Consider the following 144,179-nt stretch of genomic DNA (forward strand, 5'->3'; position numbering starts at 1 on the left):
GCATTTACTCTCGCTGCATTCTTTTGTAGCAAATCATCCCTTGTAGCTGTTTACATTTCAGAAAAGGGTCTAAGGCCCGTAATGCAGAGATGACAGAACCAGTTACCAGGCTGCCTGATGCCAGCAGTTGTTACCGAGTCCAAGCTCGCTCTGCTCGCCACGCGAAAAGCCGGCAGACTGAGAAGATGGCAGACTAATGTCTGAAATACCATCTTTTCAGGGCTTGGATGCCAGTTTCTTTTATTAGCACAGAGAGGGGAAGGAGATGAAGTAAAGTAAAAAGGCCATAAGTTTTGCAAATATCCCCTGGCATGGCCAGCCTCGGGGCGGGGATGTGTTAATTTCTTCTTTCTTGCAGCCGTCTAGTGGTGGGCGGGGTCATATTATCTCACTGTGAGCTGAACAGAGGCACTTTAGTTTAACATTCAGGCAGAGGGGCAGGGTTCCCTGAGGCAGGCCATTATGTATGATTAAAATAACAAAAGCAAGGAAAAGCAAAGGTTAAAGTCAAAGAAACAGATCGAACATGGAGTCCGATTTAGCTCTTCCTTGTTACAGCGTGACTGTTTTAAAACATTGCAAGAAGAAGCAGAATGCAAGACCTTCACCACTTTGATCCTTATCACTTACCCTGGACAGAGAGTTCCACCCATAAGACCCCCTGTAATTCCCCAGGACAGGGAGACACAGTTCTTGAGGTGCTAGCCTGCTGTGTCTTCCTTTTGCCTGGCAAAGAAAATTAAAAACCTATTTCTTATCTTCCAAATCTCTGTCTCCGTATTTTTATTCAGCATGGGTGCACAGGGAGCCAAGATTTGGCAACGGAGAGTTTAGAAGTCTCCAATGTCACCATCTTTAAAGACCACCTGTGGCACTTTACGCTTTTGGTGCCTATGGTTTCACTCATTGGGCTATTAGAACAGCTGAATCCGGGAATATTGACATCAGATGCTGGTGAGCATGTAAATCTGTATAAATCTTGATCTATGTGTATTTTATCTTTTTATGTAAAATGAGGTACAGGATCAAGTTCAGTTTCTCTAAATGGGTAACAACTGTGCCAACATCCTTCGTGAATGGACTGTGTTTTAACACACAATGTCAACTCTGTCTACATCAAGTTTCTGTTTAACCTTGGATATGTTTCCTGGCTCTCTGTTCTTTACTATCGGTCCACTTGGCTATCTCTGCGCCCAAAATGTTGGCTGGCTTAATCATCACAGTTCTGGGATATGTCTTGATATATATGAGACTAAGATTCCCAGTCTTGTTCTTACTCTGCTGTATCTTGTCAATTCCTGGCTATTTGCTCTACCACATAAAATTCACTTACAAAGTTCTAAGAAAACTCCACTGAGATTTTCAAAGAAATTATTTTGAACGTATAGATTAATTCTGGGAGAAATGATATCTTTAAATTACACATATTTTATCTGAAAGATTTTATGTCTCTCCTCTTATTTCAGTTTTCTTTAGTGTCTTTTAATAAAGTTTCATAATGTTCTTTAATAAGTTTGCAAATATTTTATTGGACTTATTCCTAATTTACACACTTTTGATATTGTACATGGCATGTTTGTTTTTCTACCTTTGCTGTTTCTTTGCTGTTGTATAGAAGTGCAGTTTATTTGGGTTATTAATCTTAAGTCACATGAATATGATGAATTCATCTGTAGATTCTTCTAGATTTTCTGTGTAGCGGCCATTCTATTTATTCCTTTCTAAAGTTATAACTTTTTCCCATTTTATCCCTTATTGAAATGACTAGTACTCCAGTATAGTTTTGGAGAGCTATATTTAAGGCAATCATCTTTATTATGTTCCTGATTATGTGTGGTATTTGCTGTGATGATATACAATTTGCATGATGTTTGCTAAGTTTTCTTTTTTTTCAACAGATTAAGGAGGTTCTCTTTTAATTCTAGATTCATAAGCAATTTTCTTCTATTTTGGATTCACTAAAATTTTAAATCATCAATGGATGTTGAAATTTGTTTTTCACATCTGTTAAAAAATTATAGTTTTACTCCTTTAATTCATTAAGATAATAATTACATTAACACGTATTCCAACATTGACCTAATCTTTCATTCCAGGAGAAGCTCAATTTGGTCATCATGCATTATGGTTTTTGTACCCTTTGGTTTGAGTTTGCAAAATTTCTGTACTACTTTTATAATTTTGTTTCTGAATAATGTTGATCAATACTTTTCCTTTTCCAAACTGCCCTTGTCTGTTTTTTTTTTTTTTTTCGGTACACGGGCCTCTCACTGTTGTGGCCTCTCCCGTTGCGGAGCACAGGCTCCGGACGCGCAGGCTCAGCGGCCATGGCTCACGGGCCTAGCCGCTCTGCGGCATGTGGGATCTTCCCGGACCGGGGCACGAACCCGTGTCCCCTGCATCGGCAGGCGGACTCTCAACCACTGCGCCACCAGGGAAGCCCTCTCTTTTATTGTTGATTGATGTTGCCAGATGCTTACCTATTTTAATAGTACTTTGAATCATCTAACTTTAGCTTTATTAATCTGTACTATTTGTCTTTTTATTTCTACAAATCCTTCTTTTTATAATTTCTATCCTTCTATTCTCTTCCAGTATATTATGATTTAAATATAAATGACAAACAGATAAATGTTCAACGTTTTCATTTCTAATAATAATATATAAGGATATAACTTTGACTCAAACCAAATTAGCTCCATTTCATACATTATGATATATTGTGATTTCAATACCATTCAATTCTAAAAACTTTATAAGTACTATTATAATTTTTTCTTGGAGTCCTCAGTTATTTGAGAAGTGTGTTTAAAATTTTTCAAATATATAAGAATTTTACACTATTTTTATTATTGTTATTTAACTTAATTATATTGTATTTAGATTAGAGAACATTGCCTGAATGACACCAAATATTTGAGATTTTCTGAAAACCATTTTATGTGCTTGTACATGGTGAAAGTTTGTGAATGGTCCATGTGTGCTCCAAAATAATGTTTTCTGAGGAATCAGTATTCTAAGAATGTCTACTTGATCAAACTTATTAATTTGTAGTTCAAATATTATATTCTCATTAATTTCGTCTACTTATTTAGTCAGGTTCGAAAAGCACAGTTTGTCAATTTTTCCTTGTATATGTATCAATATTTGCTTTGTGAATATTAAAGATATAAGGTACATATACATTCAATTTTTAAATATTTTCCTAGTGAATTAACTTTTTATATTGATGGAATAATTATCTCTAATAGTGCTTTTTTCTTAAAACCTCTTTTTATTTTATTATTTGACACTAACATTATGGTTCTCCTTTGGTTAATATTTGTCTGGCATATCTTTTACCACTTTTTGTCTTCAGTGAATAGTTCATATATTTTATGTTTTTCTCTTATAATTGCAACACTGGGATTTTTTTTTCCTTTTCCATTATCGTTTATTACAGGATGTTGAATATACAATAGGACGTTGTTGTTTATCCATTCTATATGTAATAGTTTGCATCTGCTAGTCCCAAACTTGCAATCCATCCCTCCCCTCCACCCCTCCCTCTTGTCAACCACACATCTGTTCTCAATGTCTGTGTAGACTCCATTTATTCTTTTTTTTTTTAACACCTTTATTGGAGTATAATTGCTTTACAATGGTGTGTTAGTTTCTGCTTTATAACAAAGTGAATCAGTTATACATATACATATGTTCCCATATCTCTTCCCTCTTGCATCTCCCTCCCTCCCACCCTCCCTATCCCACCCCTCTAGGTGGTCACAAACCACCTAGCTGATCTCCCTGTGCTATGCGGCTGCTTCCCACTAGCTATCTATTTTACGTTTGGTAGTGTATATATGTTTTACTCCTTTAATTCCATGCCATGGAATTATATATGTTTTACATATATATGTTTTACATTATATATGTTTTATATATGTTTTACATATATATGTTTTACATTATATATGTTTTACTCCTTTAATTTTTTTACTCCTTTAATTCCATGTCCATGCCACACTCTCACTTTGTCACAGCTTACCCTTCCCCTCCCCATACCCTCAAGTCCATGCTCTAGTAGGTCTGTGTCTTTATTCCCATCTTACCCCTAGGTTCTTCATGACCTTTTTTTGTTTTTTCCCTTAGATTCCATATATATGTGTTAGCATACGGTATTTGTTTTTCTCTCTCTGACTTACTTCACTCTAACACTGGGATTTTTTTTTTTTTTTTTTTTTTTTGCGGTACGCGGGCCTCACTGTTGTGGCCTCTCCCATTGCGGAGACTGTGAATATACTGAAATAAAGGTGTAGACAGTTTCCCCATAGCCACTGAAGGAATTGTAGCTCTGTAGAGTTGTTTACTGACTTTTGGCAGGAGGAGGTTACAACCAGACCTGCATCTTAGAGAGACTCCAAGGCAGCAGCATGGAAAAAGGATGATTGGAATCTCCCAGGTGTAGAATGGCAAACCAGGCAGCACTAAAGTCATACAAGTAGAAGAAGAGAACTAGAAAAGAAGAAGGCTGCAATAAGGGGATAGATAGTAGGGAAGTTGATTCAACAGAAATAACTGGAATCCTGAGTAGAATTTAGTCTGACCTCTACTCTTATGACTTGGGACACTAAGGTGAGCACTCTCTTCACAGGTGACCTCTATTTGATCATTTGTTTTTGCTCATCTCTCCTCACCAGACAGAAATTAGCCTCCATGTGCTGTTTTCTGACATTCCCTGGGGTTTTTATCAGTGCACAGACCCTAGTATATGTTTGTTAGTTGAATAGATGAAAAAAGAAATGATGGTGTAAGCACCAGAGAAAGGAGTCTGGATAGGATAGCATAGACTTATTTCCCCTTGAGCATCCATCTAAATAAAATTACAAACCCTGGAAATAGCATGAGGCAACCATAAGGAAACACTGAAAATTTGAAAGAAGAAGATGTACTGACTAGGGGCATAGGTCTGGAGGAACAACATAGCAGCCAAGCATCTTATGATTCACCCCCTTACTCAGCAAAGGAATGTGGCCCAAGTAGGCTCACTCCACACCCACATCACTGACAACATCAGGTGGGCAAAGTGGTACTAGCCAAAGGATTGAGCAGGAACCTCCACTGACAAGAGGCCAGGGGAATCATTCTTTTTCTCTATGGGCCAGGGACTCCCCTCCATCACCTAGAGATACCAGGAAGTCTGACTTAGGGAAGCATCTCTATTTGCACAGGAAGCACTAGAAGGGATGTGTAAGAATCTCCAACATCACCAAGTAAAACAAGCAGACCAAAACAGCACAGTGAAGTCTTTGAAAATTAAATAGTTCTTGAAACCACTACTGTAAAAAGTGGATGAGGACCTGAGTGCTAAACCCAAACAGTGTGACTGCCTAATAAAACAGAAGCATCTTTGACTAGGATCTGGGATTTACTAATGTAGTATTAAAAATATTCAATTTTCAATTTAAGAATAGGCAATTGACTGATGCCAACACCGGATTGAATCAGATGTTCGAAATGAGAAGGAAATGAAGACATTCTCAGATGAAAAAAAACTAAGAATATGTTTCTAGTTGACTTAAAGAATGGCTAAAGAAAATTGTTAAAACAGGAAGAAAATGATAAAAGGAATCTTACAACATCAAGAATGAAGGAAAAAAATAGATCGATCACAAGTAAAGACAATAGATTGCCCTTCTCATAAGTTTTTGAAATTATCTTTCGTGATTTAAACAAAAGTTATAATTCTATCTCATTTGATGCTCAGTATAGGTAGAAGAAATACTTAAGGAAATTTTATTTAAAATATGGAGAAGTTAAAGAGAACTAAATGGAAGTAAGTATTCCACATTTTACTCAAAGTGATAAAATGTCAGTACTAGTAGGTTGTGGTACATATATTTATATCTAATACCCAGATGAAATGCTAAGACGACTATACAAAGTGATGTACTCAAAAATAGTGGAAATAGGGGTTTCCCTGGTGGCGCAGTGGTTGAGAGTCCGCCTGCCGATGCAGGGGATGCAGGTTCGTGCCCCGGTCCGGGAAGATCCCACATGCCGCGGAGCGGCTGGGCCCCTGAGCCATGGCCGCTGAGCCTGCGCGTCCGGAGCCTGTGCTCCGCAATGGGAGGGGCTGCAGCAGTGAGAGGACCGCGTAACGCGCAAAAAAAAAAAAAAAAAAAAAATAGTGGAAATAAATCTAGATGGAATTCTAAAAATATTCTAGTAATCCCTAGGAAGTCAAGAAAAGAGAAACAGAGGAAGGATAACAGGAAACAAACATAAAACAAATAATAAAATGCCAGAGTTAAGCTCTAAATACCAATAACTACCTTAAATTTAAATGCTATAAATACGCTAATGAAGAAATTGGCCGTGGGAATTCCCTGATTATTCCATTGGCACTGGGAATTCCAGTGGTTAGGACTCCGTGCTTTCACTGCTGAGAGCTGGGGTTCAATCCCTGGTCAGGGAACATAGATCCCACAAGCTGCATGGCACGGCTAAATAAATAAATAGGCAGAATAGATTTAAAAAAACCACAACCCAGTTATGTGCTGTCTATAGGAAACTCATATCAAATACAATGTCATTGGTAGAGTGAGTGGAAAGGATAGAAAAAGATATACGGCAGTGGTCGCCCTTCAGAGGGAGAATGGATCCTCCTCCTGCCTCTCAAAATTTGGTTCAGTTGTTGACTGATGATGTCATACATGCATCAAAAAGATATGAGGAAGTTTGTTAGTCACATAATGAGGCTTTCTGGGAAAAGCAAGGCAGACTCCTAAGCAGGTGTGAAAAATGGCAAAAGAAAGCAAAGAAAGGAAACTGACTTGGCTTTCACTGCAGTTAGGGGAAGCGGATGGGGTGAAAATTCCTTCACGCATGAGGCAGCGTTTCCATGGTTTGAACTTCTCTCTGATGCCAAAAGAGGGAGTGTTCAGGCTCTGTTCTCAGCTTGCCTAGCTGCGAGGTAAAAGGAAGAGGGGTGGTGGTAGTATAGACTGGAAGCTATCAGCAGTTAAACTTTAAAAGTGAAGGCATGGGACTTTTCTGGTGGCCCAGTGGTTAAGACTCTGCGCTCCAAAGCAGGGGGCCCAGGTTTGATCACTGGTCAGGGAACTAGATCCCGCATGCCACAACTAAAAGATCCAGCATGACGAAATGAAAATCTCACATACAGCAGTGAAGATCCCACATGCCGTAACTAAGACTCACCGCAGCCAAATAAATAAATATTTTTAAAAAAAAATAAAAATGAAGTCAGGGTAGTGTAGTAAAAAATATGGTGGAACAGGAAGTTCCACTTCTCATTCCTTCAAAGAGACACTAATTTAACAACAATATATGGACCACAGTACATTTATAGGAACTCCAGAAACCAGCTAGGAAGTTGCAGTACCACAGGTGAGTGCAAAACTGAGCACAGCTGTTTTGAACTGGAGAAGACAAACGGTTGCATTTTAGCTACTACCCCCCATCCCCCTGCCAGCAAAGCACAGTTCAAATGGAAGCAAGCACCCAAACTGTGATTTCTCCTTTGGGAGGGAGGGGAAGAGGGAAACGTGTGTCCAATATTCTGGTTCTTTGTGGGATAGACTGAGGGACTGGCTTCTGTCTCTCCTGACGGTGGAGAACCAAAGGGAACCAGCAGAGTCTGGATGCCTAGGGGCTGCTGAGAACAAAGAACAGGGCATTTGGCAGCAGTGTCGTAAATTCTGAAGTGCTGCAGACAGACACCAGAGGGAGCAAGAGATTATAAGCTCCCGAAAAAACAAACAGAGAAACCTTCCCAGTGGAGAAATACACACACAAGCCCAGAGGAGAAATCACCAGAAAAGATTTGAGAAGCCCCAGACTCCATAGCAGAGGTGACTGGTGAAGGTCTTCCCCTGCAGGAAGCCAGTCTTCAATTGTCTCTGTTTGCAGATAACATGATCTTATATACAGAAAATCTTAAAGACTCCACCAAAAAAAAAAAAAAAAAAAAACCTGTTAAGATTAATAAGCAAATTTAGTAAAGTTGCGAGATAGAAAATCAATATACAAAAGTAACTTACATTTCTATACACTAATCAACTATCTACAAAAGAAATTAAGAAAACAATTGCATTTACAATAGCATCAAAAAATTAAAATATTTTTGTAAATTTAAGCAAGGAGGTGAAAGATGTGAAAACCATATGATATTGATGAAAGAAACTGAAGAAGACACAAGCAAATGGAAAGATATCCTGTGTTCCTGGAGTGGAAGAATTAATATTGTTAAAATGCCCATACTACTGAAGTGATCTACAGGTTCAATGCAACCCCTATAAAAATTTTAATGGTATTTTTCACAGAAATACAATAAACAATCCTAAAATTCATATAAAACCACAAAAGACCCTGAATAGCCAAAACAATCTTGAACAAGAACAAAGCTGGAGACATCATACTTCCTGATTTCAAAATACACTACAAAGCAACAGTAATCAAAATACAGAACATTAGGGGAATTGCCATGGCTAGACTACCTGGGAACATATAGAAACAAACAAACAAATGAACTAGGTAGTTAGTGGTCTGCTCACTCACATCTTGGTAATAGTTTCATGTCCTCTGTGAGTGGACATGCCGAAATGTGGCCCCGCCGAAATGTGGCCCCTGCCTAACCACAGAGTCCTTCTAGCTAGCCTTACCCAACCATGGAGCCAATCCCACTGACCCTGTCAGCAGCCCTGTCTGACTAGAAAGACATGCCAGCAGCCCTGCCCAACTGAAGAACCTATGGCTGGTCCTTCCCAACCATAGGGCACCAGTAATGGGCCCCACTTGACCATGGACCCCACAGACCCCACCATTAGACCCCAATTACCTAAGGATGCTACCAGCTGGCCCACCTAGATTCCCAGGTGAGGCTGACTGATGAAGGTCTTTCTCAGCTGAACCAGCCTGGAAAGACTGAAAGGGGTGATTACTTCCTCAAATGACAGACACCAATGCAAGGATACACAGATCATGAAGAATCAGGCAAACATCACATTACAAAGGAAACTAATAAAGCTTCAGTAGCAAAAAGTAATAAAAATGGAAACCTACAAACTACCTGACAAAGAATTCAGGGTAATTATTTTAAAGTAGCTCAGTGCACAACAAGAGAACACAGGTAGACAACTAAATGAAATCAGGAAAGCCATACATGAACAAAATGAGAAGTTATTACAAAGAAATAGATACCATTAAAAAGGCACAGAAATTCTATGGCAGAAGAATACAATTACTGAACTGAAAAATTCAGTAAAGAGCTTCAACAACACACTTGATCAAACAGAAGAAAAAATTAATGTCCTCTAAGTAAAGTCATTTAAAGTTATCCAGACAGAGGAGCAAAAAGAAAAAAGAATAAAAAATCATGAAGAAAATCTGAGACTTATGGGACACAATTAAATGAAACAATATATGCATTATTGGAATCCCAGAAGAAGAGAGTGAAAGGGGGCAGAAAGCCTATTTTTAAAAAGAATGACTGAAAACTACCCAAATTTGGGGATGGAAATGGACATCCAAATTCATGAAGTCCAAAAATCCCCATATAGGTTAATCCAGAAATCTACACTGAGACACATTATAATTAAGTTGTCAAAGCTCAAAGACAAAGAGAGATTTTGAAAGCAACAAGAGAAAGTGATTCACCATATGCAAGGGAACCCCCATGAGACTATCAGTGGATTTCTCAGGAGAAACCTTGCAGACTAGGGAGAGTGAAATGATATATTCAAACTAATGAAAGGAGAAAACTGCCAATCATGAATACTACACCCGGAAAACTGTCCTTCAAAAATAAAGGAGATACAGACTTTTATAGATAAACAATAACTTAGGGAGTTTGTCACCACTAGAAGTGCTAAAGAGAATTCTTCAAGTTGAAATGAATATACACTAAACAGCAACATGAAATTATATGAGAGTACAAATTTTCCTGGAAAAGGTAAATATATAGACAAACACAGAATATTATAACACTGTAATCGTGGCATGTAAACTACTTTTAACCCTAGTATAAAAATTAAAAGAAAAAAGTATTAAGAATAACTATAACCACAAAAAATGTTAATGGATACACAATATAAAAAGAAGTAAATTCTAACAGCAGTAACAGAGTGTAGGGGAAAGAGGAGTAAAAATGTAGAGTTTTCATGTGATTGAACTTAAGCTGTTATCAGCCTAAAATAGACAGTTATAACATTAAGTAGTTCTTTGAAAGCCTCATGGTAACCTCAAAGTAATAATCAAAGAGAAAAGAATAAGGCACATCACTACAAAAAATCATCAAACTACAAAAAGCAAGAAAGTAAGATAGGAACAAAAGAACTAAAAATCAGAAAACAAATAAAATGGCAATAGTAAAAAAAAATTTTTTAATTAAAAAAATGGCAATAGTAACTCCTTACATATCAATAATTACTTTAAATGTAAATGAATTAAACTCAGTAAACAAAAGACAGTAGTTAAGTGAGAAAAAAAACAAGATCTAACTATATCCTTTCTTCAAGAGACTTGCCTTAGATTTAAGAACACAACAGGCTGAAAGTGAAGGGATGGAAAAACATATTCCATGCAAATGGTAACCAAAAGAAAGCAGGGTGGCTATACTCATATCAAAAAAAAAAAGGCTTTTAGTCAAAAACTGTCATAAGAAACAAATAAGGTCATCACATAGTGATAATAAGGTCAATTCAACAGAGAGATATAACAATTATAAATACATGTACACCCAAGAAGAAAGCATCTATATGTAAAGCAAATATTGACAGGTGTGAAGGGAGAAATAGACAGAAATGCAGTTAAGAGTAGAAGATTCAATACCCCACTTTCAATAATGGATAGATCATCCAGACAGATGAAACAGCCAACTTTAACATTATAGACAAAATAGACCTCACAGATATACAGAACATTGCAGCCCAAAGGGACAGAATCCACATTCTTCTCAAGGGCACGCAGAACATTCTCCATGATAGATCATATGTGAGGCCACAAACAAGTCTTAACAAATTTAAGAATATTGAAGTCATTCCAAGTATCTTCCAAATACAATGGAATGAAGCTAGAAATCAATAACAAAAGGGAAATGAAAAAATTCTTGTGGAAATTAAATGACACACTCTTGAACAACAACTGGGTCAAAGAAAAAATCAGAGGGAAGTTAGAAAATATCTCAAGACAAATGAAGATGAACTCATAACACAGCAAAACTTATAAGACACAGCAAAAGTAGGACCAAAAGGAAAAATCATAGCAATAAAAGCCAACATTAAAAAAGAAGAGTTCTGGTTCAAGATGGTGACATAGGAGGCTCCTGAACTCACCTCCTCCTATGGACACACTGGCTCTACAGCTCCATAAGCAACAATTCCCTGAAAGACATCTAGAAACTAAATGAGCAATTCCTACACATTCAGGCACACAAGAAAATAACCAGATCAAAATGTGTAGGAGAGACCAAGACACAGTATCACCATAAAACCCACCCCAGGCATGGTGACATGCAACCAGGAGGGAACTCACAACTCACAGATTCTCCCTGAGGAGCAAAGGGTTTGGACACCACAGACCTTAAAAGTTGTCCCACCTTTCAAGTCTTTCACCTGAGAGGTGGGATCTTAACAAAACATTTAAAAATATAAGCAATATATAAAAAGAATTATCCACCATGATCAAAGGGGATTTGATCCAGGGATAAAAGGCTAGTTCAATATCTGAAAATCAATCAGTGTAATCTACCAAGTCAACATGCTAATGAAGAAAATTCACATGATCATACCGATTACTCAAGAAAAAGTATTTGACAAAATTAAACACCCACTCATAATTTTTTTAACTCTCAGAAAAAGTAGAAACAGGAAACTTTCTCAACTTGATGAAGAGTATCTAGCAAAACAAAAAAAATCTATAGCTAATAGGGTTCTTAATGATGGAAGGCTGATTTCTTTCCCCCAAGACTGGGAACAAGGCAAGCATCTTCACTCTCACCACTCTCATTCAACATGCTAATGAGGGACTTCCGTGGTGGCACAGTGGTTAAGAATCCGCCTGCCAATGCAGGGGACATAGGTTCGATTTCCTGGTCTGGGAAGATCCCACATGCCGCAGAGCAACTAAACCCATGCGCCACAACTACTGAGCTCACACGCCACGACTACTGAAGCCTGCGCATCTAGAGCCTGTGCTCTGCAACAAAAGAAGCCACCACAATGAGAAGACCATGCACCACAATGAAGAGTAGTCCCCACTCAATGCAACTAGAGAAAGTCTTCGCACAGCAATGAAGACCCAATGCGACCAAAAATAAATAAATAAATAAATAATTTAAAAAATAACTTAATAAGGAAAGTTCTAACCAGTGTAATAAGGCAAGAAAAGGAAATAAAAGACCTAGAGATTGGTAAAGAAAAACTAAAACTGTCCCTATTTGCAGATGACATGATTGTCTATGTAGAAAATCCCAAGAAATCCACTAAAAAAAATCTCCTAGAGGGCTTCCCTGGTGGCGCAGTGGTTGAGAGTCTGCCTGCTGATGCAGAGGACATGGGTTCGTGCCCTGGTCCGGGAAGATCCCACATGCCATGGAGTGGCTAGGCCCATGAGCCATGGCCACTGAGCCTGCGCGTCTGGAGCCGCAACAGGAGAGGGCACAACAGTGAGAGGCCCGCGTACCGCAAAAAAAAAACTCTTAGAAATAATAAGTGAGTTAATCTAGATCATTGGGTACAAGATAAACATACAAAAATTAATTGTGCAATGAACATGGGAGCACTGAAATTTAAAATACCATACCACTTATAATTGCTCAAAAAAGGAGAAATACTTTGACTTAAATCTCTTGAAACATGTACAGGACTTGCATGCTGAAAAATACAAAATACTGATAAAAGAAATCAATGAAGATTCAAATAAATGGAAAGACATACTGTTTTCATGGATTGAAAGAATCAACATAGTGAAGATACCAATTCTCTCCAATGTAATATATGAGTAAACCTGTGCATTGGTATCAAAATCCCAGAAAAATATCTTGTATACATAGACAAGATTATTCTAAAATTTATATGGAAAATCAAAGAATAGCTAAAATCATTTCAGAAAAGAAGAATGAAGTACAAGGAATCAGTCTACCCAATTTCAACACTTTGTACATAGCAACAGTAATCAAGACTGTGGGGTATTGGCTGAAGCATAAACACATAGGACAATAGAACACAATAAGGATCCCAGAAACAGATGCATACAAATATTCCCAACTGATTTTTGACTAATGTGCAAAAGCAGTTCAATGGAGGAAGGATAGCCTTTTCACAAATTGTGCTAGAATAATTGAATAGTCAAAACAAGAACCACAATTTAAACCTCACATCTTATATAAAAATGACCTCAAAATGGATCACAGACTTAAGGACAAAATATGAAACTATAAAATTTTAGAAAAAAAAAGAAGAAAATCTTCAGAACCTCGGACTAGGCAGAGTTCTTATACTGGATACCAAAATCATAACCCATAAAAGGAAAAATCAATAAACTGGACTTCATCAAAATTGAACAACATTTTCTTTGTGAAAGTCCCTGTTAAGAGGATGAAAATACAGGCTACGGACTAGGGGAAAAATGCTGTAAACCACATATCCAAAAAGGACTATTATTTACAGTCTGTAAAGAACTCTCATGATTCAACAGTAAAAAAACCAAACAATCCAAGTAGAAAATGGGCAAAAGACATGAAGAGACATTTCAGAAAGAAGATATATACATAACAAGTAAGCACATGAAAAGATGTTCAACATAGTAGTCACCAGAGAAATGCAAATCAAAACCACTATCACCTTATATCACTACACACCTATCAGAATAGCTAAAATAAAAAATAGTGACACACAGGGAACTCTGCTCAATACTCTGTAACAACCTAATTGGGAAAAGAATTTGAAAAAGAATAGATACATGTATAACTGAATCACTTTGTTGTACACCTGAAACTACCACAGCATTGTTAGTCAAATATACTCCAATATAAAATAAAAAGTTAAAAAAATTTTTTAATAGTGCCAACACTAAATGCTGGTAAGGATGCAGAGAAACTAGTTCACTCACACACTGCTGGTGGGAATGTAAAATGCTACTCTGGAAAATGGTTTGGCAGTATCTAAAAAACTAAACATGCAATTACCATACAACCCAGCAATTGCACTCCTGGGCACTCATTCCAGAGAAACGAAACATATTCACACAAAAACTTGTACACGAATGTTCATAGCAGCTTTTTTCTTTGTAATATCAAAAACTGGAAACAGGGCTTCCTTGGTGGTGCAGTGGTTGAGAGTCCGCCTGCCAATGCAGGGGACATGGGTTCAATCCCTGGTCCGGGAGGACCCCACATGCCGCGGAGCAGCTGGGCCCGTGTGCCACAGCTGCTGAGCCTGTGCTCTAGAGCCCAAGAGCCACGACTACTGAAGCCCGCGTACCTAGAGCCCGTGCTCTCCACAAGAAGAGAAGCCACCGCAATGAGAAGCCCGCACGCCACAACTAGAGAAAACCCACGCACAGCAGCAAAGAACCAATGCAGCCAAAAATAAACAAACAAAAAAAAATTAATTAATTAATTTAAAAAAACTGGAAACAACCTTGATATGATATTTAAATGAATTTTGATACATCACTACCATGGAAAACTACTCAGCAATAAAAAGGAATGAACTACTAATAAATGCAACAACTTGGATGGATCTAAAGAAATTATGCTGAGTAAGATAAAAAGCCAATCCCAAAAGGTCACATATTGTATATTCCTCTTATATAGCAGCCTTTTTGTAAAAATAATTCCCATGCTTAGCTATTTCTTTCTTTTTTTGTAGCAGCTTTATTGAGGTATAATTCACATACAATTCACCCATTTAAAGTATAAAATTCAACGTTTTTTACCATAGTTACTGATATGCACAACCATAACTGCAGTCAATTTTAGAACATTTTCATCACTCCCAAAAGAAACCTCATACTCTTTAGTTGCCACCTCTTGATCTCTTCATCTGCTCCTGCCATAGGCAAACACAATCTACTTTCTGTCTCTATAAATTTGCCTGTTCTGGACATGTGGTCTTTGTGACCGAGTTCTATCACTTAGCACAATTTTTCAAGTTTCATCCATGTTGTAGCATGTACCATTCCTTCTTTATAGCTGAATAATATTCCATTGTGTGGATATACCACATTTCCTGTGTCCAATTATCAAGTGATGAACATCTGGGTTGTTTCTAACTTTTGACTATTATGAATAGTGCTACTATGAACATTCATGTACAATTTTTCATGTGGACATATGTATTTATTTCTCTTGGATATATACCTAGGAGTAGAATTCCTGGGTCATATAGCAATTCTATGTTTAACCTTTTCAGGAACTTCCAGCCTGTTTTCCAAAGTGGCTACATGATTTTACTTTGCCACCAGCGACCTAAAAGCGCTCCAATTTCTACATATCCTCACTAAGACTTATTATTATCTGTCTTTTTTTTTTATAGCCTCCTAGTGTGTGTGAAGTGATATTTCATTGTGGTTTTGATTTGCATTTGTCTGATGACTAATGCTATGGAGGAGTTTTTCATGGGCTTATTGAACATGTGTATATCTTATTTGGGGAAATGTCTATTTAGATGTTCTGCCCATTTTTTATTTGGGTTATTTGTAAGAGTGATTTGTTAGAGTCCTATATATTTTCTAAATACAAATCTCTTATCAGTTATTATTTGCAAATTTTTTTCTCATTCAGTGGGTTGTCTTTTCACTTTCTTGATAGTATCCTTTAAGAAACAGAATTTTTCAATTTTAGTGACATCACATCTATCTGTTGTTTTCTTTAGTTGTTTGTGCTTCTGGTGTCATGGATGAGAAACCACTGCCACATCCAAGATTATGAAATTCACCCACTTTTTTCTCTAAAAGTTCTAGAGTTTTAATTCTTACAGTTAGGTATTTGATCTATTTTGAGTTCATTTTTTTATATGGTTGGAGGTAAGGATCCAGAGTCATTCTTTTGCTTGTGGATATCCAGTTGTTCCAGAACCATCTGTTGAAAAGACTCTTCTTTTCTCATTGAATTATTTTGGCATCTAAGTAGCATTCTTGAAATATTAAAATTATGGAGATGGAGAATAGACTAGCGGTTTCCAGTTGTCGGGGATGGGATAGGGGAAGGGAGGGAGTTGAATATAGCTATGAAAGGGCACAGGAGGAATCCTTGTGATGATAAAACTGTCCTGTGCCTTGCCTGTATGAATGTTACTAAAGTGTGCTATTTATAGCAGATACATATAGGTTGTGATATTACCATAGTTTTGCAAGATGTTACCACTGGGTTAACTGGGTAAAGTGTACATGAGCTACCGCTGTATTATATTTTTAGAACTACATGTGAACCTACAATTATCTCAAAATAAAAGATTATTTAATAAACATTTTAAACATGCACACATATAGACACAAATGTCCCCATCTTTTCACTAGACCATTGTCTTGAAGCCTTAAGGATGCCTGAGAATACCAGGAATGTGCTGTTTCGGCAACTGGTATCATTTTATGATGCAGCTTTGCACTTCACAGAAATGGAAGGGGAACCTCTTGACCTTGGCTCAGAGGAGTCTCTAGGTATACATGAGCCTGGAGAGTTACAGAACATAGTCTCTCTGTGTTTCCAAAGTTGAATCAGGGGCCCCTGGGATGATGGTTGCAGCGCCTCAGCTTAGCAGTTTGTTCTTTGTCTTCAAGGTTTTCCAAGGATCAGGCTGGAGTGAAGGATCAGGCTTCCTACTCTAACTTTGCAGTGACCTTTGTCCATGAGTGTGGGGCTGGGTTCTGTGTGCATATACAAATATTACCTTCAGAACATTTGCTCCCAGGATGCAGAGAACACCTACTGTGTGCCTGTTTTTTGTATGGACACTGGAGAAACAGTGGTGAACAACACAGGCAGGTTGACATTCTAGTGAGAGACAGAAAATAAGCACATGAACAAAGACAGAATATCAGAGACAAATACATGCTATAAAGGAAAAATAAGGGAGGCTGAAGGGACGGGGGCTCTATTAAGTAGGGTAGTTCTAGAGGTTTTTGAGCAAAGATCTCCAAAAAGTGAGAGAATAAACTGGCTTGCAAAAATTTTGGAAAGATAGCTTCCAGGGAGAGGGAACAATGAGTAAAAACACTCCCTGCCCCGCCAAGCATGCCTAGCACTTCTGGGGGAATGTGAGGGGAGGGGCAATGTGACTTGAGCTCAGTAAACAGGGCAGGAGGCTGTCGGGGGAACAGTAGGGGTGGGAAGTGAGATTGAGAGGTGGGCAAGGCCAGATCATACAGGGCCTTGGAGAAAATGATAAGAATCTTTTGTTTCATTTCAAGTGTCACAGGAAGCCAGTGAAGGGTGGAGAGCAGGACAGAAGCATAATCTTTTTTTTTTTTTTTTTTGCGGTTCGCGGGCCTCTCACTGCTGCGGCTTCTCCCGTTGTGGAGCACAGGCTCCGGACGCGCAGGCTCCGGACGCGCAGGCTCAGTAGCCATGGCTCACGGGCCCAGCCGCTGCGCGGCATGTGGAATCTTCCTGGACCGGGGCACGAACCCGCGTCCCTTGCATCGGCAGGCGGACTCTCAACCACTGCGCCACCAGGGAAGCCCGCATAATCTAATTTATATTTTTAAAGTATCCCTCTGGCCTTTGTGTGGAGGATGAGTGTTTTGGGGCTCTAGAAGGGAAGCAGGGATCCTTAAAAAACTGAAAGTAGAACTACCACATGGATCCAGCAATCCCACTCCTGGGCATATATCTGAAGAAAACCATAATTCGAAAAGATACATGCATCCCAATGTTCATTGAAACATTATTTACAATAGCGAAGACGTGGAAGCAACCTAAATGTCCATCAACAGAGGAATAAAAAGAATGAAATAATAAAAGAAAGATCTACTCAACAAATTTCAAGTATATACAGTATTATTAACTATAAAAAAAAAGAAGAGAGAGGAAACAGGGAGACCACTATGAAGGCTGTCACAGTTGTCCAGGTGAGCTGTGAAGACGGCTCTGAATAGTGTAATAACAGTGCAAAGGTGAGAAGTGATTGGGCCAGAATGGTTTTGCAGGTAGAGCTGATACCTTGTTTCTGTGGACTGGACTTTGGGTATGAGAGAAAGGGAGTCCAGGTTTGGGCCCTGAGCAACTGGTTCAACAGTAGCTCTGTTTACTGAAGACTGGGGGAAAGCTAATATAATGCTAGATAATGATACATGCTAAGGAGGAACTAGAGTAGGGTCAGAGTCTGGATCACAGTAGAGCTGGGCTGGGGAGGTGGGCAGGGGCAATTTTAGATAGGACGCCCATTGGGGCAAAGAAATATTAATAGGTGTTCCATGTAAAAGGGGGTTCCATGGGAAAAAAAACATTTTGCAAAACAGTAGGTTAAAACAAATTGAAATTACTGCAGAATTCTTCAGAAACATCGATAGCCTAATGACATCATGAATCCAAAGGAGGGCAGGGGGAGGGCAGAATGTAGCACATAAAGGCTATACTCCTGTGATCATGGGTGCCCTCTGGGAACAGGGTCCCAAGGAATGCTGGTGCAGATTGAAGAAGAATACTGTTGATACACCAAGGTCCCTGCACCAGGAGCATGGGGCTCTGCTCTGGGAGCCCCTGTGGCCCCTCAAGCCATTTATCATCTTGTGGTGTTTTCCTTCTTGCCTAGATGTGGTGCCCTCGCCCAGCTGGAGCCCAGAGAGCACCCCTGTGGTTTGGATTTGCAGGGGCTGTGAAAGCAGAGGCACAGAGGCCCACCCTGGAGAGTAAAGCTATGGAGCCTGTCTATGCACCCACTAAACGCCCTTACCTTCTTCCTCTCTCCAAAACATGATCAAAGCCTTTCTCACTTAACACACTCTCTGAGGCTCCTAAACGTAAGAAAGCTCTGTACCTACCCTCTGACCTTTATCGTTATCTGATTGAGAGTGACCTGAACTCTGCACCCTCCATTAGCTGACTGAGCCGCAATTGCTGTGACAAAGTGCAAGTGTATGCGCCTCTTCAAACTCTGCCTTCTCTCTGCCTTCCCTTTTTCAAACTTTCAATTTGGAAATGTTCAAACACATACGAAGTAAAATATAATAAACCCTGATGTAAAATATAATATTTTTAATTTTAAAATATTTTTATTTATGCTATTTTTAAAAATAACATATAATAAAATATATTACATATAATATTTTATTATATGTAAAATATAATAAACCCATCACTAGCTTCAAAAGTTACCAACTCCTGGTCATCTTCTGCCATCTAAATTCCCACCTACTTCCCCTCAATCCTCCACATAATTTTGAAACAAATCTCAGACATTTTATTATTTCATCCATAAAGACTTCAGTATAAATAATACCACAATACTGTTATCGTGTTTTAAAAAAATTAATAACATTTCATATCATCAAGTATCCAGTCATTGTTCTCATTTTCCCAATTGTTTCACACAACATATAGATATATTTACTTTCTGTGTTTTATCAATATCCAAATAAATTAGAAATATCATCATTAGTTGATACAGCTCTTAAGTATCTTTTAATATGACAGTTCTCTCTCTTATTTTTCCTTGCAAAGTTTTGTTGAAGAGACTGAGTCGTTTTTCTGGTAGTTTCCCACAGTTTGTATGTTGCTGGCTGACTCTCTTTTAACATGCTTCTCTGTTCCTATATTTCCTATAAATTGGTAACTGGATCCAGAGAATTGATCAGATTCAGGGTTTTTTATTTTGTTTGTTTGTTTGGTTGGTAAGTTGTTTTTTGTTGGATTATTTGGGTTTTTTGTTTGTTTATTTTTTGTTTTGCTTACATCCATTCTTCCATTGGGAGTGGCAATAACATCCTAACCCCATGGTTACCCACTGATTATCAGGAAAGCTTTTATAAAGGAGATTTCTCATCAAGTATTTGGTTATACTCATGTATGTACAGAATAAATGCTTGATTTTGCAACCCCTCCCCCCTCACACACTTTGCTAGTTTTCAATAAAGTGGTTCCCTAGCATGCTTTAGGGCTTTCCTGGTGGTGCAGTGGTTGAGGGTCCGCCTGCCGATGCAGGGGACGCGGGTTCGTGCCCCGGTCCGGGAGGGTCCCACATGCCACGGAGCGGCTGGGCCCGTGAGCCGTGGCCTCTGGGCCTGCGCATCCGGAGCCTGTGCTCCGCGGTGAGAGGGGCCACAACAGTGAGAGGCCCGTGTACCACCAAAAAAAAAAAAAAAAAGTTGCTTTAATAGGAAGGCTGTCAATCTGGGGAGAAGGCAGACTCTTGTCCCCAAAACCAACTCCAAAGATTCTGCTAAGCCATGACAATTTTTAAAGAGAAAAAGGGGAGAATCTCAGTGAATCATCAAGGAAGGTGGTCAAGCTCTGCATCATTTTCCATTGCATGCAGGCTGGCTGACTCCTTGTGATCTTTCTTTAGGATGTTATCTCATCTGCGTGATCTGCCTGCAGGATTGCTAAGGGGGCTGCTGGGGGTAGAGAGCTAGTCATACTTTATTTAATTCTTCATTCCTACTTCTTTTATTGTTTTTAAATTTAATTTTATTTATTTTTTATACAGCAGGTTCTTATTAGTTATCTATTTTATACATATTAGTGTATATATGTCAATCTCAATCTCCCAATTCATACCACCACCACCACCATCCACCCCCTCCCCGCTTTCCCCCCTTGGTGTCTATACATTTGTTCTCTACATATGTGTTTCTATTTCTGTCTTCCAAACCAGTTCATCTGTACCATTTTTCTAGATTCCACATATATGCGTTAACATACAATATTTGTTTTTCTCTTTCTGACTTACTTCACTCTGTATGACAGTCTCTAGGTTCATCCATGTCTCTACAAATGACCCAATTTCGTTCCTTTTTATGGCTGAGTAATATTCCCTTGTATATATGTACCACATCTTCTTTATCCATTCAACTGTTGATGGGCATTTAGGTTGCTTCTATGAGCTGGCTATTGTAAACAGTGCTGCAATGAACACCAGGGTGCATGTGTCTTTTTGAATTATTGTTTTCTCTGGGTATATGCCCAGTAGTGGGATTGCTCCTACTTCTTTTAATCTAGGGAAAGAGTCAACAGATTAGGCAAGTTATCGTCTGCATTTAGTAGAGCATAAGTCAGGAGTTAGGTTAAATGTTACCTAGTGGCCTCATTTCTATAAGGTTTAAGGGGAACAGAAATAGGCAAAAAGGGAAGGGGCAAAAGAGCTGCTTATAAATCTCCACTGTTCGACATCATTCCATTTCTATAGAATTAGGGGCGAAGGTCCATCTTCTGTAACTTCTTCATGCTAACATAGGGCGTCATACACTTAGAGTGGAAGATGTCGGCCTGGGTCTGTAGCATCTCTTTGCTGACAATTTTAGTTGTTCACTTATATATATGGGCAGAGTAAGCTGCAATTATTATTATTATTATTATTATTTTTTGGCAGTACGCGGGCCTCTCACTGTTTTGGCCTCTCCTGTTGCGGAGCACAGGCTCCGGACGCGCAGGCTCAGCGGCCATGGCTCACGGGCCCAGCCGCTCCGCGGCATGTGGGATCTTCCTGGACTGGGGCATGAACCCGTGTCCCCTGCATCGGCAGGCAGACTCTCAACCACTGCGCCACCAGGGAAGCCTGCTGCAATTATTTTGATGCCCACAAAGATATAGGTTATTATGAGCGATAATGTTAATCCCATTCTCTTGAGGCCAGTTCGTGGAATTGTGCTGGCCATAGACTCTGTACTGCTCAAGATGGAAAAGCTTACGTCATGGCTACAGTCTGGTCATCATGCAGTTAGCTTTTTCCCTCTGGTGGCAGTTATAGCATCTGTAAAACAACTCAGGAATGTGCATCAGACAGTGAAAGATTCTGTGACTCTATTGTCCTAATCATTAACTACTGGAGCCCGCTCTTTTGTGACTCAGGGAGGCCTGGGAGATTTCAGCTTTTCTACAAACAAGAAGCAGGGGACACGGAGGGGCCTTTGTACTTGGCAAAGTGGGGGAGGGTTTTGCTCAGTTTCAAGGTGTTGGATATTTTTTGATGCCATTATCAATCCGCGGATTTAAATTTATTAGATGTGTTTGGTCCACTGCAGTTATAATTCTCACTGAAGTGCAAATCAGTTTGCCCAAAGGGGGTAGCTTCAGGTTGGCCCCGGATTCCTCTTGCCTGGCCCAGGTGTTTCAGGTTCACTCCCTCCCCAGTCAGCCATTTCTCCAAGGACCCCTAGTTTCTCTGCTTCACTAATGGGATTTATATATTTACCAGCCTTTTTTGTTCCTGGCCACGACTGGGGAGCTCAGAAAATGCTTGTTTCATTCTGCAGGAATTTCAGTTCATTCCTAAAGGTGTACAGCCACCCCTGGTTTTAGGTTTAACTTTGAAACATGGTAAACTAGAGCTCCGAAAGAGAACTTAAATTCTGTGGGTCAGCAGGGCGGCGTCAGTGAGACGCGGTCCCCCCGGCCTCCTAGAGCGAAACCAGAACTTAACCAGAGGGCCTGTAGAGCGCAGCGCCCCGGCGGCTTCTCTGTCTTGGTTACCTTTGCTCAAAGGTTGGGGTCACGGCCGCAGTTGTTGGGGGTACAGGGCAGGGGCCAAGCAGCTGTAGACTCCGGGATGTCAGATAGGTGCGCAGAGGGAAGGGCTGGAAGAGAACGTGTTCCCCTGCCTCTGGCTGCTGCGGAGGGAAAGGGTGGGCAAGCGCCTGTTCGTCCTGCGCGGTCCACTGGCTGCGGGAGGGCGGAGCGAGCGAGCAGTAGCAGAACTCGCTTAACCCCAGGGAGAAGTGACAGGGAAGTGGTGGGAGCTTGGCCAAGAGGCTTGCTCTGCGCCCTCTCAACGTCTCCCCGGTTGGGATCTGGAAAGTCACACCTGCAGCGTGAGCAACACGGTGTCCTCTCCAGAATCGAAATTTCCGCGTGGCATGGTGGGTTTTTTTTTTTTTTTCCTGGAACAGTGAAGTTATTTAAGTGGGGGTAAAAGGTAGGAAAGATCATTGAATTAACCCTTCTTTGGGTGTCCCTTACTACCTCTGGCAGGGACCAGACTATGCCATCCCGAAATAGGCCCCTTCCGCATAAGGTTCGTTTTGAGCTAAAGGCAATTGAGAATCACCAGGTACAGAAAAGGGTTCTCTGCCCCTATCTGCCTAAAAACAAGGCATACATTTCCCCATGGGAAGGCGGTGCTCTGTTCATGGGTACCTGGAAGAGGAAAGCCACTCATCCCCAATGACAGAGTCTGCACCCCAGATAAGTCTGCAAAAATAAGCCTTACTAAAATAACCCTTATCTTCTGTTGGTTCCCACATATATTTCTTAGTCACCTATCCAGAAATTGTCCTTTGCTAGCCAAAACCTCTTAACTTTGTTAAGAAGGGTATATAAGCTCTTGAGTCTAATCTTTTCTTTCAGTTTTGAAACTGAGTGCCCCTAAACCGAATTTCTCTGCCTAGTTTATGGTTAACATCTCTGTCCAAAGCTTTTTTCTTTCTCTTATCCTGTACCTGTTCCCCTTTTGGAATGAGGAGTATCAAGGAAAAGAGGAGATTGAAACTGAGCAGGATGCTGCAGGGCCTTTCTTGTGCAAAAGCCCTGCCAGGCTGCATCCCCCACCTCTTGAGTTTGTAGGAAAAGGCTTTAGTCTCCTAGCCCTTTCCTGAGTTCCAAAGAACAGATTCAAGCAGTTACTAATTAGGAAAGTGAGGGAATGCAGAAACAAAGGAAAAGCAGTCCAGAAATAATAGTTCAGCATAAAAACAGCACTAATTCCTCCTCAAGTGATATATATACATCTATGTCAATCTATACGTATGTAATAATCTGATACGTATCTTTGAATATTCAACAGGAACTAAGGCCCCTACTCAGGGGGCCTTAATTTAACTTAACTACATGCTGAGACCCCAAACTGGTCCGAACCAGAAGGTTGATGATTGAGATTCCTGGAGTACCACCCTGTTACCTCACCATCAACCAGTCAGAAGAAAGTCATGCATCCTGCAGCCCTCACCCCAAATGTTGCCTTTAAAAAATCTTCCCTAAAAGCTGTTGGAGAGTTTGGGTCTTTTGAGCACAAGCTGCCCATTCTCCTTGCTTGGCCCTGCAATAAAACTTTCTCTGATCCAAACTTCCACATTTTGGTTTGTTTCGCTTCACTGTGGGTGAGGCATATGAACTTGGGTTCAACAGCAGTTTCTTGTCTCTTCTGTGGATTCCTGTGCATGTCAAATTTTAATAGAATTATATACCTTTTTTTTCCTGTTAATCTGTCTTCTGTTAGTTAAATTCATATGCCCTCAGTCACTGAATGTAAAAGGGTAGAGGGAAAGTTATTCCTTCCTTACACTTCTAAGTAAATACCAGTTCAAAGTGAGTCTTAATCCTTTTTAAGCTCATGGGATAACTCTCTCCCTTTACAATGCTACTGTTGTCCTAAATCAGAAATAAATCCCAGTAAAGGGTCATGGTTGTCTTAAAGCAAAAGGACAGCTTTATTGTTTGAAAGGTTTGCAAACTGGGGATATGAAGCCTTTGGCTGTGACTGAAAGTACATTTCCCGGGAGTGGAGGAGGCGATGGATTTTTAAAAGCAAAAACCACAGAAGCCACAGTTGGGAGGCTTGTAAGAGACTTGGATGGCTCTTGAAGCCTGACCGCAAGTCCTTAGAGCTTGACTGAAACTCCTCAATGATTTGTTGTTGTTGGAGCTTCTTGTTAGGGGCTTTCCAGGCAGGATCCTTAGCAGAATCAGAAGTCCTTATAGCTGTGTGATTGCGGTTTTTCTAAGAATACGGAATGTATGACTGAACCCCCAGCCTGTCATAACCGCCTGGCTCCATTTTATTTTGGGTCCCTGTTAGCCATGCTGGGTCCATTTTGTATGTTGCTTCCACAGGGGATTCCTCTTAGTTTTACTTTTCCTTAAGGGATTTTATTTTATCTTTACACTAAGGAGCCCCCCCTGTACCTGCAGAATCGCAGGCTGCATTTCCCCCCAGAACCTCTGTCCAGTCTCTAAACACTTTTTGTTTCTGTAGCTTTAACTTTTCCTAGGATATTTTATCTTTCTTTCCACCTGAATCTGCACCTATGTGTTGGTGTTCCTAATAGTTACACCTAGATCCATCCTCTCTGTTCCTCCTGGTTTTTGTGCCAACAGTATTTTCCTCACAGGATTGTTCTGGGGATTAAATGAGATGGTCTGTGAAGTGCTAAGCCCTGCACTTGGCACATAGTAGGTGCTTAAAATGTTGGCTGCAGTTAATGTGGGTGTTTGTGTGTAATTTTCTCTTTCTTGGTCCTGCCAGCCCTGCCAAAGGGCCCTGCCACAAGCCAGGGTCTAGATGACACAAACTCAGTTTTGTCTGTCTTATCTGATTCACATTATCCAGGCTCACAGTTGACAGAACAACACAAATGCTAACTTATTCATTTACAATGGGAAATCTTATGTGTCAGGGACTGAAATATGCACATGGACAGGCATCATGAGATGCCTTGGTAACCAGGAAACTGGATTCATAGTCAGAAGATCACCAGGATGGGCAAGGACGACTAAGAGAAGGATGTTCTTTTAAGTACATGTATGTTCTCTCCCACTAAAACTACTAAGGCCCCCACTAAAACTACTAAGGCAGGCTTTGATTACAGAAGTTTTGAAAAGCTAACAAACAAAAATGTCAAAATCCCACCACTAGAAATGAATTTCTTTCTAGCCTTTTTGCCCCACTGTAGAGAGTGTTCTTCTGCATGTCTCTTTAAATAGGTAAATCATTTACAGTATAATGCTTTTTATCCTGCTCTTTCTTTCAATAGGAGTATTTTCCACCTTACTATTGATATTATGCCTACTGCCTCCCTATGTTCTGCAGTTCAGTGTTTCTCAGAGCCTAATAGAATTCCTTGGAAGCTTGTGACAAATACAGTCTTAAGTACCACCCAGAGCTATTAAAACAATTTCTGGAGGGTGGGTCTTCCCAGGGTGATTATTTTGTACACTGGAGCTGAGAATGAAAGACAGTTCGTTTCCATTAACCAGGACTATTTAGGAATGCTTTTGCTGCAAGTAATGAAAGACTGACTACATGGCTTGAACAATGAGAACATTTCATTTTGTCGTGTGTCAAGAGCATGGTGATGCAGACCAACATCAGGACTGGTGCAGCAGACCCGTGGCATCGATGGAGACTCAGGCTTACCCCATGTATTATTCAGAGTACTCCAGAGAAACAGAAACGATAGGGGGAGAGAAAGAGAGATTGACTTATTATAAGGAATTGGCTCTCACAGTTATGGAGGCCAGCAAGTTCTAAGATCTTCAGGGTGTCAGCATGCTCGAGACCCAAGAGAGCCAATGTTTTAGTTCCAGTCCAAAGACAGGAAAAAAGCCAACGTCCTAGTCTGAAGGCCATCAGACAGGAAGAATTCTCTCTTACTTGGAGGAGGGTAAGACTTTTTGTTCTATTCAGGCCTTCAATTAATTGGATGAGGCCTACCCAAATAAGGGAGGGCAACCTGCTTTACTCAGTCTATCAAGTGTGAATCTCATTCAGAGGTAAAGAAAATGTGGCATATATATACAATGGAATACTACACAGCCATAAAAAAGAATGAAATATTGCCATTTGCAATGACATGGATGGACTTGGAGGGTATTATGCTAAGTGAAATAAGTTGACAGAGAAAAACAAATACTATATGATATCACTTATATGTGGACTCGAAAAAAAATTTTTTTTTAAATGAATGAATATAACAAAAAATGAAACAGACTCAAAGATACAGAGAACAAACTACTGTTTACCAGTGGGGAAGGAGAAGGGGGGAGGGACAATATAGGGATGGGGTGTTAAGAGGTATGAACTATTATATATAAAATAAGCTACAAGGATATATTGTACAACATGGGGCTTGTAGCTAATATTTTATAATAACTATAAATGGACTATAACCTTTAAAAATTGTGAATCACTATGTTGTATACCTGTAATGTATGTAATATTGTACATCAACTATATCTCAAGTTTTTTGAAGTTTTTAAAATGTGAATTTCCAGTATAGAAATATCTGGACACCAGTCAGTTGACACAAAATTAGCCATCACACCCTATCTTCTGCCCTGCACTCATCCGTTGTTTGCCTTTGGATTCTCCTGTGTGCTGCTTCATGGTTACAAGACGACTGCAGGTGCTCCAGGCATCATACGGACCTTTAAGCAGGAAGAAGAAGGAGGAACAGGCAGTATCAGCCAGCTCTCTTCTGTGCTGGTTTCCTTTTTTTAATTAAAAACAAAATCTTTCCTAAACCCACAGTAGACTTTCCCTGAACACCTCAATGGCCCAAATTGGTTACCTGGCCTCCTTTGGCTACAAGGGGGAAGGCTGGGAAATTGAGTATCTGAAAAAACAATAAGAATCATTACACCAATCCTGAAGAGTCTGGGCATATTGCTGTCCCTTATAATTTGGGGGCTCTTTTAGCCAAGAAGAAGGGAGGTAGAATAACTACTGGGGAAGCGTCCAACGGTATCATCCACAGTCCACAAGCTGAAATCCCATCCCCGAGTGCCTCTCTGAGACTGCACTCTTGGCATCATTGGGATTTGGGATGTTTATAAGCTCAAACACATTTGTATAGACAATTTCTTGGCTTATCTCCCCCAAACTGATTCTCTTTATTATACTGAAGTTTAGTATTTTAATTCCTAGATGGTAGCCTTCTTCCTCCTGTTTCTGTGTCTTTTGGGGTTGAGGGAGGGTGCCTTGCTGTGGACCCCATATGTGTCCAGATTGAAACTTCTCAGGATGGAGGATGGAGGTCCTGGCACTGACTATCAGTGTCGGTGGCCATGTGGTGCCCAGATCCCAGGGGCAAACAGCTCAGCTCCAGAGTATCCTCCCACCCCTTCTGCAATCAGAAGCCTCCCCCTCTCCCCTTCTCCTGCTGGTTTCTGACAGATGTCCTGGATGTGCTCACAGGTGATGCCTGTGCCACCTCCCTCCCCCCAACAGCCCATCTTATGACCCAGTGCCCCGTGCTGTGCCATCTTGGATTGGGTGGAGTGGTCGGGGGTGGGGGGAGTGTACATCTCTACAGGATGCAGATGAGATGTTTCTGCTTCCATGATTCAGTTCTTTCAGCAGATGGTACTCCACGCCTGCAGAATGAAGTCACAGGACCAGAGGTTTAGGAACACTGGTGCCCACCACGCAGGTAAAAATATGGACCTCAGCCTTTTCTGTAATTTTCCCTAGCCCAGCCAAGAACACGCCGTGATGTTTCACAAGACCTCACTATTGGGAGAAAAACCTACCACTGGCTACACTTGATACCCACAGATGCTAGGCAGTCTGGGTCCCTTACAGATACCCGCCCTGCTAGAGGCAGGCCTCTCCCCTAAGTGCTTCTCTGGGCTCCAATAGAGCCAGACCCAGCGGGAAGGAGTCAACATTTGACCCTGCATAAAGCTGCACTTCTAAGACCTCAAGTCCTATCTCAATATCTTTCTCTTCACTGGGGAATGAAGGAGGATGATCTACGCCCCTCAGGAGCCAACGCCTATAGGAATGTGACGCCAGTAACAATAGTAGTTAATACTGATATAGTGCTTATTATATGTCAGGCCCTGCTCTAAGTGCTTTATATATACTATTTTATTTTTCACAACAGTTCTGTGAAGTAGGTACTGTTATTACCTATTTTCCAGATGAGGATGCTGAGACCCAGGGCAGTTAAGTACCAGCCCAGGGTTACCCAATTACCTAGAAACCCAGAGCCCAACACTGATTCAAGATGGAGCAGGGTTCCATTTTCTAAGAACTGCCTCTCCAAATTAGGGAAATAGAGAGCTCCTTTGATTTTCAACTTCCCCAAAGTCTTATATAACTGTGGGTTGATCCATGTTTACAACAGGAAGTCTAATTCTCGCTCTCTCTTTTTTTTTTTTTTAAATGGGCTCCTACTTGGTCTTGGTGTCCTGTGGTCTGTGAGCGACAAGTGGAGAAAAATGCCATCTCCAAGAGGAGATCAGTCAGCTGGGCTTGGACCAGCTGGTGCCAAAGATGTTTTCAAGACAATGTTTCAAAGATGTCAAAGATCATAGCTTCTAAACTGCCCAGCTGTGTATCCTTGGGTGATTTGCTTACTCTCTTTGTTTCCTCATCTATAGGATGCAGGGTGGTATATACCGTGCCTTCATCATAGGATTGATGAGAAAATTCAATATATCAATATATGTAAAGCACTTAGAACAGTACCTAGTACAAAATACACACCATAAGGGTGCTCAATATTGTTGATTATCACTGCAGATACAAGTTTCAGCCAGGCCTTCTGAAAAAAAAAGACACATCTACTTTTGCCCCAAAAATGAGAACAGTAGGAGAACTACTGTCCCTTCCAGATCTTTTTCCAGGGATCGTGAGTTATCCCTTAAGAGTCCCTGATAAATGATGTTTCTGCAGGTTCCTCCCTGTCTCTCTTGCAGCTCAACAGTGCCACATAAGAATTTTACACACCCATTGTGTAAAAATCACTGACATTAAAAGGCAAACAGCAAAGAGAATAGCAACATTTATAGTAAATTCAAAAGGTAAATTTCTTTAATACATGATGCATTCCTACAATGTATAAAAACTCCACAAAAGATGTCAAGATGATACTTGATCTAAGAAGGGCCAGTGGTCGATGGAGGAGATCACTATAAGGGTAAGCAAATTAAACAAGATATGATTTTTTGCCTGGAAATTTAGAGAAAAAAACACACCTGTTAAAACTTAGTCCTGGAGAGGTGTGTGTGTAAAGGGCTCTGTATTTATGGCTGGGGACCTCGTAAATTGATATAATCCTCCTTGAGAGTAGTTTAGCAGTCTGATTCCATTTAAGTTTTATTAAGCTTAAATTAAATTTTTGAATAAATACTACACTCTCATGATTCAAAATGCAAGGAGTATAAGAAGGATATGCACTGAAAATACTCCTTCCCACCTATCTCCTCCAACAACCCAGCTACCTCCCCACAGACAGCCAATGTTAGTGGTTTCTGGTGTAAACTTACAGGGATATTTTTATGTACACAAATATGTACATATTTTTTCGTATACAAATATGTACATATTTTTTCATCCTTTCTTACACAAAGTATAGCATATGATAACTTGGAACATTGACTTCTTGCATCTTAGATATTTCCACACCATTTCATAAAGAGCTCCCTATTTCTTTTTTATGGGTGAATATTAGTCTGTTGCATGGTGTTAAGGGTTGTTTTGTATCCCCTTGAGAATTCTTCTGTTGAAGTCCTAACTCCTGACCCTGAGTAGCTCAGAATGTGATCTTATCTGGAAATAGGGTCACTGCAGACATAATTAATTAAGATGAGGTCACAGTGGAGTAGATGTTTCCAGCTCCAAGCTTGTACTACTCATTGCACGACAGGCCAATAAATTGAGAGATAAGTTGTTGGGGCAAGGAATAGTGACTTTATCTGAAAAGCTATCCGATCAAGAGGGGGTGGACTAGTGTCCCTAATAACCATCTTAATTTTCAGGCTTCTTTTATACCAAAAGGAGGGTGTGTGGCTGATTGTTGCAAACTTCTTGGCACTGGAATCCTTTGTTCATGCAACTGTCCAAGTAGGTCTGGTCACAATGTTCCTATAAACCTCCAACAAGACAAAACTTGTTCTCTGTTCTGCAACTTTTTAATGGAAAAATGTTATACCTTTAAAGGTCAGAGCCTTAAGAATGGGCTATCCTGTATATTTCAGGCTATAGGCAACATTTTTTTACAGAAGGTGCAGAGCCAGCATGACTAAGCACAGGCAACAGAGCACAAAGGTTAGAGCTAAAGGAATAGATCCAATGTGGAGTCAGATTTGTTCTCTGTTACATAGGTTGGGCCCTAATCCAGTATAAATGGTTTCCTTACATAAAGGGGAAATATGGACACAGACATGCACACAGGGAGAATGCTATGTGAAGATGAAGGCAGAGATGGAGTGATGTGTCTACAAGCCAAGGAACACCAAAGATTTCCAGCAAACCACCGGAAGCTAGGTGAGAAGCATGGAATAGATTCTCTTTCACAGCTCTCAGAAGGAACCAACCCTGCTGACACTGATCTTGGACTTCTATCCTCCAGAATTGTGGGACAATAGATTTCTGCTCTTTAGGCACCCCAGTTTATGGTACTTTGTTATGGCAGCCCGAGCAAACTAGTACATGTGGATGTACAAGAATTTTTTCAATTACTTTCCTACTTTGGACTTTTTAGGTTTTCTTCAATCGTTTACTTTTAAAAGTGCTGCAGTGAATGACTTTTGCACACACCATTTCATGAGTACACGACTACACCAGTATGGTGAATTTCTAGAGCAGAGTCGCCAAGGCAAAGGATGTATGCATAATACTGTATGATATTACTTATATGTGGAATCTAAAAAGCACAACAAACCAGTGAATATAACAAAAAAGAAACAGACTTACAGATATAGAGAACAAAATAGTGGTTACCAGTGGGAAGAGTGAAGGGGGAGGGGCAAGATAGGAGTAGGGGATTAAGAAGTACAAACTAGTATGTATAAAGTAAGCCACAGGACTTCCCTGGTGGCTCAGTGGTTGAGAATCTACCTGCCAATGCAGGGGACACAGGTTCGATCCCTGGTCCGGGAAGATCCCACATGGTGTGGAGCAACTAAGTCCGTGCACCACAACTACTGAGCCTGCATTCTAGAGGCTGTGAGCCACAACTACTGAGCCCACGTGCCACAACTACTGAAGCCCGTGTGCCCTACAGCCCGCGTGCTGCAACTACTTAGTCTGTGCTGTAGAGCTCGCGAGCCACACCTACTGAGCCCATGCACCACAACTACTGAAGCCCACTTGCTCTAGAGCCCGCGTGCCACAGCTACCGAGCCTGTGTGTTGCAACTACTGAAGCCCACGTGCTCTGCAACAAGAGCAGCCACTGCAATGAGAAGCTTGTGCACCGCAATGAAGAGTAGCCCCTGCTCGCCACAACTAGAGAAAGCCCGTGCACAGCAATGAAGACCTAACACAGCCAAAAATTTAAAAAAAATGTTTTTTAATTAAAAAGAAAAATAAGCTACAAGGATATACTGTACAGCACAGGGAATATAGTCAATATTTTGTGAAACTATAAATGCAGTATATCCTTTAAAAATTGTAAATCACTAATTATATATCTGTAACTTATATAATATTGTACATCAACTATACTTCAATTTTTTTGCAAGTATTGACATTTATTTTATAAATGAGACAATGGGTATCTATAATATCCAATGTTATGGTCAAGCCGTAGCTGACTTGAAGAACTAGTTTCTCTCTCTCTTTTTTTTTCTTTAATTTTTATTAGAGTGTAGTTGACTTAAAATGTTGTGTTAGTTTCAGGTGTACAGCAAAGTGAATCAGTCATACACAGACATATATCCATTCTTTTTCAGATTCTTTTCCTATATGTAGGTTATTATAGAATATTGAGTAGTTTCCTGTGCTACACAGTAGGTCCTTATTAGTTATCCATTTTACATATAGTAGTGTGTATATGTTAATCCCAATCTCCCAATTTATCCCTCCCTGCCTTGCCCCCTTGGTAACCGTAAGTCTGATTTCAAGATCTGTGAGTTGGTTTCTGTTTTGTAAACAAGTTCATCTGTATCATTTTTTATTAGCTTCTACAAGTAAGTGATATCACATGATATTTGTCTTTCTCTGTCTGACTTACTTCACTTAGTATGATAATCCTTATGTCCATCCATGTTGCTGCAAATGGCATTATTTTGTTCTTTTTTATGGCGGAGTAATATTTGATTGTATATATGTACCACATCTTCTCTATCCATTCCTCTGTCAATGGACATTTAGGTTGCTTTCATGTCTTGGCTATTGTAAATAGTGCTGCCATGAACATTGGGGTGCATGCATCTTCTCGAATTACAGTTTTCTCCAGTATATGCCCAAGAGTGGGATTACTGGATCTTATGGTAGTTCTATATTAGCTTTTTAAGGAACCTCCATAATGGTTGTACCAACTTACATTTCCACCAACAGTGTAGGAGGGTTCCCTTTTCTCCACACCCTCTCCAGCGTTTATTGTTTGTAGATTTTTTGATGATGGCCATTCTGACCAGTGTGACGTGCTACCTCACTGTAGTTTTGATTTGCATTTCTCTAATACTTAGTGACTTTGAGCATCTTTTCATGTGCCTCTTGGCCATCTGTATGTCATCTTTGGAGAAATGTCTATTTAGGTCTTCTGCCCATTTTTTGATTGGGTTGTTTGTTTTTTAATATTGAGCTGCATGAGCTGTTTGTATATTTTAGAGATTAATCCCTTGTTGGTCACATCATTTGCAAATATTTTCTCCCATTCTGTGTGTTGTCTTTTCATTTTGTTTATGGTTTCCTTTGCTGTGCAAAAGCTTTTAAGTTTAATTAGGTCACATTTATTTATTTTTGTTTTTATTGTCATTACTATAGGAGGTGAATCAAAAAAGATCTTGTGATTTATGTCAGAGAGTGTTCTGCCTATGTTTTTTGTCTAAGGGTTTTATAGCGTCTGTCCTTACATTTAGGTCTTTAATCCATTTTGAGTTTATTTTTGTGTATGGTGTTAGGGAGTGTTCTAATTTCATTCTTTTACATGTAGCTGTCCAGGTTTCTTAGCACCATTTATTGAAGAGGCTTTCTTTTCTCCATTGTATATTCTTGCCTCCTTGTCATAGATTAGTTGACCATATGTGTGTTGGTTTATCTCTGGACTTTCTATCCTGTTCCCTTGATCTATATTTCTGTGTTTTTTTTTTTAATTTTAGTTATTCTCCTTTTTTTTTAAATTTAATTTATTTTATTTATGGCTGTGTTGGGTCTTCGTTTCTGTGCGAGGGCTTTCTCTAGTTGTGGCAAGCAAGGGCCACTCTTCATCGCGGTGCGCAGGCCTCTCACTATCGTGGCCTCTCTTGTTGTGGAGCACAGGCTCCACACGTGCAGGCTCAGTAATTGTGGCTCACGGGCCCAGTTGCTCCGCAGCATGTGGGATCTTCCCAGACCAGGGCTCGAACCCGTGTCCCCTGCATTGGCAGGCAGATTCTCAACCACTGCGCCACCAGGGAAGCCCTATATTTCTGTTTTTGTGCCAGCACCATACTGTTTTGATGACTGTTGCTTTGTAGTATAGTCTGAAGTCAAGGAGCCTGATTCCTCCAGCTCTGTTTTTCTTTTTCGAGATTGCTTTGACTATTCGGGGCGGGGGTGGGTTCTTTGTGTTTCCATACAAATTTTAACTTTTTTTGTTCTAATTCTGTGAAAAATGCCATTGGTAGTTTGATAGGGATTGCATTCAATCTGTAGATTGCTTTGGGTAGTATAGTCATTTTGACAATATTGATTCTTCCACTCCAAGAACATGGTATATCCCTATATCTGTTTGTGTCATCTTTGATTTCTTTCATCAGTATCTTATAGTTTTCTGAGTACAGGTCTCTTACCTCCCGAGGTAGGTTTATTCCTAGGTATTTTATTCTTTTTGATGTGATGGTAAATGGGATTGTTTTCTGAATTTCTCTTTCTGATTTTTTTGTTGTTAGTGTACAGGAATGCAAGAGATTTCTGTGTATTATTTTGTATCCTGCAACTTTACCAAATTTGTTGATGAGCTCTAGTAGTTTTCTGGTAGCTCACTATACCTCAATTAAAAAAAAATTTTTTTTTTAAAAGGATGCATGCATGGTGATCCGTACTGCCCAGTGCCTTCCTGGGCGCTAGGAGAGTCTGCACTTCCTCCAGCACAGCAGGAGAGGGCTGTTTCCTCCCTTTTCCCATCACCACAGTGTGTTCTCAAGCTTTTGGATCTTTGCCATTCTCATAAGAGAAAAATGGCATCTCCGTGAAGTTTGGGTTTGCATTGTTATTATGAATCATTTGTACATACGTTTCTGTGAACCCACTTTTCTATCAGATTGTTGGTCTTTCTTTCAGTTTTGGAAGAGCTCTTTGTGTAGCAAGGAAATTTACCCTTTGTGATACAAAATGCAAATACTTTTTCCCAGCTAGCCATTTGATTTTTCACTTTTCTTATGGTGGTTTTAAAATAAAATTTATTTGTGTGTATTTGAATTGATTACTCTTCACTTTTATGGTTTCTGGATTTTGTGTTAGAGCAACAAAGGAAAAAAAAACCCTTCCTCATTCCAGTATGATCTAAAAAATGTCCTGTGTTTCTTTTTTCTAATATTTTTATGGAGGTGCTAGCAGCAGCAGTGATGGTTAGTGTGGGCAAGTTTTACACTTAATTCTTTGACACATCTGGAGTTTATAAGAACAGAGGTTTGAATCCCAACATGCTTTTCTAATGCTTGACAGTTTTCCCCACACCATGTTTTCCCCACTGATTTGAAGTGCAACATTTATCAGACTCTAAATACCCATGACTCTTTAGGTCTATTTTCAGACTTTATGTCTCATAATTACACCAACTTAATTGTTGATATTCTGTAACACTGCTCCCCCATCACATTTTCTTTTTCTCAGGCATTTTCTAGCTAGAAACAAACAAGCAAGAGCTTGTTCATTTTCCCACATGAACTTTAGAATAAATGTTATGTTGCTAAAGAAGATTCTATTGCTATTTTTTTTAACATCTTTATTGGAGTATAGTTGCTTTACAATGGTGTGTTAGTTTCTGCTTTATAACAAAGTGAATCAGTTATATGTATACATATGTTCCCATATCTCTTCCCTCTTGCGTCTCCCTCCCTCCCACCCTCTATTGCTATTTTTTATTGGGATCATTAGTTACAGATTAATTTATAAATGACATTGTTCTGATGCTGAATCCATGTCTGTGAATGGTGCATCTGAGAATCTTTCCATATGTTTAGCTAATCTTTTGTGACCCCGGGAGCAATGTAACTTTTCTTCACTTAGGTCTTGCACATATCTTATTAATTTCTGGGTATTTGGCCTTTTGTATATTTGTTTCTACTGTAAACATAAGCTTTCCTTCCATTATTCTAATTCTAGTTTGTACATAAGGAAATGATTGGTTTCTGTATGTTAATTTGGAACCACACCCCTTACAGAATTCTCTTCCTGTTTATTCTAGATTTTTTTTTTTTTGGCTGAATCTCTAGGGCTTTTCAAAAATGAAATCTTTTAATCTACAAATAGGATAATTATACCCCTGCTTTCCAGTGTTTATATTCTGCTTTCTTTTCCCTTATCCAGCTGCAGTGGGAAATAATCGTAGGAGGGGGTAACATCCTTGTCCGTTTCTCTGCTCTGATTGCTTCCAATGCTTCTAGACTCTTCTTACTATTCCAAGGAAAACATAGAAAAGGCTTTTGCACACTAATATGTATTACAGCACCGATTTATTTTTTTTTAAAAAAAGACTTAGTAAGAACTTAAGTTATTAAAAGCAGAGAAGTTGAAGAGATTATAGGTCAGTAGAATATCACAAAGAGTAACAACATGGAAAATGATAATGTATAATTTAATTTGTAAAAACACTATCTAAAAATTGGAGATATAGTACAATTATAACTATCTAAAACTGAAAATTGGCGATAAAAAGGGAAAGAAGTTTACCAAGATGTTAACAGTGGTTGCCACGGGGTAACAGGATTAAAAGTGATTAGTTTTCCTAATTTTTCTTTTTTTTCCAAATTTTACATAATGAGGTGATATTATGCCATAGTGGGAGAAGGACTTTTGACCAAATTCAAGGACTAAAAGTGGAGTTGTAAGCAAGCTCCTTTGGGCATAGCTCAACATTAATCTCTACTTGAACCACTCCAAAGGGGGCAGATGAACCCTAAAGGAAGGGCAAACTCTGGGCAGTCATTGCCGTGCCTTTTGGCCTTCTAGAGCAGCATCTAGAAACGTAATCTAGAAATGTTAATGCCAGCTATGTATGTGATGTCTGATTTTCTGGTAGACACATAAGTAAAAAGAAACAGGTGAAATTCATTTTAACAATATCTTTTATTTAACCCAATAAAACCAAAATATTATCATTTCATTATGTAATCAACATAAATAATAATATTTTACATTCTCTTTTCCTACCAAGTCCGAAATCCAGTATGGATTTTACATTTACAGCACATCACAATTCAGGCTAGCTGTTTAATATGCTTACCATATGTGGATAGTGGCTAACATAGTGGACAGGGGAGGTCTAGACCCTGCTCTGATTTGTAGATTTCCAGAAGAGACAGGTGTTGGAAAACGTGCGCACCCGCGCGTGTGTGTAGACACAAGGCCAAACAAGAGGTGCCTGGAGTATAGCAAAACTCATGGAGGAAAAAAATTACCTAAAATAAAAATCAAGATTATGCGGGCTTCTCAATGATCCCTGTCTCCCACTCCCCACCCCACCAAATACCTTTCACTGAGCAAAGCCACCCAGCCTGGACATAAATATTTTTCTACTTTGCTACATAAAGGATAAAAACAGTCTTCCTCTGCCATGTATGGTAGGCAAGCCCAACATAGCAACCTTCAGTCTAGAGTGTGAATCTTTCTGGAGGCATGTGAGGACTGCCCAAAGCAACATCTAGAGTCTTGCTGTCCAGTAAGGGGCTATTAGCCACATGTGACTATTTAAATTAACTGTAATTAAAAATTCAGATGCTCAGAGAACTAGCCACTTTTCAACTGCTCAATACCTACATGTGTTCTAGGCTATTTCTGGGGGTAGCTCAAAATCCCAGTCCTCAACATGTGCATGTGCTTTTGCCTAAAACCACGCAGCTGAAAAAGTCCTGGGACTCTCCTCCCAGGGTTTGAAGCTGCCTGGGTCTTTTCTATGACAGAGCACACCTCGTACTGGTATGGAGCCAGATGGATCAAAGACCCATTGCTACAAGGAATCCCCTTCTATTCCCACTATTTACCTGCATCTATAAAAAATGTAAAAGAAGTGTGGAAATGATGCTGAACATCTGCTCACTCAGAGCAGGCAGATAGCTAGATATGAGCAGAGAAAGGAGGGGCACAGGCCAAATGGCAGGAAACCATATATCTTCTGAACACCGGGGCTCCTTGGGCAAACAAAGAAAAGCAGGAACCTCCAGACTGACAGGAGACCACATATTTTGGGGTGATGTGTCCTGGAGGCAAAGAAAGGTGAGAAAAGGTGGGAATCTCCAGGGTCCAAATGTAACATTTTGCTCAATATGCCCTCATTACAATAAAATTAGCCTTGCAGATAAGAAGTTCCCATTATGCACCAATGCCATGACACTACCGATCAAGGCTAAATAAGGACAAAAATCACTGCTCCCCTCGGGAAGGTGGAGTTGGGATGAAAATCAGGAAATACGACCCTAAACCTCTCCCTCCTCAATGAATATTCCTTCCATTCATTTCTGCACCCCACATCACCGGCTTGCCAAAGAAACTCAGGGTAGCTACTCACCTGGGTCCGCCCCCTCTTCCGTTCAGAGCCTACTAGCTAGCGCTTAAACCCTCAGTTTCTTCCTTGACCTCCATGTCTCATCTCTGAATTTTTTCTGCCGTGAGACAAGAATCTACTCTCCTGTAACAACTACAGCGATAAGTAAAATCCATCCAAGTAACTTGCATATATTGAACTATTAAAAAATCCATCTTATTAAAAGTTGTGCTTCCAAAGCATTTCACTTTTTGTCTAAGGATTGATACTAATATTGTGCTATACACTTTTATTAATAATTCAGAAAATATTTAACACGAGAAAAAAATTGTAAACTAATTTTGTTATGGAAACGCATGCTAGGGTGGACGATAAGACTTAAAGCATAAAACTACATTAGAATCAAATTCAGTGATGCACATAGAACTAAAATATTTTAGATTAGGATAAAAACCCTGTGAGGTACATAAAGATACAGGTTCAAGGAAAATACCCAAAAAGATGTAAAATTCCTGACTATATAAAGTGGATAATAGTATCAAATCGTCACGTATAATAGTTGATAATAGTATCAAATCGTCACGTATTTAGAGTCCTTTGGATGCGTCTTAAAGAATGAGAAGCTGTTTGGTTGTTATATATATTTTTAATGTCAGTATTCACAATGTGCCCTCAAGATGTCTTCTGCAATTACTTAAACTTAAGATAAAAGATATTTAGATGTTACTTTAAAAAAAGGAGCGCTTTTCAGTCATTTCCAGCTGGGGTTTCAGAAGCCGACACCGGAGGTCACTGCCCCGCTGCCGTAGCTGCAGAGTTGGGGTCAGGTCTGGTCCCTGAGCGGCCCGTCCGGGAGCGCTTCGCTTCGCTCTGAGGGCAGGAGCTCTCCAGCCGCCGCGCCAGCCCCTGTTAAGACCCTCAGGGGCCCCAGTCCCCGCCCTCTCCTCTGCCCTCATTCCTCCCTCCCGGGGTCGCCCACGCAGCCTCACTTTGTAACAAGTTACATTCAAATACAAGAGGTTATCAGGTGTTTATTCTACCGAGCCACTTATTTGCTTTATTGTCTGCCCCACCCCAGAACGTAAAGTCCTTGAAAACTGGAACTTCGTCAGTTCGCCCCTGGCTCGCGCCACAACGGGCACTGAATTTATCTTAATAGTAAAGGAACAATACTCTCTCTGCGCCCACTCAGTCGCGGAGCGCCTCGGGTCACGTGCCCGAAACGGGAACTATCATCGAGTCAGTCCTCCAACCTCCCAGAGAGGACTCGGAAGTGCCCCAGAGCCGGCGTGAGTTATTCCGGCCGGGCCGTCAGCGCTTTTGTCCCGCCGGCGGCCGGGCTCCCGCGGTGCCCCCACAGCCAGTACGTGAGTCCGAGGCCGCCCGGGCTCCCGCCCCCGGCCCTAGCCTGCCACGCCCTTCCCTTCTTGGCAGGGTGCTAGCTACCCCTCGGGTCTCGGGCGGGATCCGGGAGGAAGCGCGCCCCTCCCCACACATACATCAGGAAGCGCGTTCGGGGAAGTGGAGGGGAGGGAAGATTTCGGGCCGGCCGAGGGGTTTAGGGCTCGCCCCTGGAATATAATGGGCTCCCTGCACGCCCCACCTCCGGGCGGGTCCGAGGGGGTCAGGGCCGGGTTGGGGCTACCCGGTGCGTGCAGAAGGGCTGGGGCCCCGCACCCGTGTGTTTCAACTCTTCGCTGCTGTTTCGGGCGGGAAGGGAACACTGAAAATTAGTGCTTTAAAATAAGCCCCCGTGGCAGTTCAGTTTGGCCTTGGGATTTGAGAGTGAATACAAGCGTTGGAGGGACCCCCCCCCCTTTATTTTTCTTTGATGGGGCAGTGATGTTGAGAGACTCTTACCGCAGGTGTGGATCGAGCCGCTGGGAGGCGCTTCTCGGCCTTCGCCCTAGGGGAGCTCACCTGTTTTACAGACAGGGGATCAGGCTGCCTGTAGCTGCCTCTCACAAGATGAGAAGGAATTGACTAGGTCCCAGGGAGAAGAAGGTCGAGGAGGCTCCTAGACCTGGGGACAGCCTGTGGGAGCCCAGGCGTGGGGATGTGAATTAGGAATGGGGAATGCCGGGGCTGGGTGTGCTGCTCTAAGACTTTTGGACTAGGAGGCCACCAGGAGTGTTTTCTTTTTGAAAACACGAGGATTTTTTCTTAAATAAGTTTTTGACTATGTAATGTATTCATATGGTTCAGATATTAAATATATGAAAAGATGTCAGTGAAAAGGTTTTCTTCTGCCCAGCCGTCTGCCTAGGCCCAACCCCAGTAGATAACCAACCACACTTGTTAGGTTATTTGAGTGTATCTTCCCAGAGTTTCTTTATGCAAACACTGGCAGATCTGAATGTAGTTAGTTCCTCCTTTTTTTACACAGGTGGTAAGGTACTGTTCAGAGTTCTGCCCCTTGCTTCTTTTGGTAAATCTATGTTAGAGGTCATCAGAACACAAAGAGCTTTTTTTTTTTTTTTAATACATTGCTGTGGTATTGGACTGGACATTGTTTGGATGTTTTGGATGTCCTGTAATTTTTTAGATCTATTCAGGCCATTTGCGTTGTTTCCAGTTTCTTTGTTACATCAAACAATGGCACACCCAGGGACATTGTACCAGGGCTTATCTGAGCAAGGGTTTTTAAAGAAGGGATTAACAATGATAAAAAACTTTTGTTTTACATTAACTTTGCCATTTATTGGTAGATTGTTAAATATGTCAATACATTATTATAATAAGTCATGTAGAGTGTTTAAGGAACAAATTAAACCAAGTAACTTTTCTCTCCAGAGACTTGTGTTTATGATCCTTAGCCTTACAGTAGCCTAATCAACCATCTATTAATGACTGTCTTCAAGCCAGTCTTTGCCCCTTTAGCTTCAGAAAATCTCCTTTGCTTACCTTATTCCTTAGGATGACTAGAAATCTCTTCTCCCCTACCAAGTTTGAGAGTGCTCTATTTCATTTTTTACTTTAAGGAAAAATCACCTTTAATCATAAGGATTAAGCAGTAGAACCAACTTATGTTAACCAATTACAATTCTGATACTTGTAAACTTAATGCAATAACTAAATCACAAATCGTACTCTCTCTCTGTCCGTCTGCGTATCACTTTTCTCACTCCTTAGTCTCATCTTTCATTTGTCCCATCCTCCCATTTCTGTCTTCTGAGTTGGTAAGCATTTTGCCCTCACATTCCCTCTTATTTTCTCTTTTTCTTTCTCTGGTCACCTCCAAGTCCAGTATAATATCCAAGAACTTAAGACACATAATTCAGATGGTAGATTGATTTATGGAATATGGTTGGTACTCTGAAAATCCACGGTAGCTGCAGGTGTTGCACCTGTTGCTTATTGAAGTGTGTTGTTAAGGGAGGAATTTTCAACCAGGGTGAGCCACAGTTCCTCTCTTGTGAGTCTACTCTTGAGAAGTGGCTCCTGACTCTCCTGGGCAGGGATAGTAAGAGTTACGGACAGATTCTTACTATCTGCATGTTCTTTTCTAGGCATTGGTGGTAGAATGTGAACAGCATGAAGCACACATTTGCCCGGAGGTGTGGGTCATGTGTAATTTGGAAGGAGTGGATGGCTTTCTGTGGCTGAAACTTTTAACTGATGTAACTAGGTTATTGGGATGTAACCAGCTCTCTCTCTGTTGAAAACTGATTAGAGAGGAGTTCCCCATCAGCTTCGAGAACTTTTAAGAAATTAAACCTGTCTGTCCCTCTCTCTATGCAGGAGTTGTGCTTTTGGAGCGATTCCTTTCTTGTGTCATAGGGGACACATGAGCTAGCCAGCACATCAGTCTTGATTGGATTATAATAACCTCCTTCTAGACTGCAGGACTCAGTTCTCCCCCCCCCACCCCCGCTCCCAATCCATTCTCCCATTGCAACTAGTATGAGTGATCTGTATTTCTTTTAATTTTATATTATGAAAAAATGTAAACATAACTGGAAAGTAGAATAGTACAGTGAACTCCATACATCCATCACTCAGATTCAACAGTTATTAGGATTTGGCTACATTTGTTTCCCTTTTCCCTTTTTCATTTTTCTTTGTTGAAGTATTTTAAAGGAAATTCCAGACATCATGCCATATTATCCTAGCATACTTTAGTCTTAAAAAAAAAATAATAATAATGGCCACAATGCCATTATCTCACACCATCCTAAATTAATTCTGATTCCTTGATTTTATCTAACAGGAATTGGTAGACTTCTGGGTCTGTGGTCTGTTTTTGTATGGCCTGCAAGCTGAGAATGGTTTTTACATTTTTAAAGGGATGTTAAAAAGCAAAGCAAAGAGAAAAAAAGGAAAAGAAAAACAAGTAATAGAGTTGTATGTGGCCCACAAAACCTAAAATGTTTTCTGTCTGGCCCTTTACTAACTCCTGATTTGATCGAATAAGTGATCTTTCAAAATGCATATCCGAGTTTGTCCCTCTTTGTCTAAAACCCCTCGGGATCAAGTCTGGACTCCTTAGTATGATGGGCAGAGCCTGGTGCAGCCCTTCTTTTTGCCCACTTATCCAGCTGTGCCTGCCATCTTCTGTTCCAGTTGTCCAGAGGGTGGTGGACACCAGCCCCTTTGCACCTGCTCTTCCCTCTGTTAGAACTATTCCTCTCTTCTTGAAGCTCTTCCTAGTTCTTTGAAGCAGAGTCTATCCCTACCCCTTCTTCCCTCATCCATGACTAGTGGCTGCCATTTTTATCGTGTTGGTTGTTTTCCTGCCAGACTCTCATACTAGTTTGCAAGTCCTTATTGGCCAGGACTTGTTTTATGCATCTCTGTGTCCCTAGGACTAGCCCAGTGGCTGCAGAGAAAAGTAGGATATGGATCATTATATAAGTTTGCTGGGCAACACTCAGTCGCAGAGATAACTGAGATACTAGAATGTATCTTCAGTAATGTTTGTAAGGATAACTTAATTATTTTGTTATTCTCTTGACTGTCTTTACAATTTAGCAGCTGTCTTAGTCCTTGTGGGCTGCTATAACAAAATACCGCAGACTAAGTGGCTTATAAACAACAAATTTATTTTAGATAGTTCTGGATGCTGGGAAGTCCAAGACCAAGGCCCCAAGGGGTCTCTGTGGTATCGCTTTTCTAAGAACACTAATCCCATTCATGAAGGCTCCACTCTTCGTAACCTAAGCATCTCCCACAGACTTCCCACTTCTAATACCATCATTATGTTTTAGTGCTTTTCTGCCTGTGTTTTTGACTGAACTTTTCTTAGTCTTAATATTGATTAATATGAATTTCATTGCAAACCATCTGTTTTCAATGGAGCTACACATTTATATTGCTCTGTTTTGATTTGTGGTTAAGGGGATTGGATGAACTACAATCAGATGATGGGAAACTCTGCTTCCACCCAAACAGAGGAGGTTAAGCAGGGCTAGAACAGGGAGACTCCTGGAGTCTGCCTAGGTTAGAGAGGTAAACAGTGAAGTATTTGTGATTTCATGTAGACCCGGCCAGTCAGCAGCCAATCAAACAAGGAATCCGAGAGGACATGAAGGGAACTGAGAATTAGCCTGTCCGAGAGAGGGGAAAGGGTCCATCTGGGTCAAGCATTAGTAAGTGTGGTGTCAGCAAGGGGTGTATTAGCATGGCCTGTTTGGTGTTTAGCAAGTCATTCCAGCTGGCCAGATGCAGAAGGCTTCAAGCACACTAGGTAGCCTGGGAACACCCACTGGGGAGTGTTCACATGTGCATTTTACAAAATTCTTGACAGTTATTGGAAGAGAATTGGAAAGGGATAAGAACGAAGGTAGGGAGACTATGGCAGGAGTTCAGAAGGGAATTTAGGAGGGCTTAAACTAAGGCCCTAGCAGTGGAAATGGAGTGGGGGGTGGCGGCATGAGAACTGTGTAGGCAGTGGAATCATCTGGTCTTAAGCGGTCTTTTGGATGTGGAGTGGTGAGGGAAAGAGAAGTGCCCGAGACAGGTGGATATGAGGCTCTATAATTGAAGGGAGGAGTGTGGGCCAGAGATGAGGTTCTACAAGACAGCTTGTAGGAGCCACGCATATGTATGGGACTGCCCAGGGAGAGCATGTAGAGTCACAAGAGGAGAGGTTCAAGATGGGACAGGGAGCCAGGAACATCCAAGGGCTAGCGGGGGGGGAGTCAGCACCTGGCCCTGAAGAAGCTAATGCAGCATGGTCTGAGTGGAAGAATTCAGATTAAATAGATGAGGCATGAGGGGAGACGGGACGTGAAGACCACTTTTCCAAGACACAACTGTGAACAGGAGACAGGATGGCGAAAGCAGTACCTGGAGGGGAAGGTATAGTTGAGAGAATTTTAAATTTACATTTTGACATTTTTAAAGTTTTTATTTGGAAATAATTTCAAATATGTAGAAAAATTTTAAGAGTAAGAATAGTGAAAAAAATACCCTTTACTCATTTACCTGTGGTTAACATTCTACTTCATTTTGTCTTCTCTCTCTTGCTCTTTCATGCATATCTATCCATCTATCTATCTATCTATTTTTTTCCTAAACCATTTGAGGGTAACTTACATACATCATGCATGGCCCTTTATCCCTAAACACTTCAGTGTATATTTATAGGGATATTCTCTTGCATAACTACAGTATAATTGTCAACTTGAATAAATTTAAATTTGATATTACTTTTGCCTAACTTATCATACATACTCCAGTTCCATCAGTTGGCACGATTATTTTTTATAAAGCTTGTCCCTTCACTACATATCCAGGTGAGGTCAGGTATTGAATTTGTGGTCAAATCTCTGCAGGCTTCTTTCATATGGAACATTTCTATAGCCTTTCTTTGTCTTTTATGAAAATGACATTTTTGAAGAATACAGATAGCTTTTAGTAGAATGTTCTTTATTTTGGATTTATCTGATCTACCTGATGTTTCCCTGTTTCATTTCAGGTAATGCATTCTTATAGGTGATGTGTCCTTCTCAGGGCATCACTTCTGGAAGCACATGATGTTTATCTGCCCCCACTGACAATATTAACTTAAGACCCCTAGCCAAGACTCTCCACTGTGTAATTACTATTTTACCCCTTGCGGTCTATGGGAGAATATTTTAAGACCATGCATATATCCTGCTCCTTGTCAGAATTTCTCCCTAGATTTAGAATCCATTGATAATTCTCCCCTGATCCAGTCTTTACCTTGATAGTTGCAGAATGCTGAGTTTTTTCTTGCAACTCTACTACTGCCTCCACATTTACCAACCGGCCCTGGCATTCTGCTGTCAGCAAGAGGCCTCCCTTTCTCCCCTGTTTGTGCCTGTATGTACTCCTGAAATCCTATTTTCAATGGCTTACAATTCTTTACATAATTATTATGGAGCCTAAATTCGATGTTGAAGCTGGGTCTTGTGCCCACATTTTTGTTTTGTTTTAAGCATCTCCTTATTTGCTGACCTAACAGGATGTCTCAGCTCCTTTTGTACCTATCCTGCCCCCAGCCTGGAATCCTCCTGCTTCCTTTTACTAGGTTATGGTAGTAGAGACACAGAACAAGGTGCTAGATGTGTGCTCGTTAACTCAGGTATTTTTGCTTCTTAGCTGTCAGCAGACAGAGCTAGAGAATATATATACATTTACACATGTATACATACAAATTTAAATACATGTGAATATACATTTATATGATGTGCACATTTATATATAATTTAGAAATCATGAGTTCACACCAGTACCTCCAATTTGTCCACAAAGGGTTCCTTCTTATCTTCCCCTGTTCCATATTTTTATATTCCTTCTTCCTCCAGGAGGGCCCTGGCTCTCAACTAAATCAACACATTTACTCAGTCTCATAATAGATCTAAAATTGTTTCTGAATTGTTTTCCCATTCCACTACAGAAAGCAAACCTGCTAAAAAGGATTGTTTGCAGCTCTTCCCCACTTCCCCCTCCAGCCTTCCCAAGACTGAGAGTATATAGTATAGTCACATACTATGTACCCAAGTGACATGGGTTAGTTCTTTGTTTCCTTTTTGTTTCCTTCTTGTTATGGTATTCATGTGAATCACAAATGAGTTAATTTGTTTCTGTTCACTTTCTGGTTTCACTTTCCCGTTGTCCAGTTTTGTCACTGATTTAATTTTATTCTTTGAGTCTGCAGAACATGATCATGCTTCCGTGGGTAAAGACTATACAAAAAGCTGTACTCGAGCATCTCTCTCCCCTCTCCTTTCTGTTCTGTTCCCCCACCCTACCCCTTAGAGGTAACAGGCTTCACTGTTCTGTGGATTCTCACATTACTGAAAAGATAAGCAGCTGTATGCTTGTTTTTTTTATTTTCTTACGTAGAATGTAGCATATATGCTTTTCTTCACTTTACAGCCTATCATGGAAATTGCTTCCTATCAATTTATAGAAATGTTCCTCATTCTTTTTTAGTTCTCCAGTGTGTATATGTGCTGTTGTAGTTTATTTAACCAGTCTTCTGTGCTTGGACGTGTAGGTAGTTTTCCAAATTTTGTAATTAAAAATAAGGCTACGATGAATAACTTTGTGCATATATACTTTTGTATTGTTGGAAGTGTATCTTTGGTTTGAATTCCTAGATGGGATTTCTCGATTAGAGAATAATGCATACATAGTTGTGTAGATATTGGCAAATTTCCTTCAACAGGGGTTATGCCAGTTTGCATTCCCAGTAATGGATGAGAATGCCTGTTTCCCCACAGCCTCACCCACAGAGCATATTGTTAAGTTTTTGAATATTTGCCAATCTGATAGATGAGAAAGGGGATCTTTATATAGTTCTTATTTGCATTTCTCTTATTACGAGTGAAATTGAAAACATGTTTAAGGGCCATTTTAGTTTTTCTTTTTGTGAATTGTCTTCATGTCTTTTGCCCATTTTTCTGTAGGATTTTTAGACTCTTTTTCTTAAACTTTTAAAAATTCTTAGTATATTAGAGATATTATCACTTATATAAGCACTTATATATGATGTATGTTGCAAATATTTTCTTCCACCTTGTCATTTATTTGTTGATTTTGCTTATGGTATTTTTGCCATGCAATTTTACTTTTATTTCTACATAGTCCAGTTTATTAATCTTTTCATTTATTGCATCTGGGTCATAGAAAACTTTCTCTATACTTAGGTTATGGAGGCATTCACCCATGTTTTCTTCTAGCATTTGTATAGTGTTTTTAATATTTAGAGATCTGCTACGTTTGGAGTTTATTCCTGTGAATGGTGTAAAGAATAGATCTAATTTTATTTTTTTCCAAATGGCTTTATACTTGTTCCAACACTATTAAAAAGACTGTTTTTGCGTCAATAATTTGATATACCATCTTTATCATATACTTGATTTCTTTGTGTAATTGGGATGATTCTGAATTTTTATTCTATTCTGTTTATTTATATACCAATACCACACTGTTTTAGTTGTAACAGCCTTTTGGCATATTTAGATATCTAGTATGGTTAGTTCTCCTCCCTTGTAGCTCTTCCTTTTCTTTTTTTCCCCCTGACAAATTTTGTGGGTTTCCCTGGCAGTTTTAGGGGATTAGTTTTATGGCTGTAGAAACTTGAACGTCTTTCTCTTTTCAGGGCTGAGGATGAGTAGAGGTGGAGGGGCCAAGGCCAAAGGGAATGGATGGAGCAGGGTCTCTGATGTGATGGGAGCAGGATTCAGATGAACGGTGTGTTGCTGTTGATGGTCTGGAATTCCACTGCCCACCCAGTAGCACTCACATTTTAAATGGCATGGACTGCTCTGCCCAAGGAAGTAAAGAAAGGGAGCAAGGAACTAGGTCATGCCAGCATTTCTCAGTGACTTCTAATGATCTCTTACCTAATATTACTTAATAGTCATTTTGTGAAGCTTTCTCAGATGAACCACCTTTTTAAAATGTCTACTGAGTGATTCTTTGTTTTATCTTCCTGGTGATATTCTGGGTTCCTAGCTCCTCCTGTTCTGTAAATTTTAATTCAGAGTCCATCATTCCAATCCCATAAGCATAAGTTCGATCATGAGTGTGATTCTTTATATGTGTCTACTCCAGAGTATATATCTTACTTTTAGTGCCCTTGTTTTCTCGTCACATGTTCACATATAGTTTCTAAGTAGAACTACAGAGTACCAACCAAGAGGGTCTGATACCCAGGGTAAGAGGGGAAGTCTGAATTTTAACTAAATCTAATCACAATGTCTAAATGTCTAAGGTTGGGGAACAACTAGTTTAGAACTGTTTCCTTTGTTCTCAAGAGTCAGTCTTTTAGCAGGTGGATGCTGATGGAGTGCCAGCTGTGTGTAGAGTGCCTTCAGGGGAACACAGAGTCACTGCCTGGGCCCTAAAATCTGCTTTGAGAAGGGGTTTACCTTTCCTGAGTCCTGTGGTTTATCCTCAGGTTGTAGCCCTGATCCAGTAACCTGACCTTGATTAAATAATAAAGTAGATGGTATAGCATATAGAACTACCCAAGTGACTGGCATTGTTCTCCATACCTTATATATGTTATTTAATGTAATACTCACAACAGTTCTGTTGCCCTCATTTTACAGATGAGGAAACTGTGGCATAAAGAGGTTAAATAACTTTCTTGAGGTCATACAGCTAGGTATTTGAACCTAGGCAGTATTATTATCCTTTGCTTGATGGTTTGTGTTTTAGCTTCTGATCTTTGATATGCTCTGACTGCAGTTAGCCGGTTCATAAAGTAGGAGTGAAAGCCTCTGCCTGGCAAGCCAGAGTGTGTTCTTCCATATAGAGTTCCTCCCTGACTAACCGCTCTCCAGGGTCAGTGCTTTCCTTGGAAGGGAAATCTAGGAGGGCCACACCAATGACAGGCAGCAGCAGCTTGTTTTCTTTCTCAAGTCTGATGTGACTGTCCTCATGATTTCATAACCAATTCCCCAATACCTCTACTCATGTACTGATTTCTCCTTTAGTTTTGCTTGCCTGCCCTCTGCTGATTATGTCTTCTTAGCTTTTGTTTTATTACTCTTTCAGTCTCCTATTTTTCAGAAATTACTTCTACCCACTGTTTGTTTTTCCAAGACTAGGTGGCATTTTTCAGAAATTGATCAATGTTGCCTTTGGTTCTGTGCGTCATTCCAACCCGTTTCAACTTGCCCTCATGCTAAGCTGTTATGCAAGAATAGAAAAGCTCTCTGTTCCATTGACAATCCAGGGCTCTAGCATTTTAGCATTAGCTCCACAGGGACAGAAATTTTGGCATGTCCACCACTGTATCCCCAGCAGTTAAAAATGGTACCTATCACACAGCATGTAGTCAATAAACATTTGTTGAGTGAATGAGTGAATTTGGATGTAATTCCTTCAGTTTCTTCTAAAGTGAAGGTATCATTTTCATTTTCTTGGTTTAGTGTCACATTTGAAGACGAGGGGCACTGAGGATGAGGAATCAACTGAAAAGTGTGAAAATATTGGAAATGCAGAATCTGTGTGGCCAAAAATGGAAGGTCTTCACAAGGATCATATGCAGGAATCTAAGGTTGGTGAAACTTGTGATTGGGATAGCAAGGTAGAGAATCAGATGGAAAAGCCTGAGGGAAAAAGAATGAAGGAAGACAAAAGTGGCATCAGGGAAAAGATTGGCAAAACCAAGAATACAGCAAATATAAAGACAGAACAGGAAGATGAGGCATCTGAGAAAAGCTTACATCTGAGCTCAAAACATGTTACACACCAACCTGTCTGTATAGAACAGAAAAGCAGTGAACAAGGCAAATGTGTGGAGAGCATTAATGGAAACTCTCATCCCATTCTACAGCAGAAAACCAGTGCTGTTAAGAAATCACATAAATGTGATGACTGTGGAAAATCCTTCAAATATAATTCCCGACTTGTTCAACATAAAATTATGCACACTGGTGAAAAACGCTATGAGTGTGATGACTGTGGGGGGACTTTCCGGAGCAGCTCGAGCCTTCGAGTCCACAAGCGGATCCATACTGGGGAGAAGCCGTACAAGTGTGAGGAATGTGGGAAAGCCTACATGTCCTACTCCAGCCTTATAAACCACAAAAGCACCCATTCTGGGGAAAAGAACTGTAAGTGTGATGAGTGTGGAAAATCCTTCAATTATAGCTCTGTTTTGGACCAGCATAAAAGGATCCACACTGGGGAGAAGCCCTATGAATGTGGTGAGTGTGGGAAGGCCTTCAGGAACAGCTCTGGTCTCAGAGTCCACAAAAGGATCCACACAGGTGAGAAGCCCTATGAATGTGACATCTGTGGGAAAACCTTCAGTAATAGCTCTGGCCTTAGAGTCCACAAAAGGATTCACACAGGGGAGAAGCCCTATGAATGTGATGAGTGTGGGAAGGCCTTCATTACTTGCAGAACACTTCTAAATCATAAAAGCATCCACTTTGGAGATAAACCTTATAAATGTGATGAGTGTGAGAAATCGTTTAATTATAGCTCTCTTCTCATTCAGCATAAAGTCATTCACACTGGAGAGAAACCTTATGAATGTGATGAATGTGGAAAGGCCTTCAGGAACAGCTCAGGCCTTATAGTGCATAAAAGGATCCACACAGGAGAGAAACCTTACAAATGTGATGTCTGTGGCAAAGCATTCAGCTATAGCTCAGGCCTTGCAGTCCATAAAAGCATTCATCCTGGGAAGAAAGCCCATGAATGTAAGGAGTGTGGAAAATCATTCAGTTATAACTCACTTCTTCTTCAGCATAAAACGATTCACACTGGAGAGAGACCTTATGTATGTGATGTGTGTGGAAAAACTTTCAGAAACAATTCAGGACTCAAAGTCCACAGGCGGCTTCATACTGGGGAAAAACCATATAAGTGTGATGTGTGTGGAAAAGCCTATATCTCACGCTCTAGCCTTAAAAACCACAAAGGAATCCATCTTGGGGAGAAGCCCTATAAATGTAGTTATTGTGAGAAATCCTTCAATTACAGCTCTGCCCTTGAACAGCATAAAAGGATTCATACAAGGGAGAAACCCTTTGGGTGTGATGAGTGTGGAAAAGCCTTCAGAAATAATTCAGGCCTTAAAGTACATAAACGAATCCACACTGGGGAGAGACCTTACAAATGTGAAGAATGTGGGAAAGCCTACATCTCACTCTCAAGCCTTATAAATCATAAAAGTGTACACCCTGGGGAAAAGCCCTATAAGTGTGATGAGTGTGAAAAAGCCTTCATCACATACCGAACCCTTATAAATCACAAAAAAATTCATCTTGGGGAGAAGCCCTACAAATGCGATGTGTGTGAGAAATCTTTTAATTACACCTCACTCCTTTCTCAACACAGAAGGGTCCACACTAGAGAGAAACCTTATGAATGTGACAGGTGTGAGAAGGTCTTCAGAAACAACTCAAGCCTTAAAGTGCATAAAAGAATCCATACTGGTGAGAAGCCCTATGAATGTGACGTGTGTGGAAAAGCGTACATCTCACACTCAAGCCTTATTAACCATAAAAGTACCCACCCTGGCAAGACACCCTACACGTGTGATGAATGTGGAAAAGCTTTTTTCTCAAGCAGAACTCTTATAAGCCATAAAAGGGTCCATCTTGGGGAGAAACCCTTCAAATGTGTTGAGTGTGGGAAATCTTTTAGTTACAGCTCTCTCCTTTCTCAACACAAAAGGATCCATACAGGGGAAAAACCCTATGTGTGCGATAGGTGTGGGAAGGCATTCAGGAACAGCTCAGGCCTCACAGTGCATAGAAGGATCCACACAGGTGAGAAACCCTATAGATGTGATGAGTGTGGGAAGGCATACATCTCACACTCAAGTCTTATCAACCATAAAGGTGTCCACAGTGGGCAGCAGCCGTATAATTGTGAGTGTGGGAAATCCTTCAATTACAGATCAGTCCTTGACCAACACAAAAGGATCCACACTGGAAAGAAGCCATACCAATGTAACGAGTGTGGGAAGGCTTTCAATATCAGATCGAATCTCACCAAGCATAAAAGAACCCATATTGGGGAGGAATCTTTAAATGTAACAAATATGGGAAGTCATAGTAGCACATCACAGAAGAGAACTCACGAGGGAGGGAATGCTCTGGATGGGACCAGGATGAGCATGTCTCTGTAGGAGGCAGAGCTTATCTAGTATTAGAGAACCCAAATGGAAGAAAAATCTTACAAGAGTGTCTGAGGTCCTTGTTCATGGCTTATAGTTTACATAGTATAAGTGAAACCATGAGTAATTTTTTTCTCTGTGATTTTCAATCATAGCCAGGAAGGAAGGTTCCAGTGTCAAAGTAGTTGAGCCCTTATGGAATATAAAATAGTTCGTACTGGGGATAAAACCTATCAAAGTTATGGAGTATGAGACAACCTTCAAAATAAGTAGATATTTCTGGACATAAAAAACACAAATGAGAAAAAGACTTCAATTAGAAGTCTCATAGTCACCATCAGAAAGTTCATATTTGGGTAAATTATGTGAATAGAAATGTAGGAAATTCAGGTATAGCTTTGAATTCCAATTATCCATTGGTCAGTGGAAAAGATCCAAGAAGGACCTCCAGTAGGCAAATTCAGGGAGGGGCAGGCTTCAGGGAATATAAATTAATATCATAGTGGTCATGAAGAATAACCTTGATTTAACTGATTTGCGGGGAGTGATGACAACTTCTGAAATAAAATTTGGATTTCATTGTAGGAAATGTAAAAAGTGTAGACGTATAAATCTAACAGGAGATAGAAGAGAGTCACTCATAAATAAATTCAAGTTGATTGGACTGTTGTAATGTTGTGCTATACATTATTGAATGGGTGAAACTTTAAAATTTTTCAAATGAACCCTCTCAATAAATGATGAATGTGTGATAAGTGAAAACCTCACACATTATGCTACAAATGAAGAGTTATACCATGGACAGAAATTCAGCACATTTAATAACTAATGGAACACATCTTCAACATGAATTTGTACCTTACACAAAAAGAATTGATTCAGGGATTCCTATGAATAGGAATGATGAGAAGGAGAGCATTTTATTGCAAGAGCTAAAAAGCTAAGTAGCTACCAGTAATGGAGGAATAGGAGGAAATTCATGCTTCTTAACAATCCTGTTAAATGTTTGATTGTGTTACTGTAAAGATTTCATGCACTGCGTGTGTGTATTGTCTGTTGTAAAATGTTGTGAATACTTTATTCAGGGCTCACTCTCGGCCATGAAGAGCCAGATAGTTGTGGCAAGGTAAGGTGAAACTCCAATAAAGGAATTCTTCAAAAGTAAACAGGCTGTTACATACTTTAGGTGGAGTATCATACAGAGAGAGCCATTTGTTTGTCTTATCTTTGGGGGATAAGTTATACCAGATCCAAACCAAGGAGTGCCCAAGGGACTCATCTCACAGGGCTAGTAGCTCACATTTCATGAGAAATTAGGTTGTGCCTCCACCAGGAGAAGTGCAAATTGGATTAATCCTCATACTGGGGCTGGATCATAACCCCTGGGAGTGGACAGGCTGTGTGAGTGAGGAGTCACAACAGAGAAACAGTTCTCTTGGGAACAGATAGAATTTAACAAAATATTGTTAACTATGTGTAAGACTGTTAACTAGGTAACCCGAAGAGTGAAAAGCAAGTCTTCTGAGAATTAAGTAACCTGTCTGAGAATACTCCAGGTGGGGCTTATCAGTAGAGATGGAGTTGTAAGTCAGGTCTCTCTGGCTCCAAAATCCACTCTTTACAAGAGAATAGTCTCTGGACAGATAGTTTTCTGATTCTCTCTAGGATTCCTGTTTCCAAACATACAGTTTCCATACCTCTCTTTAGAAGTATTTCTTTCACTTTGCCTCCAAACAAGGTAAGTTTTGATGGAGGAGGGTAGAGGTGGGGGAGGGATGGTTGTAGAAAAGGGAGAGGGAAAGAGCATTTCTGCCACTCAATTCCACTTTGAAATGTCATGACCACACTTGCTCTTTGTCCTTCTCTACATGCAGCACTGGCAAACCTGACCCTATCCACAGACATGGATTAGTGTATTCAGCAAATATTGTTGAGGATCTGCTAGGCACATCCATTGTCCTAGGTACTAGGAAGCAGGAGTAGATAGAGGAGAGAGACCCACAGCAAAGCCACCCTAATGGATGCTGAACTAAACTGTGGGCTTTCCAAGGAAAGTGACTTCCACCTACTGGGAAGGGAGCCACCGATGACATCTGAGCAGGATGTTGAGTTGGGTCCTTTTAAGAGAAGAATGGGAAAAATAGGATGGCCTGATCAAAGGGAGCATTGGAAATGCTCATGCATTGTCCAGAGTGGCCAGTCCCTGGCAGTTTTGGTGTACAGTGGGCAGAAAGGAAAGAGGCCATGGAGTATTGATTTCCAGTGGTCACTGAGTATCGACCAATCTTTTCATTGGCTGAATATAGGGCCAGCTCTAACTGTTTTAGATGATCAGGTTACTTAAGGTTTCCATGTGGCCAGGGCTGTTGGTGTGCCTGTGGCTTGAAGTCCCCAATCCCCTCACACACACACATCTACATGAGCTCCACCTGGACCTAATGTGTCACCTACTTTTGAAAGAGACACAGGTTAAATAACAAGGGAGAAGACAGCTACCACAGGAATGGGGATTCTGAGCACCCCAGCCCACTGAGCACCTCCTCGTGCTCATGTTCCTACTACAGCCTCCATTGACTTGGACACATGGAAAATGGGCCCACAGTCTACCTAGGGCCAGATATGTGCTTCTTGGACTGATCCCAGATGAGGAGGGGTCTTTAGGTCTCCAACCACTCCAGGCAGACTGTGAAGAACAGATCCAGTGAGCTGGTGCAGCTGCATCTGTTCAAGGCCACCTCAGGACTTGAGCTGGTTTAGGGACCATCAGCCACCACCACCTCCCAGAGGACGTCTGACATGCAAGAAAAATAAAATTGCCAAGGTGTAGGTAAATTGAAACACTGTGTTTTTTAAAATGCCATGTCTAGTTCTCAAGGCTAAAAGATAAATAGAATTGGAATATTGGACAATAGTAGGTAAATTGGAAGCTGGGACATCTGTGTGAAAGCAGGCTAAAGTGCTTGTATTATTTAGGAGGAGGGTGAAGATGCTGTTTAACTCTAGATTTTATTGAGTTAAATATGGTAAAATGTCATGGGCAAGCACTAGAAGGATAGAAATAAAGCATGTAAATCTAAAAATCTTGACTGGAAAATCTCAAAGTCTAGAAAAGAAAAAATGATGTTGAAAAGGTGAGACAGTACTTTGTTTCTGGTGAAGGTGGTCTAGGTTCTTTGGATCAGTTTCCCACCTGTTTTTTAAAATGCAGGTGGTGTGCCCTCCCTTCCCCTTAAAAGAGCGTGGAGGCTGAAAAGACTGCAGTTTAAACAGGTAGGGCTGTTTTAAGGTGGGATCTCGTCATCAGAGGTGAACACCAAAGCAGCTTAGACCGCAGACTTTGCTGATGATGCAGAGTTAGGCACCACTTCACCAGCCACAGAGAGTAAGAGAGAGAGGATGATAGGGCCAAGTTCACCCAAGGTGATGAATCTTATAGGTGACTCTTCTGAAGTTAAACTGGGTTCCCGGAGTACTACACCGTCAGGACAAAAAACCCAAATCTAGACCCATCCCCCTCCCCACCCCCAGGGTACTTTAGAGACTGACCTCGTTACCGAGCATAGCAATAGGATTGAAGAAAAAGAGAAAAGAGAACATCCTGACAATTTGTGGTCCCTGACCAGCCCTTACAACCCAGGTAAACACAACTTGAGCCCTGGCAGAAGCAAATAAAAGTTCCTCAGAAGAGGACTCCTTCAGTTTAGACCGCAGGTAACAATTTTTCAGGGGAAATAGTCAGCAAGCAGTCAAAGATAATCAGGCATATAAGGAAAAAAGGCAGCACGGCTGGAAACCAGCAGAAAAACAGAACCACATAGACGTCACATTAGAATTATTGGGTGCGTTTGTGAAAACGACTGCTTAAAATATTTAAAGATGTATTTGGCAACAGATTGTGAAACAGGAGGAATGAGAATTGGTGAGCTGAAAGATAGGTTTGAAGTAGTTATCCAGAATGCAGCATGGAGATGGAGAAATATGGGAAAACTCAGAAAGATGGGATGGTCTCACTAGGAAGATTTAACATATATTTAACCACAGTCTTAGAAGGCAAAGACAGAAGAAAAGGGACAAAGGTAATTGGGCTGAGAATATTCCAGAACTGATGAAAAATAACAGGTCTATAGATTTAAAAGCTCAAAGAATACAAATTAGGATAAATTTACAAAGTCATATCTATGTGCATCATAGTGCAACTGCAGGAAATCAAAGAAAAAAATTAACAGCCGAAGATTTAAAAATTACCTTCAAAGGAACAGACTTCTCAACAGCAACAGTGGAAGCCAAATGAGTGGAATGAAAATGTCAGTATAAAGGTAGAAAATAACTGTCAACCTAGAATTTTATACCTGATGAAGATATCTGTTATGAATGAGGACAAAATAAGCACATTTTAAGACAATTTGTTCCATTCATTCCCTGCTGACCCTCACTAAAGGAAATTTTAAAGAATGCACTTTAATATAGAAGGAAAGTGATCCCAGGTGGGGTTTTGAGATGCAAAAAGAAAGAACAAAATAGGTGAGCAAATGTAATAACATTTTATACCAAACAATAAAAACGTAGAGTTGTTAAGATAGGCTTAAAATACCAGACAAGACTGATAAATAAGAGAGAGTAAAAAGGATTGAGGTATTAGGGTGAAGGTTTTGGTTACTCTTGTGAATATTGTAAAATCTAGAGGAATCATAAAAATACAACATATAATTTCAATACTAGTAGAAAATTTTAAGCAAAAAGGTAAATTTAAAAAGAGGGGTGACACTACTGGGCATATACGCTGAGAAAACCATAATTCAAAAAGAGTCATGTACCAAAATGTTCATTGCAGCTCTCTTTACAATAGCCAGGACATGGAAACAACCTAAGTGTCCATCATCGGATGAATGGATAAAGAAGATGTGGCACATATATACAATGGAATATTACTCAGCCATAAGACGAAACGAAATTGAGATATTTGTAGTGAGGTGGATGGACCTAGAGTCTGTCATACAGAGTGAAGTAAGTCAGAAAGAGAAAAACAAATACCCTATGCTCACACATATATATGGAATCTAAGAAAAAAAAAAGTCATGAAGAACCTAGGGGTAAGACGGAAATAAAGACACGGACCTACTGGAGAACGGACTTGAGGATATGGGGAGGGGGAAGGGTAAGCCGTGACAAAGTGAGAGAGTGGCATGGACATATATACACTACCAAACGTAAAATAGCTAGTGGGAAGCAGCCGCATAGCACGGGGAGATCAGCTCGGTGGTTTGTGACCACCTAGAGGGGTGGGATAGGGAGGGTGGGAGGGAGGAAGACACAAGAGGGAAGAGATATGGGAACATATGTATATGTATAACTGGTTCACTTTGTTATAAAGCAGAAAGTAACACACCATTGTAAAGCAATTATACTCCAATAAAGATGTTAAAAAAAAAAAAGGGGGTGAGACCAAAAAAAGATGGTAAATCTTCCCAAAAAATACCAATATTTAATTTAATTTCACTAAATGACAAAGATTGTCAGACAGTGTCTCTTCGGGCTGCTATAACAAAGTACCACAGACTGCGTGGCTTTTAAACCACAAAAATGTTAATTCTCAAGTTTAGGAGCCTGGAAGTCCAGAGTGATTAGAGATCAGCATTGTTGGGTGAAGGCTTTCTTCAGGGTTGCAGACTTCTTGTTGCATCCTCACATGGCAGAAGGGGCTGGGGAGTCATGTGGGGTCTCTTTTATAAGAACACTAGGCCCATTCATGAGGGCCCCACCCTGATGACCTAATCACCCACCAAAGGCCCCCACCTCCTAACACCATTACACTGTGTATTAGGATTCCAACCTGTGAACTTTGGGGAAACACAAACATATAGACTGTAGCACATAGGGCGAAAGTAAAAAACCCCACTATGTTGCTGCTTACAAAAGACTCAAATATAAGGACACAAAGTCTGAAAGTAAAAGAATGGAAAGAAGTTATATGAAGCCAGTAGAAAACTGGTGTAGCTCTACTAATATTAGATGAAACAGGGACTTCAAGGCACAAACCATTCCTAGAGATAAAGGGAGGTTTGCATTAAGACAAAAGTTTCAGGGAAGAAAAAACACTGGGAAGATAGAACAGTTATAAGTTAGTATCTACCTAACAAATATGCAGAACTCAAAGGAGAAATATAAAATCTACACTCATGATGAGAGATTTTTTTTCACCTCTCTTTAGTTAATAGGACAAGCAGACTAAAAATTGGTAAAGACACAGATTTAAACAATAAGATTAACAAGCATTCTAACGCATATGCATGGAACAGTGCACCAGTGTATCAAGGATGCGTATTTTCTCTCAAGAACACATGAAACATTTTCAAAAATTGATCTACACAATGGCATGTGTCAATTATATTCCAATAAAGTTGGGGAGGGCGGGGATGACATATATGCTGGACCATAAAGTAAATCTCAACAAAATTTAAACAATTGAAATTAAATTAGAAAGTAATAATAAAAAGTACCTAGAACATGTCTATTATATTAAGAAGTTTACAAATACACTTTAAAATCATGGTTCAAAGAAGAAAGTATTTTCAACTGAATGACAACGAAAATACTACATATCAAAACCAGAGGGATATTGCTTAGGCAGTGCTTAGAGAGAAATTTACAGCCTAGAAAGATATTTCAGAAAACCTGGTAATCACCAAAGCAACATCTCAAAAAGTAGAACAATCAAAATAAATCCTAATGAAAGTTAAAATAAGGAAGTAATAAAGAGCAGAAAAAAACAAAATAGAAAAATATAGAGAACAGAGCTAAATGTCTGTTTCAAATCTGGTGAGACTGATCAAGAAAAAGAAAGCATGAATAACCAAAGTCAGGAATAAAAAGGGGAATGCAGAGAACTAAATTTTTCTTCTCTGAACATACACTGACCTCCTTGCTCTCTGCTATTCTGAGAGAATAGCTCACTCCTAAATTCCTGAGTCAACAATTCCGAGAACAGGATGTAACAGGCCCAATGAGCCAAATCAGGAAGAAAAACTAATTTCTGTAAGATTGCAATACCAACCTGACCAAAGCCCACCAAAATCGCACTGTTCAGTGCTGCTTTTGTTTCTTTCCCCTATAAAACCGCTTTCATTCCTCAAGTTTGATGAGACGTTCCCTTTCAAACTCCCTGTTGCAACAGTTTGAATAAATTCCCTTTTAGTTGAAGTCTCAGCGAATTTCTAAAGTTTTATGTTACAAATGCTACAGACATTAAAACAATAAGATATTATGTCACAATTTTTTGCCAATAAATTAGAAATTTTATGTGAACTGAGGAAATTCCTAGGGAGGAGGAAAACTTAACCAAAACTTACTAAAGGTCTCACGGCTTATGGATGTGGGGAGTATGGGAAAGACTCTGAAATGAGTTGAGTTCGTATGGAATTCACAGGAGGGGCAAGCGGAGGGAGGAGCAATAAAACAGGAAGGGAAAAGCTTAATAAACAGTGAGTTTAGAAAAGGCTTCCATAGGAGTGTGCTCTCTATTTCTAGCAAATTTGTCGGAAAGTGAAAGCCTGAAAAATAATTTCATCTTGGTTTATGTACAGAGACACTAAGGGTGAAATGGTACTGAATACCAGTCATGCAATGCAAGGAACTTTTCCCTCATGAGATTCAAAACTGAGAAATGGTCACCTGAGGATCAGTTAGCTGAGGACAGACAGTGGGGACGTGAAGTCTGCATCAGGAACTTAAGGTTTCCCACGGAATTTCCTGGGAGGTCTCTCCATGCCTCTTCCCCAGCCTCAGCTGAGGGCCTTGGCTGGAGACATGCAGAAGGAAGTCAGAATACTTAACTCGATTCTTCTTTCCATTGAGTGTTCCCATTTAGACCTGGCAGATCTTCTCAGGCTATGAATAGTATCAGTTATGCTCAGGAAGGAGTTTGTGTGAATCCCATGTAGAGAGGTGACATAGTGTAGTAGCCAAGAGCACAGTCTCTCCGCCATGAAGCCTGGGTTCAAATAAGGACTCTCACTTATTCCCTGATGACTTTAGACAAGTAACTAAACCTTCTGTTTTTTGCTTGTGTGTCCTCATCTACCTCTTGTTGGGATAATAATAACAACCTCAGAGGTTGTAATGAAGGTTGGAGAAGTTAGTGTTATTAGAGCCCTTAGAACTGTGCCTGGACTGAGAAGCATTTGTAGAAGGGTGTGGGAAGTAAGTCTGGCAGTGTGGTGACCCCTGTCCAAGGACTCGAACATTTGGACACTCAGGCAATGGAATGTAGGCCCTTCCTCAAGCCAAGAAAATCCTCCAAGGACCACCCTACACAATATTTGAGACAAAAATTTTTCTTGGATAAGTTTACTCAGTGGTATCTTGCTTCTAAGCAAGCAGTTCACTGTTTCTAAGCAAACATGCTTTGTCTTTTTGATTCTGGAAAAGGGGTCAACAGGAGGAGCCTCCAGCTCTAGTCCAGTGATCAAGAGTATGGGTGGGTCAAGGGCAGCTTCACACTTTCCTTGCGGGCTAGGCAGCCTGCCCACTCGTGTTGTACACAATTTGCTCCCCACTTCCTCCCCACCACTATGTTTTCTTGGCAATAGATGTGTTGGTGATTACTGAAGTAAGGGTTGTTGAGAGCCAAGCTTCCACCATCTTAACCATGGGGTAAGTGTTCCTTAAGTTCTCAGAGAATAAAAGGAGGCCCTGAGACAGGCAGGAGAAGTTCCTCTGGTCTTGGATGCAAACCTTAGGGACAGTATTTCAGTGAATGCAATAATTATGTCTATAATTTCCCCATCTGTAAAATGAGGGAAAAGACCTAACTCACAATGTTGCTTTGAGGATTAATGAAAAAGCACTTTGTATTTTTGTAAAACTTCATACGAACATTATTGTCAAGTTAACTAATGATCTATCCCATTGTTTTAAAGTTAAAGGAAGGTAATAACGAAGATGAGAGCAAAAATCAATGAAACAGAAAGCAACACAACAGAGAGGATCAAAAGTCAAGGTTGGTACTTTAAAAAGAGAATTCAAATTGGTAGACCTCTGGTGTGATAAGAAAGAACAGAAAACACAGATAATTACAACAGATCCCATAGGTTATTTAGAAGTATATTTTTAATTTCTAAACATATAGGGACTTCTTAGTTATATTTTTTGTTATAACATTGTGGTCAGAAATCATACTCTATATGATTGCTATCCATTGAAGTTTGTTGAGATTTGTTTATGGCCCAGTGTGTATTTGACCTTAGTGAAGATTCCACAGGCACTGGAAAAGAACATGTGTTCTGCAAATGCTGGGTGCAGTCACCTAGATAAAGACATTAGATCAATTTTGTAATGTATTGTTCAAATCTTCTCTGCTCCTTATGAATTTTTATCTGCTTGTTCTATTGATTAATGAGATAATTGTTGAGTTATCCATTTCTATTTATAGTTCTGTGAATTTTGCTTTATATATTTGAAGTCATGTTATTAGGTGCATGAAAATACAGAATTGTTATATCTTCCTGGTGTATTGAAACTTTAAGAAGTAAAACTCTATCTGTAGTAATGCCTTTGGCTTATTTAGGCTATTTTTTTTTCTGGTATTAATAACATCAGCTTCTTTTTCATTATTGTTACCTGGCATAGCTCTTTCCATCCTTCACTTTCAACCTTTCTGTGTCCTTATTTTAAATATGCCTCTTGGAAATAGCATATAGTTGTTGTTTTAAGTTTGATAACTTTTTTTAAGAAGAGCATTAGGTCTTTAATATACAAGTTCTGTTATGTTTTGGTTTCAATCTTATTCACTGATTTTATTTATCCCACATAATCTTAAGTCCTGTTATCTCTTTTCTTGCTTTCAGGTTGGATTAGAATTATTCTATTAGAATTCTATCACAATTATTCTATTATTCTATTTTTCCCTCTGTTGATTTGGAAGTTGTACAGTTTTTCCATTCTTTTAATGGGCAAGGAATTAAAAGATCCATTCTTGACTTATCAAAGCCTAGTGATAATTGATACTTTTTTTTTTTTTTTTTTTTTTTTTTTTGCGGTACGCGGGCCTCTCACTGTTGTGGCCTCTCCCGTTGCAGAGCACAGGCTCCGGACGCTCAGGCTTAGCGGCCATGGCTCACGGACCCAGCCGCTACGCGGCATGTGGGATCTTCCCGGACCGGGGCACAAACCCGCGTCCCCTGCATCGGCAGGTGGACTCTCAACCACTGCGCCACCAGGGAAGCCCGATAATTGATACTTTCATCTTCATCCTAGACAATGCAAGGATCTTAGAATACTTTAACTATTTATCTCATCTTATATGCTATTGTTTTTGTGAATTTTAATTACGTATGTATAAATGTATAGCTATGTATTAAAATACATTATTATTATTTTCTACACCAAATATTTATTTAGATTTATCCATATATTTACTGTTATAATTACTTTCCATTGCTCTTCATTCTTCTCTCCCTCCCTAACCTTCCTTGTGCGATCATTTTCCTTGTGTCTGAAAAACTTTCTTTAGAACATTCTGTCCTGTTAGAGGTAGAACCTTCCAACTTTTGTTTGCCTAAAAACAGTTTATTCCACTTTTGTTCTTTTTTGGAATTGAATAATGCCATTTATTTTATTTTTTTATTACTTAATTAATTTGGCTGTGTTGGGTCTTAGTTGCGGCATGAAGGATCTTTCGTTGTGGCGCACGGGCTTCTCTCTAGTTGTGGCACATGGGCTCCAGAGCATGCGAGCTCAGCAGCTGTGGCGCACGGTCTTAGTTGCCCTGCATCATGTGGGATCTTAGTTCCCCAACCAGGGATCAAACCCACGTTCCCTGCATTGGAAGGCGGATTCTTAACCACTGGACCACCAGGGAAGTCCCCCACCTTCGATCTTAACAGGTATTTTTTCTGGGAATAGAATTCTAGGTTGAGCATCACATTCTTTTGTCACATTGGAGGCATCAAGCCACCAATTTCTGACTTCTTCTCTAGCTGGTGAGCAGTCAGCTGTTCATCTGCCTGTTTAATATGTTCTTTTGTTAATGGCTTCTTTAAGATTTTTTCTCTGTCTTTAGTTTATTACAGTTTTACTATGATATGTTTAGGTATGGATTACCTTTTTAGTAAGTAATCCTGCTTGGGATTCTTAGGGCTGTTAAATTTGTAGATATGTATCTTTCTTCAGTTTTAGTAAATTTTCAGCCATTGTGTGCTTGAATATTAGTTCTATACCATTATCTTTCTCTTTCCTTCTGGGACTCCAAATAAAGTTATGTTAGACCTTCTCACTGTATTTCTTATGCCTCTTAATCTCTCATTTCCATCCCTTTGTCCCCTCACTCCCTACCCAGGCTTCATTCTGGATATAACTTATCTTCCAGTTCACTGTGTAATCTGCTATTAAATATATACTATACTTTTCAGTTATGGACTTTCCATCTGCCTCCTTTCTTGTAATTTGCCAAATTCTCAAATTTGACTTTTATTTCCTTAAGCATTGTTATTTTAAAAGCTGTATCTGTATCAGCTTTCTCTGATCCCTGAGTATGTCACCAATCCCTTGCATTAGATTCCCTCCATCCAAATACTTAGAGTGGTTTATATGTTCCTGGTTGGAACCTGACTGTCACACTGCTATATGCCAAGCTCTCAACGCTGCGCCTTATAACTTTCTACAGAATTCTTTCACAGCCTTTCCTTAGACTTTTAAAATCTTCTAGCAAGAGGGAACTTGGTTCAAGACCTTTAGAAGTTGTGATCTAAAGCCAAGTAACTCACTGCATATTTTATACCATAATTTATTTAACCAGTCACCTAATGATAAACACTTCAGTTATTTCCAGTTTTTTCTAGTATAAACAGTACTGCAATAAAATATATTTCCTTGCCCTCAGCAGAATTGCTAAGAAGAATTTGCTTTAAAACTTTTGACAGATATTGTAAAATTGCCTTCCAAAAATATTACAACAACTTATAATTCCAACCATGGTGTGTGAAACTTTGTTTCCCATACCTTCACCAACACTAGGTGTTACACACGTTTTTCATCTTTGCCAAGCTGATATTTGACAAATGGTATCTTGCTGGGTTTTTTTTTTTTCAAAATTAAAACAAAATCTTGAAATAGTCTCAAAGAAAAATGGAAATGATAGTTTAAAACTGTTTTTTTCCCTGAATCATTTGAGAATTAAGTTCCTAACAAGGCAGCTCATTACATCTGAATACTTTTAGTGTATATTTCCTACAAGAAAGGACCTCCTACATCACCACCACACAACCATCAAAATCAGGAAATTAACATGGATTCATTATTATGAATGCTCTGACTCCATCCAGATTTCTTTAATTGTTCCAATAATGTCCTTTGGAATAAAAAGACCCAGTTTAGAATTGTGCATTGCTAATTCATTTTTGCTTCTTTTTAGTTTCTTTCAATCTAGAATAGAGCCTCAGTCCTGTTCTCAAACTTGAGCAAGTGTCAGAATCACATGGAGGGCTTGTTAAACACAGACTGCTGGGCCCCAGAGTTTCTGATTCAGTAGGTCTGGGTTGGCTGAGAATTTGCATTTCTATAAGTTCTTAGGAGAGGCAGATTCTGTTGGTCTGGGGACCACATTTTGGGAACTGCTGTTCTAGAACCTCCCCACATTAAAATCCTCCAGCCCTGACTGGTTCCCACGAGTTCACGAGGCAGTCAATAGGCTTGTGCATAAGGTGGAAAGTCAACACATAGTCTCGTCTTCTTAAAATTTAAAATAATGCTTCATACCATTAATAGGTACTTCTTTAAAAAAGGAATTACCAAATTTGTTTGTATTAGTTTCCACTTGCTGCTGTAACAAATCTCCAAAATTTGATGGCTTAAAACAATATAAATGTATTATCTTAGAGTTCTGGAAATCAGAAATCTGAAATGGGTCTTAAATCTGAAATTGTGCTAAAATCAAGGTATCAGCAGGAGTTGTATTCTTTTTGGAGGCTTTAGAGGAGAATCCATTCCTTGTCTTTTTTAGCTTCTACAGGCTGCCTGAGTTCCTTAGCTCATGGCCCGCTTCCATCTTCAAAGCAAACAATGCCCAGACAAGTCTTTCTCATGCTGCATCCCTCTGATACTGACTAACTCTCCTGCCTCCCTCTTTCACTTATAAATACCCTTGTGATTACACTGGACCCAGGGGGATAATGCAGAATAACTACCTCATATCAAGGTCCTAAACATCTGCAAAGTCCCTTGCCATGTAAGGTAACATATTCACAGGTTCTAGGGATTAGGATGTGGACATCTTTGGCGTCCATTTTTCTGCCTACCACAGTGGTGAAAACCACTAGCTGTGTATCCAAACTCTGTTCTCTCCTGTGGGCACACAGCTAGACTAACATCTTCCAGCCCTTTTTATAGTTGGTTGAGGACACATGACTCAGATCCCTACAAAGGAATGTGAACAGAAATGTGTGTTCCTTCCATGCCAGGTCCATGAGAACCTCCTTTGCATGCTCTGCATGTTCCCATTTTCTCTAGACCTTAGAAGATGGTGGAGCCTGTGTGCCTACATGATCAACAAGAGGGGAACTACCCACTGACCTGGATACCCATCCTGGACTGCTAAGGGTACAAGAATTAAATTTCTATAGCATAGAGACTACACTGTAGAGCCATTGTATTTTGAGTCTACTTGTTATAGAACTTAGTCCTAACTAATACACTAACAAATGAGCATATTTTTTTTGAATTTTATTTTATTATTTTTTATACAGCTGGTTCTTATTAGTTATCTATATTATACATATTAGTATATATATGTCAATCCCAATCTCCCAGTTCATCCCACCACCAGAGAATATTTCTTGATTCTCAATGCCCATTTTTCATAAGACCTAACCTCCTATTTCCCTAAGAAGACTGAGGTCATCTGATATAGGCAACCACAATTTTTCACCTCTCCCCTTCAAACATTTATTGTGCAACAGGTACAGGGCAGGTACACTACTAAGATCTGTGATACCTGCTTTTTTTTTTATCTCTTTGAGCATACTTTACTCTCTTTCTTGTTGCCTTTTCCAAACCAGGTCCCCTTCCTTCAACTCTACTCCCCTCCCCACCTTCTCAACTTTCTCCTCTCCACTGGCTCCCTAGCTTCCACTTTCAAACATGCTGGCTTTGACCCCAGTGTTAAGTCAGCCTTCCTTTACTCTGTTGTACCCTGACATACTTCTCTTTTCATGTGCTTCCTTGCACTGTCAGACTTCAGGGAAGAGTGGATGACAGCTGGGGCCTCACTTTTCTCCCGCTCTACACCTCTTTTCCACCATTCAATCAGGTTTCCACATCTGCTTATCTAACTGAAATTTCCTGAGCCCCTCCTTGGTGCTAGGGATGAGGCAAGAGTGAGAGGGTTGCCAGCCTTATGCTGCTTCATTCCAGTATGTAAAACCATTAGATGGTCATGACAATGACAGGGAGACATGTAAGCAATGGTGGTAGAAATGATAGAAATCCAGAGGTAGGAGAGAGTGGAGACTGACCTGGTTTGGAGGCTCAGGGAAAGACAAAATGAAGAGGCAGTGTTCAAGCTGACAGCTGAGGGCTGATGGCTAGGTTGAGTAGGTGTTAGCCAAGCAAAGGAGGAGGGAGAAATTTACAGGTAGATGGACGCACAGCTGGAGAAAGACTGACTTTGGAAGGCACCAGCAAGCACACATGGTAATTGGGGTCAAGAACGGGTGTGAAAGAGAGAAGGGGAATACTCTGGGGACGGGGTAGGGGGTGGGAGCTAGGAGTTGGTGGTGGGGTAAGGAGAGGAGTTGTTAGGGAGCAAGATGAGGCATGGGGGGTCTGGGGGGGTGCTCCTGAAGTCATAGCTCAGACCCCAATCCCTGCCGCTGCACTTTCGGAGCCTCCAGAAATGCGATCCAGACCACCCTCTCCCCGCTCCACAGCCCTAGGAAGCAGGGGACTCAGACTTTGACTAAAGGCCCATTCTAGCTTATCAAACCATGAGAGAAACCAAGAAGAAGGATAGCTTGTTTTCCAATGATTTTTCCCCTGGCTGCCCTGCCTCCTGAAGAGAAGAGGGCCTGCATGTGCGGGGCTGCTAGCCAGGAAGCCCTGGATCTGATTCACTCTCCTGAGGTCCTAAGCGCCAAGCTGTCCTGGGGCTGCCCCACAAAGATCCCAGATCTGGGAGTGAGGTGGACTGCGAGCACTGCAGAAGGAGCTCTTGGCACATAACGACTCCACCCATATCCTTCATTTAGAGACAGACAAACACTAGCATAGCTTTTTGGTTTTTTTTTTTTTTGGCAGTACGCGGGCCTCTCACTGTTGTGGCCTCTCCCGTTGCGGAGCACAGGCTCCGGACGCGCAGGCCCAGCGGCCATGGCTCACGGACCCAGCCGCTCCGCGGCACGTGGGATCTTCCCGGACCGGGGCACGAACGCGCGTCCCCTGCATCGGCAGGCGGACTCTCAACCACTGCGCCACCAGGGAAGCCCACTAGCATAGCTTTTAACAGCTTGAGGCCATGTCCCTGAGGATGACTACTCCAGCCCCCCGAAGTTCCTGCCTGGGAAAACTCAAAAGAATGTTCTGTTTGTTCCAGCCAACACTTGAAGATAGGGTCCCTGTCTCCCAGTCTCTGTAGGAGGATAGGAGCCTAGCTTCCATAAACGTCAGTTAGCAAATCCCAATGGCTTAATCACGCTTTTTGTTTGTTTCCATTTCCCTGACTCTGCTCCCACCCTTCCTCATTTCCTCCTCCCTCCTCCCTCATTCTCTCTTTAAAATGCCCAGTTTTACACAAATTGAAGTAGAGTTTAGTTTACACTGGACCCTCCTCCCTATTGCCATAGTTATCGAATAAAATCTGTTCTTACTGCTTTGATTAGTATCTAGCTTTTTCTCTGACAGCTGGAAAGTGGTATTTCACCCACCTCCCCCATCACCACCAATTAGAATGGTGACGGATGCTTTAAATGAGATCTTAAATGAAGGTAGTTTAGACAAGATGAAGGTCTGAAACAGCAGCTCAGGGCTGCTATGGTGGCTCTGCAATCTTCAGGGACTCAGGCTCCCATTATCTTGTTACTCAGCCTTCCTTCCTGTGGGCCAAGGAGGCTACCCCAGATCCAGCCTGCATTCCAGTCAGCAGGACCTTCCTGGAGGAGCAGGATGTGACAGGCACACTTGGCTCAAGGGGAGATCAGCATTTGCCTTGAGGGGAGTCCTGGAAATGGGGTGGGGGCAGCCGTTGACACCTGACAAATACCATTCTCACGACAGAAGAAGAGCCAAATATGGGGATAACTAGCCCCCCCTCCCATCCCACCTCACCTAGTACCTCTGAGGACACTGGGTGAAAGGGGACTTTGGTGGTAATTACTGGGGGAGAGTGAAGATGTAGCGCGTCCATCGTGAAGACATTTCATGAGGAAACCCAGTAACTGCCCTTGAAGCAAAATGGAATTTTTCAGTCTTGGTATTCTTATTTTCTCCTGAGGTTGAGAACTGTTAGGTATGAGTGTGTGTGTGTGGGGGGAGATTGGGTGGGGGGAGGGTGGGAAAGCAGATGAACTTCCTATGTGAGGAGGTGGAGCCTGGCTGTGGATAGCACCACCACCACTCACCTCAGATTCCCCTGACTGAGTCAGAATGGCCATGGCCAGGGCTTCAGGCCTAGTTCCAAGTTGTAACAAGTGCTTTGGGCCGAGTCACCTCACTGATGTGAGCGTCTCTCTTCTTTTTAAGCAGAAAAACTAATTTCTCAGACAGAAATTTAGATAGAAACCTCAAATAGGTGATAGGGGAGCTTCTCAGGTAGAGAATAGAAAACTGGGGTGTTGCACACTGGGTCAGATTCTTATGAAGGATTTGAATTATCTCCAAAGAGTAGGTATGGCAGAGACTCCTAGCTACTCAGAGGCACCCGGTGTAATCAGATCCCTCCCTGCAGTTTCTGGCAGGGCATGTGCCCAGCTTCCCTTCAAGCTTTTGGACAAAGGGATGTGAGCAGGATTGAAGGACAACTTTCAGGTAATGTCCTTAAAAAAAAAAAGCTTTCTAGCCCTCTGCTTCTTCTGCCCCTTCCACCTGGCTGGGAAAGGGGACAACTGAAGTGGCACTGGAGTGACATCTTGGATCCACAGGTGGATGCCATGTATCGATGATGGCAATGCCAACATTCCTGCCTCAGTACCCAGTGACCTCGTGGAGCGGTTCAGCTAGTGCTCTGTACCGTCTACCTGCCCATCTCTGTACTGTTACCTAAAAGAGAAACGGAGGCCTGTCTTGTTAAAGCCAATGTGTTTGGGGTCTTTTTGTACAAGTGGCTTAGCCAGTTGCCTAACTAGAAAACCAAGTCTAAAAGGAGCACTGTTTGATACCCTCTACATTACTTACTCCAAACCTTCAGCAACACTCAACTTATGAAAGACCATGTTGCTTATTATGACACATGTCCCATGTGGCTTTGGCCCACTTTTAAAGCTTCCTCAGTTCCACCCCAATGGAGAGATCTGTAGCCTGGCTGGCTGAGAGTATCAGAAAAGTTGGTTTGTCCAATCAGTCAGATGCTAATTTATAAACTGACACAGAACCACCAAGAAAATTAGTAGAAAATATGATTTCTGTTCCTTTTTCTCCTTGCCTCGTTTCCTGCCAACTCCCACCTTTTCTTTATTCCTATCACTCTTCCTCACTTCTCTTTCCCCTTGGATTTTCTCTGGAGTGCCTAAATAAGTTGTTCAAACATGCGCCATTGCATGGGTCATCAGTGATGGCTCATGGAAAAGTAGGAAGGCAAAGCATCCCGAACACAGCTGACTGCTGGCAACTCAAGTGCCAGGAGATGGTGAAACCACATGAGAACTATCCACTGTAGCAGGGAATTTTCTTCTTGTTGATACACTGCTCAGTTTCAGAAGGAAAACAGAAAGGGTGGAGAGTCACCTGCAAATAAAAAGCATCAGTAAAAATACTGATACGTACAGTGTTCAGTGAACCTTGTTTTCAAATTGAAAACTTAATAATTGTCACCATCTGTCAGGCGTAAGTCTAGGTGTCTCACATATATGATCTCTTAATTTTTACAGATCCACTCAAGGTAACCATTCTTATCCCCATTTTACGAATTAGAAAACTTGAGTTCAGATGAGTAAGGTTTGGGATTTGAACCCACCCTTTGACTCCTCCCCCACCCCCCGCCGCCATATCACTCTGCCTCCCACTTTAGACAAGACATATAAAGTGTTAAAAACTAGCCTTGGAAGATGTGATGTTTAATTTCATATGTCAGCTTGGCTGGGCCATGGTGCCTAGATATTTGGTTAAACATTATTTTAGATGTTTCTGTCAGAGTCTTTTTGGATGAGATTTACAAACTGATTGACTTTAATATGGGTGGGCCTTGTCCAATCAGCTGAAGGCCTGTGTGGTGCAGAAAGACTGACCTCCCCTGAGCTAGAAGGAATTGTGCCAGCTGTGAGCCTTTGGACTTGAACTGCAACATCAACTCTTTCCTGCAGCTCTCCAGCCTGCTGGCCCACCCTGCAGGTTTTGGACTTGCCAGCCTCTGTAATTGCATGAGCCATTTCCTTAAAATCAATCACTCTCTTCTCCTTTTCTTCCTCCTCCCTCCTCCCCCTCCTCCTTCTCCCTCTCTTCCCTTTTTCTTCTTCTTCCTCTTCCCCTTCCTCTTCCCCTTCTTCTTCCTCTTCCCCTTCTTCTTCCTCTTCCCCTTCTTCTTCTTCTCCTCCTCTCCCTCCTCCTCCTTCTCCTCCTTCTTCTTCCTCTTCCTCTCTCTCTCTCTCACGCACGATAAGTAGATAGATAGATAGACAGACAGACGGACACATGCTCTTTATTCTGTTTCTATGGAGAAGCCCAACTAAGACGAGGAGGAGAGAGAATTATAAAATGGAGGGAAGAAAACAGTGTTCTCAGAAATGAATGGTGGTAGACTGCAACCGACAAGAATCGGAGGAAGTGAAGGAAGTTGACTTACTGCTGTATGCTGCTCTGAACTGCTTTCCTGCAAATTTCAGGGATTACTCTGGGGATGGCACAACCACACACATACTCAGGAGGTAAGTGAGCTAATCTAAAAAGGCTGAGGCCAGAACAGAGTCCTCTCCTCGTTTATAACTATGCATCTGCGGCAGAGTTCCTCTTCCTGGCTTTGTAGGAGGACTACTATTCCCACTTTCCTTTGCAGTTAAGGGTGATCACGTGACTGAGTTCTGGCCAAGGAAATGTGGATGGTGTGATATAAGCTACTTCCTGGCTTGGCACGTAAAAAATTCTGTAATCTTCCAGCTCTCTCTTCCACTGTTCCCGAAACCTGGGAAGTTTATATTTCAAAATTAGTTGACTAGAAGATGTAGGAGGGCCACCAGCACCATATTAGACTTCACATGAGCAAGAAATAGACCTTTAAGCACATTAACTCACTGAGATTTGGGGTTTATTTGTTCCCTTCTCTAGGCTACTCTGTCCTAAGGAAGGCAACATCCATTAGTCTCTGTCTTGCTTTTGCTCATTGTCACTTCCTCCAAGGCCTAGCACAATGCCTGGCACAGAGAAGACACTCAGTAAATACTTGTTGAATGAATGAATGAATGGTGTACTAGCTAACTATGGTTCTAAGATGCCGTTACAGAGATGCAAAAATCCAGCAGTGTAAATGACATACGTGTAACAGTCCAGAGGTAGGACTGGCTGTACCATCTGCCTCTGGGCCAGATGACTGCTGCAGTCCCACCATGCCCCCAGGTGATGGGCAGGGGAAAGACAGGGCATTCCCAATCCTTACAAGGGCAAGGCTGCACACATTGCTTCCCCTCGCATCCCTTTGGCCAAAACTTAGTTGCAAGGACACACCAAGCTGCAAGGAAGGCTGAGGTCAATTGAATGATCTGCCTGCAATTCTTCCTCTCCTCCCGGCTCTTGGCAATGTTCCCCAGGATGGAGAGTACTTCCCTACCCCATTGATCTTGGGCTTCGGCCAGAGGCATATGTGGCAGAAGCGACCGTATATCAGTTCTGAGCCAGGGCCTTAAATGGCCCCTTGTGTTTCTGTTCGCCCTACCGGCACAGCTGCCACCCTACATTGAGAAGAGCCTGCCCCAGGTAGCCACTGGTCCAGAGGATGAGAGACAAGTGGAGCAGCCCTAAGTCAGTTCATAGCCTGAAGCAGAGCTGCCTCTGCTGATCTGAAAGAAAAATAAATGGCTTTTTTGGGAAACTACTGAGACTTTGGGGTTGCTTATCACGCAGCATTAATGCAGCAGAAACCTAATGCTGTGGTCATGAACTCAGCCTTAACCAAAGAGTTCTACCATTAAATATGGGAAAATGAGCATTATTAGTGTACTATGACCATTCTGTGGGTATAAGAAGGACCCCTCCCTGGATGGAGCAGAAACAACCTGACCTGTGGGGGACTCCTTTCTGAGTCCAGAGCATTGCCTAGCCAGCCTAGTTAGCATGAATATAATGTGAGGTGGCACGCTTTCCTGGGACTCTGTCATGGGTGGAGGCACTGAAGGTTGGCTAACCTGGGGCCAGTCACCTTGGTGAGAGCAGAAGGGGGCGTGGGGGTAGCAATTCTGTCTGGAGGCATCTTGGGAATAAAGTGCTAGTTGTGGTGATAATAGAAAACTCTGTCAAAACAAATGCAATAGTCACATTAACAAAAATAGTTTGGGAGGAGTTTTCCCGATGAGTCAAGAGGTGGTGCTAATAATAGAAGCCTGAAATAACTGTGTATATTACTATATTTGTTAATTCGTGTCTATCTGTTGCCAATACAGCTGTAGAGAATGATGCTATTCGTATCTGAATCCTATACGAGATTTGCAATGCATGGAAAAGATAACTGATGCCTCTATCAGATCAATCAAAATTTACGTCTAAAATACATTTTCTCCATGGTGCCTCAGTGCCTCAATACTCACAGTTTGCGCCCTGGAAAGGTTTTTCAAAGGAAGCGGCTCTGTACTGCTCGCTGGTTATTCTGCCAGCTAAGGATTGAGGTGTGCGTAATGGCATCAAATATTTTCTCCTTGGGAAATTGCTAGAGACCTGCAAGAGGTAAAAAGCTTTTGAAAGCATAGCAATTTGGGTGTGACTATCCATTTTGAGGTGGATGAATTAATCCCTGATAAAGTATTGGCTGCTTACTGGAAAATGAGGAAAATAAAACATGGTTTAAAATGTTTCTTCAAATGTGTATATATCCTACATTTTACCTAGATTTTTTCGGTGTTTATCTCCCGACATTTTATTGTGAAAATTTAAAAACACTTAACAAGTACGTTATGCCTTCCACCTAGATACAATGGTTGTTAATGTTTTACGATATTTGCGCTCTCTCCTTCTTCCCCACCCCCCAACCACACATACACCAAGACACATCAGTTTTGAAACTAAGTTGTCAGTATGACATCATGGTTCTTAAATACTTCAGCATGAATCTCCTAAGAATTAGGACAATCACCTGTATAACCACAATGCCACTATCACACCTAAGAAAATTAACAATCACAACTAATATCCAAGCCATATTTAAATATATATATATATATTTTTATACAGCAGGTTCTTATTAGTCATCCATTTTATACACATCAGTGTATACATGTCAATCCCAATTCATCACACCACCACCACCACCACCCCCCGCCGCTTTCCCCCCTTGGTGTCCATACATTTTTTCTCTACTTCTGTGTCTCAATTTCTGCTCTGCAAACTGGATCATCTGCACCATTTTCTAGGTTCCACATATATGTGTTAATATACGATATTTGTTTTTCTCTTTCTGACTTACTTCATTCTGTATGACAGTCTCTAGGTCCATCCACATCTCTACAAATGACCCAAGTTCGTTCCTTTTTATGACTGAGTAATATTCCATTGCATATATGTACCACATCTTCTTTATCCATTTGTCTGTCAGTGGACACATATTTAAATATTTTTAATTGTCCCTTAAAGACTTCTATGCAGTTTCGCTTGTCATCTAATCAAGGTTTGTGGAGTCTATCTGGAGGTTAACCTAGAAAATCTCCCCCACCTTAACTTCTGTTTGGTTTTGACTTATGACATGGACTTTTGAAGAGTCCAGGCCAGGGGATTTATAGAGAGTTGCACATTCTTCATTTGTCTGATTGTTTCCTGACGGTGTTCTTTAACTTTTTCTTTTATGCCTGTATTGCCCTTAAAATGGAAATTCAGTCTGGAGGCTTGATTAGTTTTGGGTTAAACGTCATTTGCAAGAATGCTTCAGAGGCATCTCATGAAGAGGTTCACATGTTGGGTTTTTCCACTACTAGTGATGCTAAAGGTGATGACTGGGTTGAGAAAGTGACTGCCGTACTTCCATGGAGAAGCACTTGCCTGGGAACAGAGACTGAAGCAAAGTTTACATGCTAGTGTTTTATGATGGGTACGATCCACGGGAGCCAAAAAGGGGAATCAAAGGTGGTTCATTGCTGAGCTGGCAATGGCTTCATAAGCAGCCTGGCTGGTCACTTGGTCATGTATGACATCTTCAGAGTTGCCGTGTGACACTATTACCTCCTGGAGGACTACTCCAGGATAAAGCCTGTGGGGTGTTGATGTATCTGTACTTCTGGACTGTGTTACTCGGTGCCTCTGGGCAGCCACTGGAAAAACCAGGGCCTCCGTGGGTCCTGCTGCATTGGACCTGGCCATGGGAGCGGCTGCAGCTTCGGCCCTGGAAGGTGTAATGACAGCCTTGCCAAAGCAGAGACGTCTGTCATTGTAGGAGATGAGGTGACAAGGTGGAGGCTGAAGCTTTACCACCATCACTGGGGCCAGCTTATCCAGCAATCAGGGCAAGTGGGTCCTGAGGGACAGGCAAGGCCAAATGCCTCTGTGGGGGTGGGTATACATTGCATCGGGTACCAAAGGAACATCTTTCCCTTTGAAATTAATAATGATCTGTGGAGTGGTACTTCGCCCCTGTGGGAATAACCTAGTGCCCAACCACCTTTCATGTAGTGATTGTAGTACCCATTTGATTATTCTTGCCTGTGCCAGTTATTATATTGGGAGATGCAAGATAAGGGGGCTCGTTGGACTCATTGCCACTAGAGTGTTGTTTCTAGGCTCTTTCAGGAACACAACTAGGAGACCATATATACATATATATATATATGGGGGGGTATGAATTGTATGAGTTCATATTGTCATGGCATTCAGCATAATTTTTTTTCTTAAATTCTCTTTTATTTTTTCCCTCTTATACTAGAAATTCCTTGTTCCCAATAATATTACTGTATGTACAGTCAGAGTAGATTGTTCAGGTTACCCCAAATAAGTTTCTTTTTCATTGTTGTTTGAATAACCAATTTCATATAGAATTGGCCCATTTGTTTCTTTTAAGGTCCAACTTTAGGGCGGCCATTTGTTTCTTTTAAGGTCCAACTTTAGGTCATTTTTCCTTTATGATTTACTCTTATTTCTGAATATGTAAACTACATGGTTCAAAAACCAATACTGTATAAACACGTTTAGTCAGAGAAGTCTCACTGCCATGAATATCATGTCCACCCTGTTCCAAGCTACCCCTTATAGATAACCATTTTTATTAGTTTCTGGTTTCTCCTTTCCTATACTTTTTTTTCAAAGATAAGCAAATACATATGTACATCTTAATTTCCGCTTCTTTCTTATACACGATGTGGCACAGTATATATTGTCTCACTTTTTTTCTCTTAATATATATCAAAGGACTCATTCCATATTTTAAGGTTCATAGATAACTTAAATGCTAAAGTTTACTAGCTGTTTACTATCTATCTATCTAGTCTATATCTCTCTATATATCTCAAGTGTATTAGTCAGAGTAGGCTAGTCAATGCTGCAGTAACAAATAAACCCCAAAATCTTAATGGCTTTACAAAGAAAGGTTGATTTCTTGCTTACATAAAGTCTTATGTGGGTTGGGCAATCTTCCTTTGTCTTGTAGCCACATGAGCTAAAACATGTGCCCGCATGGTAGCCAGGTTAGGTAGCCAGGCCTAGAAATAGCCCACACCACAGCCCAGTCACACGACCCCAAACTAACTACAAGGGAGGTTGAAAGTGTGGTGTCAACCTTCATAAAGAGGAAATAGAAATGGAATTTGGTGAATATATAGCATTGTCTCTCCCATGCCAGGCTTTATTTTATATTTATTCTCTCATATAAACCCACAACAGCTCTACAGTTTAGGTACTTTGGTTTTTCCCATCTTACATTTAAGGATGTTGAGGCTCCAAAGCCTTATGTGCCTGTCAAAATCACAGTGTTCCTGTGTGTCAGAATTAGTTTCAAATCCTGGTGTATCTGCCTCCAAAGCCAGTACATTCCATGGCCAACCAGTATCGTCCACTGAAAAAAGCATGGCAAATCCATTTCATCCACACATAAATGCAAAATTCAGAGAAACAGAGGTTGGAGCAATTGGTACAGGACAATAAGTATTTATACTTAAGATTTATAAGCTATTTTCCTACAAAAGAGCTCAAGATAAAAGTTAAATCCCTGGATCAATAAAGACTAAAACATCACAGGACACAATGTTTTAGTAACAGTGGATGATAAAATAGCTTTATTTATTTATAATTTCTGAATCAAGAGCTAATTGTTATAGGAATTTTTTAAAATTTCCGAGTGAAACTGCAAACATTTTTTCTTCCTCTTTCTAAGTAAAAGCATCATATATTCTTTGAATGAGAGAAATTATGACTCTTTCAAAACCATTTAGGGTAGTTTTGGGGAATTATCCCAAGTAATCTCCATGGATTTCAAAGTTGAAAAGCTTTTCCTTTAGAGGAGGAAATAAAACAAATGTGAAAAACCACTATGGCCATTTGGACAGTGCCTTTAGTTCCACATTAACACTCTTACTTAATGCCTAAGATTGGGTACAACAATATATGATTCCAATGTATGCTTTTAGTAAGTGATTACAGCAAAATGAACAACACTGGGAACTCTAAGTGATTTAAATGAAGGATTGACTGCAGATTCCGTGAAAAGATAAGGTGGTTCCAGAGGGTGATTTTTTCTAGAACAAGGCAAAGCTTACCCTATCCTGTGAGTGTGAAACCAAATCATCCTGGCTGTTGATCCAATACAGTTTTCACAATAATGCCCTGCAGGTCTCAACATCATATCAGTACCTTTCAAACATTTTGGACCCTGACCACAGTAAGAAACATCATTAACTATGTATACACACAGTGACTCACAGACACAGAAGATTTTTTTGAGATAAAATGCAGGCAGTACACTCTGATTGCCTCCCCTAACCCACCCTACCCCCTACTCAAAATGCTGGCATGACCTGGGTTCACAACCTGTAGGAGTTGTGACCCGCAGTTTGAAACCCTTGAGCTATTGCCTATTACTTTGGCTGGCCAATCAAACTAGGCTGTGTAGAACATTTCTTTTCTCTTTTTGTCTCACAGCTCCCAGAGGGAAGAGGGACCCAGTGCTTAGAGAGGAAACTATCACCTGGGAGTTAGTAACCAAATCCCAGAGCCTGGAGAAGTCAGCACCATTTGTGGAAGCTCCCACCTTTGCCAAGACATGACAAGACCCTACTACTTTAATACCATCCTCAAAATGTTGAGGTTCACTTAGCATGTTGTCCTGTTACTAGAAATGCCAGATTTAGCAAAACAAATTTTTTAAAAAAGGACACCCAGTTAAATTTGAATGTCAGATAAACAAGGAATAGTCTTTTTTACTGTAAGTATGTCTCATGCAGTAACAATTATTTCATTTGTCTTTTTTTAGCGTAAGTATGTCTCATACAATAGCAATTATTCCTTGTTTGTCTTTTTTTAGTGTAAGTATGTCTTATGCAATAACAAATATTCCTTGTCTGAAGTTCAGATTTAACTGGGTGTCCAGTATTTCATCTGGCAACTCAACTGGTTGCACGCCCTGTCCCTTTACTTTGAAGGTCCTCAATCTGATGGATGGATCTAGGCTGGACAGGATGTGGGCACTGCTGCTGGGAGGAAGCGGAGACACCTAGTTCAGTCTCCTTCTGCTCCTCTCAATTTTCATCACTGGCTTCACACCCCGCAGCCCCCTGAAGTGTTCCCTCATCTGGAGGGCAGTGTATTTCAGTGGATTGGCAAGGTGGCACAAACCCTGCTCCTGCTGTGTCCACTTGACTCCTCGGTCCTCCTGGACTTTGGCATGCCAAACCTCTGCGATATATGCTGTCCCACTGCCACCTCTATCTCAGTGGCAAAGGGACAGTCACCAGCCCTATCCAGCTGTTGAACAGAACACCAGTCTCTCCTTCGTGTAGTCACTCCAGTCTCTGCAAGTGATCTGCTCAGTGAGGGAGAGCCCACTGGGAGGACAGGAACTCACTTCCTACTTCACTCCTCCAGCACCTACATCCCCAAGCCCCCTCTGCCTCCCCTTGCCCCCAATTCTATACATCCCAAAGGAGAGTCTTGCCTTTCCATCGAAGCGCACTCTCTGTCCCACGTCGGCCAAGTCTATTCACCCCCTCAGAATTAGGAACACTGGACTTGGTTTTTCTTCTCAGTTCCCCTTCCGCACCCCCCGGCAGAAAATTGGTTAGTTAGAAATGGTTTACAAATGGATGGTTTAGTGAAGTGATTCGATCTTCCCTGCCTCCCTGCTGTTCCCAGTGGTTCCCTTAATGTTTGATGAACAAGAAGGACAAATGTCACCTCCTGGTCAAAGCTTCAGGTTGAGTTCTGAGCTCTGGGGCTTTGCAGGGCCTCCCTTCATGGCCTGGGTTGTGTTGTGAGGCTGCTGACCTGTCTGTTTCTTCAATGGGCTGTGAGCAGCCCGAGGACAGGGGCTCCACATTTGTGTATGGGCCATAGTCCTTGGTATACCTTCTGTTTGCTTTCATCAGACTTTTTCAGTGAACACGCCTTCTTCCCTCTGACTACCAAGACCCAGCGAGACCTGCTGCCCAGGTCACAATTCCTTCTGGGGCCTTCTCTCCCTTTGTTAACACTTACTCATTCAGACCTTTCTGCCAGGGCCATCTGTGTCTTCCAAAGTGGCATTAAAATAAATAAATAAATAAATGATTCATTGCTAATGTGTAAATGATTGTCATTGGGATACATTTGAAAGTTTGTATTTTAAAGAAACTAACAGGTATTATTAAGCTCCGCTCTACGTGCCTCACATTGTTAGTGTCACGTAAGGTTAAGACAGAAGTTCCTGCATTCAAGAGTCACACTGGAAGACAAGATCTAAATACATAAAAACCCATTTTAAAATGACCCAAAGAGACTAGTGGGTAATAAAATGCATTTCAAGTGGCTTATAAAGGTCGTCTAATGACACTGTGTTTCATCATCTGTGGAGGACTTGATAAGGTTATTCCTGAGGTTTCTTTATTTGTTCCAAATAAATCACCAAGCGGATCTTTCAAATTTTATAATGTATAGTAAAGTAACATGCTATGGTACTCACTGTGTGCGAGGCACCATTGCTGGCAACTCCTTCAATCCTTACAAGAAAACCATGAGGTGGTCATTATTCATTTCCCATTTGGCAGGTGGGGGGAACTTAGGCATTGAGAGGTTGAAGAATTGCCCACGGCACAGAGCTTTGTGGTGGAGCTGGAAGTTGAATCCAAGGCATGAGGACCTTGAGTGTGAACATAATGGCTGTGCCACGCATGGTGTCTCTCTACACAGACCTAAACTTGCGCTTTCCCATACTTTTCAGATGGTACTTCCTTACTTTTGAACTGGGAACATCATGTATTATTCTTGGAATGCCTATACTATTTTCTGTTACCCCACAAACTTGGCCCTCTGTTGAAACCTGTACAATCTGCAACGAAGTTTCTAACATTTTCTTGGCTGTATCTCTTCTCTAGGGATTTGGTTGAGCGGCATCTATAAATTTCATTCAGATTTGAGCCCAAAGTCCTGCCTCATCCACTACACCACATTTCTTCTTTTTCTCAAAATGTATCGGGTTAAATCTTCAACATTTTGTATTTTTCTTTTCTACCTTTCTTAATTTCGATTCCACAGCCTCCCTGGGAGGATTTCCGTGCTAAAGGGCTTCACTGAAACTTTGATTTCTTCCGTGGCTTCTCACAATCCACCGGAGTCTCTCGAGATACTGCTGGGGGTGAGGTGGAACTGAGGGATGAGGAAAGGAGTGAGACTAGGGGCAGCTGTACCACAATGAATTCCAATACAAGGCAAAGAAGAATCAGCGCTGACAGCTACTGAAGGTTTCAAGGAGGGAGTGGCGTTTGAGCCGGTAATAGAGGACTTCTGAGGACTTTGGTGGGTGGAGGAGGAAGAGGTGGCACCCCAAGCTGAGGGAGGGGAGATGAATCTGGAGTCTCTGTGCTCCTCAGACCAGCCATCCCTGATCTCTTCCCTGGAGCAAACCGCCTCTGGTTTTTCAGGTACTGACAAAGCCCAGAAAAAAAAAGTAAATCAAATGTTTTACTTGAAATCTTCTCCTCGCTCTGGGTTGCAGCTGAGTAATGTGATCCATTTCATACATCACACCCAATTCTCTACTGAAATTCCAATTATTTTTCGCCCACTCAAGAAGGCATGTCAGAATGCAAGTTTAATATTCCCCTAGACGTGACCTCAAATGGGTCTGATTTTATTTAAAAGTAGCAATTATCTGAAAAGCTCAGCCCTTTAACAGTTACCAGGAGTGAATCAGTGCATGACACAATGCAGAGGTGATTGCCACACAGCAGTGAGATAACTGGGAGGTGGCAGGCAGAAGAAGGAGTGGATTAACTCCAAGAAACTGGTGGCTTCTTAAAAAATTTTTTTACTTTGCCATGAACAGTTTCCAGATGATACCTAATGAGTGTTTGCTAGGGGTGTTGGATTACTTTTAATTTCTGTTCTTCCATTATTCTGGAGGAGTCTGTATTGGTTTGGGGGTGGGGGGTAGGACATGTGAGAATCACACCTTTGTCCCCAAACAAGGTGGAAAACAGTGAATCACACACCTAGCAAAAGATCAGAGATGGTATTATTTTTTTAGCATAAAAAAATTTTATTAGAATGGTTCAAATATGGTTGTAATAGTTTCAAGATGGAAAATGCTATGATTTCCTGACTGCTAGTGTATATTTCCTCATGACACAGAATTTTTTTTTTTATACAGCAGGTTCTTATTAGTCATCCATTTTATACACATCAGTGTATACATGTCAATCCCAATCTCCGAATTCATCACACCACAACCCCCTCCCCCTGCTGCTTTCCCCCCTTGGTGTCCATACGTTTGTTCTCTACATCTGTGTCTCAACTGCTTCCCTGCAAACCAGTTCATCTGTACCATTTTTCTGGGTTCCACATATATGCGTTAATATATGGTATTTCTTTTTCTCTTTCTAACTTACTTCACTCTGTATGACAGTCTCTAGATCCATCCACGTCTCTACAAATGACCCAATTTCGTTCCTTTTATGGCTGAGGAATATTCCATTGTGTATGTCTACCATATCTTCTTTATCCAGTCATCTGTCGATGGGCATTTATGTTGCTTCCATGAGCTGGCTATTGTAAATAGTGCTGCAATGAACATTGGGGTGCATGTGTCTTTTTGAATTATGGTTTTCTCAGGGTATATGCACAGTAGTGGGATTGCTGGGTCGTATGACAGTTCTATTTTTAGTTTTTTAAGGAAGCTCCATACTGTTCTCCATAGTGGCTGTATCAATTTACATTCCCACCAACAGTGCAAGGGGGTTCCCTTTTCTCCACACCCTCTCCAGCATTTGTTGTTTGTAGATTTTCTGATGATGCCCATTCTAACTGGTGTGAGGTGATACCTCATTGTAGTTTTGATTTGCATTTCTCTAATAATTAGTGATGTTGAGCAGCTTTTCATGTGCTTCATACAGGCCATCTGTATGTCTTCTTTGGAGAAATGTCTATTTAGGTCTTCTGCCCATTTTTGGATTGGGTTGTTTGTTTTCTTAATATTGAGCTGCATGAGCTGTTTATATATTTTGGAGATCAATCCTTTGTCCGTTGATTCGTTTGCAAATATTTTCCCCCATTCTGAGGGTTGTCTTTTCGTTTTGTTTATGGTTTCCTTTGCTGTGCAAAAGCTTTTAAGTTTCATTAAGTCCCATTTGTTTATTTTTGTTTTTATTTCCATTACTCAAGGAGGTGGATCAAAAAAGATGTTGCTGTGATGTATGTCAAAGAGTGTTGTTCTTCCTATGTTTTCCTCTAAGAGTTTTATACTGTCTGGTCTTATATTTAGGTCTCTAATCCATTTTGAGTTTATTTTTGTGTATGGTGTTAGGGAGTGTTCTAATTTCATTCTTTTACATGTAGCTGTCCAGTTTTCCCAACACCACTTATTGAAGAGACTGTCTTTTCTCCATTGTATATCCTTGACTCCTTTGTCAGACTGGTTGACCATAGGTGCATGGGTTTATCTCTGGGCTTTCTATCTTGTTCCAATGATCTATATTTCTGTTTTCGTGCCAGTACCATATTGTCTTGACAACTGTAGCTTTGTAGTATAGTATGAAGTCAGGGAGTCTGATTCCTCCAGCTCCGCTTCTTTCCCTCAAGACCACTTTGTCTATTCAGGGTCTTTTGTGTCTCCATACAAATTTTAAGATTTTTTGTTCTAGTTCTGTAAAAAATGCCATTGGTAATTTGATAGGGAGGGCATTGAATCTGTAGATTGCTTTGGGTAGTATAGTCATTTTCACAATACTGATTCTTCTAATCCAAGAACATGGTATATCTCTCCATCTGTTGGTATCATCTTTAATGTCTTTCATCAGTGTCTTAGAGTTTTCTGCATACAGGCCTTTTGTCTCCCTAGGTAGGTTTATTCTTAGGTATTTTATTCTTTCTGTTGCAGTGGTAAATAGGAGTGTTTCCTTAATTTCTCTTTCAGATTTTTCATCATTAGTATATAGGAATGCAAGAGATTTCTGTGCATTAATTTTGTATCCTGCAACTTTACCAAATTCATTGATTAGCTCTAGTAGTTTTCTGGTGGCATCTTTAGGATTCTGTATGTATAGTATCATGTCATCTGCAAACAGTGACAGTTTTACTTCTTCTTTTCCAATTTGTATTCTTTTTATTTCTTTTTTTCTCTGAATACCATGGCTAGGACTTCCAAAACTATGTTGAATAATAGTGGTGAGAGTGGACATCCTTCTCTCGTTCCTGATCTTAGAGGAAATGCTTTCAGTTTTCACCATTGAGAATGATGTTTGCTGTGGGTTTGTCATATATGGCCTTTATTATGTTGAGGTAGGTTCCCTCTATACCCACTTTCTGGAGAGTTTTATCATAAATGGGTGTTGAATTTTGTCAAAAGCTTTTTCGGCATCTATTGAGAAGATCATATGGTTTTTATTTTTCAATTTGTTAATACGGTGTATCACATTGATTGATTTTTGTATATTGAAGAATCCTTGCATCCCCGGGATAAATCCCACTTTATCATGGTGTATGATCCTTTTAATATGTTGTTGGATTCTGTTTGCTAGTATTTTGAGGATTTTTGCATCTATATTCATCAGTGATATTGGTCTCTAATTTTCTTTTTTTGTAGTATCTTTGTCTGGTTTTGGTATCAGGGTGATGGTGGCCTCATAGAATAAGTTTGGGAGTGTTCCTTCCTCTGCAGTTTTTTGGAAGTTTGAGAAGGATGGGTGTTAGCTCTTCTCTTAATGTTTGATAGAATTCACCTGTGAAGCCATGTGGTCCTGGACTTTTGTTTGTTGGAAGATTTTTAATCACAGTTTCAATTTCATTACTTGCAATTGGTCTGTTAATATTTTTTATTTCTTCCTGGTTCAGTCTTGGAAGGTTATACCTTTCTAAGAATTTGTCCATTTCTTCCAGGTTGTCCATTTTATTGGCATAGAGTTGCTTGTAGTAGTCTCTTAGGATGATTTGTATTTCTGCGGTGTCTGTTGTAACTTCTTTTTCATTTCTAATTTTATTGATTTGAGTCCTCTCTCTCTTTTTCTTGATGAGTCTGGCTAATGGTTTATCAATTTTGTTTATCTTCTCAAAGAACCAGCTTTTAGTTTTATTGATCTTTGCTATTGTTTTCTTTGTTTCTGTTTCATTTATTTCTGCTCTAATGTTTATGATTTCTTTCCTTCTGCTAACTTTGGGTTTTGTTTGTTCTTCTTTCTCTAGTTCCTTTAGGTGTGAGGTTAGATTGTTTATTTGAGATTTTTCTTGTTTCTTGAGGTAGGCTTGTAAAGCTATAAACTTCCCTCTTAGAACTGCTTTTGCTGCATCCCATAGGTTTTGGATCGTCATTTTTTTGTTTGTTTGTTTGTTTTGCGGTATGCGGGCCTCTCACTGCTGTGGCCTCTTCCGTTGCAGAGCACAGCCTCAGGACGCGCAGGCTCAGTGGGCATGGCTCACGGGCCTAGCTGCTCCGTGGCATGTGGGATCTTCCCGGACTGGGGCACAAACCTGTGTCCCCTGCATTGGCAGGCGGACTCTCAACCACTGCCCCACCAGGGAAGCCCTGGATCGTCGTATTTTCATTCTCATTTGTCTCTAGGTATTTTTTGATTTCCTCTTTGATTTCTTCAGTGATCTCTTGGTTATTTAGTAATGTATTGTTTAGCCTCCATGTGTTTGTGTTTTTTACGGTTTTTTCCCTGTAATTAATTTGTAATCTCATAGTGTTGTGGTCAGAAAAGACGCTGGATAGGATTTCAATTTTCTTAAATTTACTGAGGCTTGATTTGTGACCCAAGATGTGATCTATCCTGGAGAATGTTCTGTGCACACTTCAGAAGAAAGTGTAATCTACTGTTTTTGGATGGAATGTCCTATAAATATCAATTAAGTCTATCTGGTCTATTGTGTCATTTAAAGCTTGTGTTTCCTTATTTATTTTCATTTTGGACGATCTGTGCATTGGTGTAAGTGAGGTGTTAAAGTCCCCCGGTTATTGTGTTACTGTCGATTTCCTCTTTTAGAGCTGTTAGCAGTTGCCTTATGTATTGAGGTGCTTCTATGTTGGGTGCATATATAATTGTTATATCTTCTTCTTGGATTGATCCCTTGATCATTATGTAATGTCCTTCCTGTAACATTCTTTATTTTAAAGTCTATTTTATCTGATATGAGTATTGCTACTCCAGCTTTCTTTTGATTTCCATTTGCATGGAATATCTATTTCCATCCCCTCAGTTTCAGTTTGTATGTGTCCTTAGGTCTGAAGTGGGTCTCTTGTAGACAGCATGTACATGGATCTTGTTTTTGTATCCATTAAGCAAGCCTGTGTCTTTTGGTTGGGGCTTTTAATCCATTCACGTTTAAGGTAATTATCGATATGTATGTTCCTATTACCACTTTCTTAATTGTTTTGGGTTTGTTTTTGTAGGTCTTTTTCTTCCCGTTTTTCCCACTTAGAGAAGTTCCTTTAGCATTTGTTGTAGAGCTGGTTTGTTGTGGATCTGGTGCTGAATTCTGTTAGCTTTTGCTTGTCTGTAAAGCTTTTGATTTCTCCATCGAATCTGAATGAGATCATTGCCGGGTAGAGTAATCTTGGTTGTAGGGTCTTCCCTTTCATCACTTTAAGTATATCATGCCACTCCCTTCTGACTTGTAGAGTTTCTGCTGAGAAATCATCTGTTAACCTTATGGGAGTTCCCTTGTATGTTATTTTTCGTTTTTCCCTTGCTGCTTTCAATAATTTTTCTTTGTCTTTAATTTTTGCCGATTTGATTACTATGTGTCTCAGCATGTTTCTCCTTGGGTTTATCCTGTATGGGACTCGCTGCGCTTCCTGGACTTGGGTGGCTATTTCCTTTCCCATGTTAGAGAAGTTTTCAACTATAATCTCTTCAAATATTTTTTTGGGTCCTTCCTCTCTCTCTTCTCCTTCTGGGACCCCTATAATGCGAATGTTTTTGCATTTATTGTTGTCCCACCCAGATGTCTCTTAGGCTGTCTTCATTTCTTTTCATTCTGTTTTCTTTATTCTGTTCCCCAGCAGTGAATTCCATCATTATATCTTCCAGGTCACTTATGCGTTCTTCTGCCTCAGTTATTCTGCTATTGATTCCTTCTAGTGTATTTTTCATTTCAGTTATTGTATTGTTCATCTCTGTTCTTTAATTCTTCTAGATCTTTGTTAAACATTTCTTGCATCTTCTCCATCTTTGCCTCCAATCTTTTTCTGAGGTCGTGGATCATCTTCACTATCATTATTCTAAATTCTTTTTCTGGAAGATTGACTATCTCCACTTCATTTAGTTGTTTTTCTGGGGTTTTATCTTGTTCCTTCATCTGGTACATAGCCCTCTGCCTTTTCATCTGGTCTATCTTTCTGTGAATGTGGTTTTTGTTCCACAGGCTGCAGGACTGTAGTTCCTCTTGCTTCTCATGACTCAGAATTTTGATGGCTCTCTCTTACCTGTTTTAGCATGTAGATATCTATATTTCTCATCCTATTAATTACTTAGACCTCCTTCACTGACTTCCATCCCCAACTTAAATATTTCTCTTTCATTCTGTCTCCCATCTCAGCCTCTTTGTTTTGTTAGGTCCAGTTATGTTATTGTCCCTCACATGCTTTTGCTTGCTCTTTTCTGCTGTTTTTTTCTTAAATACTAAAAAGGCCTAATATCAGAGATGGTACTTTCAAAGACTAATGTATATGTTTCTCTTTTTATGATTAATAAAGACTACTACTGACAATTATTTAAAATGTTTCTAACAATTTAAAATAGTTGTTCTGGTTTAAAACCCATTTCAAAAAAGATAAAGGAATTATGAAAAGGTTATAATTTTGGTTTGGGGGTAATAGTTGTAATTGTTTTTTCCCCAAAGTACTTTTCAACTGCTCCTGCACAAGGAAATGCTTTAAAGGATTTGATGGGGGTGTGTGAAACCTGGTCTCTGCAATCAGGACAAGCATCCAAGCTCCTGGCACCAGGCCCAGCTTAGATGATAAGGATTAGAAATATTCCTATTTGAGCTTGGTTCTACTTGAAGTAAGGGAGGATTTATGACACCTAAACCAGGGGTTCCTCTCTCCTGGTTCCCTTCAAGACCTTGCTGGTGAGCCACCTACCCTCAGGAAGTATTCCTAATTTAAGCTTACATCCCTCTAAACACTTCTTTATTCTTTACACCAGCACTTCTGCATGTCTTCAGTGTTTTACTTGTAAGCTTCTTTGTTCTTTCTTGAGAACCAGTCTCCTCTCTCCCTGTGAACTGATACATCCTGAAGGCAAAAGACACTTTTACTTCAGAGTGTTCTCACTTGACTGCCCCTTCTCCCTCTCCACCCCTCTCCCCACCACTCCCCACCAGTGGAGGCCCGTACAGGAAAACCTCAGCTTCCTGGCATCAGTATCTGAGGTTTCAAATATTCACTAGGTAACTGGACAACCCCTGCTGATGGAGCTGGTCTAAGGGAATACTGACCTGAGAAAAATGCTTCTGGTTTAAATGCAAATTCAGATTTAAAACCAACCAACCAACCAACCAACCAACCCACCACCCAGTGACAATTAGAACTTATAATATTGTTAAAGAAAGGTGTTTAAGAGTAGACTGGCTTTCTCTATGACATGATAGCACTTTGAGAGCCCTGAAAAAGGGAGAGGCCAGGTGAGAAACGGAAGCAGCTTCCTAAGGGAGGGGATGCTGAGGGCTTTCTCTGTTCTCAGATGGAGAGGGCATTGAGGGGTTCTCCCCTGAAAGCGCAAAGCTACTAGCACCCTGGCACTTTCTGATTGCTATCTGGAAACTTCTAAACACAATAAATATTTACATAGCTCTTTTCAGTTTTAAAAGGGTTCTCACAGTCTTGGTTTCATTTGATCCTCATGAATGCCTTGCCAGGAATGAAGGATAGATTTTACAACCTGAGCCTTGGGAAAGGAAATTGAATCTCCTGAGTCCACTGAAATCAGAGGAGCCAGAATCTGAGCTGGCAGGTAAATGTTTATTGAATTGAACAAATTCAGAAATATATGAGTATGATAAGGTAAACAGGGTCTCTTCCTTTCAGAAGCTCATAATCTAGTTGGGGAGGAATGCCCCAAATTAACATAATTAAAATAATACTAGGATTAAATAAGACCAGACACAAGATAGTAAGTTCATCCTTCATTGTGAAATGAAGCAAGAAAGTGCTATGATTTTAAGTGTACTTAAATAGCTTTCATCCCATGATTGAACTGAGATTCCCAAGTGTCCTCCATCCACCACCCCAACTTCATCCTAAGTCTCTGCTTAATATTCTGAGTTTCACGCAGATTCTTTACAGCATCTACACAGTCTTCAGCCTTACAACTTATCTCTGGAGATGTCTGGGCTTGTCACATCCTCTTCATTTCCATATTTGCAGTGCAACTCTGGGCCCCCACACCCAATTATTAATTTATTTATTTACTTTTAGCCACAAGGAACATAAAAAAGGGAGTGGGGGTTATCTGTCTTCAGTGTTCCAGAAAGTCCACCCTCACCTCCTGGAAGTGCTGAAGGGAGCAGATATTAGAAAATGGTATAATGACTAATAAATCACACATGAAGAGAGACCTATAGGCAGAGGGCATTTCAGGAAGGAAATCCAACCAGGCCAAGGACAGAGTAAGTGAGAAAACAAGGGGAAAGTCAGAACATGCCTATAGTCAGGACTGTCTCCACCTGACACAGAAGAAACATGGTGTGATAATTATGTGCATACTAAGAGTAGGGATAACAGATCATTTAAAATTGGGATTTCCCCACATCTAGGAGGGCACTGGCCCATATCCACTGCTTTCCAGAAAACACAAATTCCTCCCAAATACCACTTTCTTCATCTGGGGATTCTGTAGGCTTCTATGTAGAGGCTGTGGTCCAGTCTCTTTATTCATTCCTTATATCACACTGGGAAAAACAGATACTACACAGTGGAAACAAGTTAAATATCCATCAACCAATGAATGAATAAACCACATACATACAGTGGAATGTTATTCAGCTACAAAAAGGAATGAAGTGCTAATACATACTATAACATGGATGAACCTTAAAAACTATGCTAAGTGAAAGAAGCCAGACACATAATGTCTTATGCCATTCATATGAAATGTCCAGAACAGGCCAACTGGTAGAGACATAAAGTAGATCAATGGTTGCCAGGGGTGAGGGAGGCAGAAATGGGGAGTGACTGCTAATGGACATGGGGTTTCTTTCAAAGGTGATGAAAGTGTTCTGGATTAGTGGTGATGGTTGTATAACTCTGTCAGTATACCAAAAACCACTAAACCATACACTTTGGAAAGATGCAAAAAAAAAAAAAAAAAACCAGGTGTACAATGTTAGGGTTTTAGTTATCAGGTTAATACAATTTACTATTAACTAAATTGTATTAACTTGATATTTGCCTGGGAACATTAGAAACATCAAAAATAGAATAAGCATAACTAAAAAACTCTTCACAAAACATGAAAAATGGCAAAGAAACAAAGACATAAAAATGAGGGAGGTGGAAGACAGTCAAATGAGTCCCAACATATACAAAATGGGTATTCCTAAGATGAGAACAGAACAAATGAAACAGAAAGAAACAGTAAAGAAGTACTAGCCTGAAACTTTTCTGAATTAATCGTAAGAAGAGTAACCGACATTTACTGAGCACTTACTATATAGGTTGGGCATAGTTTGAAGAACTTGACATGCACGATCTCATTGAATGCTCATGATGATTGAATAACGTTAGGTAGTGTTATCATCCCCACTGTATTCATGAGAAAACTAAGGCACAGAGAGGGTTAGTAACTTGCTAAAGGAAATCCTGCAGTAAGTGGCATAACTGAAATAAAATAAAACTCGTACCTGCAGATTTAAAGGGTGTAATGTGTCCAGGAAAAACTGGTATAACTAAGTCATTCTGGTTAAGTGTACTGCACTTCATGGATAATGGAAAACCTACATGGGCAACAGACTGAAAAATCTATTTCTCCCAAAGGGAAACATCAAGTGGCTTCAGATTGCTCCTTAGCATCAACTCATGTCAGAAGGTCAGAAGGTTGAGCAGGGCCAACAAATCTTGAGCAAGTGTCCTCCAAGACTTTTGTCCTTTAAGTAGAAAATTTGAAACTATCGCCATTCATGCTTGAGCTTTGCTACCTGAGAGAAACTTACTCTGAATTCAGCAAATCTCAGGAAGGAGCTGGCTGGCCAGGCTTGAGTCCTGTGTGACCCAATTCCTATGGTCACAGTATGAGCTGCACTGACTGGCCCAGGTTGGGAAGAGACAGAGAGAAGCGCAGAGTCATGAAATAATTGGGAGATGAACTTTGAGGGGTGTGCTGATTGGTTGGATGTGGGAACTTTGTGGAGGACTTGGATTTCTGGCACAAGCGTTTGGCTGGTTGATGGAGCTACTCACTGAGAAGGGGAATGCTGGGAGAGGAGCTGGGAGGAATACTATGAGTTCAGTTTTGGACACTTGAATTAGAGCTACCTGTGAGGGGACCAAGTTGAGATATCAAGCACACAGCTGGATATATGGGCCTGGAGGATGGAGGAGAAGGGACCTGGGGGGCTTATTTGGGTGTCTCTGACACAGAGTTGATAACGGAAGCCACGTGACTTCTGTGGGATTGTAAGCAGTTTTTGGCAGGAAAGAGCTCTTTGCAGGAAACAGCTCTCTGCGGGAGGCCCCTTTTGTCTTGACACTAACGTTAAACCTGGCATCCCCATGCTCTACTCATCTCTGGCCCTAGCACACCTTTCAAATCTTTTGATCACATAATACCTTGCCTAACATGTGGGTTCTTTCTGTAGATCAAAGAAGTAGAAGTGAAGAATAAGTAACCAATGACCAGATCTCTTCCCTAGCTTCCCCTTCAGTAACCTCGTGAACAAACTGTGTGAACAAGACAGCATCTAAAGAAAAATCACAGGAAGTCGACAAACATGCACACAGTGGGGAATCGCCGATTCTGACCCCCTGTTTCAGTGGTTAACTGAGATTACTTCCTTTTTTCCCTTTAAAAACTTTCATGGCTGAGCAGGATCTTCAGAGATGGCTTTGGGGGAAAACTGAGTCCACCATCTCCCCAGATTGCCGGCACTCGGATTAAAAGTAACTTTCCTTTTTACCAACATTTGTCTCTCCTGAGTACTGATTTTTGAGCGGTGAGCAGCCAGACCTGAGTTTGGTAACAGGATCATCTAAAGAGAAAGTGTTGGGTAGAGAATAAGAGGGAGGAGGAAGAAGCTAGTCAGGAAGGCTGAGAAGGAGTGGTCAGAGAGGGAGGAGGGCACCCAGGAAGAGTGTGGTGGCATGGGAGTCAAGGGGGAAGAGTGTTGGAAGGAGAGGTGCACAGTCAGAGGTGCACAGATGAGTGGGTCAGAAGTTGCTAAGAGGTACAATAAGATAAAAGGAGAAAATGAATATGGCTGTTTCCTTATGTGTCAGAATTCTAAAATACATTCCAGGATAAAAGAACATGTGACAAATAGCAAATATACAAACTGACTTTTGTATCTATCTGACTTTGGACTAAAATCAGTACAAGGAACACTTGAAAAGGTAAGGAGGAGCCCATTAAATTATAAAAGAGTATCTAGCTTCTAAAATGAATCCAAAATAATTATCATCTGAAAAATATATGTTGGAAAAAATATACTTGTGAAAATATCCAAGAAAACATCGAAAAACAAGATAATAGGGAAGACTTAAGATGGTGCTGGCAGGGTGTGAAGAAAAGGACCCTCCTGCTCGCTGGAGTCAAAGCAGTGACACCTTTCTGTAGGTCTCACATGCATCAAAAGCCTTCAACAGTGACTACACCTTTTGACAATGGTTTCAGGATTTTATCCTGAGGAAATAATTAGGGATATGCTCAGACATTTAGCTACAAGTAATTTCGCAAAAGTAAAAAGTTGGAAACCAAATGTACAAAAACAGGGACAATAATTATGGTACATTTGTATAATGGGAGATCACACAGTCATTAAAAATGCCATAGAGGTATATTTTCTGACATGGAAAAATGTTTACAATATATAAAGCAATAAAAGCTAATTATAATAGGATCTCAAATATGCATATATATGAACAGAACAAACTGATTATTTCTGGCTGCTGGCTTTACATATGGTTACTTTTAAATTTTGCATATTTGTGAGTTACTATTTTTTTGTAATGAATATATACTTCTTTTACAATAATTTTTAAAAGCTTGGTAATTTTGTAAAGGTGAAGAGAGAAAAGAGTTCACTAGAATTAAACTATAACTGATCATTAATAAATAAGCAAATCATAAAGTGCTAACATTTATCCTGAGTTAACCAGACTCAGTTTTTCTGCTATCAGAGGCAGTGAGGCCTAAAAATAGAAAGTGCCTTGTGTTATACAAAATAAAGTTACAGTTCAGTCATACTTGTCTTTGAACTGTGACATCTGTATCTGTTACATATATATGTGGGTATGGAGAAAATATTTGGAAAGATATCCACTAAATTTAAAAGTAGTTCCCTTCGGCAGGAAGGGATTAGTGGAGGTGGGACGATAGTAACTTTTTCTTTACACAACTCTGTTGTTTGCTTTATTATAACAAGCATGCAAAAAGTCTAAGTACGTTTTAAAAAGTGGTTATAATTTTGAAAGTATTTAGAAACATGATACTATCTTATGATGATAAAATATCATAATGCAAAATATGCATACTATACTTATCACTATGTTCAGGTATCTGCAGGATAAGAAAACTCCACCATGAAAACAGTTGTTCAAGTTCATTCATTCATTCATTCATTCCACAAATGTTTGTTGAGCACCTACTAAGGGCCAGGCACATGGCCCTGTTCCAGGGATACAGCAAGGAATCAAACAGCCAAATATGCCTCCCCTCATGGAACTGACATTCTAGCGGGGAGAGACAGACGGGAAACAGTAAGCATAATAAATATGTTGGGAGTTGCTAAGTGAGTGCTACTGAAAAAATTGAGCAGAGTAAAGGGCAACTGGCAGTGCTGTGGCTGAGGGGCAGGGTTTAAATAGGTTGGCCAGGGAAGGCCTCACTGAGAAAGGTGACATTTGAGAAAATATTTGAAAGAGTAATGAAAGTATCTGGAAGAAGAGCTTTATACCCAGAGAGAACAGCTAGTGCAAAGGCCCTGAGGTGGGTTCAAGGAATAGCAATGAGGGTAGTGTGGCTGAGACAGAGTAAGCAAAGGGAGAGCAAGTTAGGGGTAAGCAGGCCAGTTGGTGTTGGGCTCTGTAGGCTGCTGTAAGGACTTTGGCTTTTTATTCCAAGTGAACGGGGGACCCACTGTGGGGTTTTAAGCAGAGAAATGCCAGGATCCCTCTAGCTGCTGTGTGAAGACTAGGCTACTGGAGGAGGGGAGTAAGGACAGAGGGACCTTGTTGTCCAGGTGCGCGATGAAGGGGGCCGTGAGAATGCTGAGGTGTTGAATCCTAGACAGAGCTTGAAGATAGAGCCAACAGGGTTTCCTGACAGACTGGATAGAGGATGTAAGAGAGGAAGATGAGGATGGCTCTTGGCATTCTGGCCTGAGAAAATGAAGTGGAGTTAACATTAATTCAGATGAGAAAGACAGCTTTTTGAGAAAAGATCAGGAACTTATTTGTGGACCTGTATTGTTTGAGTGTAGCAGCAATATAAATTTTGTTTTAAGAATGTTTCTAATACTATGACATCTTTCCAAATAAAAGAAAATCATTTCACGACTCCTGACCTAGCAACTATTACATTCCCAGTATTGAAAATATGCAAGTTGGTCACTGCTAGTAATCTGGAGAAATCACATGGATAGAAGATATTCCAGAAGACTGGAACCTAGGTTCCAGTTTTCAAAAAAGGGGGAAAGACAGATGCTGTAAATCTGTCCATAGTCCTGGCAAGATTCTAGAACATGTCATTAAATGGATGAACTCTTAAAATTAGTAGTAGTTCCTCTTGGATTCAGCCTTAAGAGCAAGTCAGATCAACGTATGTACTAGAAAAACCCAGTCTTTTATCCTGTGTGTCTTCTTTACTACTCATACAGAGCACTTAACTTCTGACACCAAATGTGTGGAGGTTTTCTCCCACCAAGCGGTTCTCTGTGACACCGGCTGCTTGTCCTACAATTTAACTCAATTCTGACAGAATCTGGAATAACATCAGATCCCACAGGTTAGGGGCTCAGTACCACCAAACTGACTCTGCTTCAGATACCAACTGCAAGTCACAACTTTTGTTCTACCTGGAGGTTCCCGTGACCTCCTACCCCTTGGATTCGATTATTTGCTAGAGCAGCTCACAGAACTCAGGGAAACACTTATGTGTATTAGTTTATTAAAGGATACAGATGAATGCCAGATGAGATACAGCGGTCAAGGCTTGGGAGGGTCCCGAGCACAGGAGCGTCTGTCCTTCTGGAGTTGGGGGTGTGGCACCCTCCTGGTCTCTGGATGTGTTCACCGACCTAGAAGCTCTCTGAACCCCATACTATTGGGATTTTAATGGATGCTTCATCACCTAAGCCTAATCTATCATTTAGCTCCATTTTCAACCCTTCTCTCATCTCAAGAAAATGGCGGGGGTGGGGGAGTGCCTGGGGAGGGGGTGCTTAAAAATTCCAACCTTCTAATCACAGCTTGGTCTTTCCAATGATCAGCCCCCATCCGGAAGCTATCCAGGAGCCCACCCAAAGTTGCCTCATTAGAAAAAATGACACTCCTATCACCCAGGAAATGCCAAGGGTTTCAGTGGCCCTGTGTCAGGAACTAGGGTCAAAAATCAAATATTGGAACAAAAGATCCTCCTAGTGCTCTTATCACTTATGAAAATTCCAAGGATTTTAGGAGCTCGGTATCAGAAACTAGACAAAGACCAAATACATATATTTCTTCTTATAAATCACAGTATCAAAGAAGATATGCCAGAAGACTGGAGCCTAAGTTCCAGTTTTCAATAAGAGGGGGAAAAAGCAAAGGCTGCGAATCCGTCCACAGTCCTGGCAAAATTCTAGAACACGTCATTAAATGGATGACATATGAACAAAAATTAGTAGTAGCTTCTCTTGGATTCAGTTTGAAGTCAAAAGCAAGTCAGACCAATACATTTAGAAAAAAGCAACCAGGGAAATTTTGGAACTTGGAAGTCCAATGTTTGAAGGTGTAGAAAGGTTTAAGAGGAGAATGGTCACAGGTGGCACACGATAGTGGCAACATAGGTTAGTGTCACAGACTGGGAAGTTCGCGTCCAGCCTCTATCACTGTCTAGCCACGTAATCTCGGGCAGAGCTCTCTGCTGCTCAGGGAATGGTAACCGTGGTTCCGACCTGTGGGTACTAATAATTGAAAAGTGTTTCACACGAGGCGTGTACAACAGAGAGCTGTCGTGGGGGCGCGGGGGGAGGGCTTAATTTATGAGTAGTCTCACTCTTTTCTTTCTCTTTTCAGACTCAAGGAAGGTCCTGCCTCCGTGAGAGATGCAGCGAGAAACAGTAAGCAATGAACAAAACAGCTTTCCTTCAGTACGGCTATAGAGCTCTCAGCACAGGGACGGGTGAACACAACCCTTGGTGCTTCCAGAATTGCTTCTCACCAGGACTCGCATCCAGAGAGGGTAGCCCTCGGGGCTTTCTCCAGAACCCTGAACACGCGGGCGGTTGCTAGGCGACCCTAAGACCAAAGTGGACTAGGTGAACCGGCGCCAGGCCGGCTCCGCCCCCACTTCCGGGCTCCTCGCTCCGCCCCCTTCCCGCCCACTCCCTCCGGGCCAGGCAGTCCAAGCACCCGACCGAGGCATCGTGACGCATGCGCTCTTCTTCCCGTGCGGCTCGACTTGACGCGAGCTCCCGCTTTCCGCCACAAACTCTGTCCCGCCCTTTCTTGCACGGCCGGTACTGTCGTCCCCAGCTCCGTTCTCACTCACACCCTGTCCTGCCCACGCCTCGTCCCCAGTCCTGTTAATAGTGACTGCAGAGCAACCTCAAGTCCTGCTCCCTTGGTGGCGGGGGTGATGGGCTGGGGGGAGATAAAGCGGGTGACGGGTGGTGGCAGTTGCCACGGACTCACTTCCGGAGGACGGGCGGAAGTGGCTGCGGTAGATGGTGGGAGGGGGAAAGGAGTGCGAGGGGAGGGCCGGGCCGCCGGGGGTCGAGGGGGTGGGGCCTGGGCGGGCAACGGGGACCCGGCCTGGGCCCTGGAGTCCGACCTGGGGCGGGCCGCGGCTCCCTGCTGAGGTTGGGGGAGGGGGGAGGGCCCAGGTAACGACCCAGCGCAGATAGGGCGAGGGTCGTCTGGGCAGCGGAGGGGAAGGGGTCAGAACCTAGAGAGCGTCGCGTTGTCACCCCTTTCCCCGTGAACACCGAACGCGGGGTTCTGAGAAGGGTGGGAGGAGCTAAATTCTTTCCTGGGTTGGGGGGCGTTCTTGTGGGCGCCACGCCCCTACAGGAAGGAAGGGGGAGAGCGCGCGCGCGCGATTGTGTGTGTGTGTGTGTGTGTGTGTGTGTGTGTGTGTGTGTGTTTGTGTTTAGGAATACACTTAGAAGGGAGGGGGCGGCCAGGGTGGGCCACCGGATTGAAAAATTGGAACATCACTGGGGCTATTGCTGGTAGGACTCAGGCTTCTAACGTTTCAGGAGAGTGCTCTCGGGAGTTGGCCCCGGGAAGGAGTTTGACGGAGATTGGGAATTACATCCATGGCACAGTTTTGGAAGCAGAGGGGGAGGTGCGGGTGAAGGGAAGGGAGCAAAGAATGCTTGTAAAAGGTGCCAGCATCTAGGTGTGGAATGGATTTAGTTCAGACTGGGAGAGCTGGCCGATTAAAACACTGCACACCCTAAGAAGCTTGGGAGATGTAGGGCGATTAGTGTGTGGCACTCACAAGGCGAGAACAGGGGGAGAATGTTCTTTTCTGTATTTCTTAGAAGACAGTCTCCACACACTAGTGCTTTTGGTTACTTTTCCTATAGTGCGGTTAGGTGCTGTCTTTCCTGTATCTTGAGCCTTGTACGTGTATACATATTGATGAGATGACTGTTTTGGGGTGCAATATGTGAGTGAGGTAGGAACTTTGTATAACCTTGTGGAGTGTTTAAGGAAGGGTTTTTGATGATAGAGTCAAGGAGTCTAATTTAGGTAGGGAGTCTTAGACATCCCTCTGGGTATATAATAGATTAGAGAGTGTCATGATGTTTAAATATTCTGCAGGTTAACACAGAAATCAGCCTCCTGGACCATGTCAGTTCTCAGGCCTATTTCCTCTCATGAGCCTCAGCAGAAGACGGACTCGCCAGCCCTCACAGTGGATGACTTCCCCTCCCTGAACAAGAGATGGGATAGTACCAGGGATCTGCCTATCACCAGACTCTGGGCTTAATAAACCAGCTGAATGAAGGGATGTAATAGACCTCTGGGAGGGACACTGAAGCCTGCAGTTGGGGGGGAGGGGCCTGGACATACCCCTTCCCCCCCAGACTCCTCCCCCTCAGAGTCCACTCAGCTATGGACTTTGGACCTGGACAAGAGGAGAGAAGCCGCACTTTGTTTGGTGTATCTGATTTGGGATTCTCAGTTTGGAAATGGAGTGCTGGATGGGGGTTTGATGATCTCCAGGGGAGCAGCTGAGAGAAGAGAAGAAAGGTAAGGTTTGTGTCTCATTTCCCACTTGGTGTCTTGCTGCTCCTGTGCAGAAAATGTTGAGTGGGGTAAGTCTGGGGACACTGTCATTGAGGAGTTGCCGTGATGGGAACCCTTACCCTGAGGGGTACACAGGAAACTTCACCTCTCCTTCACTCTCTGGGTGCAGGCTTGTTCCCAGCTGCTCCTTACCCAGGTAGGATTACCTTGTAAGGGGTTGTGAGCAATGGCAATTGTGAGGTTAGTCCAAGGAGAACATGAAAATTATTTAGGCCTCTGAAGGGAGGTTGTGTTAGATTACTTGTAAGGGCTTTTTCAATGCTGAGGTAGTAGGATTCCAAGCCAGTTTGGGCTAAGCACAACACTGGAATGGATTACCCAGGCTGAGGCAGGCTGCTGTGTTTTGGGCAGCTAACTGAATAGAACTGCCTTGGGGGGCAGGTAGCAGATGGTCTAGGTAACCTCCTAAGTTGCCTCTCCTCCTTCCTCTATAAGGGAGTGTAGGCCATGAAACCTCATGGTAAGAGCAGAGGAACAGAACACAGGTTTGGGAATCAGGATTTGTGTTCTAGCTCTGCTTTTCTTAGTGTACACCCCTAGGTATGTTGGTTAAGCTCTGCCATGTTCTCTTCACTTGCAAAATGGGGATAACTAACTTTCCAAGCCCCTCACAGGTTGTTCACAAGGAACAAATGAAATGATAGATTTTGAGAAGTATCCAGGGCCATGTACATGTAAAACAGTAACATTGCCATTGCTTCATATGCTTGTATAGTTACATAGAGAAAAACTCTAAATTAGTTTTGTTCTTTTATTGAACTAGGGTTCTGGCAAAAGCCTTATTTGTCCTTAATTAAAAGCCTGCCCTGAATTTGTCTCATCCTGTTGCTGTTAAACAATACCTGGGATCATGAAGTGGTGGCAAAGGTGCACGGGTTCAAGGAGAACTGAAATTGAGGGATTCTGCCAGATACCTTGTTGGCTCTCAGAGCTCTCCAGTCAGCTTGACAAGTGTGCCTCTTTGGGGTAGCAGATTAAAGAGGGGTGGAGAAAAGCGGAAGTCTCAAGGACCGAGTGTCTGTTTAGGAGATGGAACCCTGGGCCTTTCCTTCCTGTGCCATATCGTGGTCTTCTCTCCTGCTCTTTAAGATGCCAGTGTTTTTCAGACTATCATTTTTTAGCCCTCTATAGGCTGTTCATGGTTACCTTACTTTCTGCTCACTCCTCCTTTGAACTCCAGTTTACCTCTGCCAAGATGCCTGCTTTTCTCAGTGACAATAACAGTAGAAGGGAGAGGTGTTGGGAATTTTGATAGACAGTGGGGTCTGGTGGCCTGGGCAAGGGGTAGGAAGCTTGGCTTCTAGCATTTCTTTGCCTCTCACTAGATGTGTAACACCTGGGCATCACATACACTGGGTTCTGGCAACAATAACAGAGGTCATTTGCAAGCTGAAAATCACATATTTATGACTTAATTTCTTTTTTCCCTTCCTTCCTTGCCATAGGAGTCCCTGAGTCCCCCAGGGGCCTGAGGGCTGGGCAGGCAGACCTGGGTGGAGTTCCTGGCCCTAGATGTTTCTTCTCTAGTCTGATGCCTCAGGTAGCCCCTTTGAGGCCAGGCTTCTACTTTAGAAGGTCTGGATTTCAGGGTGGGCCTGTCACCTCCCCTAGCTTTGTCCAGCAAATTCCTGGTGCTAGTCTTTGCTTAGATACCGGGATCACAGTGATCCCTCAGGGATGTGTGGTCCCAGGATGCCTCTGCAGCCCTCATCGTGCCTGGGAGGACGGTGAGTGCTTCGAAGCACTTGAAGTACCACAGAGTCGTGCTGTATTTGTACAGTGCTTACATTATGTGAAGTGTCCAGGCTGTTGTGTTGTGTAAGTTTTTCGTCACCACATTGTTGTGGGGAGAACAGAGCAGGGATTATTCTCCCAGTTTGATACTTGAGGGGAAGCTACAGAGAAGCCCTGATTAGGAAGGGCTTGCCCAAGTGTGGAGCGGCAGATGCTGTGATTGCCTGCCCAGTGCTGTGCTGCTCCTACAGCATCTGACCTGAGAAGGGCCATTCGGATTCTGCTGCAAACCTCCAGGGAGGGGAACTCAAGTGCCCTGTCAGATGGCCTCTCTGCTAAGATGTTTCTTCCCTGGAGTGAGCCAGAATTCCTCTCTCCTGTTGTTTCCACCAAAAGCAGTAGCCCTGCCCTCAGCCTGACCCTTCCACAAGACAGTCCTCTCAAGACAGTCACAGCCTTCTCACAGGGGTACCAGGATGTCAGAGCACAGCACTCATTGGGTGTCCAGCTACTTATCCACAATGATAGACTGAAACCACATGTTGTGTGTGTGTTGTAACTGAATTTATTTATACCCTTTTTTTTCCCAAAAGGAACTGTAGGTGGCTAACCAAAAGTTCTATTTCACAGACACTGCTCAGTGATTATTGTATTAATCTTTTTTCTTTTATCTTAATGAACTGAGTTTCTGGGTCTTTATGGGGAGAAGGGATATTGAGAGGAAGGGAGAGGGAAAAATAGATACATCATTGATTTAAAACTTTGCTTTTACCACTACTGATGGTTTCAGAGCATGAATTCTTAAGTTCAGAGCATGAATTCTTTCCAAATTATACAAAAATTCACGGTATCTTAGGCATTGTTTATGGGAGGGTAGTTTCCTGGAACAACTTTCACTTCCTTCTTATCTCTCCTCTCCTCTTTTGGAAGTAGTGGGGGTTGGCTGGGGCCAGATCTTCCTATTCCTTCCATTTTCACATAATCCATTCCCAGTTTCATCCCCAGAATTCAGGCACCTGGCTCCTTGTTTCTGCCCTCCTTCCCCTATAATCCTTCTGCCTGAAACCTCCATCAGGAGCCCAGGACCTCTCTTCCCAGGTCAGTTTGGCACTCATCACCCTGTTTCTTGCCTCTCAGACCAAATGTTTTCTCTTGCTTCCATCCAAGAATTCAGCTCATTCTTGTTCTCTAACCAGGCCCTTTGTTTTGGGACAGTCATGGAATTTCTACTCCTAGATCTTCCTGTGAGCCTTGGAATTTAAACAGAGGACTATAATGATGGTGCGAGAGTTTTGGTACACAGTTACCTGTCCTGTTCCCCATTGAACAGCCTTAGATGGAGAAGGATTATTGGTAGAGGTGGGAATCTGACATCTCATGGGCTGGTTGGTTTCCCCACCTTTCAGCATCCCACTCTGGCCTTTGTCCTGGGACAGTGATTTTAGCTCCTGATATCTTGGCCCTACAGTGTTTCCCAACTTTTTACATTTTAAGAAACTCTGGTTTTCCCTCTTGCCTTGACATGGAGTGTTAGTATGTAGGCCTTCCATGTCTCCTACCTGAGGAAAAGCTTAGAGAAGGGGCAGAGGTACAGAAGCATTGGCTGCTGGCTGGCACATGGGAGCTGGTTGGCTCCCATCTCCTGCCACAGTCCACACAATCAGCTAAACTGGAGACCTTGCACACACACACACACACACACACACACACTCACACACACACACGTGTCCAGCCTCAATGAGGTGTCAGCTCTTCTTTCACTCTTCTCCTTCAGGGCTGGGCTCCAACTGCAGGATTTCCCTGCTGCCCCACTGTGTGCCTGTCATGCTGGACACACAGCTATAACAAAGAGCACTTGCACTCAAGGCTGCATGAGGAGAGGGAATGAGTGCCATCTTTGGAAGCAGGAATGCCTGGGGCTAAAACTTGGCCATGACCCTCATTAGGTCTTGTGACCTTCAGCAAGTTGGCACTTAGCTGGAGTCTCAAACTCTTCATCTGTAGAATGGGATGACAATGTGTACTCTGCAGAGCTGCTAGGAGGGTTAAAGGAGAGGCTGGGGGTGGGGCAGGATGCAGGTCTGGCATGTGATGGCCTCTGTGCAATTTTGTTTTAGCTCCTCACCCCCACGCAGGGAACTTTAGGGCATGTCCTGCCTTTGTTTCTCTAAAACCCCACATAATTCCTAGTTTCACCTAGAAACAAGTTAGTGAGTGAAGTCAGTAACCATATACCACAAAGTTCTGGCCTGCTCTGTGCTCTGGAACACAGGGGAGGGAAGTAGGTGGGGGCACGTGCTGGTGCCTGATCACATGGTAGCGCTGGCCCTGGACTCAGTCCTTCTCAGGAAAGTCATCTGCATGAGTAGCCGGTAGTTCTCAGCTCCCCACCCTCACTTGTTAGGGTCAGATATGGACATCTAGGCTTTTCCAGGGTCCCCCCTCACCCCCTTTCACAGGGCTACCACAAAGCCTGATTGAGGCCTTTTCTCTTCAGGTCTGGTGGGTCTACTCTAGGGAAAGATCTGTCTCTCTTTGCTCTTTTGCTCCAAACTAACAGCACTCATTACCCACCCCGAAAGGAAAAAACAAACAAAACAAAAAACAGGAAGAAAAAAAAGCCAGCTTGCTCTTTCTCGATTTTGGCTGCAGGTGTTTCCTCCTTGGCTTCCTTTTTGGCATCCTGGTTCGTGTTCTTACTTCCCTGCACCCTCTAGCCTCTCAAATGCCCTGGACTCCTCCCTCCTGGAAGCCAGGGGTTGTGGGGAGGATCCTTGGCTTTGGGTTTGGTAAACCCACAACTGAGGCAGGCTGCTTGGCCTACCTCTGGCAGGGTTCTGCCCCTCAACCCCACGAGGCCCTGGGCTCTGGAGCTGGGGAGACGCGAGAAGTCTGACTGGAATGGGCTGAGTGTGGTTGGGTTGATGGGTATAGACCCGTGGAGTTGCGATTGAGAGCGGCAAAGGGCTCAAAGGTAACAGCTGTCTCCATAGCATCTCCAGAAGTTGGGGACCCCGGAAAACTTGGGGCGTCCAGACCGCGAGTCCTTCTGAGAGGTCGAGCGTTGGAGGCGAGCCGGGGAGAAGGGGTCCCGGGCGAGTAGGGGCAGCCGGCCCCGCCCCTCGGCCTGCCCCGCCCCGCCCTCCCCGGGGAAGGGCCACGTTGCCCGCCCGGCGGTCCGGCCCTCGAGCGCCGCAGGAAGAGCCTGCCTGGCGGAAGGTGCCGGCGGCCTCCGCGCTAGCGCCTGGGACGCGCCGGGGCACCGGGCTCGCTCCCCAAGCCCCGGGGCGGGCCAAGTTCAGGGCCGGGAAGTTGGGAGGACCTGGTGAGTGGGGGCCGGGGGACGCCAGCGTCCGTCAGTTCTGGGGCTTGTCCCCGGAACGGGACCGAGGTCTGACTGAAGGAGGCCCCGCAGGAGCGGAGAGGGCGCTCCGGAGCTCGAGTCCCGGCTTGGGAAGCTGTCCCTTTCCGAGCCCTCCGTGTCCTCCGACAGCCCCGGTGCCCGAGAGAGGGACTTGGCCCGGGCCGCCCCGGGTCCCGGCCACGGGCCCCTTTGGAGCCGGGAAGTGGAGCTCTGCGTTCCGCTTTCGGAATCCCGGGCCTCCAGCTGGTGAGAGAGGGCGGGCTCCGCGGGGAGGGGGCTGGTTGTGAAACTCAGCCTCTGGGCCGACGTGGGTGTGGGGCCTGGAGGAGCTGGGGTCGCTGGAGAGGGTTTGGGGAGCGGAATGCGAGGGGCCTTTCCCCAGACCCCACCCGCGCGTCCATTCCAAAAGTTACTAGGGGTTCTTTCTCCTCTGCCGGGAGGAAGAATTGACTCGATGTGGAAATAAGTAAATTGTCAAGAAAACTTTCTTGTACTTGTTTGCTAATGTGTGTGGAGTAGGGGGGCCCTGAGACGTGCAGGGCCCCATCTTATAAACCCTGGAGCACAGGGGCTGTGGCCGGCTGGTCTGTGTCCCCACGGGACAGTGAACCCTGGAGTGAGGCTCCACCTTGGTTAACCTTTGACCCTGTGATGTGTTTAATTAGTCCTCCCTTTATGAACATCACTGGCTGAGATTGTCCAGCTTTATCTTCTGTCGTTTATAATACTTTTCAGACCATGTAGACTTTTCTTTTAGATGCTTACATCCCCCCTGCGTCTGCCTCGAACTGTGAATCACCCCTGCCTGACCCCATTACCCGAGACCATTGAGGCCTCTCGGATCTCCCCTGTCCTTTTCTCAGATTAGAAGGCAATGTAGTATGTCTAACCTCAGTGGCCTATGTGACAGGTTAAACTCATTTCCTGTTTGGGACACTGGGGAAATTGTCACTGTCCTTTTCATCATCAGAGCCCAGGGGCCTTGGAGATGATCCAAATCAACCCTCTCCCTGTTCAAATGAGGGAACTAAGGCGCAAGTGACTTGCCCAAGATTACTTGGTTTCCCAGGGCTTCATGCTTTTTGCTGCACTAGCATCATATATCCCTTTAGCCTGCATCCCTTTCCTCTAGGTCTTATTCTCTAAGTCCTTCAATTATTTAGTGTATCTTCTCCGACTCCCTTTCAGTTCTAATATCCTTTTGAAATTATGGAGCCTGTACAAGGTACAGGAATCTAGCAGAGGTCTAATGAACAAGAAGGTGATTCAGTTAGGTCTCCATTATCTGTGGCATGTTCTATGCTTTCTGGTTTTTTTCAGGCAGTGCTTTTTAATGTACTAAGCAACACAGAGACAAAGGAAGGTCTGTCAACATTCCTTCAACTTGCATACTTTCTAAAAGCTAAATAAGACTTCTCCATTATTGCTTACAGTGAGAAGTTGACTATCTGGTGTTCTTTTGCTGTTTAAGAAACATTTTCTTGTCACAGAGAGAGAACTGGCTAGAGAATACCATAGGAATCAGAGTTTTAAAAGGGGATCTCACAGCTCATAGGCAGTTTTTCAAAAGAAGAAACTGAGCTAGCTAAATGTCCATCAACAGAGGAATGGATAAAGAAGATGTGGCACATATATACAATGGAATGTTACACAGCCATAAAAAGGAACGAAATTGGGTCATTTGTAGAGACGTGGATGGACCTAGAGAGTGTCATACAGAGTGAAGTAAGTCAGAAAGAGAAAAGCAAATATTGTATATTAACGCATATATGTGGAATCTAGAAAAATGGTACAGATGACTTTATTTGCCAAGCAGAAATAGAGACACAGACATGGATAACAAACATGGACACCAAGGGGGAAAGGGATGGGGTGGGAGGAATTGGGAGATTGGGATTGACACATATATATTATTGATACTATGTGTAAAATAGACAACTGATGGGAACATATGTATAGCACAGGAAACTCTACCTAATGCACTCTGGCGTTCTAAATGGGAGGGATATCCAAAAGGGAGGGGCTATATGTATATGTATGGCTGATTCATTTTGCTGTGCAGTAGAAGCTAACACAACATTGTAAAGCAGCTATACTCCATAAAAAGTAAAAAAAAAAAAAGAAGAAGCTGAGACCCACGGGAGTTGGTGGAACCTGCCCAGAACCTCCTGGGTTTTCGTTGAGGGTCTTATTCACTAAAAAGGCTCACTCCTCATCTCCCACCACAGTGCAGATGTCTTTGTACTTGGTGGTGTGGACCAGCTATGTGACTTCCCTGAAGGAGTTGTGAAAACTCTGGCAAAAAAAAAACTACTGTGAGTTTGTGCCTTGCAGGCAAATGTCATTAATAACAGAACATCAGGTACTCAGGTCAAGGTTAAGGACTGTTGTTCTATTTTAGAAAAGAAAGATGTAGCAAATTGTACTTTCCCAAAATGGCCACAACTTTAAATATCCCACTCTACATTGTTACAATAGGACATTGCCCTCCTCCCACCCGGTGGTGGGGAGTCTGTGTTCCTTTTCGCTTGAATGTAGGCAGCGACTCGTGATACCCCTGGCCTGTGAGTAAGTCAGAAGTGATCCAGGGCTTCCCAGGTTGAGAGTCCGCCTGCCGATGAAGGGGACAAGGGTTCATGCCCCGGTCCGGGAAGATCCCACGTGCCGCGGAGCAGCTGGGCCCGTGAGCCATGGCCGCTGAGCCTGCGCGTCCGGAGCCTGTGCTCCGCAACGGGAGAGGCCACAACAGTGAGAGGTCCGCGTACCGCAAAAAAAAAAAGAAGTGACCCAAGGTTTTGGATCACTGTGGTTTTGCTCCTGGCCTTTCATGTACTTGCAGTCATATGTGGCTGGAGTTGGAATCATCTGGAAGGCTTCCTCCCATGTCTAGTGGCTGATGCTGACTGTTAGCCAGACCTTAGCTGCGGTTGTCAGCTGGAATACCTGGAGGTATCCTGTCCACATGGCCTGGGCTTCCTCTTACTTTGGTGGCTGGGTTCCAAGAGCAGGCATCTCAGGAGCACCAAGTGGAAACTGTATTGCCTTTCATGAACTAGTCTTGTAAGTCACATAATCATCACTTCCTCTGTAGTCACAGATCAAAGAGAGGGAACATAGACCCCATCTCCCCCAGCTCTAGAGGGAGGAGCCTCATTGTCACTTTGTAAGAAGAACATGTGGGATGGGATATTTGGTAGTCATCTTCGGAAAATGTAATCTTTCACTGTTAGGCTGCTAGTTTGGTCTTCTTTCTCCCAGATTTAGTGAATAATGCAAGCAGCCCTCCGTCTAGCTACTTGAACTTCGTACATGTGCCAAGCACTGTCATAGGTATACAGATCATAGAGCCTTTTTTCTAAGGAGTAAGGTGAGAGCCAGGTAAGTACAGCCACAGGTTCTGTTACAGTGTGGAGAGGAAAGACAGGAGGTATGGAGAGAGTACGGTGGGAGTATAGCTGTGGGAAGCCTGGCTCTGCCTGGATGTTAAGGACCTGGGTTCTTAAGGATGTATAATGCTTGTAGGTGGGGCTTTGGATAATATTTCAGGATGCGGGACCAGCCAGAGGAAAGAAAGCAGTGTACAAAGGGTACTTATTTAGGGAGAAAGTAGCCTGTTGAGGCCAGAGTACGGGGTTCATGGGGTTAGTGGTTGGAGGTGAGGTTGAAAAGGAATGTTTGAGTCAGTTTGTTGTGAAGGCCCTGTGTGTCATAATAATAATTTTGAGTTCTAGTCTGTGGGCAGTGGCAGTATGGTTTTTAAGGCAGGTTAGTGTTGGGACCAGTTGTGTACTTTAAGAAGGGTGCTCTGTTACTGTTGGGAAGATTGCTTAGAGGGAAGCAAGGTGTGTGATAGGTGAACCAGCTGAGGAGCCACATCAGGAGTTCAGTATTTAATAATAAGGAAAGAGAGTTCAGCTTAAAGCGTTTGAGATCTTGAAATGGGATGATGGCAGTGAATGGGTAACTTTCTCTTCCATTTTCATAATTCTGAAATTCTTGGGGCTGGGTATGTTTCAGAATTTAGAATTTTTTGGATTTAAAGAAGATGATCTGGTGCATTTATGGTGTAGTGAAGGTCTGGAGCAGCATACGATAATCCAGCATGTTTATTTTCTGTAGCAAAACATATGAATGGGCTAAATAAAGACTGTAAGTAGCCTCACATTAGATCAGATTTCTCCAAATGAGGTTAAGCCAAACAGGTGTGGAAAACTTGTTTTTCAGCACTTTTTGGACTTGGGAATTGCAGTTAAGTGATTGTGGGTGTGTGGCATCCACATGGAAGCCACTTTTTTGTTGCAGGCAAATCTGAATGTCGAGGATCTTAGCATAGCAGCTTGGCAGCACTGGGGGAGTGGGTCCGCCTCCTCAGGTAGCTGGTGGTAGAGGGGATTTGACAGATGTTGAGCACAGCGTTGTGCTGGTGCTGTTGGTTGTGAAGGGGAGGTGGGCCTCACAGGGTCCGAAAGCATCAGGGAAGGTGTCCTGGCGCGGTGTGAGTCAGAACACACTAGGTGAAGAAGAGAGAGAAGAGCCGACCAGGCATACCAGCACATGCACAGGCCCTGAGGCAGGCTCGAGTGTTTGGGTCCTGGAAGGAATCTAGTAGAGTGGAGTAAAGAGAGCCAGCGAGAGAGGGGACTGGCTAGCGATCACGTACTCCTTCGGCAAGATAAGCAAGTCCTGTTTGAGAATTTAGAGAAAAGGGTTGTGGGGTGGAGAACAAGGGCCTGAGGGCTAAGGTGGAGGCCTGGCTGGACTGGGGCAGCTGTTTCCTGTGGGCTGTCTAACATTTCTTGAGGTTTATAGACTTGCTAGGAATACAGTCTGCAGAGGGGCTGAGAAGATTGCTTTGATCGGCCTGGCTTAGAAGGTGTTGGGAGGTCTTCCAGGCCTCAGGGTAGTGGGTGTGGGCCACCTAATTCTGATGTCTGGAGCAGGGTGCAGGGTGGAGAGGGTGTGGTCCCGTGGGGTTTTGCTACCCCTCTGAGAGCCTGCTGGTTTGAGGTGGCTCATTGATAAGTCAGAGACAAGCCTGCTCCTCCGGCCCTGAAGCCAACACTTCGGCTGAAGGAGTCAGTTTCCTTTTCTTTCCCCCATCTCTTTATCTAAAGACTATTCCTGCCCAGTCAGTTGGGAGGCAGGATGTTGGGGGTTAGGGACTCCAACATTGACCACATCCTGAGGGGGGAGTGAGGAAGAAACTGGAAATCTGTGTGTGTTTCTCTTCTAGGAAACCCTAATTGGTATATGAGCACTAATAAAATGGAAATTTAATGACACAGTAAAACTGAAATGGACTTGAGGTTTCTGAGAAGACTGCTGCGATGGAGTTGTGAGGGTGGATGGTTTCTAGGAGGAAGACGGGGGTGGTAGTGCTTGCAGGGGCTGGAGGGGTCTCTGAGGAGGGAGGCAGAATCCATTCCCTTTAGAGACTCTTAAAGATCAGCCCTTTGATCCTTGGATACTGGATCTGCCTGCTTGAGAGTCCAGGAGCACAGAGATGAGATCTGGGACCCAAGATTTTAGCTAGGGTTAGAGAACTGGTCTGTGAGGCAGAGGGGAACTGGCAGAGCAGTCAGCACAAGGGAGTGCAGACCTGAGGCTTTGGGATATGAAGTGTTGAGACCAGAGGCAGGAATGCCAGGGAGAGAGTTGCATGGTCAGGAATGGCAGCTGTCCTGGAATGGGAGGGTATGGTAGATCCTTTCAGTAATGAGGTCTGGTAGAGTGAGGGAGTTGGCAGGACCATGCCTTTTTCTTGTTAGATGTGTGTCCCAGTCCCTTCCCAGAGCCTGGCAGAGAGCAGGTGTGTGATGCATGTCATGGTGTGATTGAGGAGTTCAGGAAAAATGGATTGTGTCCCAGTTCTTACTGATGTGCCCAGCTGGGGCCATATTGGATGAATCTAGTCAGAGCTGTGGGCTATGTCCCTATATTTGATTTTAAGAAATTTTATTTGACAGTAACTTCAAACTATAAAAAAGTTGCAAGAATAAAAATGGTATAAGAATACTCATATTCCCATTACTCAGATCCACCTATTAACATTTTGCTCCATTTGCTCTTCATATACATACATGATATTTTTGTTCTGAACCATTTGAGAAGTTGCATCTACCATGGCCCCCTACCCCTAATTACTTCAGCGTGTATTACCTAAGAATTGGGATATTCTTTTATATAACCACATTATGGTTATCAGTCAGTCAACACTGATACTTTGATCTACGGTCTATATTCTAATTTTGTCATTTGACCCAATAATATCTTTTTTAAAAAGTTTTATTGAGGTATAAATGATATACAGTAAACTTTACATAGTTAAAATTGTAAGTTTTCATAAGTTTGTACATATGTATATACCCATGAAACTATGATCCCACAAAGTTTCCTAGTGTCCCTTTGTAATACCTCCCCTGATGTTCTCACTGCCCCCATCCCCAGGCAGCCACTGATGTGCATGTACTCTTTCACATCTTGAATAATTATTTTGAGATTTGTCCATGTGTCGTGTGTATCAGTAGTACGTTCCTTTTTAATTGCTGAATATTATTCCATTCCATGGGTAAACCACAATTTGTTTATCCATATTCCCATGTTGATGGGCATTTGAGTTGTTTCTACTTTTTGGCAATTATGAATAAAGCTGCTATAAACACTCCATATAGGTTTTTGTTTGGACATATGTTTTCATTTCTCTTGGGTCTGTATGTAGGAGTGGACTTGCTGGGTCATATGGTAACTCTCTGTTTAGCATTTTGACTAGCTGCCAGACTGCTATAAAAGGACATTAGTTCCATATCTCACACCATATACACGAATTAACTCAAAATCGTAAACCTAAATGTACAACCTAAAACTATAAAACCTAAAAAAGAAAACATAGGGAAAAATCTTTGTGACTTTGGCAAAGATTTCTTAGCTACAACGCCAAAAGCATGATTCATAAAAGAAAAAAAACCCTGATAATTGGACATCATCAAAATCAAGAACTTCTGTTCTTCAGCTGACTCTGTTACGAGAATAGGACAAGTGTTTGAATTTTTGCCAGTCTGATGGGTGGAGAAATGTTATCTTAGTATAGTTTTAATTAGAATATTTCTTATGAGTGAAATTAAATACCTTTTCATATGTCTAAGGACCATTTTAATATTTTTGTGTGTGAGTTGCCCTAGTCATATAGACAAGAGTTTGGGCCTTTTTTCCCCTCAGTTTTTAAAAAGTCCTTTGTCTGTGAGGGTATTGGTTTATTATTTGTGATGTATGTTGCAAATATCCTCTCCCAGTTTGTTATTTGTCTTTTGACTTGGCTTATGGTGTTTTTAGCCATGCAAAAAGTGTCTTATTTATTACTGCATCTGTATTTTAAGTCATACTTAGAAAGCCTGTCCCTACACTAAGATTACAGAGGAATTGACATACATTTTCTTTTAGCACTTGTATGGTTTTATTTTTCTCCTTAGATGTCTAGTCCACTTGGAATTTATTCCACTTGGAATTTATTGTGTACGGATCTTATTTTTTTCCCCCAAGTAGCTATATAATTGTTGTAACACTATTAATAAGACCATTTTTTGCGCCAGTAATTCTAAATATCCCCTTTGTCATACATTAGATTTCTGCGTGTAGTTGGGTGTATTTCTGGCGTTTAAATTCGATTCCTTTGGATGATCTGTTTGTTTACATACCAGCACCACATACCTTTAATTATAGAGGCTTTGTAATGTTTAGTATGTTAATATCTGGTAGGGCTAGTCCCTCTTCACTGCTCGTTCGTTTTCATCATTTTCCTAGATGTTCTGTTATGAACTTTTGTCTAGCTCTATAAAAAAGTATTTTTATTGAGGTTTTTGATGATGCTGAGATGCCCTAACCAAGAACAAGGGATATTTAAGTCTTATTTTGTGTCTTTTCGGGAATTATAGGTTCGTGTAGATTTTTGAATATTTCTTGTTAATTCCTAAATAGTTTATCATTTTCATGGCTATTATAAATAGGGTTTTCTCATTTGTTGTTTTTTTAATGAGTTATTATTTGTGGATATGAAGGCTATTGATTTTTGCATGTTAATTTTTATATCCCACTACCTTGCTCAATTCTTTGATTGTTTAGGTTGGATTTATCATTGATTCTCTTAGACTTTTCCAGGCATATTCTCATAGCATCAGTACATTGAGATACTTTTGCTTCTTCTCCACTTCCTCTGCCTATGATTGTGTTCTGCAGTCCAGTTGCATTGGCTGATCCCTCCAACAGAATGTTAAATAGTCGTTAGATCTGGGGTGGCTTGGCTTTGCTCCTGACCTTCGTGAGAATGCCTCTGGTGCTTCTTTATTAGGTAAGGTGCTGGCTTTAGCCCTGAGGTGTGATATTAGAGTTTTAAAATCAGTAATCTTTTTTTTTTTTTTGCGGTACGCAGGCCTCTCACTGCTGCGGCCTCTCCCGCCGCAGAGCACAGGCTCTGTGCTCCGGACACGCAGGCTCAGCAGCCATGGCTCACGGGCCCAGCCGCTCTGCGGCACGTGGGCTCCTCCCGGACCAGGGCACGAACCCGCGTCCCCCGCATCGGCAGGCGGACTCTCAACCACTGGGCCACCAGGGAAGCCCTAAAATCAGTAATCTTTGGGTAGTTTGATTTGAGGCATGGGAGGCAGGTGGTCTAACCCCTACCTCTCCTAAGCTCTGGACAGAAGATGATAAACAAAATCTGTCAGGTAGGGAAGGGGGAAGTGGAATTCCTTTGCTTCCTCTCTTCCACCAACATCACTCTCTACACCACCCCCACCCCCCACCACCCCCACCCCCCACCACCCCCCAAAAAAAACCACATTGCTTTTCAGAGGACTCATGAACTCATTTTGGAGTGCGGGAACATGCTCTCCTAATCCTATTCTTCCGCAGAGATTGACCCTCCAGATTAGGGAACAGGCAGCTATCTTTTAAGAGAGCTTTGGAGTTAACGTCCTGGCCTTCCTTGTCCTGCACTTTTCCATCTGTTTCTGCGCCGCATTCTTCCACTCCAGGGCAGCCCCATGCCTCGTGATGATGGTTGTTTTTCTCCTCTCCTCAGGTGCATGGCTGCTTCCTAATCCTGGAGCCCAGAGGGAAACATCCCTAGAACTGGGCGCGTGTGAGCCAGGCAAGCCAAGGGCAGCCTTGAGCCCCACCCTTGCCCGCCTCCCCCGCGGGGGCCAGGATGCTGAAGAAGCAGTCTGCAGGGCTCGTGCTGTGGGGCGCCATCCTCTTTGTGGCCTGGAACGCCCTGTTGCTCCTCTTCTTTTGGACGCGCCCGGCGCCTGGCAGGCTGCCCTCAGACAGTGCTCTCGATGACGACCCCGCCAGCCTTACCCGGGAGGTGATCCGCCTGGCCCAGGATGCTGAGGTCGAGTTGGAGCGGCAGCGGGGGCTGTTGCAGCAGATCAGGGAGCATCATGCTAGGTGGAGCCAGCGGTGGAGGGTGCCCACCGTGGCCCCGCCTGTCCTGCCGCGCGTGCCTGTGACCTCTCCGCCAGCTGTGATCCCCATCCTGGTCATCGCCTGTGACCGCAGCACCGTCCGGCGCTGCCTGGACAAGCTGCTGCATTATCGGCCTTCGGCCGAGCACTTCCCCGTCATCGTCAGCCAGGACTGCGGGCACGAGGAGACAGCCCAGGTCATCGCCTCCTACGGCAGCGCCATCACACACATCCGGCAGCCCGACCTGAGCAACATCGCAGTGCCGCCCGACCACCGAAAGTTCCAGGGCTACTACAAGATTGCCCGGCACTACCGCTGGGCGCTGGGCCAGGTCTTTCACACGTTCAAGTTCCCAGCAGCTGTGGTGGTGGAGGATGACCTGGAGGTGGCTCCAGACTTCTTCGAGTACTTCCAGGCCACGTACCCGCTGCTGAGGGCCGACCCCTCCCTCTGGTGTGTGTCCGCCTGGAATGACAACGGCAAGGAACAGATGGTGGACTCAAGCAAGCCTGACCTGCTCTACCGCACAGACTTCTTCCCTGGCCTGGGCTGGCTGCTGTTGGCCGAGCTCTGGGCTGAGCTGGAGCCCAAGTGGCCCAAGGCCTTCTGGGACGACTGGATGCGCCGGCCAGAGCAGCGGCAGGGCCGGGCCTGTGTGCGGCCTGAAATCTCCAGGACGATGACCTTTGGCCGCAAAGGTGTGAGCCATGGGCAGTTCTTTGACCAGCACCTCAAGTTTATCAAGCTGAACCAGCACTTCGTGCCCTTCACCCAGCTGGACCTGTCCTACCTGCGACAGGAGGCCTATGACAGGGATTTCCTTGCACGTGTCTACGGTGCTCCCCTGCTGCAGGTGGAGAAAGTGAGGACCAGTGAGCGGAGTGAGCTGGGGGAGGTGCGGGTGCAGTACACGAGCAGGGACAGCTTCAAGGCCTTCGCCAAGGCCCTGGGAGTCATGGATGACCTCAAGTCTGGTGTCCCCAGGGCCGGCTACCAGGGCATCGTCAGCTTCCTGTTCCGGGGCCGCCGTGTCCACCTGGCCCCACCCCAGACCTGGGACGGCTATGATCCTAGCTGGAATTAGCAGCACCTGCCTGTCCCTCCTGGGGCCCCTCCTGGCCTATCATGGCCTAAGATGGGACCGTAGTCCCTGGGCTGCATCATCCTCTCTGTGTTTCTCTCTTGGTCCAGTTATCTTGTTTTTTTTCTTTCTTTCTTTTTTTGAGTGGCATTCAAGTGCACAGATGATAAGGTGAGGGTTATTCTCCCGTTCTCAAGGGGGTCAAATCAGGGGAATCTTTCTGGGGTATGTTGGGGGAGTTATTAAGCAGGAAACCACTGTGTGGTAGGGAGAGACTTGGGCTCGTTGGGGCCACAAAATCCACGTTCCAGGTTTTCTCCCAGGACATCTGTGGAGAGGTTGGCAACTTTAGTTCTCTTGATCAGGCCTCTTTTCCCTGTCCTGGCTATTCTAGCCAGAGTATGAGCCCTCCTCCTGTACCTGTCCCCCACCATCTCCACCTTCCCCCAACTGGAGCAAGGTGGGAGGCTGGATTATGTGAGAAGGAGATGTATTTGTGGCCAAAATGAGACTAACCAAAGGGGTTTCATCATCATCAGGGTCTGGGCAGAGCTGTTAGGTTGTCAGGGTTCACTCCCTCCTGCCTGTATTTCTCTTCTTCCCCCTCTCGTTTATCCCTGACCACCTCTCAGCTCTTCTTTCCCTGCAGCCTAGCAGTTCGTGATCCTAAGATGAAACGGTGAAGGGGAAAAGCAGAACCTCTCCTCAGCTCACCCGCTGGGGTGGGGGGAAAAGCCTCGGGTGCTGGGGCGCCCCTCCCTCATCCTTTCTCCAAGAAACAGACTGCCCCCTATCCGGTCCTTTCTGAAAACCAATCCTTTCCCTGTCACTCTGGGACGGTTCATGCTAGCCCGGCCCGTGGCTTCTGGAGACCCTCTCAGTGTGAGGTAGGGCAGCCAAGGCCGTTCAGCCCAGCCTCCTTCCCTTCTCCCCCAAGCATTCCCTTCCCGTGTGCACAGATTAGGACGCAGATGGAGGGTTGGAGAGGAACATGTGTGTTTTTCTTTCTTGCCTGACCTCAGTTCACGGAAGAAAGTTGAAGCTACAGAATTATTTTCAAAAATAAAGCCTGAATTGTCTGAAAAACTCTGTGTGTTTGTGTGTCCTGGTAAAGGAGTTGGGGGTGGAAAAGGGAGGAGAAAGGTGGAGGAAGCAAGGAAAAGAATGAGGCCTAAAGGAAGGGGCTGCACAGGTGAGAGGAAGGAGGTCAGTTGGAGGAAGGAAAGCAGATGACGGGAAGATAGGAGCAGGGAGTAGGAGAGCTAAGGAGGGGCCTAGGTGGGAAAGAAAGGCCAGGCTTGGAGGTGGAGAGGGCCCAAGGCTTCACTCCCCCAGTGCTAATCTTCTCTAGAGGTGGGCAGTGGGGCCCTCAAGCCCTGGTCTGAGAGAGAATGCAGGCAGTCCCTCCTGAAATGGGCACCTCGGGTGGGATGCCCTCTGCTGGCCCAGGCAGCATTCGCTAGGCATCCTCCAGCACCTTCCAGGATGCAGAGCTGACAACTGGATCAACGCTGGCAGTAGCACTAAGAGTGTGAGCATGCCTTTTACACTGCCACCCAAGACACCCACACGTAAATGGCAAACTTTACCTGAAACTATCCTAAGAGTTTCTATTTTCCACTATTTTTATTTTTTTTTTAATGCTGCTTGTGACCTACCAACTTGATTTCATCAGTGGGTTTGAAAACCCTGAGCTAGGTGACTTTGTTGACAGAAACCATCCTCGAGCTTCACACCAGATGGATGAGTTGTGGAGAAGGGGGTGTCACCAGGTCACTGAGGGAGCAACTCTGGCCTCACTTCTGGGCTAAGGGAACCAGGGTCAGACATTCATCTTAACCTTTTAGATTGTTGTAGAGCTAGTTTTGTCTTCCCACGTGCTCTTAGGTGGATGTTTAAACCCTGTTTGGGGGTAGAGAGGTGATCATTAGCTGTGATTGGCAAGGCTCTCTGTCTCGACACAATTGGGCCAGGTGTGCTTTGGCTGCCAGAATCCATGTTCTTAGCACTAAATTAACAGTTGCTTACCAAGTGCATTGTTCTGAGCGCTCCACAAATTAGAATGAACTCCTTTAATCCTCAAAGAGATCATGGGTAGTTAAGTATTGCTCCGTTTTACAGGTGAGGAGCAAACTGGGCACAGAGAGGGTCCTTTGCCCAAGGCCACACACCTGGTTGGGGTGGAGCCAGTATTTGAATGGAACCCATGTTAATCACTACTTAATCAGGACCCTCCCCTTTCTCTCCTTTACAGCCTTTGCTCCAAGGCCGTCTCCTCTGCCTCCCTTGTACTCTGGTCTCCCCTCCCACAGGCTCCAGGTTGGTGGGTGGGCCTGGGCTCCCAGGCCAAACAGCGGGTGGGGGTGGGAGGGCAGCCCTCCCAGGGAGATTGTAGAGGAGGAGACCCTCTGAAGATTCAGGCAGGTTTCTCAGGTTTGTCCTTAAGTGAGGAGCACTTTCAGGGGTCTCTGTGTCCTGTTTCTCTTCCTTTTGATGCGGGTCCCCAGAGAGGCCACATTCACTATGCCAAGGCATCCTCAGGTGTGATTCATGTGTGCATGGCTGCCAGCCCTCATAGAGCATGAACCTCCTGTGGATAACAAAGCAAGTGGACATATTGGTAAGCGGACCATACCAATACCAAATGGAAAAACATGGTGTCATTAAATCCTTCAGAATTCTGCTAACCTTGACTTTGGAGATTAAAGATAATACCAAAGAGCTCACCCAGCACAACACAGGCCAGGTGGGCCTGATCTCGGGAGAGGGCAGTGAGTGGTGGCTTAAAGCGGGATCTTAGTTCCCTGCCCAGGAATTGAACCTGGGTAACCTGGGTGAAAAACCAGGAATCCTAACCACTACACCACCAGGGGCTAGAGACTAAAAGCAAAGTTCCCCTGGCTCTTGCCCCATTTGAAAAATGAATTTCTCAATGAGGAAAAAAACTGTAAAACACAGGTACAGAGTTTATTATCAGAGACACAGCATAACATGTGGGAGAGCACACAGAGAAACTGTTGATTTATTTAAGACAGAAGCAAGGCAGAAATATACACCAGGAGAGAAAGGGTGTAGGTGTCCTCCCTGGTGGGGAGAAGCACAGTAAAAGGGCAGTTAAATCATTTATATAGGGCAGTTTTTCCCGGTCTCTGTTTACCTTTGGCCAATTATCTTGTTTCTTTTCTCACACCTGACCTGCCCTAGGACCCTCCCCATATGCGTGCACAACATTTTGCCAAGATGGATTCCAGCATAGAGGCCTGTGGGAGTTTTGGCATCACCTATTGTGCGGTGGCGCCCCCTCCTTTTTGACCCCCTAGGAGCCTTACTGCGCATGTGTAGTCAGGGAGGTCTCCTTGGTCTCAGGAGTGGTCATCTTATCTCTTTACTCCAGCAGAGCTCAGCTCCTGCCATTAACTTTGGCCTTGGAGTGTCTAGGAAAAAAAGCTCCAATTTTACTCCACTTGGCAAACACCAGCTGTCCAGCCCAGGGGCCCCTCGACCTCCTACCTCAGGCCCTCACTGAAACGTCGGTGACCGACTGGCAAGGCGCTTGCAGGTTGCAAGTTCCCGTGGGCGGAGGGTTTGTCGGCGTCTCAGCTGCCCACAGGAGGCCTCACGGGGACCTGGTGTGTTTGTGGGCCCAGAAACGGCTTGAGCCATCCCACCACTCCTGCGCCTTGGCCTTGGCCCTTCAGCCTCTGCCAGGGACCCAAAGCCCTTCCTCCTCCATTTCCTGCCATTCTCTCCAACCACTGGTGTTTCCGCCTTCCCTCCACTGCACAAGTGTCTTGGCCTAGGTCCTCTTCTCTTATCTGGGTCATTCAGGTGGGATTTTATTTGTGGGCTGAGTCATCCCGGTGTGGATGGATGTGTTGGATAGAGTCTCTGGCCAGGGTCCCCCTGAGCCTTGGGTTGATCCCCTGGGGTTTGTTCAAAACCGGACCAAGGCTGGGGAGTCGTACCCGGGGGCGTGGTAGGGGGCCAGGTGTAGGGCTGACAGCGGAGTTGAGGATGGGGATTGGGACCGGTGGGGTGGGGGGAAGGGGAGCTTAGGGGGTGTGTGTGCTGCGTTTAGATTGTTAGATGCAGCAACCTTTTAAAGTGAAAGGTGGGCTTCCCTGGCGGCGCAGTGGTTGAGAGTCCATCTGCCGATGCAGGGGACACGGGTTCGTGCCCCGGTCCGAGAGGATCCCACATGCTGCGGAGCGGCTGGGCCCGTGAGCCATGGCCGCTGAGCCTGCGCGTCCGGAGCCTGTGCTCCGCAACGGGAGAGGCCACAACAGTGAGACGCCCGTGTACCACAAAATAAATAAATAAATAAATAAAGTGAAAGGTATCATTTCCTTTTTTCTTGTTACAAAAGCGAAATATATTCATTTCAGAAAGCAGATAATAAAACATTCACGCGTACATACCACCCCCCCTCCCCCAGTCCCATCTCTGTTTACTCCTATCAGGCATTTTTCTCCTATATGTAGATAAATCGGTAAATCATCTATAAAAGCCATAACTTTACATAAATATTCATTTAGCTTTATGTAAGTTAAACATTTACATGTAACCATGTCAAATATTCACCTTCACCGTAATTTTAATCATTTACCCTCTTCCTTAAATATCTTTAACAAACACTCGGGACTTCAGGCTACCTGAAAGGATTTCCTTAGCGATCAGGGGTTTGCCTACAGCCCAGCCGGGGCCTTGAATCTCTGTCTGTTCTCCCACACACCCTCCACCTAGGAGCAGAGGTCAGGGCCCTTGCTGGTATGGGGACAGACACCACATCTCCTGTCTTGAGGCACAGAATCTTGCTTGACTGTTTTCCAGTGCTTCTGCATTTTCTCACTTCTCTGATTAAATCTGCTCTTTGGAACTCAGGGAAGGCCTAGAAAACTTTTCACAACAGGAGTGCAGGTGGGGGTGGAGACCTGTCCCCAGAAAGGCCCCACGGGGTCCTGCTCTCTTTCACAGGGATCTGTGTGTCCCTTCTAGGAGATGCACTTGTATTAAAAGCAGCAGACGTTTACCTTATAGGGTATCGAGTCTGGTAGCCGAAACACAGAAACGCAACACGATGGTGGCCTAAATAAGACGTTTTATTCCTCATTCACTCAGAAGTCCAGGCGGGTGGTATTTTGAGGCTGCTACAGCAGATTCACACCCACCAAGAACTCAGTCTTCTGTTTCTTTGTCCTACCATCTTCAACACATGGTTCCCGGCACCCAGTCAAAGATGGTGCCCTGGCTCCAGTCGGATAGGAAGGAAAGAGAAGGGGAGGGCAAGCCTCTTTCTTTTTCGAATGAAACCTAGAATTTGTGCATGTCTCCTTCCCTCATCTCCCAGTCACCAGAACTTGGTCTAGTCCCCCCAGTTGCAGGGGAGACAGGGAAATGGACAGGCAGCCGTGTGTTCAGCTAAAATTTCTCTTACCGTGGTGGTACTAGCCACCTAGGCCTACATGAAACCATGCAGTGGGCAGGAGTGAGGCCCCAGGTCATGAAAGGGGAGCTGGGTTCTGCCTCGTTTGCTGGACTGCACAAATTCTGAGCCTTGAGCTGTGTGGAGCTGCTTTGTAAGAAGTCCAATGACCCTGAGACTGCATTGCTGGAGAGGCTGCAGCCCTGTGAGTCACCCACATTGCATCTCCAGCCCGGGGGTGGGTGGGGTGGGGTGGGGTCCTTGGACGTCTGCTGCTCTGCTGACACCTACCTGAAACTGCATGGGACACCCCAAGTGACAACTGCCCAGCCAAACACTTCCTGAATTTATGACCCACAAATAGGGAGTAAAATAAAACAGTTGTTTTATGATGCCAAGTTTTGGGGTAGTTTGTTAAGGGACAGTGGTACCTGGTGGTCTTAGGTACTATGTTCTGTCACCGGAATGTAAGATTTTATGCAACCAGAAGGGAATGTTTAAACAAATATTTTGAGAATAAGAATTTTTTAACATTTACTCACCAATCCCTAGGGGTGAGGATATTGCTATCTAGGAGACTGGCTCTATTTTTTAGGTAGAAGTGGTCCTTGAATTAATAGATGTGAATATCTTTTATTTCCTCCCCAAGCTTTTTTTTTTCAAATTTATATTCAAAATATTCCCCAAGTTTTTATTATGAAAATTTTCAAGCCCATAGAGAAGTTGAAAGACTAGTACCAAGAAGACTCATATCCCTTCCATTGAGATGATATGACAATTAATATTTTGTAATATGGCAAATATATATAACTTTCTATACCATTTGACAGAAAGTTGCAGAATAAATCTTATTTCCACATAATTTTGGTCATCTTATAAGTAGTGTACATTTGCATTGTATAACTCTTGTAAGATGTAGAAAAAGAAAAAGAAAACAAAGTTCATCCATAACCCTACTGCCCAGATTAACTGCCTTGAAACAAGTTTTTAATTTGCATTTGGTCTTCATTGGGCAGGGGCGCCCTCTGCTGACGGTAGTGTGAATTGTCAGGGAGTGGAATTTTCATTTACATAGTCTCTTGGGGACTTTGGTTGCATTGATTCCTCAGATTTATGAATAAATCAAGAAACCTGAGTTTCTGAAACTGTAGACCTGAGCCCCATGGCCGCCTACCTGGGGATTTCATCAAAGTCTTGGGCGAGGCCTCACCTGAAACAGCTAGTCTGACCTACCATTCCTTGTTCTATTGCTCCCTTTTATGGTCCGAAAGAGATGGACATCCAACCCCAATCCACACCCTGGCAGTTCTACATCCGGTTACACGGCACACACATGTGGTTCCAACACCTCTCTCCCCAAACTGAACTGACTGTTTTTTCCTAGATTCTTTTTTTCCCCTTCCTTTGATTCATCCTCCCTATCCCCTATTCTCCAACCACATCTTGTCTTTATACTACCCACCTTCTAGGGCCTCTGGTGTAAATTCACTTCACATTTGTTCTTTTTTCTATCAACTTCTGCCTTACTGAAAATTAGCAAATTCACGTATTCACATTTATACAACAAGGCCTCTACAAGATTTATAAAATAATATTCTCCTTCTCTCCCTTTCTATTCTTCCCTCCCTCCCTCCCCACAGGAAGTCACACTTTCCCTGGAAGTAGCATTCTGCCTGTTGCTTCAGGAGTTCCAAATAGCCATGGCAGTGAGCTCACACTGAATTACCTTGTTGTCTGCCTCCATTCCACGCTAGACAGGAACTGAAGTGATTTTAAAGTTACAGTGAATGAATAAAGTAATTAAACATTTTCAAGGTTGATTGTCATACCCCTTCTATCAGGAAAAATTCAAGGAAAATAGTCTGGCTTTGTGGTAAGAGTGTGGGGAGAGGAGTGAAGGAGGGAATGAGCATTTGAACCTTCCAAACACTGGAAGCATCAATGTAGAGTGGGCTGACATGCAATGAAGACATGGGACCGTGTCACTCTCAGCTTGTTTTGGCCAACAGTCTTGTCTTGCTGCCTCACTTTGCCTTATGTCACACAGCTCCTTCTCAAGGGGCTCCAGAGCCTCATACTATGGAATGTGAAACAGTCTCAAACCCTCTGCTTGTTTGGCACGTGGCGATCCATGACATGACATCTAGAGGAGATGCATCTCTCTCAGTGCTCTCCATTTAAGCTGACCTGGACCTGCTCTCATCTTACCTCCACTAGCAGGTGGGAAGCCTTCTTAAATAACTGACCTCTGCCACTGCTCACAATGTCAGACCCAGTTTTCAGCGGGTACCAGACAACTGCCCTGCCTCAGGCCACACAGAGTTCTTTGAGCTACAAACCTGTGGAAATAGACAAGCTCCACCTAGACAGGTCTCCGACCCCCATTCTTGTTTTTCAAAACACCCTCCTTCCTGGTCTACTCCGATGTTCGGCAAAGTCACATAGACAGGGAATACTTTTTTTTAATTGAATTATAGTTGTTTTACAGTATTATGCTAGTTTTAGGTGTACAACATAGTTATTTGATATTTATGTAGATTATACTCCGTTTGAAGTTGTTATAAAATATTGACTATAGTCTCCGTGCAACATATTATATTGTATCTTATTTATTTTATACCTTGTATTTTGTACCTCTTAATCCCCACCCCATATTGCTTCTCCCTCTACCCCTTTTCCTACTGGTAACCACTAGTTTATTCTCTGTATTTGTGAGTCTGTTTCTGTTTTATTACATTCGTTTGTTTTTAGATTCCACAGATACATGAAAACATGTACTATTTGTCTTTCTCTGACTTATTTCACTCAGCATAAAACTCTCCAAATCCATCCATGTTGTTACAAATGGAAAAACGTCATTCTTTTTATGGCTGAGTATTATTCCATTTTATATCTATCTATACCTATGTCTATAACCAGGTATATAATTATATGTATAACTAGATATATAATTATATGTGTGTATATATATATATATACCTATATATATACCTATATATATATATCACATCTTCTTTATTCATTCAACCATTGATGGACACTTAGGTTGCTTCCAAATCTTGGCAATTGTAAATAATGCTGCTATGAACATTGGAGTGCATGTATCTTTTTGAATTATGGCTTTTGTTTTCTTCAGATATATACCCATGATGGAATAGCTGGATTTTTAGTTTTTTGAGGAACCTCCACACTGTTTTCCGTAGTGGCTGTGTTAATTTACATAACTGTCAACAGTGTATTAGGGTTCTCTTTTCTCCACATCCTGCCAACACTTGCTATTTTTGGTCTTTTGATGATAGCTGCTCTGACAGGTATTAAGTGATCTCTCATTGTGCTTTCGATTTGCTATTCCCTGATGGTTAGTATGTTGAGCATCTTTTCGTGTGCCTGTTGGCCATCTGTATGTCTTCTTTGGAAAAATGTCTATTCAGGTATTCTGCCCACTTTTTTTTCACTTTGATTTCTCAGATTCATTTTAATTAAAAAAATTTGAAGTATAGTTGATTTACAATGTCATGTTAGTTTCAGGTGTACAGCAAAGTGATTCAGTTATATACACACATATATCTATATACATATATATTATTTTTCAGATTCTTTTCCCTTACAGGTTATTACAAAATATTGAGTATAGTTCCTTGTGCTATACAGTAGGTCCTTGTTGGTTATCTATTTTACATATAGTAGTGTATACGTGTTAATCCCAACCTCCTAATTTATTCTTCTCTCCCTTTCCCCTTTGGTAACCATAACTTTGTTTTCTGTGTCTGTGAGTCTATTTCTGTTTTGTACATAAGTTCATTTATTTGATTCCACATATAAACAATATCACATGTTTGTCTGGCTTACTTCACTTAGTGTGATAATCTCTAGGTCCATCCATGTTGCTGCAAATGGCATTATTTCATTCTTTTTATGGCTGAGTACTATTCCATTGTATATATATACCATATCTTCTTTTTTTTTTAGAAGGACAATACCATTTATAACAGCTCCAAGAAAATAAATACTTAGCTATAAATCTAACAAAACTTATATAGGATCTGCATGCTGAAACTACAGAATGCTGATAAAAGAAACCAAAGATGTAAATAAGTGAAGAGATATATCATGTTCATGGATTAGTAGACTCACTATCATAAACATGTGAATTCTCCCCAAACTTATATAGATTTAATGTAATTTCAATCAAAATCCCAGCAGTGTTTTTGTATAATAAACAGATTCTAAAATTTATACAGAAAGGCAAAATTGATAGAAAAGCCAAAATAATTTTGAAAAGAATAAAGATGGAGAAATCACACTACCAGATTTTTTTTTTTTTTTTTTCGCGGTACGCGGGCCTCTCACTGTTGCGGCCTCTCCCGTTGCGGAGCACAGGCTCTGGACGCGCAGGCTCAGCGGCCATGGCTCAGGGGCCCAGCCGCTCCGCGGCATGTGGGATCCTCCCGGACCAGGGAACGAACCTGTGTCCTCTGCATCGGCAGGCGGACCCTCAACCACTGCGCCACCAGGGAAGCCTCACTACCAGATTTTTAAGACTTATACAAGCTACAGTAATCTTGGCCATGTGGTATTGGTAAAAGGAGAGACCCATAGATCAATGAAAGGGAATACAAAGTCTGGAAATAGACCCATACAAATATGGCTGATTGACTCTTGACAAAGACACAAAAGAAATTCAGTGAAAAAGAATAGTCTTTTAAACAAATGGCTCTAGAACAACTGGACATCCATCTATATGCTCCCCAAAACAAAAAACATAAACCTCACATTTAAAAAAAAATTAACTCAAAAGAGATCATAAGCCTAAATGTAACATATAAATCTATAAAATATTTAGAAGAAAATATAGGAGAAAATCTTTGAGAACTGGGGCTAGACAAAGATTTCTTAGACATGAAGCCAAAAAAAACACAATCCATAAAAGGAAAAAAAGTTGATAAATTGGATTTCATCAAAATTAAAGTTTTTGCTCTGTGAAAAATATGGTTAAGTGAATGAAAAGACAAGTTGCAGACTAGGAGAAAATACTGCAAAGTACGTATCTGACAACAGATTTGTATCCATAATACATAGAGATTCTAAACACAACAGTAGGAAAACTAACAACTCAATTTAAAAATGAACAAACGAGGGACTTCCCTGGTGGTCCATTGGTTAAGACTCGGTGCTGCCACTGCAGGGGGCACGGGTTTGATACCTTGTCCCCTGATTGGGGAACTAAAATCTCACATGCCATGTGACATGGCAAAAAAAAAAAAATCACAAGGCACATGAAGAAAGAGGGAATCATGGCCCAATAAAAAAGGAACGAAAAAAGAAAAAGAACAAATGAGTTGAACAAACACTTTGCCAGAGAAGATACACAGATGGCAAGTAAGCACATTGAGCAGATGTTCACCATCACTAGCTATTAGGGAAATGCAAATTAAAACCATGATGAGAATTCACTACGCATCTATTAGAATGGCTAAAATAAGAAGCACTGACAATATCAAGTACTGGTGAAGATGCAGCACAACCTGTAGCTACCTTTTTGCTGAATAACAATTTTTTTCTCAAACACACTATAAAAATACACACTATATAAATATGTTTTTATAAGAGGTAATATTTTGACATTGACATTGTGGTTTCAGGCAAAGACACACTCACCAGTTGACTCAACACAACAGTTTCTCATCAGAGAACATATGGAACAAATTTAAATTCGCACCGTATTTGAATGAACTGTAAAATGATTTTCTTTGCATGGTGGAATCTTCTAGATTTCAGCCTGTTGTGTGCATTCACTCTTTACTCATTTTAAAAAGCTCTCTTATATTCAGCCTTGATTTTGTCCTAAAGCAGGGTCAGCAAACATTTTCTGTAAAGGTTCACAGTAAATATTCTCAGCTTTGCGAACCATAAGGCCTCTGTTGTAACTACTTAATTCTGTCCTCAGCAGAGCAGCCGGAGACAACAGGCATTCATTTCTACTGGGCGGGTTCCAATGAAACTTTAGAAAAATGGATTGCGACTTGATTTGGCCCATAGGCCCAAATTCACCAACCCCCATTCCAGGGGCTGGAGTAGGAGATGATGAAGATGTGGCACGTTTAGAACATGATTGGCAGCGATGGGGCAGGGCCAGCTTCCATGGACACTAAGCATTTAATTAGCAGCTGCCTGGATTTGTTGGAGAAACATCTCAACTACTTGCACGTACTGGTCCTGAGGGAGTTTCAAGAGATGTTCCCTTCCTAACCCAGATCTCCTGCTTCAGCAGCACGTCCACGTTCTTAAGTCCTTTCACCATCCGTGCAGCAAGGGTGGGTGGAGCCTGAGGCGTGGAGGGGCTGAGGGCCTCTCTTAAGTGGCAGAGCTGTGTCAAGAGTCCAATTCTCCTGACCTCAACTCCAGGTCTTACCACTGGAATGAGGCCCCCTTTACAGGCAGGGCGCTCCCCAGAAATACAGGAAGTATCGTCACCTGCCCCAACATGAAAGTAACTGAAGTGTTTCTCAGGGTTGTCCAGGGCTGGCATCAGAATCACCCACTCCATCGGCATCTCTGGGGGTGGGACCCAGGAGACCTTGACGCACACCCCAGGAGTATAAGCAGTTCCTATTCCTCTAGCCCATCCAGCGGCCCGAGACAGGGCCAGGGTCCAGGGCTTTCTGAAGAGAAGCCCAGTCTTCATGATACTCACAGCAGGCTTGAAGGAATAGACTTTATTACTCTAGCTCTCAAACACTAGAGGCTAAAATTCAGCTGAACTCTAACAATCTATTTACAGAGTGCTGTCAGCAGACCAGGCAAGGCTGGGCCTGGGTCTTCCCCGAACACCCAACAAGCTCAGCCTCCCGGCAGGCCCGAGCCGCCTTCCCCCTGTAGCACACAGAGGACGTTTAGATACACTTGACCGAACCCTCAGCGACAGGATACCAGGCAGGATGGCACCAGAGACACAGACATATAGACACAGATGAAGGCTGAGGCTGCCGAGCAGGCCCGAGGGCCTGGCTCAGTGCTTCTTCAGGCTGTAGGCCAGGCTGCCAGGGACCCTGGTGCCCTGCAGGGGCGGCGAGTTCCACACAGCAGAGCTGGTGCGCTTATGGTAGCAGGGCTTGCTCTTCTTGAAGATGTCCTCCAAGTCCAGTGGGAGAATGGTTCCGAAGAGCTGCAGGAGGTTCCGGGGGTGGTAGTACTGCCGGATGATGGCCTGGCTAAGCTGGATGCCTCTGGCCTAGTTGGGGATGGGCTTCCGGGGATGGGCCTCGTCATCGGGGGAGTCATCGCTGTTCAGATCCATCCCGTAGTTATCTGGGTTGATCTTGGGGGGGGCGGTGCCTTGTGGAGTCATTTGATGCGAGGTACAAGCTGGAGACTGCACGTCCACGGTCACGTTCAGGCTTTTGCTGGCCACCGCGGCCTCCTTGGCTTTTCTCCTGCTCCTCCTGCAGCCGCTGCTCAGCCAGACGCTGCTGTTCTTCCTTCTTCTTCTCCTCCAGCTCCCTCTGCAGCCGCTCCTTCTGTAGCCGCAGGGCCTTCTCCCTCTCCTGCAGCTCCCTCTGGGCCTGGAGCCTCTCCCGCTCCGCCGCCGCTCTCGCTCCCGCCGCCGCTCCCGCTCCCGCTCCCGCCGCCGCTCCCGCTGCTCCTCCTTCCTCTTCGGCAGCAGCTCCTGGGGGCGCCTCTCCTCCTCCTCCTCCTGCTGTAGCCACCTGAGCCTCCGCGCCTCCTCTTCCTGCTGCCTCTTGAGCGCCTCCACCTCCTCCATCTTCTTGGCCTTCTCCTCGGCCAGACGCTCCTCTTTGGCCTTCTTCTTCTCGTCGATTTGAGCAAACTGCCGCTCCATCTGTTCCTTCTTCTCCTGCTTCATCCTTTCCACCCGTTCCCGGGCCTGCAGCGCCTTAGGGAGGCGCTCCTCACGCTTCAGCTTCACCTCCTCCAGCCGCCGCCGCTTGTCCTCCACCTTTTTCCCGCGGAGCTGCTCGGCCTCCTCCTAACGCCGCAGGTTCTCCAGCCGCTGCAGCTCCTCCTTGGGGTCCACGCGCAGGGGAGCGTTGCGCTTTAATGAAGGATTTCATGATGCTGCTGTTGGGGGTCGAGGTCGGGGTCATGAGCAGCTCGTTCCTCTGCACGGTCTACAGGAGGGGCCGGAGGGGCCGCACCACCTTGCTGGCGGGACAGGGCGGGGAAGGGGTCTTGCTGCTGGAGGGCTGCAGCTCCTCACCCCCCAGCTGCTGCTCCTCGTCCAGCTCACTCACTGCCTGCTTGTAGCTGCGCTTCCTCCTGACACTCGGAGGCGTCTCCTTCGGGCCATCTGCTTGGTCAGTCTCGGCCTCCTGCCACCCTTCAGAGGGCGTTCCCTGGCCGCCGGCTGCAGGCTGCGAGCCGGGCATGCTAATGGCGATCTTGGTGGCACTGCGGAGCCGCAAGGCACTGCCATTGCTTTGGGGACCTCCAGCTCGGCCGTCTTCTCCGGCTCAGCTTCCTTGCTGGGTTCCTCCGCCTTGGGGCTCGCTTTCTGGGGCACCTCGACATGCAGGAGCCTCTCCAGGTAACTGGCAGATGAGGCGGCCGGCTCTTTGGTGGCCTTCCTGGCAATCCTTCTGCTTGATCTTCGAACGGTTCTCTCCTCTTCGGAAACCAGGGAGTAATTCTGGGCCAGCGAGACCTGGGGCCCCGGGGAGGACGGGGCGATCAGGCTGCGCCGCACCGATCCGCGTCCCACATGGGAGCGCGTGGGCGTGGAGAAGTTATCTGTCAGGATGGGAGCCAGCACCCGCTCCCGCCACGGGGAGGCCAGAGAGCTGGGCGAGTCCTGCGGGCCTGGGGAGGTCGCGGCAATTCTGAGCTTGGAGGCGGACCTTTCTGCCCCGCCCCCTCGGCTCTTGGGGTCCTGGGGTGTAGTTATCAGGGAGCTCACGGGGACAGACTCCAGTCTCTCAGCCTCTGACTTCTGGGGTGTTGAGTCGTCCTCCGAGGTCAAGGTGATATGGGAGGCCGAAGCCGTGGCCGGAGCCGGGGTGGGGGACGGAGCCTGGGCAGACTGGAGCTGGCTGAGGTGCTGCTCAGCGCTCCGGCGCTCGCTGATGCCAGTCTCCACCACGGGTACCAGCTGGCACAGGGCCAGGCTGTCCTTGGGCTTCTTGGTCAGCACCGTGGGAAACTCAGGGGTGGGCGAAGGAGCGGCTGCCGCGGAGGTCGCTGCAGCTGCGGCCGCAGCACGGGTCATCCGCCGCAGGACGGAGCCATTCTCCCCCACCACTGTGGCCAGCTTGTCCTTGTTACGGAGGCGCCGGGAGCTCTGACGGCTGCTCCGCGTCTTTCTGTGGGACAACGTTCTCCGGATGGGGTCTCTGTTTTCATCCTGAACATAAGAAATCAGTCTCTTTTTCCGTCGGTTCTTCTGACAAGGTGTTTTGGGCATCAGCTCGGGCACTTTGCTGAATACTCTGGTGAACGTGCGCTCGGCCTCCTCCTCGATCTCCTCCAGCCACACTATGTCCTTACTGCCCACGTTGTAGACAAGCCCCATGAGCTTCTGGTCACAGAGCTCTAGCAAGTGAATGGGCCCTAGGGCTGTCGTCCCCATGATGGCTCTGTTCAACTGCACCATGTCTCCTAAGTGCTGCTCCGATACAAGTCCGGCGCCCTTCCCAGCACAGATCTCAGCCCGCCCGAGTTCCACCGCTCCTGGCCTCCAAAGCTCACGGCTGCAAGGAAGCAACCTTCCATATCTTCTTTATCCATTCATCTGTCAATGGACATTTTGGTTGCTTCCTTGTCCGGGCTATTGTAAATAGTGCTACAATGAACGTTGGGGTGCATGTCTTTTTGAATTATGGTTTCTCCAGATATATGCCCAGGAGTGGGATTGCTGGATCATAAGGTAGCTCTATTTTTAGTTTTTTAAAGGAACCTCCATACTGTTCTCCATAGTGGCTGTACAAATTTACATTTCCACCAACATTGTAGGAGGATTCCTTTTCCTCCACACACTCTCCAGCATTTATTATTTGTAGACTTTTTTTTTTTTTTTTTTTTTTTTTTTTTTTTTTTTGCGGTACGCGGGCCTCTCACTGCTGTGCCCTCTCCCGTTGCGGAGCACAGGCTCCGGACGCGCAGGCTCAGCGGCCATGGCTCACGGACCCAGCTGCTCCGCGGCATGTGGGATCTTCGCGGACCGGGACACGAACCCGTGTCCCCTGCATCGGCAGGCGGACTCTCAACCACTGCGCCACGAGGGAAGCCCTGCCCATTTCTTGATTGGGTTGTTTGTTTCTTTGATACAGAGTTGTATGAGCTTTTTGTGTATTTTGGATACCAACCCCTTATTGGACATATCATTTGCAAATATTATCTCCCATTCAGTAGGTTGTCTTTTTGTTTTGTCTATGGTTTCCTTCACTGTACAAAAGTTTTTAAGTTTAATTTGGTCCCATTTGTTTATTTTTGCTTTTGTTTCCCTTGCCTGAGAAGACAGATCCCCCAAAATATTGCTAAGACTTATGTCATAGAGTGTACTGCCTATGTTTTCTTCTAGGAGTTTTATGGTTTCTGGTCTTACATTTTCAGGTCTTTAATCCATTTTGAGTTTTTTTTTAATACAGTTTGAAAAAATGTTCTAATTTTATTCTTTTACATGTAGCTGTCCAGTTTTCCCAACACCACATATGGAAGAGACTCTCTTTTCCCCATTGTATATTTTTGCCTCCTTTGTCGTAGATTAATTGACCATAGGTGCATGGGTTAATTTCTGAGCTTTCTGTTCTGTTCCATTAATCTATGTGTCTCTTTTTGTGCCAGTACTCTTTTGACTACTATAGCTTTATGGTATAGTATAAAGTCAGGGAGCATGATACCTCTAACTGTGTTCATTTTTCTCAAGATTGCTTTGGCTATTTGGGGTCTTTTGTAATTCCGTATAAATTTTAGGATTATTTATTATAGTGGAAAATGTTATGGGTATTTTGATAGGGATTGTCCTCGATTCTTAGATTGCTTTGAGGAGTATGGACATTTTAACAATATTAATTCTTTCAATTCATGAACAAGGGATATCTTTCCATTTCTTTGTATTGTCTCCAGTTTCCTTCATCAGCATTTTATAGTTTTCAGAGTATAGATCTTTCACCTCCTTGGTTAAGTTTATTCTTTGGTATTTCATTCTTTTTGCGAATGGGATTGTTTCCTTGCTTCCTTTTTCTGATAGTTTATTATTAGTGTATAGAAAAGCAATAGATTTATGTATATCAATCTTGTCTCCTGCAACTGTACTGAATTCATTTATTAGTTCTAATAATGTTTTGATGCAGACTTTAGGGCTTTCTATATAAAGTATCATGTAATCTATAAATAGTGACAGTTATACTTCTTTCCTTCCAATTTGTATGCCTTTTCTTTCTTTTTTTCTTTCTTTCTTTTTTTTTTTGGTCTGCATTGAATATGATATTATCTATAGGTTTGTCAAAAATGGCCTTTATTATGTTGAGATATGTTCCCTCGATAGCAACTTTGTTGAGAGTTTTTATCATGAATGGATGTTGAATTTTGTCAGATACTTTTCCTACATCTATTGAGGCGATCATGTGATTCTTATCCTTTCTTTTGTTAATGTGGTGTACTGCATTGATTGATTTGGGAATATTGAATAAATCCCATTTGATCATAGCATATGATTGAATTTACTTTGCTAATGTGTTGTTGAGGAATTTTGCATCTATGAACATCAGATATATTGACCTGTAATATTACTTTTTTTCATGTCTTTGTCTGGTTTTGGTATCAGGGTAATGATGACCTCACAGAATGAAGTTGGTATTTCATGGAAACAGAAATGACAAGAAAGCAGCATTAGCAATACTTATATAAGACAAAATAGACTTTAAAACAAAGTCGATAATGAAAGACAAAGAAGGGCATTATGTAATGATAATAGGATCAATACAAGAAGAGTATATTACACTTGTTAACATATAAACACCCAGTACAGGAGCACCTAAATATGTAAAGCAAATACTAAGAGACATAAAGGGAGAAATTGATGATAATATAATAATTGTAGGGGACTTTAACACCCCCACTGACATCAACAGACAGATCATCCAGACAGAAAAGCAATAAGGCTACAGTGGTCTTAAATGACACAATAGATCAGTTGGACTTAATTAATAGCTACAGGACTTTACATCAAAAACCAGCAGAATACACATTCTCTTCAAGTGTACATGGAAGCTTCTTCAGGATAGATCTCATGCTTAGTCACAAAAGAGGCCTCAACAAATTTAAGAGGATAGAAATTATATCAAGCGTTTTTTGTGACCCAAATGGTATGAAACTAGAAATTAACTAGGGAAAGAAAAATGGGAAAAGAACAAGCATGTAGAGACTAAACAACATGCTACTAAAAAAATCAATGGGTCAATGAAGAAATCAGAAAATACCTTGAGATGAATGAAGATGAAAACACAACTTTCCAAAATCTATGAGAGTTCTAAGAGGGAAGTTCATAGTGATACAGGCCACCCTCAAGAAAGAAGAAAAATCTAAAATAAACAACCTAACCTACCACCTAAAATAATTAGAAAAAGAAGGACAAACAAAACCCAAAGTCAGCAGAAGGAAGGAAATTATAAAGATCAGAGCAGAAATAAATAAAATAGAGATAAAAAACAATAGAAAAGATATATGAAACCAAGACGTTTTTTTTTTAAAGGCAGACAAAAATTGATAAACCTTTAGCCAGGCTCACCAAGAGAAAAAGAGAGAGGACCCAAATAAAATAAAAAATCATACAGGAGAAATAACAACTGATACCAGAGAAATACAAAAAATTGTAAGAGAATACTATGAACAGCTATAGGCCAACAAATTGGACAACCTAGAAGAGATGGACAAAGTTCTAGAAACATAAAGTTCTGCCAAGACCGATTCAAGAAGAAACAGACAATTTGAACAGACTGATCCCTAGAAGTGAAATTGAATTTGAAATTTAAAAAACTCTTAGAAAACAAAAGTCCAGGATCAGACAGATAACAGGGGAATTCTACCAAACATATAAAGAAGAACTAATACCTAATCCTTCTCAAACTTTTCAAAAAATCAAAGATGACAGAACACTCCCAAATTAATTTTATGAGGCCACCATTACCCTGATACCAAAACCAGACAAAGACACTACAAAAAAAAGGAAAATTATAGGGCAATATCTGATGAATATAGATGCAAAAAACCCCAACAAAATATTAACAAAACAAATACAACAATACATAAAAAGGATCATATGGCATGATCAAGTTGGATTTATTCCAGGGATACAAGCGTGGTTCAACATTCACAAATCAATCAATGTGATATACCACATTAACAAAAGCAAGGATGAAAATCACACAATCATCTCAATAGACACAGAAAAAGCATCTGACAAAATTCAATATCCATTCATGATAAAAGCTTTCATCAAAGTGGGTACAGAGAAACATATCTCAACATAATAAAGGCCATTTACAACAAACTCACAGCCAATATAATGCTTAATGATGAAAAGTTGAAAGTTTTCTCACTGAACTCAGGAGCAAGGCAAGGATGCTCACTCTAACCACTTCTATTTAACATCGATTTGGAAGTTCTAGCCACAGCAATCAGACAAGATAAAGAAGTAAAAGGCACCCAAATAAGAAGGGAAGAGGTTAAACTGCTGCTATTTGCAGATGACATTATATTTTATATAGACAATCTTAAAGTCTCCACCCCAAAACTATTAGAAATAATAAATTAATTCAGCAACGTTGCAGGACACAAGATCAATATACATAAATCTATTGCTTTTCTATACACTAATAATGAACTATCAGGAAAAGGAAGCAGAAAAAAAATCCCATTTAAAGTCACATCAGGGGCTTCCCTGGTGGCGCAGTGGTTGAGAGTCCGCCTGCCGATGCAGGGGACATGGGTTTTTGCCCCAGTCCAAGAAGATCTCACATGCCGCGGAGCGGCTAGGCCCGTGAGCCATGGCCACTGAGCCCATGCGTCTGGAGCCTGTGCTCCACAACTGGAGAGACCACAACAGTGAGAGGCCCACGTACCGCAAAAAAAAAAAAAAAAAAAAAAAAGTCACATCAAAAAGAATGAAATACCTAGTAATAAACTTAACCAAGGAGGTGAAAGATCTGTATGCTGAAAACTATAAAATGTTGATGAAGGAAAGTGAAGATGGTACAAAGAAATGGAAATGTGTTCATGAATTGGAGGAATTAATATTGTTAAAATGTCCATACTCCCCAAAGCAATCTAAGGATTAAGTGCAATCCTTATCAAAATACCCATGACTTTTTCACAGAACTATAACTAATAATCCTGAAATTCATATGGAACCAGAGAAGACCCTAAATAAAGCAATGTTGAGAAAAAAAGAACAAAGCTGGAGGTATAACAATCCTAGGCTTCATACCATACTACAAAGCTACAGTAATAAAAATAACATGGTATCAACACTAAAACAACACTAAAACTAAAATAAATCAATCAAATAGAATAGAGAGCCCAGAAATAAACCCCTGCACCTATAGTCAATTATTCTATGACAAAGGAGGCAAGAATATATATAATGGGGAAAAGACAGCCTCTTCAACAAGTGGTACTGGGAAAACTGGACAGCCATATGTAAAACAATGAGATTAGAATCTTCCCTCACATCATATACAAAAACAAACTCACAATGCTTTAAAGACTTAAATGTAAGAACAGAACCATAAAAGTCCTAGAAGAGTACATAGGCAGAAAACTTTTTGACATAAATCATAGCAATATTTTCTTGGATCTGTCTACTAAGGCAAATGAAATAAAGACAAAAATAAACAAATGGGACCTAATTAAACTTAAACATTTTTGCACAGCAAAGGAAATCATTGACAAAATGAAAAGACAACCTACTGAATGGGAGAATTTATTTGCAAATAATATGGCCAACAAGGGGTTAATATCCAAAATATACAAACAACTCATACAACTCAATATCAAAAAAACCCAAACAACCCGATGAAAAAATGAGCTGAAAATCTGAATAGACATTTTTCTTTAGAAGATATACAGATAGCTAACAAGCACATGAAAAGACACTGAACACTGCTAATTATTAGAGAAATGCAAATCAAAACCACAATGAAATATCACCTCAGAATTGCTATCATCAAATGTCTACAAACAACAAATGTTGGATAGGATGTGGAGAAAAGGGAATCTTTGTACACTGTTGGTGGGAATGAAATTGTAAAGCCAGTATGGAGGGTCCTCAAAAAACTAAAAATAGAACTTTCATATGATCCAGCAATTCCACTCCTGGTTACATATCCAGAGAAAATGAAAACACTAATTTGAAAAGATACATACACCTCAATGTTCATAGCAGCACTATTTACAATTGCCAAGACATGGAATCAACCCAAGTGCCCATCAAGAGATGACTGGCTTAAGAAGATGTGGTATATATCAGCAGTCCCCAACCTTTTTGGCACCAGAGACTGGTTTCATGGAAGACAACTTTTCCACAGACTGTGGGGAAGGGGATGGTGCAGGTGGTAATGAGAGCGATGGGGAACAGCAGATGAAGCTTCGGTCACTTGCCCGCTGCGCACCTCACTCACCTCCTGCTGTGTGGCCTGGTTCCTAACAGGTAGCTGTCTGCGGCCCCAGGGGTTGGGGACCCCTGGCATATATATTTATACAATGGAATTTTACTCAGCTGTAGAAAAGAATTAAATGTTGCCACTTATGGCAACATGGATTTCCCACTAGCTATCTATTTTACATTTGGTAATGTATATACGTCAGTGCCACTATCTCACTTCGTCTCAGCTTACCCTTCCCCCTCCCCGTGTCCTCAAGTTCATTCTCTATGTCTGCGTCTTTATTCATGTCCTGCCCCTAGGTTCTTCATAACCTTTTCTTTTTTAGATTTTCTTATTTAGATTCATATGTGTTAGCATATGATATTTGTTTTTCTCTTTCTGACTTACTTCACTGTGTATGACAGACTCTGGGTCCATCCACCTCACTACAAATAACTCAATTTCGTTTCTTTTTATGGCTGAGTAATATTCCATTGTATATATGTGCCACATCTTCTTTACCCATTCATCTGTATCTGTCGATGGACACTTAGGTTGCTTCCATGTTCTGACTACTGTAAATAGTGCTGCAATGAATATTGTGGTACATGACTCTTTTTGAATTATGGTTTTCTCAGGGTGTGTGCCCAGTAGTGGGATTGCTGGGTCATATGGTAGTTCTATTTTTAGTTTTTAAAGGAACCTCCATACTGTTCTCCACGGTGGCTGTATCAATTTACATTCCCACCAACAGTGCAAGAGAGTTCCCTTTTCTCCACACCCTCTCCAGTATTTATTGTTTGTAGATTTTTTGATGACGGCCATTCTGACCAGTGTGAGGTGATACCTCATTGTAGTTTTGATTTGCATTTCTCTAATGATTAATGATATTGAGCAGTCTTTCATGTGCTTGTTGGCAATCTGTGTGTCTTCTTTGGAGAAATGTCTATTTAGGTCTTCTGCCCATTTTTGGATTGGGTTGTTTGTTTTTTGGATATTGAGCTGCATGAGCAGCTATATGTAAAAGAATAAAATTAGAACAGTCCCTAACACCATACACAAAAATAGACTCAAAATAGATTAAAGACCTAAATGTAAGGCCAGACACTATCAAACTCTTAGAGGAAAACATAGGCAGAACACTCTATGACATAAATCACAGCAAGACCCTTTTTGACCCACCTCCTAGAGAAATGGAAATAAAAACAAAAATAAACAAATGGGACCTAATGAAACTTAAAAGCTTTTGCACAACAAAGGAAACCATAAACAAGACAAGAAGACAGCCCTCGGAATGGGAGAAAATATTTGCAAATGAAGCAACTGGCAAAGGATTGATCTCTGAAATTTACAAGCAGCTCATGCCACTCAATATCAAAAAAAAAAACAACCCAATCCAAAAATGGGCAGAAGATCGAAATAGACATTTCTCCAAAGAAGACATACAGATGGCCAAGAGGCACTTGAAAACATGCTCAACATCACAAATTATTAGAGAAATGCAGATCTAAACCACAATGAGGTATCACCTCACACTGGTCAGAATGGCCATCATCAAAAAATCTACAAACAATAAATACTGGAGAGGAAGTGGAGAAAAGGGAACTCTCTTACATTGTTGGTGGGAATGTAAATTGATACAGCCACTATGGAGAACAGTATGGAGGTTCCTTAAAAAACTAAAAATAGAACTACCATATGACCCATCAATCTCAATTCTGAATGTATACCCAGGGAAAACCATAATTCCAAAAGATACATGCACCACAAAAGATACATGCACCACATTGCAGCACTATTTACAGTAGTCAGAACATGGAAGCAACCTAAATGTCCATCAACAGAGGAATGGATAAAGAAGATGTGGTACATATATACAATGGAATATACGCAGCCATAAGAATGATTGAAATTGTGCCATTTGCAGAAATATGGATGGACCTAGAGACTGTTATACATAGTGATGTAAGTCAGAAAGAGAAAAACAAATATCGTATATTAATGTATATATGTTGACTCTAGAAAAATGGTACAGATGAATCTATTTGCAAGGCAGAAATAGAGACAGATGTAGAGAACAAACATATTGACACAAAGCGGGAGGGGGGTGGGATGAACTGGGAGATTGAGATTGACATGTATATGCTAGTATGCATAAAAGAGAAAACTAATGAGAAAAAAATAGCGTTCATTGGGGCTTCCCTGGTGGTGCAGTGGTTGAGAGTCTGCCTGCCGATGCAGGGGATGCGGGTTCGTGCCCCGGTCCGGGAGGATCCCACGTGCCACGGGGTGGCTGGGCCCGTGAGCTGTGGCCGCTGAGCCTGTGCATCCAGAGCCTGTGCTCCGCAATGGGAGAGGCCACAGCAGTGAGAGGCCCACGTACCACAAAAAAAAAAAAAAAAAAAAAATTAGCGTTCAAGTTAGATACCAAAATAATTCTCTCAGGACTATTTTTGTCCACTGAGGTGTTTTAGTTTAATGGAGACCTTTAAGTATAAGACCACTGTACTTCTCTCTGCAGTGAGTGTTGCCTGGCTTGTACAGTATGGACTGAATGACTTTTGAAGGTCTCTGAAATCCCTTGATTATGAAAGTAGAATATGCAGTTGAAAACACCTAGATGAGAGACTGGGGAGGACCAAAGTTACCCTTATTTCATCATTTGTTGATTTCTTACTCCAAGCCATAGTAAGAACAGGTGATGAGAATGTACCCCCACTATTTCTGTTTTGGAGATTTTGCTGATGTCCTTGCTGGCAGTGGAAGGCACCTTGTACTTGCTTGCTGAATAGGCAGCAGGCTGGTTGGACATCAGTGGTGTGATAAACAGGTAAGAGGGATGCTACATAATGCCACCTGCAGATGGGTAAATGCAACTTTGGAATAAAGAGTAGTCAATGTAGAGTAATCCACCAAAGGAAAAAGAAAAAGAAGAAGAAGAAATGAGGACAGTTTAAGATACCTCTGGGACAACATCAAGTATACTAAAATTCACATTACAGTAAGTCCCCTACATATGAAGTTTCAAGTTGTGAACTTTCAAGGATGTGAATGTGTGTTCCATCAACGTCAGGCATGAGTGAAATTGCAGCTTGCCCTCCATCTCCTATTGCTGATGATCCTTCAGCTCTACCATCTCCCACCTCCTCTCTCTCCTGCAGTCAGTAACTCTTCTTACCTCTTCACTTGATGCCAGCCCCTGTATGCCAGCTGTTTTACTGTACTAATGTACTTTTCAAGGTACTGTACTGTGAGATTAAAAATTTTCTTTTTATTTTTTGGTTTGTTTGCTTTTTATGTATTATTTGTGTGAAAATTATTTTAAACCTATTACAGTACAGCACTATATAGCTGATTGTGTTAATTGGGTACCTAGGTTAACTCTGTTGGACTTATGAAAAAATAGGACTTATGAACACACTCTTGGAACAAAACTTGTTCATATGTAGGGTTCCAGAAGGAGAACAGAGAAATAGAAAAGACAGAGAACATATTTGAAGATATAGTAGCTGAAAACTTCTCTAACCTGGGAAAAGAAAAGAATCCAGGTCCAAAAATCACAGAGAGTCCCAAACAGGATCAACCCAAAACAGACCACACCAAGACACATTGTAGCTAAAATGGGATAAATTAAAGATAAAGAGAGAATATTAAAAGCAACAAGGAAAAAATGATGAGCTATGTACAAGGGAACTCCCATAAGGCTGTGAGCTGAATTTTCAGCAGAAACCTTGCAGGCCTGAAGAGAGTGGCATGATATATTTAAAGTGATGAAAGGGAAAAGCCTACAACAAAGAATACTTTACCTAAGGCTTTCATTCAGATTTGATGAAGAGATTGAAAGTTTTACAGGCAAGCAAAAAATGAAGAATTCAGCACCAACAAACAAGCTTTACAAGAAATAATAAATGGACTTCTATTAAGTGGAAAAAGAAAAGAAAACAACTAGAAACATGAAATCTCTGAAAGGAAAAATCTCATCAGAAAAGGTAAATATAGAGTAAAGGTAGTAAATCAACCACTTATAAAGCTAGTAGGAATGTTAAAAGAGAAAAGTAATAAAGTCATCTATATCCACAATAAGTAGTTATGGGATACACAAAACAAAAAAGATGTAAAATATCATGTCAAAACAGTAAACATGGCAGTATGGAGGTTCCTTAAAAAACTACAAATAGAACTACCATATAACCCAGCAACCTCACTACTGGGCATATACCCTGAGAAAACCATAATTCAAAAAGAGTCATGTACCAAAATGTTCATTGCAACTCTATTTACAATAGCCAGGACATGAAAGCAACCTAAGTGTCCATGGACAGATGAATGGATAAGGATGTGGCACATATATACAACGGAATATTACTCAGCCATAAAAAGAAACGAAATTGAGCTATTTGTAATGAGGTGGATGGACCTAGAGTCTGTCATACAGAGTGAAGTAAGTCAGAAAGAGAAAGACAAATACCGTATGCTAACACATATATATGGAATTTAAGAAAAAAAATGTCATGAAGAACCTAGGGGTAAGACAGGAATAAAAACACAGACCTACTAGAGAATGGACTTGAGGGTATGGGGAGGGAGAAGGGTAAGCTGTGACAAAGTGAGAGAGTGGCATGGACATATATACACTACCAAACATAAAATAGATAGCTAGTTGGAAGCAGCTGCATAGCACAGGGAGATCAGCTCAGTGCTTTGTGACCACCTAGAGGGGTGGGATATGCAGGGTGGGAGGGAGGGAGATGCAAGAGGGAAGAGATATGGGAACATATGTATATGTATAACTGATTCACTTTGTTATAAAGCAGAAACTAACACACCATTGTAAAGCAGTTATACTCCAATAAAAATGTAAAAAAAAAATCTGAAAACTAAAAAAAAAAAAAAAAAAAAAGAAAGAAAGAAAACCCAGTAAACACGGGGAAGAAGAGTAAACATGCAGGGTTATTAAAGTGCACTTGAACTGAATAGATCAGCAACTTAAAATAATTACCTATTTAAATAGATTGCTGTGTATAAACCTCATGGTGACCACAAAACAAGAATCTATAATAGACACACACACACAAAAAAGGGAAAGGAATCCAAACATAACATAACACTGAAGATCGTCACCAAATCACAAGGGGAAAGCAAAAGAAGAAGAAAGGAACAAAAAGGAAGTACCAAAAAAAAAAATCCAAAGCAATTAAAATGTCAATAAGTACATGCCTATCAAAAATTACTTTAAATGTAAATGGCCTAAATGCTCTAATCAAAAGACAAATATTGGCTGAATAGATGTAAAAACAAGACCAATATGTATGCTGCTTACAAGAAATTCACTTCAGATCTAAAGACACACATAGACTGAAAGTGAGGGGATGTAAAAAGGCATTCCATGCAAATGGAAATTAAAAGAAAGCTGGGTGGCAATACTTATATCAGGCAAAATAGACTTTAAAACAAAGACTGTAACAAGAAAAAAAGGACATTACAGAATGATCAAGGGATCAATCCAAGAAGATACAACAATTGTAGAGATATATGCACCTAACATGGGATCAGCTAAATACATAAACCAAATATTAACAAACATAATGGAAGAAATTTAGAGTAACACAATAATAGTAGAGAACTTTAACACCTTACTTACTTCAATGAACAGATCATTCACATGGAGGAAACACGGGCCTTAAAACAACACATTAGACCAAATGGGCTTAATAGATAGATATAGAACATTCCATCCCAAAGAAACAGAATACACATTCTTTTAAATTTCACATGGAACATTCTCCAGAATAAATCTCATGCTAGGCCATGAAACAAGTCACAGTAAATTTAGAAAATTGAAATCATATCAAGCCTCTTTTCTGACCACATGCTATGAGACTAGAAATCAACTACAAGAAAAAAACTGCAGAAAACACAAACACGTGGAGGCTAAACAATATACTACTAAACAAACAATGGATCACTGAAGAAATCAAGGAGGAAATAAAAAATACCTAAAGGAACTAAAAAAGAAGAACAAACAAAACACAAAATTAGTAGAAGAAAATAAATTATGAGGTTCAGAGCAGAGATAAATGAAACAGAGACTGAAAGAAATAGAAAAGATCAATGAAACTAAGAGCTGATTCTTTCAAAAGATAAACAAAATTGATAATTCTTTAACCAGATTCATCAAGGAAAAAAGGAAGAGGGCCCAAATCAATAAAATTAGAAATGAAAAAGGAGACGTTACAATGGACACCACAGTAATACATAGGATCATAAGAGATTACTATGAACAATTATATGGCAATAAAATGGACAACCTAGTAAAAGTGGAGAAATTCGTAGATACATACAGTCTTCCATGACTGAACCAGGAAGAAATAGACAATATGAACAGACCAATTACCAATTATGAAATTGAATCAGTAACAAAAATACTCCCAACAAACAAAAGTCCAGGACCAGATGGTTTCACAGGGGATTTCTACCAAACATTTAACGAAGAGTTAACATCTATTTTCCTTAAAATATTCCAAAAACTGCCAAAAAAAGGAATGCTTCTAAACTCGTTTTATGAGGCCAGAATCACCCTGATACCAAAACTAGACAAATATTTTTTAAAAAAGGAAAATTACAGGCCAATATCACTGATAAACACAAATGAAAATATCCTCAACAAAATACTAGCAAACTGAATTCAACAATACATTAAAAGGATCATACACCATGATTAAGTGGGATTTATCCCAGGCATACCAGGATGTTTGAATATCCTCAAATCAATCAATGTGGTACACCACATTAACAAATAGAAGTATAAAAATCATAAGATCACCTCAACAAATGAAGAAAAAGCTTTTGACAAAATTCAACACCTATTTATGATAAAAACTCTCCAGAAAGTGAGAATAGAGGGAAATTACCTCAACATAATAAAGGCCATAAATGACAAACCCACACAGCTAACATCATTCTCAATGATGAAAAGCTGAAAGCATTCCCTGTAAGATCAGGAACAAGACAAGGATGTCCATTGTCACCACTTTTATTCAACATAGTTTTGGCAGTCCTAGCCACAGCAATCAGAGAAGAAAAAGAAATAAAAGAATTCCAATTCAGAAAGGAAAAAGTAAAACTGTCACTTTTCAGGTGACATGACACTATACATAGAAAATCCTAAAGATGCTACGAGAAAACTACTATAGCTCATCAATGAATTCAATAAATTTAGAGGATACAAAATTAATACAAAGAAATCTCTTGCATTTCTATACAATAACAATGAAAGATCAGAAAGAGAAATCAAGGAGACAATCCTATTTACCATCACATCAAAAAGAATAAAATAGCTAGGAATAAACCTACCTAAGGAGGTGAAAGACCTTCAGCTGGAAAAGTGTAAGACATTAATGAAAGAAAGTTGATGATGATACAAACAGATGGAAAGGTACACTATGTTCATGGATTAGAAAATTTAATTGTCTTAAAATACCATATCACCCTAGGCAAACTACAGATTCAATGCAATCCCTATCAAAATACCAAAGACCTTTTTCACAGAACTATAACAAAGGATTCTAAAATTTTTGTGGAACCACAGAAGAACGCAAATAACCAAAGCAATCTTGAGTAAAAAGAACAAGGCTGGAGGTATCATGCTCCCAGACTTCAGATTATATTACAGAGCTACAATAATCAAAACAGCATGGTACTGGCACAAAAACAGACACAGAAATCAATAGAAAAGAATAGAGAGCCCAGAAATAAACCTACACTTATATAGAAAATTCATATGCAACAAAGGAGGCAAGAATATACAATGGAGAAAAGACAGTTTTTCAACAAGTCGTACTGGGAAAACTGAACAACTCCATGCAAAAGAACAAGCTGGACTTCTCTCTCACACCATGTAGAAAAATAAATTCAAAATGGTTTAAAGACCTAAATGTAAGACCAGAAACCATAAAACTTGTAGAAGACAACCTAGGCAGTAAGCTCTTTGATGTTGGTCTTAGTAATATTTTTCTGGATAGATCTCCTCAGGGAAGGGAAATAAATTAAAAATAAACAACTGGGACTACAGGGACTACAAATCATTGGCACAGTGAAGGAACCAATCAACAAAACAAAAATGCAACATACTGAATTGAGGAAAATATTTGTAAATGTTATATCTGATAAAGAGTAATATCCAAAATGTGCAAAGAATTCATAAACTCAATATCAGCAAACCAAGAAACCTTATTTAAAAATAGGCAGAGGATCTGAATAGACATTTTTCCAAAGAAGACACAAAGATGACCAGCAGGCACGTAAAAATATACTCAACATCAATAATCATCAGGGAATTTGTCCATTTCTTTCAGGCTGTCCATTTTATTGACAAATAGAAAATATGAACAGACCAATCACAAGCACTGAAATTGAGACTGTGATTAAAAATCTTCCAACAAACAAAAGCCCAGGACCAGATGGCTTCACAGCAAATTCTATCAAACATTTAGAGAAACACCTATCCTTCTCAAACTATTCCAAAATATAGCATAGGGAGGAACACTCCCAAACTCATTCTATGAGGCCATCATCACCCTGATACCAAAACCAAAGATGTCACAAAGAAAGAAAACTACAGCCCAATATCACTGATGAACATAGGTGCAAAAATCCTCAACAAAATACTAGCAAACAGAATCCAACAGCACATTAAAAGGATCATACACCATGATCAGCTGGGGTTTATCCCAGGAATGCAAGGATTCTTCAATATATACAAATCAATGTGATAAACCATATTAACAAACTGAAGGAGAAAAACCATATGATCATCTCAATAGATGCAGAAAAAGCTTTCAACAAAATTCAACACCCATTTATGATAAAAACCCTCCAGAAAGTAGGCATAGAGGGAACTTACCTCAACATGATAAAAGCCATATATGACAAACCCACAGCCAACATCGTTCTCAATGGTGAAAAACTGAAACCATTTCCTCTAAAATCAGGAAAAAGACAAGGATGTCCATGATCACCAGTATTATTCAACATAGTTTTGGAAGTTTTAGCCACAACAATCAGAGAACAAAAAGGGATAAAAGGAATCCAAATCAGAAAAGAAGAAGTAAAGCTGTCACTGTTTGCAGATAACATGATACTATACATAGAGAATCCTAAAGATTCTACCAGAACACTAGTACAACTAATCAATGAATTTGGTAAAGTAGCAGGATATAAAATTAATGCACAGAAATCTCTTGCATTCCTATACGCTAACGATGAAAAACCTGAAAGAGAAATTAAGG

At 42.1% G+C, this 144,179-nt stretch overlaps 2 protein-coding genes and 1 pseudogene across 16 annotated transcripts; 2 read left to right on the forward strand and 1 right to left on the reverse strand.

The window, feature by feature from the left end:
- Window positions 1-39,770: 39,770 nt before the first annotated feature.
- On the forward strand, window positions 39,771-53,729 carry ZFP62 (ZFP62 zinc finger protein). 3 transcript variants are annotated; one of them, XM_060144523.1, is made up of 2 exons: window positions 39,771-39,867; window positions 49,859-53,729. In XM_060144523.1, coding segments are annotated over exons 1-2 (2,718 nt in total). In that variant the 5' UTR covers window positions 39,771-39,866; the 3' UTR covers window positions 52,576-53,729. The 3 variants fall into 3 exon arrangements, with proteins under 3 accessions (XP_060000506.1, XP_060000504.1, XP_060000505.1); XM_060144521.1 differs by lacking the exon at window positions 39,771-39,867 and adding an exon at window positions 44,446-44,804; XM_060144522.1 differs by lacking the exon at window positions 39,771-39,867 and adding an exon at window positions 48,155-48,170.
- MGAT1 (alpha-1,3-mannosyl-glycoprotein 2-beta-N-acetylglucosaminyltransferase) lies at window positions 49,859-114,960 on the forward strand. Of its 13 annotated transcripts, XM_060144543.1 has the most exons (6): window positions 49,862-49,986; window positions 61,149-61,212; window positions 61,479-61,558; window positions 95,993-96,036; window positions 97,748-98,179; window positions 112,408-114,960. In XM_060144543.1, exon 6 carries the CDS (start codon window positions 112,534-112,536, stop codon window positions 113,875-113,877), a length of 1,344 nt encoding a protein of 447 aa, XP_060000526.1. In that variant the 5' UTR covers window positions 49,862-49,986; window positions 61,149-61,212; window positions 61,479-61,558; window positions 95,993-96,036; window positions 97,748-98,179; window positions 112,408-112,533; the 3' UTR covers window positions 113,878-114,960. The 13 variants fall into 13 exon arrangements, with proteins under 13 accessions (XP_060000523.1, XP_060000529.1, XP_060000526.1 ...); XM_060144540.1 differs by lacking the exon at window positions 61,149-61,212 and having other exon boundaries at window positions 49,859-49,986; XM_060144551.1 differs by lacking the exon at window positions 97,748-98,179.
- A 10,637-nt stretch (window positions 114,961-125,597) lies between these two features.
- LOC132518632 (inner centromere protein-like) lies at window positions 125,598-128,879 on the reverse strand (annotated as a pseudogene).
- Window positions 128,880-144,179: the final 15,300 nt, after the last annotated feature.

This window comes from Lagenorhynchus albirostris, chromosome 3 (assembly GCF_949774975.1).
Source record: "Lagenorhynchus albirostris chromosome 3, mLagAlb1.1, whole genome shotgun sequence".
In the NCBI taxonomy this organism is placed as follows: domain Eukaryota; kingdom Metazoa; phylum Chordata; class Mammalia; order Artiodactyla; family Delphinidae; genus Lagenorhynchus; species Lagenorhynchus albirostris.

Bases quoted from the DNA above. Each gene is read 5' to 3' on its own strand.
- MGAT1 (XM_060144540.1), top strand. From the start codon at position 112,534: ATGCTGAAGAAGCAGTCTGCAGGGCTCGTGCTGTGGGGCGCCATCCTC.
- ZFP62 (XM_060144521.1), top strand. From the start codon at position 44,777: ATGGCGAAAGCAGTACCTGGAGGGGAAG. The intron at 44,805-49,858 runs GTATAGTTGAGA...TTCTTGGTTTAG, and splicing joins AGCAGTACCTGGAGGGGAAG to TGTCACATTTGAAGACGAGG.